Source organism: Pezoporus wallicus, unplaced genomic scaffold, assembly GCF_028554395.1.
Source record: "Pezoporus wallicus isolate ANWC-B61680 ecotype Strahan unplaced genomic scaffold, APGP_CSIRO_Pwel_v1 contig_6382, whole genome shotgun sequence".
In the NCBI taxonomy this organism is placed as follows: domain Eukaryota; kingdom Metazoa; phylum Chordata; class Aves; order Psittaciformes; family Psittacidae; genus Pezoporus; species Pezoporus wallicus.
In genome coordinates, this window is record NW_026638015.1 from 2,026,431 (window position 1) to 2,170,609 (window position 144,179).

Genomic DNA, 144,179 nt, shown 5'->3' on the forward strand with positions numbered 1-144,179 from the left:
ATAGCAAAGGTCAGCTTGAAGGATCTGTGCAGGACGGGGCAGCTGTCTCAAAATAGCAAAGCCTTATCAGACCTCCATAAAACACAGTTGCCCAGTCACACCTCCTCTCCCCACTCACTGCTGTGTCCAGAGGCAAGGACAAAGCAGGGACCCACTGCAGGGCCTTGATCCCTTGCAGGATGAGCCCTTCCTCTGAGAAGGAACACTGAGCAGGTAGTGAAGCCATCCCTTGGAACCACAATTAGGGTTATGTCTACAACCCAACCCTGACAAGAGACAGACCTAGGACCACCTCTGTAAGGCAAAGGTTCCCTCACCAAGTACCTCATATCAACTCTCAGGCATGGACCATCCACTTCTCCCTCCTGCTGCCTGTCATTGCACAGACGTGCAACTGTGGAAAATGGTTTGTGCCCAAGCCACCCCTAAGACTGAGGATGAGCATCCAGCTCCCTTATCTAAGAAGCTGGGGCTGGTTTTCACATACCTTTTATACTTTCTGCTGCTCTACAACACTCTTTGCTGCTGGCCACCGGCTGAACAGAGCCAACAGCCCAGGCATTAAGTACAGAAACCACCCAGCCTGCACAATCACAGAACTACCTGTAACTGCTGCAGTGCTTAGACTCGAGATGGAGCTCAGGACGCAGCCACGGCTCCAAAGCACAGTCAGAAGACTGAACAACTGAATAAGAGTGACCCAGGACACCTTGCATTCCAGAACCTAAACTGGGCACTGGCAGTGGTGTTCTCTCTAATACACAGCATTAGCAATGGCAGTCAGATCTCTCCATATTCAAAACCACAGCTAACGAACTTTATGTTCATAAAGGGGGCAGGGGAAGAATCAAGTTAATCATAACCTCTATAAAAGTTGGCAACCCAAGAATGCAACCAGCAGAGCCAGCCTGGGGCTGAACCCATGCTCTGCAGCAGTCTCTGAAGTGCCTCCAAGCTGACAAGAGCCAGCAAAGCAGTGCTGGGGGAAAGGAAAAGAGGCAAGTGGGAGAAACGTGGAAGTGCCAAATCCAGAACCCAAGGAACCCATTCCAGAAGCAGCTGAGCACCACCGCCACAATCTGCCAGGACACACTAGGAATAGGTAGGCTTGGAGCCCTCCTGTTGGCTCCTCATCACAGTCAAAGGGAAGAACTCCACTGAAGGCAAGGCATAGCTGACTCCAGAAGCAAGAGAAGCGAGGATGAGGATAGCACTCAATAGTTCAGATGAGAGCCTAGGCTGGAAAATGCATAGGAAGAGCTGAATCAGGTTAACTGCAAGGGAGGAGAGGGCCTATAAAGCACAAGTAGTTACCACCACACGTCAGTGAAGTATGTGAAGCTATCAAAGCACTGGAATCTCAACAGCAATCCTGGTTCAAGAGACAAGGAGATGGGACTTCTAAGGGTAGTGGGGAACATGTGTGGAGGAGAACAAGGTTGGAGAGGAGTTGTTGTGTATTAGGCCCAGTGGGTTGTAGAATGGGGATATGAGTAGTATCGTTTAACACGGAGCAGGCAGAAAAAGCATTGTCCCCTCAGGTTAATCCGTGTCTCATGTGATATGAGACAGTTAAGTTCTGCTTCTTGAAGTAAAAATAATCCAGAGGCAGGATGCAGGTGGCCCAAGGGCCCTATTGCCAGAAGATCAGGCTGTATTGCAGCTCTAACAGTTCTTAGCAGAGTGGTATGAGAAATGGGATGTCACAGGAGTAATGGTCAACGGTTGGACAGTCTGGGTATGAGGCAGGAATGTTCTGTTTGCTCCTTTCTCTGTGGGGCTGTAGCTCTGGTTTCAGCCATCTCAAGACTTGGGCACTTTGGTGTAGTCTTCACTGTGTATGTTCTTGCAAAGCGAGATGGACAGGATCATCCCCAGCAGCTGGAACAAGCAATGAAGAATGGAAACAAAATCAGCACCCAAACACAAAGTGGGAAGAAAGGGTGATAAAGAGGAGCAGAATACAGTGGTCTCCTTCTAATGACACCACAAAGGTTAACAGTCTGAAATGCAAGAAATATGCAATAATCAGGACAACAATAATATTTTGATGCAAAAAGACTTGCCTTCATCTGGAATCTGTTATAAGCTATTTAAGGCAACAAGTGAGATCTCACTAGTGGGATGTTGCTTGTCTTGTTCTTCCTGATTATGCATACAGTGAATTGCCAAGTGTTAGACACAGCAAAGGAACCACAAGTAGACCACAGGGATTTGTTCAGTTTTTAATCCAACCCCTGGAAGTATCAATTCAAAACATTTGAATGTGGTAGACAAGTGGCAGACACAGCCAAGAGCTAGAACTGCACCGCCATTAAACCAGGCATCTATTACCTGAATAAACAGCTCTGCCTTTAAAAGAGACTCCATGGTAAAGCACTATGGGTCCATGTCAGGGAATGACTTACCTCTATAACAGCAACACCCGTGCAGACCCCAAGAATGACACCAAGGTTGTCCTTCAACCACTGCTCTACACCATCCATACATCCCTATGGAAAAAAATATGGTCACAATGGAAGGAAATATGAATAAAAGTATCTCAAGCTATCCATAACACATCTCCTTGTGCATGCAGGGATTATCCCACTTACTTCTAAACTAAGTTTCACAGTAGCTTTAGCAGGAAGGGGCATATCCCTGCCTTCCACCCCCAATTTCCACCAGTACTTTAAGCTATACTGACATGGGAACAACGCTAAGAAGAACAAAGACAAGGTGACTTCAGTTGAAGATATACACACTCACCTGCTGATGAACAGGCCAGTCAGCATACGTTGCAGTGCCATTGATGGGGACATCCAGATTACAGAAGCCAGTATCTACCTGAAAGTCCTTGGAGCTATTGGAGCAGGAGCAGGGATATGCAGTCATGCTTTGGTTGATAAGAATCTCATTGTTTTCCCAGTCCTTTGCTCCAGTCCAGCCACAGCAGGCAATCTGATAAGCAGAAAGAGATCATCACAGTCTTACACTTTGCACTGGTAACATACTGCACGTGAAGACAAACAGGCAGCGGAGGTACAAGTATGCAGGAGCTCCCTGTGTGACAACAACAGTCAGGCTATACAGCCTGCATGAATTAGTTATGTCAGAACATCACCCTGGTTATCAGATGATAACCTATGCACAGCGCTGTCCAAAAAACAGGGGCTTTATTTCCTCTGCTAGCAAGACAAGTCGAAGGGCCACTTCCAGCAGCCTTTGAGCTTAGTAAACTAGAATATGCACAGGTCATCCACAGAGTTCTAGCACACCAGTCATGCTAGAACATGAATACTTTCCAAGCCTTATTGCATGAGGCATAAATACTCAGGTTTCAGCAGGCCATACAGCTTGACATCAATTCCACAGAGTGCAATCCTTTGCAGACTAAATACTAGCAAACCTCATCTTATTTCCAGATGATAATGTCGAAGAGAGGTAAAAGTGAACAACAGATATTGCTGGTGGGTCAGCTGGAGGAGGGCAGCTGTCCTGTGTGATATGTTTGAGAGGCATTTTTCAGTCCCTCCAGTTCACTGTCAGCAGATTGCCTTAGAGAGGGTGACACAAGGCAGGCAAGAGATTAATGTGTTGACCTCACATATATTCAAAGACACCTGAAAAGGATGGAGCCAGGAAGGGGCTGGGCTCTGCTCCCAAGGAGCAAGGGATGGGACAAGAGGAAACGGCCTCAAGCTGCACCAGAGCAGGTTTAGATGGAGCTGAGGAACAATTCCTGTCCCAGAGGGTGCTCAGGCATTGGAACAGGCTGCCCAGGGCAGGGCTGCAGTCACCGTCCCTGCAAGTGTTCACACATGGTGGAGATGAGGCCTCAGTGCCATGGGTTAGGGGTGGCCTTGGCAGCGCTGAGGAGCAGTTGGAGTGGGTGACCATAAAGGTCACTTCCAACTGCTTGATTCCATGATTCTGTAATTACCACTTAGTCATCTTCCACTTGTGATGCCACTTCCAGAGGTTTAAATGGCAAGACTTGATTTTTCTTTCAGTAACACACATCTTTTGATCAGACACTAAGCAGTGAATTTTCATGTTCTGGTTCCCAATTCAAGGCACCACTGATATGAGCTATGACCCCCGGGGGGACACCAGTAGCCACCGCACGATGGCGTCAACATGCCACCGAGCCCCAAGGAGGCACCACGAGTTCACATCCACATGGCTGCAGCTGGGGCCGGCTGGAAGATGGGACCAGGGGAATTTTCCATCCGAAGAAACATTTACATTCCTCTACAGCCACGTGATAAAACTGCAGTTGCTGGAGGGGAAAGCACATTGGGAAGTCCAGCAACGACAGTTCTGAGAGTTGGGCTTGTTCAGCCTGGAAAAGAAAAAGCTCTGGGGACCCAGTGGCAGCCTTCCAATACCTAAAAGGGGCCACAAGTAATTTGGAGAGGGGCTTTTTACAAGGGCATGGAGTGACAGGACAAAGGGAATGGGTTTAACCTGACAAGAGGGGAGACTGAGCTGAGCTCTTAGGCAGAAGCTCTTCCCTGTGAGGGTGCTGAGGTGCTGGCACAGGGTGTCCAGAGAAGCTGTGGCTGCCCCATCCCTGGCAGTGTTCAAGGCCAGGTTGGACACAGGGGCTTGGAGCAAGCTGCTCCAGTGGAAGGTGTCCCTGCCCATGGCAGGGGTTGGAACTGGATGAGCTTTAAGGTCCCTTCCAACTCAAACCAGTCTGTGAGTCTATGTTCTTATCTTAAGCATGAATCCTAGTGCTTGTAAGGTGGAACAGAGCAGAAGATTATTAAACATGAGGTGGAAGTTTAGGGGAAAATCCCTCTCTGCTCAGCAGGAAGAGTAATGTTTCAGTCTGACGTAAAAGACATGAGAACGGATGTACAAACAGCTGAACACCCACACCAGAATGAGCACTTGGTTTCTAAACAAGAGTTGAAGACCCAGCCTCTAGAAGGGGCTTCCTCTGCCTCACAGAGGTTTGGATTTCTAACTCCAAGCTGTTCTCTGAACAACCACCCCCTTTCAAATGCTGACTCCAGTGTATGAGAGGAACTAAGCTCCTACTCCTAATGCTTGACTTCTCCACCTCTACAAAACCTTCTTCTGTTCCCACATAAAAGAAAGGCTCAAGTGTGATAGTTCACAGTAGACTTAGGCTTCTCTTGGATTCACTAGCAACTACAGTGATAGATGCAACTATACTGATAAAGCATAAATAAATCATTTCCCATCCAAGGCGGAGAAACTGCAGGTCAGTGTTTTGCAGACTGAAGACATAAGAAAAACTCTCTTACTTGTACTTGCTACACATCAGTCCCACGCTGGGCATGTATTTAAGCCCAACAGCCAGCTCTCAAGCTTGTGGTTCGGCAGTCAACAGCTATGATGACTCTAGTGTGCCTGAACACTGACCTAGTTGCTCAAGTGCTGACCCTGATGCTAAAACAGAAACCATAGGCAGTTGGATGGCTCTCAAGAACACTGACACTGGCAGAAGAGCCATCACAATAAGCAAGTGATATGCACCAAGCAGTAAGCTACAGGCTACTATTCTGGAGGCCCTGCAGACAAAGAGAAGTGTTGGGGTGCCATCTGATAAGCCAGATATATTAGCCTATGCAGCCAATACTATCTAGTCCTAACAGCCAGCACGTACTAATGTTTTGGGGCCTTACCTTGCAATAGCAAACAAGACAGCTACCTAGTCTGCAGGCACCAACCCTCACAGGCAACTCTGTAGATCAGCCACATCAATGCACTATGGTATTGCCTCTTGCAATACCTGTTTCCTGCCCTCAGCATAGTTTTAAAGGCATTTACTGACGAGCATTATCTGTCTCTTGCTGACCCCCATGACTCACCTGGGTTTGTACATAGTCCCATGCATCTTGTAGGTTCCTCTCATCATCATTCAAAGGGTCGTATTTTTCAATCAGACTTCGAACTATGCGAGACAACTCTTCTTTCAGCTGTCAAGGAACATCGGCAGGAGAGTTATTAGTCAATCCTTTGTAGCCTTTCTTTGGGGCTTAGGGTGTATATAATGTAGCTTTGGTCACTAAGAATATGCCAAAGCTAACTGAATGTTCTGGTTTGACACCAGGAGATTGCAAAAAGTAACAGATAAGGTGGGATATGCAGCCTCCGTCTTGAAGGGAGGGCAAGACAGCAGCTTTGATATGCAATACAACAGGCAAAGAACCAGTATTTCCCAGCAAGTCCTTATCCAGGCACAGAAAAGAGTTTCAAACCCGATGAGCAATAAAGGAAACAGATCTTGGTATGGTTATCCTGGTAAGACAGAGGCTGAAGAACTGCTGCCAGTCCCGAGCGAGACAGAGGTGAAAGCTAAGTGCAAGCTGAAGGGCAACACTGCCTTAAGTACTCACAGGTAATGTTATTTCTAACCTTGCACTGCAAGGGAGACTCTGTCGCAGGGTCTCAATCACTGCAGTTCTCGTCCACCACGCAGGGAAGGTCTGAATCACTGTGCTCCTGTCTGCAGCTGGGTTTTGACACACAGCTGGGGGAAACTTCCCCATTTCACAAGGCATTGATCTGCCTCTCCCCAGACTCCTACAACTGCTGCTTCTGTATCAAGACAGGAAGTACTACAACTGCCTAAACCGAGTCTTCTCCCAAAGCTCAGGTGTATCAAATCATCCCTTTGCCCCCATTCTTTATCATATTCACACCACACAATCTGAAGAGAGGTACAAGCCACCACGCAGCAGACTCTTTCACCTTCTTCCTCCCACCTCCCTCTGAAACTCAGCCAGCCTGTACACAAGGATATCTGCTACTGCTAAAGTCAGACCCAGCTCACAAGAGGTTGGAGAGAAGCATCATGAGACTGCTTCAGGGATGGGACAGTTACATCACCCTGAGCACTAAGATGCTCCCATCCCACGTATTACCTTTGTGTCTATGGTGCTACAGCATATTTCAGGTCAGTGGAAACAGTTTTTCCCTGTCCTGCTTCTGTTAAGCATTGCAAATGACCATGGCAAACCCAGAGACACCCAGCAAGCGGAAGCAGTGCCTACTGTTAAGAGAAGCTTCTCTACATCAGCAACTCTTCTTCCCAGGAAACCTGCAGCTCAGGTCACTGGGATCAGCTACGTCAGGCCCAGACAGATGGGAGCTGCATGATCTTTCTTCTCATGATGTCTAGCTCTTCCCCTTTTAATTACTTCGCTTCCCCTTTTTCTTCCCTGAGAAGCAAGGCAACCTGACCTGGTTCTCACTAATGAGATTGGCCTTGGCTGCTACCATAAGCCTTATCAGTTACTGAACCTCTGAGGTCCCATCCTTACACTGCTGCTCCACATGCAGAGGGGGGCAAGGGGAGCTGGGCTTGTTGTCCTACCCTGGGCCCACCTAGTCCCTTAGCTATTAGGGAGGCTAGGGTCACTTCTGCATGAATCCAGGCAGTGCCTCTGTTCTCCATCCCAGGACCCCACCAGAAGCAGAGAGACAGGGTCTGAATCAGATGTGCTCAACCACAGCTGCGCTCAACCACAGCTGCATAGGAAGTGGTATGCCTGCTCTTCCTCTACTCTTACACAAGAACAAGGAAGAAGTCTTCAAACAACTCTGCTTTCAAAGGGTGAGGCATTCCAGTTAAACTCAGGCTTTCTTAGGTGTTTCAGGAAGTAACTGGAGAAGGGGGGAATGTTGTGAAAACAATAGCCCAGCTCTGCAGAGCACACACAGGCAGCTTATTCACAGGCTTACCTGGCAGAGCAGCCTAAAGGGCAAACACAGGGACATGCAGCTGGTCACTGAAACAGCAATGAGCTAGAAAGGCATATTGAACTCTTGGGAAAGCTTTCAATATCTTATCTTCACCCATTTAAGGCCTGGCAGGACTCAGTGCTGTGTGGAGCATGACTGCTACCTTTGCTTTCTGCTGCTTCCCAGCTCTAGCCTGGTGTTAGAAGGCAGAACTCCAGCACCCCAAAGCAGAGACATTCAAAGCCAAGACACCAAAGCCACAGACCACTGCCAGCACCAAGGCTGTCAGACTTCCCTTCACACAGGCTTACTGAAGAGGGAGCTGGGCAAAGCTGAACACCAGAGGCAAGAGCACAGGTCTTTGATTCCAGTCTTGCTCACAGAATGAATTGTGCAGGCTTCTTCTGATGGTTAAACACCATCAGTTGTCTGTCATGTACTCTGTGTGGGACTCAAGCTACATCCTTCCTCCAGCATCCTAGGATCTAGCCTGCACACCTAAATAAGCTCAAAAACACATGAGAGGGCTCTCATCCTCCCAGTCACTTCATATTCTGAAACTAATGCAGAGCCCCAGACAAGTCACTCCACACAATCACAGGGGGCCTGTTTGCTGCAAACAATAGCTACCAAGTAGGGTAACTCCCAAAAGGCCACTGCTCTGCTTCACTCAAGGCATTTAGAGCCAAGCTGCAGGGAACTCTAAAGGGAGACCTTGCCCAGAGCTCTCATATGCATAAGGGCTTGTGATCCACTCGATGTAGGCAAGTAACATTCAGCTCACAAAGCACAGAGCCATTTGTGACATTACTATTTTTGTTGTCACTAAAAAACCCCACCACAGCGTTTCAGTTGCCAACAGATGTAGGCAAATGGGTGTTGCATCAACATCCTCCCTGTAGCACTGGGCAATTCCAGTCTGAAGGGGCATTCCTCCAGCAATGCCCATGGGGCAGGCAAAGCAGCAGCCTTCCTGTCACTCAGCCATTTACAGTTACATTAACTCTATTTCAGCCTGCTTTCATATGTAGGGGTGGGGATTTTGGCAATGAAAAGGAATAAATATTCCAACAAAAAAAAAAAAAATCCATCAAGCAAATCTGTAGCAACCAAGCAGGAAAAGGGCATGTAGAGGGGAGTACGATAATAATCCTGTCTACTGCAGTGCACTAATAAATACTTTGGTTACAAGGAGTGGAGGAGCGAGTATCACCCTGCTATATTCTGGATCCACACTCCTTTCCTCTGCTCTTGCAATTCCTTGTTTTATATCTAACCAAGTTCCTGACGTTAGAAAGAAATAAACACAAAGAACACAATAGATATCCAGGGCCTGGATCTTAAGCAGTTTACAGTTTGCTTTTTTGCTGTACTGGGATGACGTACATCAAGTCAAGCAGAGCGACATGCATAGCATCATTGAAGCGCAGCCACCGAGCAGTGTATGGTTTCAGCCAAGACCTTCCTGAAACAGCTTTTCTTAGTGCTCTAGGCAGGGACTTTGGAGGATCTCTGAAATAGAAGGGCTCTAGAAGAGCTTTCCCATGAGTTTTGTTCACTGAGCATCTGTTCAAAGCCCATCTCCCCCCATCATTCTGATGGATCCATACAAATGATGACCTCAGCCACACCAGCTCCAAGGGCTGTACAGACACACACCCCCCACCCCAGCACTTTCATTCTCTCCCTGGTGTGAGGTTCAAATGAAGAACTACAGCTCAAAAGCTGGCATTTTCTAGAGCAGTGACAGCTGGAAGAGAAATACCAACAGAGGTACGGAATTTCATGGTCTGCAATAGTCACATTTCCCCACTGCAGGGGAATGCCCATCCCCACACGTCCTCCTCTGCATGAGTCAGAGCTATGTGTTGAGAATCATCAGCTCGTTCAACGCTCTAACTTTACACATCAGCTAGCCAATGTTTCAGTTTCTCCTGCAGCTCCAGCCAGCCCAGAGAGCAAGCAACGTTCACATTGCCAAGAAACCCAGCCAACAATTGCTACAGGCAACACAGCCCCCTGTACAAAACTCATAACCAGCTACACCAGGGCAGACCTTCACCCCACTCCTCATCCATAATTTCCTCAACCACTTGCTTTGTATAATCACCTTGCAGGAGGGTTGGCTTAGGAGAAGCAAGCAGTGCAGTGGTACAGATACACAGCTATGTGGCAGAGGACAGGGTTATCCACAACTGGTACAGCAACGAGCACACCAGGACAGGAGCCAGAAGGACCCCACAGTCATAACTTGCTCCCAGTTTAGCTGTCAAACAGCTGGAGGCCTGACTGGGCACTGCTTGGCCAGAGAACCTATAGCCAAGGAAAGGCTGTTGCAATGCACTCCAGTAGCTCAAAGGTTATTCCCTTTATGCTACCAAGCCTATTGGAGCTCTGGAAGCATACACTGTGCAACTGCACTCCTGACAAAGAGATCCACTTCAAAATGTTAAACCACTTGGCTTCAAGCTCAAACTGTAGTACAGGAACTGTCAGATACTCGAGTTTGCTCTTGGGGAAAGAGGGCAGCTCTTCCAAGGACAGCTTTAAATACAGAGGCAGGAGGACTGAAAGGATGGAACAAGATGACACAAGGAGGGAGGCCAATCAAAAGCAATCACCCGGGCTGGTAACCCCTCAAGGCACCAGTGATGGCAACACAGTAGTAATCACTGTTACTACATGCCTAAACAGTAGTCTACAGCAGGATCAAGAGGAAGTGTGGTCAAAAGCCTTTCAGGAATTTCTTCTTACTGTTCCCACTACCCAAAATAAAGTCTGCATACCAAACAGAGCTTTATAATCCTTGAGAAAGTAGCACTACTGAGGCTGGCAGATACAGAACTGTACAGCAAAGCTGCTAGGCTCGGGTAGAAGAAAGGAGAATCCAGTTATTAGAACTAGATGATGTTAAGGCCCTTTCCTACCCTAACCATTCTGTGATTCTACGCCTGCTAATGGTATAGCCCAGTTTAGAAGACAGAATTTCCAGGTGTCTCCTGTGCCCCCAAGCCAAGACCAAGGAAAACATGCACAGTAACAAATACTTACAGTTTCCTTCTGGAAGTAGATGACCAGTCCAGCAGCAACCTGAGTTATGAGGATTATCATCAGGCAGGTGAAGTACTGGAAACAAAAACAGATGATCACTATCAGCCTTTAGAAAAGTCTGTACATAACAGTTTTAGTAAGATTTCATACACAAGAGAAGTCACAACATTAAGCCAATACCTTTGTCAATAGAGAAGCTCTGCTATCAGCAGTGCTCTCCCCAGTAAAGGGCTTAAATACAAGCATCTACATCAGGCCAGTGCACTTCAGCACTTCTCCCATCAGGCCAACAGGAAGACTTCAGGAGGGAGAGGGGTTTACAAGCACCTTCTGCATGTGCCATGCTCCCTTTGCCACCTCCAGCTCCATTCCCAGACCACTCTGGCCTCAATCAGTTGGATCCTGCCTACTCCAAAGCCACCAGACCAAGAAAAGTAAATTTTATGAACCTACTTATTATTATTATATTGTCTTTTAAAAATGATACTTAATTTAAGGATCTAAATTTAAGGAATTTTAAGGAAAATGTTAAGGAATAAAAGGATTTTAAGGAAAGCTTGACATCTGAGGTTAAACAGTGGTGGCTACTACCATTACATTAGATGTTCCTAATATCAGGACACACAACGTGGCCATACCTGGTTTCCTCTACATATATACTCTGAATAAGCAGGAGTTAAGTAGCAGGCTGAGGTATATGAAGCTAGTGTCATCCCATCCATCACAGACAGGAAAGTCCTACAGACAAACCATGTGAAGAAAGGCCCTAACATACATGACATTCCTAGTGAAGGGAAAATGGCTTTCAACTGAAAGAGGGAGATTTAGATGAGATCTTAGGAAGAAATTCTTCCTTGTGAGGGTGCTGAGGTGCTGGGCCAACATTGGTGTCCAGAGAAGCTGTGGCTACCCCACATCCCTGGCAGCGTTCAAGGCCAGGTTGAACAGGGCTTAGAGCAATCTGGTCCAGTGGAAGGCGTCCCTGCCCATGGCAGGGGGTTGGAACTGGATGAGCTTTAAGGTCCCTTCCAACCCAAACCGTTCTGTGATTCTGTGAAGTCTCCCTTGACTCCTGCACTTTCCATAGAAGCTGAACTTTGCAGCACAGCAGGACACTGTCACTCTTCTCTCTCACTGTCCTTGATACTTGTTCCTTGCATCACTGAACACACAATGCAAACTGGGAAGTTGGGGATGGATGGATGATGAGATGAGGAATAGGGTCACCTCCTCAGCTGGCAATCCTCAAGCCACTGTTTGCACAAAGTGTCAGTGACATCCTCTCTCATTTCACAGAGTTTCAGCTCACCATCAATAATGTCTGAGAAACCCCTGCTGCAGTCTGTTGACCGCTGGAGAATTTACTGTGTGCAAACTAAGACCTAGCATGGGTACCACCCCCAGGAGAGCTGAGCCCCAGCTACAATCCAACAGAGAGTTTGCAGGTATTAAAGGTTGGCTCTAAAACATAGAATGGATTCTCTCACCAGACCCAAGAGACATCGGATTTCATTGACTGCTCCAAGACAGCCCAGGAAGCCCATCAGCATGGTGAGAGCCCCAACACCGATGAGGACGTAAGCACCAATCTTCAGGGAGGGAGATGACATCTCTGTAGGGGCCAGGAGACAGAACAACATTAGCTACTGAATAAAAACTACATCTACCATCACCATATAGAGAACTGCCTCTATCTACTTGTAATAGTCTGTCATCTTCTACCAAGGGACTGCAAAGAGGCATGTTGGACATGGAGACACAAAGCTGCTTCTGGGTGTCTTCTGATGAAGAAAGACTTTCAAAGCCAACCTGCAGGTCTCCATTATCTCAGAGTCTCAGAGCCTGGGAGACTGAAGGTCACTCCAAGCAAATAAACCTTGTCTGGATAAAGCTAATGCTGACTGGACTTTTAACTCCCTCATGAACACACTCCGAGAGAAAGATAAAGCATGTTCTACTCCACAGATACTGCCTATATGCATCAATTCCTTTTGCTACCCATTAAGGAAGTGTTTTTTCAAGTCATAAAAGCCCTTTTTGGTCTGGCTGGTGGCTTTAATGCACTACTCCTTGTTCCAGCCATTCTGGTTTTACTTATCCACTTGCAGTCAGCACATAAACTCTGTGCAGCAAGAGCTACAGCTAGCGTTGAGCATCGATGATGTGACAGCTTACTTGACAAGTCAGTGTTGAATAGCTTGTGGCCAGGCATTCATTGAAGGCTCTTGCAGCACTTGCAAGACCACCTGCAAATAGAGGCTATTCCTCTAGCATCAGAACAGGTATGATGCTCAAATTAGCTGCTTTTACATATCCTCCTTCTATTGTGCCTGCAATAAATGTGCTCTTGAACACTCAAGAGAGGTTTTCAACCAAGTTTAGGTATTATTATTTCAGACATGCTGGTGCTGCCAGTCCTCTCCCTCCACCATTTAGTCTGCAAACAACAAAAGAAACAAGCTTTTACATTTGCATTGGTCAGAGGATTTTTTCTTGCAGGATAGGATTGGTAGGAGCAAGCATTACAGTATGCAAGTTGAAGAGACGCTCTGCCTAGAAATAGTAACCAGAAACCTCATTTATCATTAAGAGACATTCTTATGCCTGCAAACTGAGCAGTGTACGGGAATTCTGGGTGTCCAGTGATTAATGAAAACAATGTTCCTAGAGCTCAGCATTTAGTTTCCTGGACAGAAGTCCCAGAAGAGAAGCTTCCTCCAAGCTCCTGAAATGGGTTGAGAGTAACTGAATCCAGACTAATGCTCTCCCACCTAATAGATTCCTCCCTTCCTTTGTGATACCTGGTGCAAGTCACCAGGTTCCAAGCTGTTTCCCTAGAACATGCTGAGCAGAAGAAAAAGATCAGTTACCAGAAACAATGAACCAGAGCTGTTTGCCACATAGGTCACTTTGGACACTTGAGCCTTGATTCATTTCCAGGCCAGACTCTCCCTGGCTGGACACACGCCACAGAAACCAGGATCCAGCTCCTGCTTCCTCACCTTGGGACTCTTGCTGTGCAGGCTAGATGCTGGCACTGCAAAGCCTTTACTGAAATAGCAGCCTTGCAGAAGTGGCCTTCACAAGACTACACTATTCCCTCTCCTAAAATCTGCTTAGCTACCATACAAGTGTGCCAGCACCTTCAAAATGCTAGCAAGGAGTTGTTCAGTCAACTTAGGAAAGAGAAAAAGGCATTTCCCACTCAAAAACCCTTCAGAGAAGTGGCAGAGGGACCAGAGCCATTGCTCCTTTTCTCAATACATGTCCAATACATCTTGTCTTGCAAGAGAAAGCTCTGCTGGCAGGATGATTCCTGCTCTGGTTGCTGTTGCTCCGTGTTTTACCCTGTGCTGGGCAGGCAGCCAAGCAAGTACAACAGGCTCCCTTGGCAGGGCTGGAGTGCCCTGCTGCAGCGAGCTCCCTCCCTGGTGCCTGGGTTACTAAAGCAGAGGGAAAGAGAGGCAAGGGCTGGGAAAGGAAGCAAGGGGGCAGGGAGAAACAGCTGATACTGGAAATCTCCAGGAAGGAAGCTAAATCCTTCAATGCTCCCTTAGCAGAGATTCTGGGTAAAATAGGAAGAAGCAGAGCCAAGCTGAGGGACTTCTTACTTCCACAAGTGATAGTAACACCCATCAGCCTGAGGAAACAGCTCTGGCTCACTGGTACTAAACATGCCTCAGACTGTGAGGAGTGCTGCAAATAACCAGGCCCTGATAACCTCCTTTTTGGCTGCCTGTATTAGAATCATGCCCCTACTTTATTAACCAACACCCTTTGCTGTGCTTCTTGCCCTTCTAGTATTGCAGGAACAAGCCAGATGCTACAGCACAACAAACAGCAGCAGTATCTGTGTGTATGGCATTTAGTGGGAGTGTTGTTTCCACCCAGCACCTTCCAAAGCCAGGCTGGAGCGTTCAGCAGGACTTGGGGGATAAAACTCTTTACAGTGGAGCTGGGAGTAGGGAAATGAATGCCATTATTGCAGTGTGCAGGCAATCCTCCTGCAGCATCTGACACTGGCGCCAGAGTCAGCAATGCTGGAGGTAGTGGCACTGAATAATCAGACCAGCCAAGCAGAAAAGTTGTTTGATACCCCCTCTAGAACAAAGTCCCAAGGAAGCAGAGCTTGTGAAGGATGCTCATTTGGTGATTAAGCTCCACTTCCAGCTCTGAAAAGCCCAGGCTCTGCTAAGCCAGCTTTGGTTGTTGCAGAAAGCAGACCCTCTGTTAAGACTGAAGTCGATGCACTTGGCTGACTTAGAGAAAGGAAGCAAGCTAGCACCTTGCACCTCCAGCAACACAAACCACTTCTGATGGCCAGGCTAAGCCTCATGAAGCGTGTATAAATCAAGTATGTTTTAGAAGTCAGAGCAGTAAAGACCCGTATCTTCCACACCCCCACACCCCCCCTCGGATCTACATCCTCTCCTGCTTAGGGACAACATACTGCCTACTTTCAATGTACACTAAGCATCAATAAAACCAGGTACTTACTTTCTTTGGAATTTAAAATTGTCAAATTGAAATAGATCATTACAGAAAACAGTGGGAGCACGGGGGGACTCAGAGAAACTACATTAAGGCATTGGACATGATAGTGATAAGAAAGCTGTTGTGGAAACACAGAGCACTCAGCAAAGATAGGATGAAATACTAGCCCTTATGTTTAACATGATGGTTTTGGATCGCTGGGTGAAGAGGCAATGGTCTCAGTCTGCCCCTGGTTTTGAAATCCACAAGACCAGGAGGAATGCTGTGTCTCCAGGGTTGTTCCCTTTCCTTCTTTCCCTGATAGGGTCCCACTGTGCTATACACCATGTTACTGCTCGGGTCACAGACTGTGCATAGAAGTGTTGCTGTCCCTAGATCACGCCATGGTCAAGCACAGCTCCGAACCAGAGTCAATTCAGAAGGAGAAATAAGATGAAGAAAGATGGTCTTACGTAGAACTGCAATGAAACTGGTTTTGTCGGCCAGAATCCATATCCCAAAACCCAGGATCACAGCACCCAGGATCTGAAAGAGTAAGAACAAAACACATTAACTGACTATTTTAGACAAAGAAGATGCAGCAGTCACCATTCTCCATACTTCCAGAGTGAACACAACCATTCTTTTGCTGTTCCCATCCCATCTCCCCCACACTATCCTCCCAGAGTAAACAGGATTAGCATGACTCCAGGAAGAGCACCTCAGCCAACTGCACAGGAGCCCCAGGTGCTGCTTGGCAGTCCTTCACACAGTACTGCAGTAGTACACGATGCTGTACTGGATAACTGTTTGAAACTGCCTGAGGAAGGGCCTCCCTGCTGCTAGAACCTTGTTGTCAGAAGCAGAAGGTAAGCACAATGCTGCTGTGAAGAACTGACAAAGGACAAACACATCTAGCATCTGATTTTAAAGATGTTTTTGGAATACAGAAATCCCTGACCCTATGGGACCAGGCTTCAAGCCAGCTGCCAAAGGATTAGATATCTGGCAGCTGGAACCTTCCCAGGAAGGAAACATGTCTTGTCAGGCTCTGTTTTAACAGTAGAGCTGCAACCCACAAATGCAATAAACCAGCAGCATTCGCTTTGCATGCAGATTCCCTTGAGTGCTCTTCCCATTCCAAAGCCAAGCTTAGGCAGTTTGGCTTGGTCACTACTTTATAGAACAATACCCCAAGCCCCCAGGTCAACATATCTTACCACCAAGAGAGTCAAACACTATGAAACACCAGCCATGGCCTCTGCCTTGCTCACCACAGCCTTATCCAGGGCAAGGATTAATAGAGCAATATGTCCCTGTGAGGATTCAGCTGATTCCAGACATGGAATCGAGAAGGCAAAAGACATACAGTTTTTCCCATATCATTTTGAAGGGGCAATAGAGGGAAAGTGTGCTCTGTTTTAGCTTCTAGGTATCACCATGCCTTATACTACACTGTGAGGTGTTTGCAGGTAGATGACTCCCAAAATAGGATGAGAGCACCATTACACCCATAATAAAGTAACTAAGCTGAGAAGCCTTTAAATCTGTAGGTTTGATAAGGAGCTGAAACATGCGCTGTTCAGCCAACAAGCATCAGCAAAGGCTGGAAATCACTTGTCATGCAAAGACCTAAAACAGACACTGAAGAAACAAGGGAAGGACAAGGAATGCAAGTGAGACGCTTCCAGAGGAAGTGAACTGCAAGCAGCAACTCTTCCATCAGCAGGATTTCAAGACAGAATAAAGTGAAATACTGAATAAACCAACAGGGCTGAAAAGAGATTGCAATTCTATGCTTCACTAGGGAATGTTGGGATATTTGGGAGCCAAAGGAAAAGCCAAACCACCACCTGAATAAAGCTGGCAGAGAGGGTTGTATGAACACACACTGGCTCCACATCTTGAAAGTTTACACTGTGCTTCAGCTCCTCATACAAAGAAGCTTTTCTGAGCAAAGATAAAGCAACAGTCTGAAATAAGCAGCTTCCAAGCTTTCCTAGCTTGGCAGAGGTCAGAACATGTAGATAGCTCTGGGGACAGGAGTAGAAAGTCACCAAGCAAGTTCCCCATCTAGGAAGACGGATGAAGATGACTGATTCAGCTGCAGAAAAGATGTAGCCTTTGTACCCCAGAAAAACATAATAATAACAATAATATTAATGGTAAGGTGGCAGTAACAAGATTTCCCTTGCTCAATCCGCTGATCAAACTAGAAAGGCCCCTTTGCACATGCAATAGATGTGGTGCCTATAAAATCCCTCTCAAGCCTGGTATTGCCAAGAACTGCTGAACTGACAGTTTTGAGGCAGCCTCACACTTCAACTATAGTCTCACTAAAATATTTGTCTTAACAAAGACACAAACCGGGCTGTGTGTGACATCCCTCTTGGCTCGCTGACCCTGAAACGTCACCTAAGTTGTGCTGTTGCTGACAAAACACAGCACAGCTGCCGAGCTGAGTTCCTGGGAAGTTCTTTGTTATGAGGTGCTCAGATTATCCAAGGCCTGTTTTCACTCTGATCTTTGCTCTAGTCCACAACGTGTGTGTTTGCCAGGAGCTGCTGCGGAACACAGTAAAAGGGGAAGGCAGGGAGAAAATGCTGTGCTATTAACCACAGTGTATTTAACTCCTAGCAGGATAGTATCTCTGCTCAGCATCTTCAGGAGCTTGCATAACATGGCAAGGCTGCTTCTGCCACTGGCTTGGCTTTAGAACCCCCATAGAAAGAAATATATTTGCCTTCCACAGGGATTAATTCCTCTGCTCCATTGCTTTAAACTCCCAAAGCAGGGGTTGGATGTTTCCCCTCCACCCTCAGGATGGAGATTTCATCCCTGATTTCAGCAAGACCCTATTCCACAGCCAAGCCAGAAGGATGCAGCTCCCTCAAGGCAGGGCCAGCAGTTTGTCACAGCAGAGCCCAGTGAAGGGAAAGGAAGAGCTAAGCTGTGATAGAGCTGACACCTTTCTGGGGTCCCCAGCCATCCTTCTCTTCACACTCAGACTGCATGAGGCATCATTGAGCCTGGCACAGGGAAAGGCTCTTAAACTCCAGGCTTTGTTTTAGGTAGCAGCGTTCTGTTCCATTTACAGAAGGGTTATGAGTAGGACAGACAGTTATATATTCTAAACAAATAGTTTCCAGAGACTGTTGAACTTGTCTCACAGAACTGTTTTCCCTTTAAGGGGAAGCATCTGCTATGGCCTGTGTCTGCTACCCAAGAAAGTAGAGATGTGTTAAGTTTTAATTAGAGAAACTAAGCTCATACTCCAAGCTTATGGTTTTGCTATCTTTTGCAGCAAGTAGGCAAGCAGTCCATATAACTTTAATCAAAGCAGGTCACACCCTTCCCTGAAGTGAGCCTTCATGTCTGCAAAATACCACCAAGTCCCTGAACTACTTCAGCTACAGCAAGGGACCTCCTCACAGACCTCAGGCTGTGGAAGTGCTATTTCAATGACTGACTGAACTCTAAAAGAGTTCCCAGCATGTTGACTAAAGGCTTAATTCACCAGCTTCAAGCAGGGCTGGAGAACACACTTCAGACAGCAAGGACCGCACAGGATGTGATCACAAAGGCTCAGCTCAAGGTTCAGAGTAGACATGGAGCTCCATCACCAGCATTAATGTTCACATTTGTGCATGCACGCTCCTCACCAAAACTCAGTAGCTCCAGGAAACCAGGATGAGATATAGAAAACCTGCCTGTGTTGGGAGCTCACAGCAACTCAACAGTGGCTGTGCTGCACAGCGGGCTTAGCAAAGCGGTAATGAAAGCAGCTTCTCCCTTTGGTCAGCACAGACTTCCTCACACTCCACCTTAAAACTCTTAACTCTACAGGACCAGCTCAGTGCATCAGATGAGCCTTCCCCAAGAGGGACAGGGGCTGGCTGCTACACCAGAGGAGCTGGTTTGGAGCAGGGTGTGCACAGAACAAAGAAGAGCTGCTTCCCATCACTTCCAATCCAGACAGGAGTGCTCAAGCCTCCCCAGGACCCAGAGAGGGATTCAGTGCCTGGACCCAGGCTCAGGGATAAAGGAAGATTAGACAGTGCCTAGGCACCGGGCTTCAGCAAAACCCAAACACTGCCTTAACCAGTGTCTCCTGAGAAGCAGAGCTGCATTTAAGTTGCACCTTAAGTTGCATCATATGCTGCTTAAAAAGTATCACCTCTTCAAAAGAAGAGATAGCCTGGATGTTAATGCATTCAGAGGAGTCCTGCACTAGTAGGAAGACAAGTCTGGACCCAGCTGGATTTTTCCTACCCTTAAAGTGAACCAAATCATATTCCAAAAGATCTAGTGGCACTTGTAAAACTTCTCCTCTCCCTTTCCTACCAAGAGCCTTCCCCATGGATGCTTTGAGCACCCCTGACTTTCAGCCCTTAGACCAGGCTAACTACTCTTAGGATGGAAGCAAGAAGCAGAGGAAAGAGCCAGCAAGGCAAGCCAAGAGAAACCAGATCCAGATGTGCTTCAGGCTCAAACCCATGTGCCAGCAGCACAGAGCAGCCACGCAGGAAGCAAGAGTAAAGCTCTCTGCAGGGACAGAGACCAGAAAGCAGTACTCACCTTGCCGTGCTCCATTTCCCTCCCTCCCTGCCCAGCCCACCCTTCCCCTTACATGCTCCACAAAGAATAACATCAGACAGGTCCTTTTCTTGCCAGCATGTGGAAGGCTGAAACCTTATGCTTCCCACTACACCATGCCACTGCAGGAGGGCAGCACCAACAGCATCCCCATGGCACACAATATCCAAGCTTCACAAAAGGATGCATGCAAGGGGGTGTGTGGCTCTCCCAGACCCACTCTGATCCAAAGAAGAGCTTACCTTTTGCTAAGCCTTACACTTGAAAGTAACTGCACCCAGTGGGCTGCTTCATTTCCCCAGGCAAACCTCCCCCAGTGTTCCCCATTTCCCAATTCTATTTCAAACAGGGGACTTGGACTAATTCATCTTGTTAAAAACCAAAACCAGCCGCTGGGACTCAAACAAAATTAGAGTTGTTCTTTGAAGCCTGCCTGGCCTATTTAGGAGGTCACTGCCATTACTTGGCAGGTTTTGTACTTTGCTGCTCAGGGGCAGCTCAGCTGCTGCTCCAGATGTGGCAGAGAAAGTAGTTACAAGTACTGTCCTTCCAGAACAGACCCATAGCTCCTGTTTTCCCTTCCCATTCCTCCCTTCCATAGGAAAGGAGCTATGTGGATTGGAGACAGCAAGTGGGTACTGGCAGCAGAACATACCTGGGAGCCACACAGCAGCTCTGATGACCTGCAGCTTCAGGGATTCCCTCCCTCCTTCCAAAACTGACCATTTTATTTAATGAACACACTGGGCCAACATCCAGAAACAAACAGCTTTCCAGCTTACTTTAGTACAGGCCTTCCTTTCTACTCTGCAGATGCCCATGATACTTATGAGGAAGAGGAGATTGAAGAGGAAGATGCCCATGATACTTACAAGGAAGAGGAGACTGGAGAGGAAGATGCCCATGATATTTACAAGAGGAGGAGACTAAGGAGGAAGATGCCCATGATACTTACAAGGAAGAGAAGATTGAAGAGGAAGAGGAAGTACTTGGTGACTTTCAGGCAGCCAGACCCCATCTTCTTTCACTTATAAGACCTAAGGGGAAAGCAAACAGACAACCAGTTATGTTAGTGACAGGTCATCCAGGCAATTTCAGAGCAGCACCCTTACCCTGTGCAGAGCTCTGGATCATCTGGTAGAGCTCAGAGCAGATACACAGAATGCATGTGCTCCATAGACTACCTCAGTTGCCTTCTCAGAGCAGCAAAACAGGACATCACCATCACTACAAAGAGCCACTGCTGCCAATACCTCCTGGAGAGTGACAGAGGACTATAGGCAGTTACAGAAGACATGTAATCACAAATAACACTGGTAATTCCATCACCATTTATACAGACTTTGCATTAATAGTATCAACCCAAAGCATCACCTCTAACTACTACTCCCAGCAGAGAAAGGGGATGCACATATCTGAGGAAGGAACTCACAAGGCTAGCTCCCTTCCCCAAATAATCTCATCACCTCATGACTCCTAAGCAACTGAAAGGACAGTAAAGAGCAAGGCCAAGGGGTCAAATTGGAAGGCAGCACTATGTCAAGCTTCCCGAATGCAACTTGGCACCTGATGCTTTGACAACACATGAGGACCAGCGAGTCAACTCCACAGTTACATACAACCAATTCTGCTGCAGGATCAAGACAGGCAGGATTTCAACAAGTCTCAGTTTCCAAAGCCAGCCCCACAAGTTGGAGGCAGTGTGGGAGCACCGATAAGACAGGATGCTGGTTTTAGTTTGTTGGTACCGGCCACACAAACTACACATCCATGGGGTGGCTAGCACACAACACAATGAAGGCAAGAGACCAACTTCAGTGCAGTTCTTCACCATAGAGAGAAGGTATTTTACTATATCAGAAGTTAACTCTGCTTGATTACCATGGCTGAAGCCTATGTAAAGCATGAGAAGAGATGACAAGGTTGCTTTCAACACTGCAAGTTAGGCAGCTTATCAGGAATGGATATGAGGTCTTCATGCTATAAGACCCAGGGAATAAATGGATCTCTATTATTGCAAGCTACTTCCATTCCCACTTGTCTGACAGCAAAGAGCTCAGATGCTAGAAAACAGTCCCACAGATCATCTTCGCTAGTGCAGTGAGCCTCCTCCTGGGGAAGCAGCACAACCAAGTGACACATGAGGACTGGTGGGAGAACATCTCAGAGGTCAGCTTTCCTGCCTGCCTCTCCTTCCTGCCCTGTGCTCAGTGAGATTTCCTGCAGAGGCAATGAAGATGTTTTAGGTTCCTTAAAATTTGCTCTAACAAGTTCTTTGCTCAAAATAGACCATGCTGATTTAAGAAGCATCAGCCAAAGGAAGAGCAATGCTAGGCTGGGGTCACCAGTGTGGCTTGGGAGGAGCCAGTCCCAACAGAGAGCAACGTCAGCAGGGTTCCCTGCTGCCAGCCTGGGTGCACCGAGGGTCACTGGAGCCTAGTATGCTCTTTTGTTTCAATCAAAGGCTTTTGCTTAATCCTATTAAATATTTAGGTTAACTCTAGAGCTAAACTGGTCCGTGGGCATTCTAGCCTTCCTACAAAGCAATGGTCACCCCCCAACTACCACAAGAGAGCGTGAGTTTGAACTCTGCGGCTGAAGAAAACAGTGCTCTGGCTTCAAGGGATGCCATAGCTAGAAGCTGTGCTAAGCCCATTGCTGCACCACAAGGTGCTACTGAGATGGGCAAGCAGCACAAGAAACAGTCTTAGCCAGCTGAGCTCTTAAAAATCCCATGATATATCAACATATATTGCATCTAGGGAGCTCTTACTGCACACTTGGGTTAGCACCATCTCAGTCACTTCTATTCAGTGAACTCCTCAGGTCTGAGTCCATATAGCAGCACTCAAAACTAGGTCCTTCATATTAGCCAGGGAAAGCTCCTGTAATGGTTTCTGGTCCATACTTGCACCAATTATCAAACTACAGCATTCCCATTCCAATGCAGCCATTGGCTATGAGCTGGCTCTGTTCCAGCAGAGATGCACTGTATGACAGATGCATCATTACCAACCTATAAGCAAGTGAAGTCTCTCTGTTAGCAGATTTTCTCCTTTGGTTAGGGACAGCAAGTTTATTCAACAAGCCTTGCTCATTTTAGAGCAGTTCTGCTACAGTTAATGTGCCAGTCTGCTGTCACAGAAGAGCTGTAACCCAAAGACTACCATACCCTTTAATGGTATCTCAGAAGAGGGGTGAGTATTTAAGGAGAGCACTAATGTTGCTTCCTTAAAACCCTGTGCTCCCTCCTTTCCTTTGTAAGAGGAATGTTCTCTCAGGCTGTTAATCCTGGCAGGCACCAACACCTAAAGACTGCACTTGGGAGAGGATAATGAAGTTTCCCCATCCAGCTGGCTTGCTTACTGGCTTCACCATAAACACATCTCCTCTTAATAGCATCGCAAACTGGAGCCTGGCAGTCTAACCAGAACATTGAGGCAGCCAGGTCCCCAGGCAATGATGTCTGTCTGTTGTGGGGGATACAAGCATTTTCCTACTCTTCAACATAGCCAAAAACTAAGTCATGCACAAGGCACTGGACTTCTTACCTTAAGAAGTCTGGTCCCTGGTGTAATCCTCTTTATTTTCAAGCTGGAGATGCAACTCCCAGTAGCTGCTGATTTGCTTCCTAGCACTAAACAGCCATGTGCTGCCTGTTTCCAACTCTGTCCACACTACTTTGATGAGTTAGGAAAGCAGAGATTTGCAGAGCTGTTAGGATCTTTACAAGAGTTATCTAAGATAATTAAGTCATCAAACAAATTGAGAAGAGCTGGTGTGGAAGAAGACCTGCCTGAGGCGACAGATTGCTTTCAGGGCTCTTCTAGCTATTTGTTAAAGGCAGACTATCTTAAATGTTTATTAAAGAAAACAACCTCAAACTGTGTGTTACAGCATTACACGCTGTTCTTTTCTTGCCACAAGGAGATATAACTCTTTCATAGCTCTTAGCAATAAAGTAATTCAAAGTATAGGTTTCAAGCCAAAAGAAAACCAGGTTTTTAGGGGTTTGCTTTGAGTTTTTGAGATCGTTTAGATATCCACATAAAAAAATGTATGAGATCTTCCAATTCTTCTGCTATCCTTAAGAAATTAAACTTACTTTTGTTCACTACGCTAATGAAAATCCTTTTCAGATTAGACATAAGGAGGTTCAGGTTAGATATAAAGAAGAAGTTCTTTACTGTGAGGGTGAGGAGGCACTGGAACAGGTTACCCAAAGAAGTGGTAAATGCTCCATCCCTGGCAGTGTTCAAGGCCAGGCTGGACAGGGCTTGGAGCAACCTGCTCTAGTGGAAGGTGCCCCTGCCCATGGTAGGGGGTTGGAACTGGATGAGCTTTAAGGCCCCGTCCAATCCAAACCACCCTATGATTCTAAAACCCTTCCTTCTGATGTTGCACAAGCAGTCACAAAACATACAGTAGAAGGAGCAGCTCAACCAAATATGAGATGGGTCAGGTTTGGAAGCAGATGAGCTTGGAGTTACCACTGAAGGGCATATCCACAGCCAATTGGCGGTGTAGGGCTGACTTCAGTACAGAGTCTTGCCTGCCTGTCTGGCAGTCGCCATTTACCTTTTGAAGCTGGTCAACTTTAAGCCTGCAGCAATGCACATAAAGGTTTCATACATGAAGTCTGCAACTGTTTGTTTCCTCCTCTCCCTCTCCACCCCAGCTGCTCTGGCCACTCGAGTTTTCCTTCCCAAGAAGCCGCACCTACTCTTTTCAACAGTCCTGCCATATGCCTCCAAGTTTTCCCTGTCATTCTCCACATTGATGCCAACTCTGCAGAGGATTTCATAAGAGACTGTACTGTCAGCTTGCAGAGGGGCGTTTCTCCCACCCTCTCATTTCCCAGCCTGTAAAGATATGCAGGATTATTTATGCTTATCTATCAGATTGCTGCTTTGAGGCATCACTGCCATAAAAACTTGGTGGCCAACACAGCCTGGTCAGCTTCAATGTAGTTGACTATTAGTCTTTCTTAGACCACCTTCAACACCTGAACTTGAAGGAAGAACTAACTCCAGAAGGCATCAAGTGATCCAGGACCCCAGCATTTCCTAGGGGGGAGAAATGGGACAACTCCACACAGGCTAAACCAGCATCAGGGGATGGCTTCCTGCCCATTCCATCACCTCCATCTCTCAGGCCTGATGTCTTTCCAGCAACAGTGATGACAGCAACACTGGTATATGGAGCACAAAATCCAGGACGTGTCCGAGGAGAGGCAGACAGAGGCCGGCTTTGTTAGAGACAGCAGAGGAGTCCCATCACAGCTCAGAGATTAGCTTATTTTGTCACAGCCACCCTCCTGCAGAAGGTGACTGCAGTGAAGGACAGGCAGTATGGGGAGAGCTAAACACCTCTGCCTCCCACCAGCCAGCAGCACAGGAGCACTCATGCAGAGATGTTACAACCACAGCAGTCAAGGGGCAGAGAGGGTAAGTTAATTGATAATCACAATCCTGCTCTCTTGAACTGCATTCTCTTGGAGTCTGCATCCAGCTCTAGGGCAACAACACAAGAGGGATGTGGAGCTGATGGAGCGAGTCCAGAGGAGGCCACGGAGATGCTGCGAGGGCTGGAGCACCTCTGCTCTGGAGCCAGGCTGAGAGAGCTGGGCTGGGGCAGCCTGGAGAAGAGAAGGCTCCTGAAAGGGAGACCTTAGAGCAGCTCCAGTGCCTAAAGGGGCTACAGGAAACCTGGAGAGGGGCCTGGGACAAGGGCCTCTAGGGACGGGACAAGGGGAATGGCTTTAAACTGGAAGAAGGCAGATTTATATTAGACATTAGGCAGAAGCTCTTCCCTGTGAGGGTGCTGAGGCACTGGCACAGGGTGCCCAGAGAAGCTGTGGCTGCCCCATCCCTGGCAGTGTTCAAGGCCAGGTTGGACACAGGGGCTTGGAGCAAGCTGCTCTAGTGGAAGGTATCCCTGCCCATGGCAGGGGTTGGAACTGGGTGAGCTTTAAGGTCCCTTCCACCCCAAATCAGTCTGGGATCTTACGGATTAGATCCTGCACTTCCTCCACCCAGCCAGCACTGCATACTTGGTGCTTGCTGAAGTTTATGACTCTTGGCTCAGGCCAGCACTGTACATGCCTGTGCCATGCAGCTCTGCTGGTAAGAGCTCAGCCTTCCTCCGCAGTACCGCCCTCGCTCTTGCGGTGCAGGTTTCTTCCTGACGAGTCCTGGCAGCTGAAGCACCTCAGCTGCCAACTTATTGTACAGCACAAATAAGGGGCTCATTTACAAGAGCAGTGAAAGCGCAGCAGACAAGCAGGAACAGCCTCAGCACAAACCACAGGAGCTCAGTGTGGAAATCACCGTCCTGGGACATTCACAGCCAAGCGCAAAGGTCCCACAAACCCTCAAGGGGAGCACAAGAGCAATGAGCTCTGAAGGTCAGCCCTGGTGCTCCAAGTAAAAGAGGGTTCACATCTGAATGCATCTACATAGCCTGGAAGATGCTGTCCTCTCTTCCCCAGGCCCTCTTCCGTAAGGAAAGGAAATGGGTTACAAAGAAGCTGCGGGTTGCTTCCTATGTACTTTGGCTGGTTGCTCCCTACCACCAGCCCTCAAGCTCTAACGCCAGAGCATGTAAAACAAAGGCAGATCCTACAGTATGTGCTTGTACTAGCATTACCAAGCTAAGATGAGGTCAAACCAGCACCAGAACTGTGTTTTTCCAGTTCCTTTTGCCCCCACAAACACCTTGAATGCCCTCTATGGCTGCATACCAGCTCATTTCCGCTATTCCTCTTGCTGAAGGGGAAACTTCCAACTGGACAGCTACAAAGAATTGTGAACTAGGGTTCTGCACACTAATTTGCACGAGGTTAAGGCCATTCTGAAGGTTAGTGCAGTTATGTCCTGGTTTTGGCTGGGATAGAGTTAGTTTTCTTCCTACCACAATAGGTTACTTTTTGCAGTATTATCCCAATCCAAAAACCAGAACCAGATCAGCCATAGCTGACCTGAGCTTAGAGACTCAGAGAAGCCAGCTGGGGATCAGAAATTGCTCACTTGATGCTTACTTCTCCTTCCAGCTCCAAGCCATACACCTGCAGGGTAGGGACAGCCTAGAAAGACATGATCTTTAATGTCAGGGGTGGAAACAGATCATATTTTGTTGGGTTCTAAGCCCTTGCACCACAAAGCCCAGCTGCTGGGAACGCTTCTCTACCCATGCACATGAAGAACAAGCACTTGGCAATCAGAGTGATGAGACAGGACAGCTTCCCACAACAGTACTAGTTAATGAACAACCAGAAAGTTACTGAGTCTCCTGTTAACAGCACGGCTCTCAGGGCAGAGACTACAAGTTACAGCCACATTAACATACAAAGACTATGCTAAGGAGTTCATCCTGTTGACATTAATACTCAAAGGCATTGGACTCTTAGTACACCTGGGAAGTACATCTTGTCTCTGGTAAGTAAATAACCACAGAGCTAATGAAAGACTCAGGTCTGAATTCACTGAACTTTCCGTTAAAGCTCCACTGAGATAATACCAGTGGTGTAATGACCTTGAAAAGACAAACAAGATCATGTTTGTTGTGGGGATTTTCCAATCAGCATCTCTTCAAAAGTTACAATGGAGGCATTGAGGGGGAAGCTGGATCCTAAATAATAAGGCTGCTGGTTAGGGTTACCCTCTGAAACAGGCCACACTTGCAGACGCAGTGATTTCTTATATATATTCATGTATATATGTGTGTGTGTGTGCATGTCACTGATTCAGGTACAGTTTCTTTTTGAAGGGAAGTGTCAAGGCAAGGTAAAAAACTTATTTGTGCATTTTCCTGGAAACAGGAAAGAAAAGAAGGTGCTCAGAACAGGCTATCTCTTATTCCATCTACTCTAGAGATAGCTGGTTCTTATCTTACATAGACGCAATTGCCTTCAAGCTAAAGGAGATGGTTTTGAGTGCTAAGCGCAGAGATAGCAGTACAGCTACATCAGTTTGCAAACCACAACACAGTACTTGTCAACAAACCTTGATGTGCCATGGAGTACAGCTATAGTGACACCCCAACGTTAGCATCTACAAGATGCAAGCTCAAGAATGCACATTTGCTATCTTTAGAGTAAGGGGAGCAGACTTGCAGCAAGGCATCATTCGGCAGCAAGTACTGCAGAAACACCATAGGAAAGACTAAGATTTCTCAAGGAACTAGGTAAGCTTCTGATAAAACTCATCAACTCACAGTGCAAGGGTAGATTTATTCCTGGTGCACCTGGTAAGACATGAAGCTTTTCTATTTGACTCCTGCTCTTAGTATACTGTTGTGTGAAGAACCTGAAAGCAACAGTGTCATCTGGTGAGATGCTAGATTAGAAAGTACCCATAGGACTGTCTACAATGGAAAAGGGGTTTCAGCATGTTTTACCACAGCAACCACATTTTGTCCAATTGGAAATACACCTTAGAAGCATATTTCTGATGCTTGAGGGGAAGTGATTAGGTATTTATAAACCACTATCCTACTGTTGAAAAGAAACCAACTCACTGTTCAGCATCAAAGAGCAGCATGGCTTTTGGAAGGGCCTGTTGCCATCTCTATATTTGCAATCAGAAGAACATCTGGACTTCACACTTCAGTTTGGAAGCCAACATTTAAGTAGGTCTTCAGTCCTTACCACTGGCTAACTGAGAAAGTCCTTGGCTGCTTTCAGTCTGTACACTCATACTTGCACAGCACGACAGCATTGCAGGACAGTATTTCTCCCCTTTAAGCAATTCTTTCCATGCAGCAAGACCAGAGATACAGCTCTGCCAACAGAAAACCCAGGAAAAAAAAAAAAAACACAAGCACCCCACAACCTATCCCAGAGCCATTTGTGTCTCCTCTCCCCCTAAAGAAAAACAAAACCACAAAACACAACTTACCAGAAGCAGCAGACAGAAGAGCCAAAAGTACAGCTTAGTGGACTTTTTGTCTTTTGGATTACCACGTACTACGAGAATGTTATTTGTGCAGGTAGGGACCAGAAGGAAGTCTCCACACTGCCTAAAAAGAGCACCCAGCTCAGTAAAAATGCATAGTTTTCACAAAACTGGTTGGGCAACTCTTGTCACTTGACTACGCTGGCTCTTTAATGGCTCCAAAAATGAGACTGGTTCAGCTTTGTTTTCTGCTCTTGGAGCTGCTGGGCTGTAAACATAACCTCTGAGATGGATTCCTCCCCGCCTGTGTGTCAAAGGCAGTCCCCAGCACCTCCCCATGGAGGAGCAAAGCCCATGAGGCAGGACCTGCACCTCAAACTGCAGCACGGTGGCCAGCACAGACTAGCAGCACCCTGCTTGCACTCATACAGGCTTCTCTGCAGTGAGCAGAGGATGCTACTAAGCCTTTGCCACTGCTATCAGACTCATCAGCCTGGAAATCACAGTACAAGTACATGCGCAGGATGGGCTCCCAAGCCGCTCATGCAAGCAATGCCTTGGAGGTCAACAAATCTCCCCCAAGCAGTTGTGTAATAACCCTCCCAATGCCACTTGGCTTGGAGATACCTTCCCAAGAGCCAGCATCCTTCCCCCACTGCCAAAGCACCCAAAGGTTATCACAATCCAGGCAGGCAGGAAGCCTTAACACAAGGGGGTTTTCCATCTTATGAGACAGCACCAGAGTTTGCCAGACTGAGGCAGGAACCAGGTAGTATAACTGACTTTTATCTTTTCCATCTCCTCCTCCCAGAAGATACCAGAGATCAAGGTCGAGGAATTTCACCTGCAACGTTCCCTTTCAAAACAAACTGGTTTTCATTTCATTTTCTCAGATGCTAAGCACATAACCAGTGGGCGTTCAGATTCATCACGCCCGTGCCAAATGTGTTTCTGAAAGTCACAGCATCTGCCTGAACTGGGAAATGACGTTTCCTATTCTTTTTTGATTCTTTCCAGAAATTAGCACCCTTCTCCAGAGATAGGTAGATGGGGTCTAGCAGAGCACAGGCACCAGCAAACAGCAAGGGAAAGAAGCCAAACCTAACTAGGCTTTATCCACCACCATTCCCAGCAATAACAGGATCTCTGGTAGTTCACTCCAAAGCTGAAGCCAGACTGCTAGAAGCCAAGAGCTAGAGATCCCTTTACCCAGAAGAGCATTGGAGGACAAGCATTCCCTCATGCTTCCCAGAAGGCTCTGGAAGCAGACACCAAGCCAAGTGCTACCAGAGCACTGGAGTCCCACGATGCTGAGCACCAGCCCACTGCAGAATGGAAGTGTCTTCTGGGAGCAGGATTCCCTCCAAGGCCTGTTCCCCCTAGGGACCATCGACAGGATTTTAAGTGTCAGAAAGGAAGAAAAGCAATAGGAAAACCAACAAACCAAACAACCCACAACTCACACCACACAGCAGACACCTCTGTCTTGTAACTCCAAATGGTTGGGAAGATGTAGAATTGTCTGCTTTCTCAAATGAGAAGAGACAGGCCATTAGTCTACTTTAATCATGATTCCTTTGCTGATAACAAGGCACTGATCTCAAGAAGCAGAGGCTTCGACCATTTAGCCCCACAGATCAAGCAGAGCTGGAAGACTACTGCAGACCCAGCATGACTGGAAAGTCACAGCAGTCCTTCTAGCACAGAATAATGCCTCAGCCCATAAAGGAATGCACCTTTTGGCCTGCTCACAGAAGCAGCCCCTTTACTATTTGTGATCCCAGGAATCTTGTTTTTGCCAAATACAGCATTTGCTATTGCAGCCCCCTCACCATTTACCAGCTGTCTGTATGCCTGTGGCTACTGAACTGCTGCTGTTCCCCTGCTAGTATGCTGGCACTGCTACATGGGATTCTGGAGCAGAAGACCACAGATCAGCAACTGTAATAATCACAGAATTGTTAGGGTTGGAAGGGACATCTCTTCAACAGGGTCTGCCCTACCATAACCATGGGCCCTTCACTCTACAATCTGCCAGTACCCAGAGTCAGAAGTACGGGATTCCTGCAAGATCCTCACACAAAGCATCTCACAGTCTCCCTCAATACACAAACATCACAAAAGACAAGGAAAGCAACTCAGCAAACCCATTTGCTACAAGTATCACAGTACTCTAGAGATTGGAAGGGACCTCAAAAGATCATCTAGTCCAATCCCCCTGCCGGAGCAGGAACACCTAGATAAGGTTACACAGGAATGTGTCCAGGCGGGTTTTGAATGTCTCCAGGGAAGGAGACTCCACAACCTCCCTGGGCAGCCTGTTCCAGTGTTCTATCACCCTCACTGAGAAGAAGTTTCTTCTCAAGTTTAAGTGGAACCTCTTGTGTTCCAGTTTGTACCCATTATCCCTTGTCCTATCATTGTTTGCCACTGAGTAGAGCCTGGCTCCATCCTCGTGACACTCCCCCTTTATATATTTATATACACTAATAAGGTCACCCCTCAGTCTCCTCTTCTCCAAACTGTAGAGACCCAGCTCCCTCAGTCTTTCCTCATAAGGGAGATGCTCCACTCCCTTAATCATCTTCGTTGCCCTGCGCTGGACTCTCTCCAGCAGCTCCCTGTCCTTCTTGAACTGAGGGGCCCAGAACTGGACACAATATTCCAGATGGGGTCTCACCAGGGCAGAGTAGAGGGGAAGGAGGACCTCTCTCGACCTACTAACCACCCCCCTTCTAATACACCCCAGGATGACATTGGCCTTCTTGGCCACAAGGGCACAGTGTTGGCTCATGGGCATCCTGTTGTCCACTAGGACCCCCAGGTCCCTCTCCCCTACACTGCTCTCTAACAGGTCGTTCCCCAACCTATACTGGAACCTGGGGTTGTTCCTGCCCAGATGCAGGACTCTACACTTTCCCTTGTTATATTTCATCAAGTTACTCCCTGCCCAACTCTCCAGCCTGTCCAGGTCTCGCTGGATGGCAGCACAGCCTTCTGGCGTGTCAGCCACTCCTCCCAGCTTAGTGTCATCAGCAAACTTGCTGATAGTACACTCAATTCCCTCATCTAAATCGTTGATGAATATATTAAATAATACCGGCCCCAGTACTGACCCTTGAGGCACTCCACTAGTTACAGGCCTCCAACTAGACTCAGCCCCATAGACTACAACTCTCTGGCTTCTCTCCTTCAGCCAGTTCACAGTCCACCTCACTACCTGATCACCCAGACCACACTTCCTCAATTTAGCTGTGAGGATGCTGTGGGAGACTGTGTCAAATGCTTTGCTAAGTAGATGGGGATGGCTAAGCCAGGGGTCTCCAAATCCAATGGACCCCATGGTAAGGAGCCATTCACACACCAGCAGTGCCACAGCCACAAAAGGTTACTGCCGGACCCAACCTCTGCCCTTCAGACCACCCCAGGTCCCACTGGAGCCTGGTCTGCTCACTGCCATGATGAGCACTGTCACAGTCTGAGGATGAGCATTTCACAACATCCTGAGTTTCACACCACAGTTACCACTTGACTCTACCAGTGGGCATGAATGAAAAGGGAAAGCCAGAGCTATAAAAAGCTTCAGAGAAAGGGACTCTTTCTCAAGCAGCCTCTCTTTCCAAAATGATGACTTAGAGAGGGCAGAAGGAGAAGAAAAGCCCTTAAGTACAAGAGTTCAGAGCACAGATGTTTTGAGTCATTCATTTCTACTAAAAACCACCCACCTGCAACCACATTTTCCCCCTCCAATAGCACAGAATCATATATTGGTTTGGTTTGGAAAGGACTTTAAAGCTCATCTGATTCCAACACCGTGGGCAGGGACACCTTCCACTAGACCAGGCTGCTGACTGGCAGGACCTGACCACAACAGCCAAATCATGGTCTGAACACCATGAGGATGCAACTCAGAAGCAATTCCATGTTTTCCTCTGGAATAGTCAATCCCAGGCACGGCTGCTATACAGTCTAAGAGATGTATGACAGCACTGTCTAGCACCTTTTCCTTACACCTTCGCTGAGCAGGCTCCTTACTCCAGGCTCTTCCTACAGGAGGAAGAAAATAAAGCTGCATTGTACAGCAGTAAAGGGCAGCACTGTGAGGAGCAGGAATAACACAGCACAAGCTGCTACAGAAGCTGTAGTGAAGCCACTTCATTCCCAGCTTCATTCCCCTTCACAATCTCAGTAGACAAAGCTGGAAAACAAAAGGTCCCTCTAGAAAACACTTATCCAGCTGGAAGAGATGCTCCAAACCTTCTGGTTTCCTTGCTATGAAGAGGAGGAGGCCAAGGCAGACTGCTACTTGCCACATTATCAGTGCAGGTAATCCCAGTAGGTTTAATTGAAGCAATGGGGTAACATTAGTCACTTATAGACCTGCCATCTGCAGTTAAGATCCCCCCCCACCCTCCACCAACCACCATCCAAAAAAAAGAGGAAAATAATCAATCCATCCTTCCAAACACCACATGCAGAGGGTATGGACAGGGCTGCTTCAAGCCAAGAGGAACAGACATATGGGATCCATTCCCCAGGAATCTGGCAGTTAAAATAGACAGCAAGACTCTGAAAAGCTGGGTCTGTTTTGGGAACAGGAGAGGTCTCCTTGGAGCCTAGAGACTTACGCAGTGGTCTGGAGGATGGGTTCTGCTGAACACGGACCAAACAGCCTAGGTGGCCTCTTCTACCTTCTTGAAAGCGTCTCCTTTTCTAAACTTGGAGGACAAATATTCCAGGTGACTGTTTGATGGAGCAATGTTAGAAGAATGAGATGGAAATGGAGTAGTTCACAGGTATCTGTTTCAACAAGAAAGAACTTTTAGCCGGGAAAAAAAATTATTTGCAAAGAAAGATAGGCCTCAATGCAGAGATAAATGCTGCCATTTCAGACAGGAAACAGAGCAGGGCTGTATCACCTTTAATCAGTAAATCATGGTTCAAGCTAAGATTACTTAATAGGGCTGCAGACACTTCTTTTTCCTTTCTCTGTCCCACCACATTGTGCTCTTTCCCTCACAGCCCACTCTCCAGAGACCATTTCTACATCACATCAGTTTTACAAGTTTTAATGAAGCCATATTTACTAATGACATCAAATTACAGCAAGGGGTCTCATGCATCTTACCTCAACAGGTTATGGCTGAGACACAAGGGTTCCTTTGCCCCTAAGGATGTGTGCCCACGCCTTGTGCAGCAGCTTGAAACCCAGCTCTGCAAAGCCCCATTGCCTGCTCCTTCCCTGATGGATGGATGGATGCCATGTAGACAGCTACACACTGCAGGGCTCATGAGACCCTGGGCACAGGAGTAGCCATCAGCCAGCACTGCAGTAACACAACTGCTGACGTAGCTCAGCTCGCACTGCCACACAGGCTGTTCCTCCTGACAGCAAACACCCCATGGAGAAAGCTGCTTCTCTTCTGGGCAAACAAGGAGCAACTGTTTAGGTTCCCATGGGACAACACCGGGTGTATGGCCATCCACTTGTATACACGCTGGTAGGTCTTGCTTGTAGCTGACAGCTGGGCTAGGAAGAGGTTTCCCATCTGCCTGAAGCTATGCAAAGCAGGAACTTACTGCTTTACCACCGCCACAGCAGCCTCTGAAGCTGTAGCATGATGGATTGGAAATGAATGCAGACACCCAGGCTCTGAGACCACCAGTAGGACTGCAGCATCAAAGCAAAGGAGCCTCTGAGGTCTTGGCCATTAAAGTAGCTTGCTGTTCCTCAAAATAGCCCTCCCTTGAAATAGCCTTTTCTGCTGAGGTTGCAGCCAGTTTGATGCAGCTTTTGACATGAATTCCCACTTGGTTTCAGCAGCAGCATTTTGGCCACCTCGGGCTTGTTCCAGGAAGACACAAGTCACACCACCACCCCAGGGAGCAGGGGCGAGAGGAAACTCTGACTCCCCTCACATCAGACACTGGTATCACCTCCCACCCCTTCGGAGCAGACACAACCACCCCTATTTTAGCTGCTCTCAGGCAAGGTGCTATCAGCTTTGGTGCAAGGGAGCAGCCATCTCCTATGGAAAGTCCCACAGAGGGGACGGGGCTTGCAAGCAGGATGCTTGGGGTTTCCTACCTCACCACCAGCCTCTATGGACCTCTGTTATACTTGCAGCCTCCCCTTCCACTCCTGTCCCAAGGGAAGGGCAACAAACCCTTTGGGAGCAACCCCTCGTGTGCCTCTACCTTATCTCATACACAGCCGTGGTCCAGCACTGTCCTGCACAGCAGCTGTGGAGCAGAAGTCTTCTCTAATTAAAAGAGCTTCCTTTGGGAACAGGCAGATTTACTGCACAACTCAGAGGGCTCTTTAGTTATTCCATGTGTAGTGTCTCTGCGAGCCTGCATTAGAAAGGGACCTGAATGCAAAGAAGAGCCCAGCAGCTTCTTAGACTGTTGGGAAAGCACATTCAATCCAGACAGCTGGGTTTTGTCTGGGTGGATTTCATTCCCCCCGCCCTCCGAGAGACTTCAGAGATGAGCATAAATAGAACTGCTGCCTGCCTTTTAAGCCCCAGTTTCTTCAAGCATACAGATGATGCAAAACAGTTCTCAATCTCGGCTTGGGCAATGCAAAACTTGAGGCAACAGCAGAGGGGAAACAGCCTTGATAATCAGCAGGGTCCTCAGTCCAAGCCAAGCACAGCACTCTGGATCAACACTTCTGTATGACCAGGGAGCCCAGCTCTGTGATCACAAGACACAGAAGAGGGGGAGCGAGGGGAAAGGAGACAGAGTTTACTCAGTAAAGCACACTGGGAAGTTGAGGACGTTCCAGCGAAGCCACTCAAGACTGACTCACCACCAGCAGCTTCAGTCCAGGCTGACACACATACAAACGCATGACCAGCTTCACAAGATGCTCTGATTGCACCACACCACCAGCATGAAACAAGCTTCAGAACCAATGCATGATTATAACCGAGAGGTGGTGTTCTACCATCACACCAGAAAAAATGGCAGAGTACTCTACAATTTGATTACAAGCAGAAAGGAGAGGAGCAGAGCAGTCCACATGGTGCCTTTCAAAAGCAGGCACATTAGCTCTGGGGTGCAAAGTCCAAAATATCACTTGATCCTGACACTGCTGAATACAGAACCTCTCTTCAATTCCTCTCCACATATATTCCAAGTTAAAGAAGCCATTTGCAGGACCAAGGAGAAAATGGGAACAAAAATCTAGTAGAAAGGGAGTAAGACATTCCCAACATTGATATTTTACCATCTAAGACTTGAGTACCTAGAAACTGAAATACCATGGAAGGCAGAGAAACTTCCCTGGAAAGGTGTAACCAGAGCACTGAGCCATTCCGTGCAATAGTGGAGCTCCTCTAGTTAAGACTCCACAACTGATTCCCAACCAAACTGCTAATCATCTACCACAGGGGACATGCCAGCTCCAGGCTTTGCATATTCACATATTAGGGGATGATGGCAGCAGCCCTTGCAGTCCTAGCCAAGTGGTAGGATGTCACTTCCACATATGCTCAACGTGCTGCTCCTGAAGGCCTGCACCAATGCAGCACAGGTGATGATCCTGATGCAGAAAACACCTAGAGGAACCTCACTGGAACCTGGGCCATGGCAGCCCAAGCACAAGCAAGGTTCTGGAATGGGTTGCTTTTCAAACCAGACAGCAGGAGATGAGGGCATAGAGCTTCCATGTGGCCCCTCCACCCCGTAACAGTGAGGGCACACAAACTTCATGGATCACAGAGGTAGTGGCCAAAGGAAGCTGCTGGCAGAGGACAAAGGCACATCCAGTGACTGTAAGTGCTTCTCCAGGGCAGCTCAGGGAAATGGTCTCCTTTGTTCCCAACAGGTAAAGCTACTTCACAGCAAATTTGGGCCCTGCTATGCAAATCCCTGTAAGCTAGGTCCTCTCCCTCCTCTTTCCCAACCTGGCATGGATGGGAGCAGCAGCAGAAATGACCAAGTCCCTGACTCCAGTAATGGCTGGAGCTTGGCTCAAGGTCCACAGTTGCAGCTCCAATGGCTCATCCCTTCCATTGCTGGCATACAAGAGATCTCCCTGAAGCAGAATTAGTGTTGCCTACAAGGGGAACTCTCCATTACATAATTTCAAATCTCCAGGCTACTGGATATCTTAACGTGGATAACTTGCCCCAGATCAGCATCTCCCAAGCACACATGGCCTGGGATTATCATCATAGTGGCAGAGATCAGTGATGTGCTTATAGCCCAGCAGCAATTTTGCAGTAAAAGGTAAAGCGTTTTTGCGACGCACCTATTTGCTCACACTGTGCTGCAGAGAAACTAAAGCTGCAGCCCAGAAGCATCCTTATGCACCAGTCTCCTGCCTATGTGCAGGGCAGGGCCCCTGGTGGCACAGGAGAGACAGATGCTCCCGGCTCCTGAGCTCCTGCCTCAGCAGCAAGCCTTGGAAATTAAGCACACACACCACGCTTTGATTTAACTTGCTTTTAACGGTGTTGTCCCAGTTCTAAAGCTCCATCAAGGAGATAAAAGAACTAGAGCAGTCAGCCAGACAGCCCGTGTATGTGCCTTTTCCTGCAGGAGAAAGCCTGCCTTCAGCCCAGTCTCCTTCCCTTTCTCCTCTCTATATTGAATGAGCTCCGAACCACTCAGCCTCCCTTGCCCTACTGTGTTCAAGAGGACACAGGCTTGGGCACTGAGCTGGCAGTGTCTGCTCCCTGTCTTCATCCCAACAGGCTCCCGTTTTATTCCCTTTTTCTGCTGTCACCTACCAGGCGGTCCCTTTCAGAGCTGCCCACAGTAACACCTCATCTTTCTTCCAGAAAATCGGCTCGCTCTGAATCTGTCAGAGCAAGCAAGCAGTGATTTAAGCACTCTCCAGTGTGCAGCTCCTTGTGCTTCACTTATTATCCTGTCTAGGTTCAAGTCGGCCATTAACTGCTTCAGTGTCTCCAATCCGTGATGAACCTGAGAGCTTTCAGCAAACAGGCTCTGACCAACCATCAAGGAACTGCTGGCACCGGCTCCATCTCCTGTATTATTCCTTTTGCCATGCCAAGAGAGCCTGTGATTTTTAGGCTTTCCTCCATTTCATTCCTTAAAAGAATACAGATGAGCCAGGAAGAGACAGAAGGGGTTAGGTAACCACTGCAGCTCACTACCTTCATGCACATGTCATTAATCATTTGTCCATGGAAAGCTCCAATCCCACATTCTTCCCACAGAATCATCAGTACAAGAGCACAGTTTATTTCTTAGGCCACCAAAGCTGACAACAAGGTTAATGGGCCCCAGCTCATCCTTTACTGTACATAAGGACCCCAGATCCCAGGATGTCATGATCCATGTTCAGAAACAAATGAAGGCAATGAAGGAAAAGAAGGGGATGCAGATGTCATGCTCCTATTTTAGAGAGGTGAAGTTAAAGCACTCTGGTTGAGGGCCAGAGTTCCTGGCAATAAGAAGCTAGTTTTGATGCACACAAGTTTTTTCCAAAGAGGAAACTGAAGAAGTGAAGAACTGAGGCTCCGGTCATCCCTTGATGAAGCATCGCTCCCTCCTCCAGCTTTCCAAGCCACTCAACCTTGGCCTGAGTCCTCCCATTCACCAGTAAGCAGAAACAGAAAGGAAACCAGGAAGAAAGTGGCTGACACACCACCCACACCATTAAAGTGAAGCAGCAATTACCACTTCAGATAGCATGGGGCATGGTCCACCTCCCAGCATCACCCTGGCTTTCCTGTAACAGATCCTGTGTCATCACTGCCTGAGGGTTTTGCAGCAGTGTCTTTTTGCCTCTGCTGTGTGCTTCCTGCTGTAACAGTGCCAGGGGGCACCAGGACCCACAGCCATGGTTTGGGGAAAGCACCTCAGGGTCTGTGGTTACCAGAGGTCTGCAAAACTCCCACCTGCATCTCTCCGATTTAAATATCTCCGCATGAACGTCTGCAGTCCCTGCTGCCTTACAGCTGTGACACAAGGACATGGAGATACAGGAGTGGGATAAAACCTTTCCTCAGCTACAGTCAGGTAAGGAATTCCATATGATCATACACACACACACTTCATGGAGTTTGAAGGAGAGATTGTCTTGGGGGCAGGAAACCTCCATGGAGCTGTAGGAAGGCCTTGTTACAGCATCTCCTGCACCAGCTTACGGCTGTAGGTCACCCTACACCTGCCTGTCCCCCCTAAGAACTAAAATAGAGACAATAACAGGAATGAAGAGAGTCCAGATGAGCTGCACCATTAAAGCTGCTAAATCCTCTTAAGGGTGGAGCTTCCATGCAGCAGAACAGAGACTGCCCCGGGGGGAGAGCCTTCTCCAGGCACTGAGCTTCCACCTTGCTCTATTTCTGTCACAGGCAGGTAAGAAGCTGAGCAAACGCTGCAAGGCTTCACCCAGCCACCCCTGCCCTGCAGCACAGGGATACAGATGTTGTCCCAGCCATCCCCAGAGCCCTCAACAAGGATGGAGAAACCCAGGCCAAGAGGGTTTCAAGCCCAGAGAGGCTCCACTGAGTAAAGCTATACTGGAAGCAAGACCCTTCTATGAAAGGAGTGTTAAATGAAGGGACATGCAGCAAGGAGAAGCTACTCACTTCCCTAAACTACTCCAAATCCACACATTGGCTTACAGAGCAGTTGGCAGAGATCCTTTTTACTCATGTGGCAGCCCAGTATGAGCAATGGATTCTTTCTCTTTCTTTTTAAAAGCAGCACAACTGTGCGTGTGGGAGTTCTTGCTGCAGCCGAAAGACCAGAAACAAGTGTGAATGTTAAAAACACCCCACTGTACCAACCACAAAGAGGCCTGGTGACGGGACACTGGCAGGACTGCCACTACTCGTGCAGCAACACTGCAGAAGAGGTCATTGACTGCACCAACAGTGCCCTTCTCCCCCATTAACACTTTCTTCCCACTTAGTTCTTGTGAAGTATTTCGTAAGATCCAAGTAATGCATCATTTTTACAGCGTGTCATATGCTTGACGTCAGCACATCATCAAGACTGCTCTTCTCACTAGACCTTCAGAGCAATGTTTTTACTTTTGTATCTTGTGGCTCACCAAAAGGATCTTAACCACATGCTTCTACTTACTGGTTATCATGCAGCGAGCAAGCTTCACAACAGCAGGCTCACACGTCAGGCTTTGAAGAGGATTTTTCTCAAGGCCAAGGTGCCTGAGAAAGTTAAAAACCATCTTCTGTGGAGAAGAAGTATCACTGATGTCAGATGCCGAGACCACACTCTCCAGCTGTGCATCCTTGCTTGCACAGAATCACACCGGTGAGGCTTCGCTAGCACTGGGGATGGGTTATATCCCTGCAAGCCTCTATTGCCAGCAGCAGCACAAACCTCTCCAAGAGCTGCTCTTCTCCCCAGCCATCAGCTCCCCCAGCACGGCAGCAGAACAGCCTGTCCCGCCCTTGCACAGCCAGTAAATTAGCCTCAAACTTCATCCCATGCAGAAGATGGAAACACTAGAGCTGGTCCAAGACGTAGGAACACTTCATCCTCAACCAGCTTCACAGTTTATTGAAGCCAACATTTAGATTCCAGGATGGTTGCTCTTTTCCTTCCCCCTCTTTTTCATAGTGAGTGCTCAATTGCACATTAAAGCATACACAGCAGAGCTGTTATGCTCTGGGCAGAAACAGCATGCCTGGGTTGTAACAAGCCGTTATCCCTGTATCAACAGATTCAGCAGCCACACTGCAGGGCAATCCACAGCCAGCACTTACCCAGCTGTCGAAATGGGAACACTAATCTGAACTCTTCTCTTCCCCGGCATCTTAAAAGGGAGGGAGAAAAAAAGCTGGGGTACAGAGCAGGATGGGCAAGTACCAGCTTTCTGTAGCTGCAACAAGGGTAAGACTGCTAGAGAAGCATCTAATAAACATCTTAGCACCAATGAAGGGAGAGTCCTGATGAAGGCAGCAGCACTGCCCGGTCTGAAGCACACTCAGCCTGCCGAAACCCCTTTACAGCGATGCGGCACCCCGCCTGCGGGGCTCATCCTGCCCCAGGTGTGCTGCACCTGGCAATGATTATTTCTCTCCTTTCAGGCCATACACCAGCTACACAAGAGAGTCAAAACTCACCCACCAGCTTCAGTCTGAACGGACACACGTGTGAGCAATGGGGACACGGCTCCAGAGAGGCTGCCCGCGACCCTGGCAACAGCCACCCCCCGGGGGGAGAGGAAAGGGGAACGGAACGAAGGGGAAAGGAGAGGAGAGGAGCCGGGGGTCTCCCACAGATCGGCTGCCCCAACCGCGGCAGAACCTCCCCGCTCCGCGGATAAGCCCCTGGGAAGACCCCGCAGCCCAGACCCTGACCGGGACCGGCTCCGGCTGCAGCCCCCTGCACTGCACCGCACCGCCGAGTCCCCCCGTGCCGAGCGGAGCGAAGCCCAGCAGAAGGAGGCCAGGCCAAGGCCGCCCCGTTCCCCGGGAGCGGGCAGCCGCAGCGCCTACCTGCTCGGCGGGCTCCACCACAGCTCGGCTCCCCGCTCCTCTCGCTGCCTCCCGGCCTCCCTCCCTCCGCCGATGTGGCCCCGGCTCTGCTCCCAACCCCGCGGGGCGGAGCTGGCGGCTGCGCTAAGCCAGCCCTGGGGCGGGCCGCGGGCCCCCACTGAGGTGGGTGTGGAGCGGCGGTGCCACCCCCGCGGCCGAGCCGTGGCCGGGGTCTGCCGCTTGCCGCTCTGGCCCCTTCGTACCCGCTCCGTAAAGCGAATGACACGGTTTACACCCCCCGTCAGCGCTGGGCTCCTCATGGCCCCTCACCTTGCCCACCGCATCGCTTCCCTCCCGGGTCAGTTCAGCCGGCATTGCTCTGGGGCCGTTTGAATTTGTTGTGTTTGCCTCACCTGAAGCTCTTCTTGCCTCTGAAGCCCATCAACTTAGAATCATAGAATGGTTTGGGTTGGAAAGGACCTTAAGATCATCCGGTTCCAACCCCTTTGCTATGGGGTCAATGTTAACGTTTAAGGCTGCTCCTGTGAGGTGAGCACCATGGCTTTCTGCCAGATGAAAGCAAGCCTGATGCCCCACTCCAACACTGTTCCAATGGGTAGTTTTGTTGCCCCGGTGAGCCCTGTAAACAGCAGCAGGGCTGCCTCGTTGTTCACTGTTCAAACCCCATCGTACTCCAATCCCGGGTTCAGTTTGGGGTCCCTCACTACAAGAGAGACATTGAGGTGCTGGAGTGGGGCTCGGGAAGGGCAACAGAGCTGGTGCAGGGCCTGGAGCACAAGTGTGATGGGGAAGGGCTGAGGGACCTGGGGGTTCAGTCTGGAGAAGAGAAGGCTCAGGGGGGACCTGATCGCTGCCTACACCTGCCTGACAGGAGGATGGAGCCAGGAGGGGCTGGGCTCTGCTCCCAAGGAACAAGGGATGGGACAAGAGGAAACGGCCTCAAGCTGCCCCAGGGCAGGTTTAGATGGAGCTGAGGAACAATTCCTGCCCCAGAGGGTGCTCAGGCATTGGAACAGGCTGCCCAGGGCAGGGCTGCAGTCACCGTCCCTGCAAGTGTTCACACAGCGTGGAGATGAGGCCTCAGTGCCATGGGTTAGTGCTGGCAGTGCTGGGGAATGGTTGGACTGGATGATCTTGAAGGTCTTTTCCAACTGAGTTGATTCTATGGTTCTATGATTCTCTGATTAAGCTCTTGTTTGCCCCACTGATTACAGCAACGAGAGGACGGTGAGGCTCTGGGTGGCTCTGCTGACCGATGTCATTGCATTGTTTCCCCGGGCTTCCCTGCTTTGTGTAGTGTATCCGCTCCGCGCAGCAGGCAGCAAGCTCACAGCACCGGTTCTTTGTTCTTGGCATGTGGCATAAACCAGCACAATGGGATCCTGCCTCTTCTTTCCTGGCAGAACAGAGATAAAAATGATGGCGATAAGGCAATCTGGTAGTAATAATAATGTGATCCTCTTTAAATCCCCATTTCAAAGGCACTAAAAACAAACCAGGCAAGCCTATTCTAAAATGAAGGAATGTCAGGAGGTCCTTCACCCTTCTGAGGAGCATCATTCTCTTTCTCTGGTACCAGGATTAAACACATCCTTCTCCCCTTTTGCAGCAGCGGTGCTCATCAGCTTTCCCTCTAGCATGTGTATTATCCTACAGACATCTCACAGTGTTGGCAGGATGAGCATGTGGTCATGTAATGGGTGAACAGTGGCCAAATAACAAGTCCTCCTTTGTGCATCTTGGATAGCATGAGACAGGAGGGGCTATGGGAAGGGGCTGCACTTGGAGAGCAGGTACCAATCACCAAGTGCCACACATTGCATGGAACACCCTCAGGTGCACAAGGCCGTAGAATGGTTTGTGTTACACATCCAGTTCCAACCCCTGCAGCAGGCAGGGACACCTTCCACTAGAGCAAGTTGCTCCAAGGCCTGTCCAACCTGGCTTTGAACACTGCCAGTGATGGGGCAGCCACAGCTTCTCTGGGCACCCTGTGCCAGCACCTCAGCACCCTCACAGGGAAGAACTTCTGTCTGTCTAATCTAAATCTGCCTCATATTGAACATAAATCTACCCTCTTTTGGTGTAAAGACATAATAAGAGCAAGGATGCCAACAGCAGCTAGCTGCAGGCTCATCAGCTGCAGCTGCCATGTGGGCTCAGCCAGGAGGGGTGGTTGAAATGCAGGTGCTGAAGCAGAATGGGGACCATAATGTGGAAGTGAGATGACTCATTCTGCACAGCGGCTTTTGCAGTTGTGCTTTCACCACTCCTGTTTCTGCAGCTGCCCACAGCAGTATCATGGCCTGCAAACTGTCTGATAAACCTGGCTTTGCTCAGGCTCCTCTCTCTTACCGAAAGAGTTGTAAGGTCAGTTGTTAGTGTCTACAATGAGGACAAATTATGCCTCAGAGTTACTGGGGACAGCATCTTAAAACCCACTTACAACCAGTCTTGGAGTTGTTTCTCTCTGGAAATCAGTAGCCCTCCAGCATCTCTTTTCCAAGTAGAATCAACCTTCAGTAAAAACACTCCTATTCTCAAACTGAATATTGGAAGTACTTTTTCTTCCCTCTTTCTCTCTCTCTCTGTAATATGCTTTTGTATTAATTTAAACATCTGGCCAGGCTTATGTCCATAGTCTGTAAGCCAGAACACTTACCTATAAAGATGCAAGGCTCTGTGGGACAGTAAAGTAGTGTCTACCTGTCCTTATTGAATATAAGTGTCTACCTCATCTGTGCACTGAGAGAGTATCCAAGCCTATAGGTACTGAGCATGTAGCTTGTTTCTGATTCTTACAGAAAGTGTCCTACTTTGAGGAAGGAAGCCTGGGCTCAAAATATTCCCCCTGAGGATTAGTGCAAATGCTGTTCCATAAAGAAAATGGGTTTAGAATAAAAAGTGATTACAAGGTGCAGTGCAAATGGATTGTGCATGTGCCAGCAGCTCCGGTGCCTGAATGAATTTGTGTCAATGGCTTTGAGAACGGGATACACTTTAGGCAGGGCAGTGTGGGGCTATATATGCATGAGTGGTTGCATGTATAACTGGTTATGCTTCGGTGCCACTCAGATATGAATCAGTGAGCCTGTAGAAAAGCATTAAATCTATAGTGCTGCATTTGCTGAGAACAAGGGTAGGGTTTTAAAGAGAGCTTCCAAAGAGCCTGAGTTTTATTAGAAGTCTGAAGTGAATCATGCTCTTCTGAGGGCTTGCAACAGGGACTTGGCAGCAGAGGAGAAACAGATCTGCAGAGATGTTGCAGCTGAGCTGTGCACAGATGGTAAACTAAAAGCCCGAATATAAACAGCATCTTTTACAACATACACAGTAGGCTGGATTCTCAGCTAGTGATCAGACAAAAGTGCTTGTAAGAAAACACTCAGGCTGGAGAAACCCACCATTATGTGGCATGTAAAGCTGAAGACCGAATACCATTTCAAAGGCAGTCAGAAACCAGCCAATAGGTCACTCAGCCAAGCAATCTGTTTTTGCCTTGGGCCATCTTCATTTCAAACACAGCAACCATTCCCTGTCAAATGAATACTTTCTTTTGAGATGGAATTAATCTCCTTACCCAATCAAGTCATGGCCTATTCTGTGGATAAACATGAGAAGTCTGTGCACGAGGCCAAGTCCCTGGGATCCCAGCCTCGTACAGGTCCTGCTTCATTTGTACACAAGCTCTGTCTCCTTCAGGCACAGGGAAATACTGATGCCCTGCACGGAGCTGGCTGTGCTGCACCTCTACAGCCGTTTGCAGCCTTGCTCTGGATTGCCAGAAGCTGCACAGTCCTCAGAGCCCCTGCTTTGCAATGAAAAACTGCTTTGCAATGAAAAACACAGCTACTACTAATGATGGGTGGCTTCTATTGATGGAGGGAGCTACAGCTCCCTCATCCTCTGTTGGTAAAACCATGCCTGGCTGGTAGGAGCCATCCTGGAACAGTGGGAGGCAAGCAGGCAAGTTCCCACCATTTTAAGTACAGGCAGCACTTTACATCTCTCTGTGAAGCAGGGATGGAAGGTCTCAGGGTTGTTCTGCAGCAAGCTGCAGAGTGGGAGGGACCAAACTGCTTTTCTCTAAGCTCAGAGCATCTCTGAGAAGGAGACTAAGGTTCAGCTGGCACAGGTTGCTGCCCAGCTTTACATATATCAGGAGCAGAAAATGAGTGCTTGGCATTAGGGATAACTGAGAAAGAGGAAGACATTTATGGATTTATAATGTTTGCATATTTCTTTCCCTTAAAAAAGCCCTTGAATTGGCCATACGTTTCTGTGACTGAAGGGGGGAAGGATTTCTGCGCTGACAGGGCCAAAACATTGAAGCGTTCTGGTGATAAGTGCTGTAATTATCAGTACAAACTGCCTTTGAGAAAAATACTTCCAATTCCTGTTGTAAGGAGGAAAGACTTCAAAAACAGAGCAAAGAATTGCTGTATTTCTGTTCACACTTAGTGTCTGTTTAATAAAACAGTATAAAATAGAACGCAAAGCATGGTTTAAAATTACAGATTTTGTCAAGCCTTATTTAACAGAAGTGCTTTCATGGCACTGTAAGTGGAATCCTCTTTTATTTGCCAAAAGCTGTGATTTACTAGCAGATTAATCATATGCAAAGAGTAACGGTTAGAGGGAACAGCAATGAAAGTGTAGTGGTTGCAGTGCTCCCCTTGCCTATTTTAACTTACATTAGGAAAAGAAATGCTTACCAAAAGGTATGGTTTTAGTCTGGTGGGGTTTTTTTCACGACTAATTCTGTGTTTTATGATTTGGTGAACAAGCCAGTAACTGAACTCATTTTCCTGATGACCAGTTGCCCTCCCCTGGTTGCAATGAGAAATGCAGGCAATTGGGATTCTCCAGCCGAAGTTAAGACTTACAGAAGCCAAAGGATAAACTGTTCTGCCAGAGGTACCACGTAACGGGGAAGCGGATTCCTCTGTTGCTTGGTTATTTTGGACCCGGGTAGGAGTCCCTCACAGCTGGCTGTTACAGAGGTGACTGCACTCCCAAACTCAGTATTTTGCAAGGAAAGATTGCTCCCACTTTGATGGGTGCTGGAAAACACAGCACATGGGAATGTGTCTTCTAGGCACTAACTCTGGGACTTCTGAACTCTAAGCTTTTGTGATCTATTGAGCATTAGCAAGTATGGGAGTCTTTTCCCTCATGAGTTGGATGTCTGTCTGACCTTTGGGTTAGGAAATCTGCTGGAAATCATGATTTACCATCTCCTTTTTAAATCCTCATGCAAACAAATATCTAAAGGCCTTCCGCAGAGTGTGAGCAGGTCACAGACATCTCCAGATTGAGAAGAGACCATGACTGTTGCCATTTGAGTGAGACAGAAAAAGCCAAATGTGTTTCAATAAAGCATCCCAGTTACTAAAGGAGGCATTGCTTGTGTTGCTGAGCTCTATTCAGTACCTGGGCTAACACCCATAGTGTGACTTTGTGGAACTTGGATTTATCCCAATTTTCTAATCCATTTGTGCCTTTTGCAGTCATCTTTGGCAACCAGAAACTGATTCTAAAGAGGTAGCATTCAGGCTCAGTCCTTTTAGGAGCCTACCTTTTGTAGGTATGGATGAACACCTGAAGAATTTGATCTTACTCCTGAGGCTTCCATATTAGATACCATAATCTTTCTTTTCCTCTTACACAGGAGCATTATGCTTCTTCCAGTGCATTCTTTTTCCTTGGAAATGGAAGGCATCTTGTTTGTGCCTTTTTCAGGTGAGACCTTACAGGTCTCCGGTTGAACCACAGTCTTCTATTCAGAGGGCAACAGGAATATCCACTGTTCCTCCAGGAACCAAGTAGGGTCTTGTTTCTAAAGGCAGCCTACTGGAGCACTATAAGTGCCACTTACAACTTTGTTTTGATCTAGTACTTACAGATTGGAGTGATATTCTAGATTTAAGTCCAGCTTTGCATGAGGAGGTTATGAAATGCCAAAGCACCATGAGATCCCTTCCCAAGATTTGAGCTATTTTGCGTTATCTTTCCATAACCGTGTTCCCGAGGTTAGACTGCCTGGATGAGTATATGCATTGGAAGAATGAGCCAGAGCACTGATCATAAGACTACTTCCTCTTAAGATGATAACTTGAATGCAAAGCTTCATGGATCTGCCTTTGCCTGTCAAAATGGAAGAACAGAATTGGCACCAGAGAAACATAGAATCATAGAATAGTTAGGATTGGAAAGGACCTTAAGATCATGTAGTTCCAACAACATAGGCACATCTGGACTGATCTCATTCACTTCTAGCACCTATATTGACTTAGACCAGCTCTATCTGTGATACAAGGCTGAATAAGTGTGTTGAAACACTCATCTGTTTCTTCACAGTTCTTTTAGCTGCCTGTTACTTCAGATTGAGAAGAACATTACCCAGCAATGAGGAAAACTTCCTGTATATCTGCATTGGGGATGTGCCAAAACAGGTACTATTGCTCAGGCAGCATTAATTCCACACCCCACGGCCATGGAGGCTGATGAGGAGTCATTCCTTTCAGTCCAGTTAACAGAGGCACTTTAGAAAACCTGAAGGAGAACCAAAGATCTGCCAAAGTAAATGGAAGCACTCAGGAGCTGGCACTGGCAGAGTGGATATTTCTCAGGGCAATGTGTGTAGCACTGGCACAATTTACCTGAAGGAACAAGACGAGTGGAACAAGCAATCCTATGACACTAATACTTCTTACATAAGCTCAGATCCACAAAAGTATTTAGAGACTTAACTCCCTTCAAACTCATTTATGAAGGCGTCCAGGGGCCAAATTTAAACCTTGCATGGAAAGCAGTCTCTTTTGCACCTTTGTCTGCCTGCTCTTTCTCCCAAATGCACGTTTCCATGCCCACATGAGCAGTGAGGTGCCCAAATGTGCTCCTACATGGCCTATGTATGCACACAAACCCGCAGTGAGCCGCATGTGGGAATTAAACCCTTGAGGCCCTCTGTCTTACAGCCAGTCATGTGCCTTTCTTCCACTTGGTGTCTCTCTTTAGTCTCAAATCTGGGTCTGGATCCCAGGAGTAGCTCTCCTGAGGATGGTTGGTTGTTACTTGCATCATAGAAGTATCCCAAAGTTTAGGTGCGGCACCACCAGTCTATAGCGATTAGCAACGTAGAGAACTCACAGCATGAACCACGCTTTCCCTCCCCTCCCTGATTTAAAACCCATCAGTTTTAAATGTGTGTAGGAAAGTCAAATATTTATTTTTATTTTTTTTTTCCATGAAAGTAGCACTTTTGTTGTCCAACTTGGTCTAATTCTTGTTACAGACAGCTGGGGCTGGTTTGATTCACCCTTTAAGAAGTACTAGAGAAGTTTACAGGCATGAGATTGAAACACAAAGTGTTCTTTGGTGAATTCAAATAATAGCATTTTTCAAAGGGAACATTAAATCAAAGCACAGTCTTTGTCCTTGTGCACAAACAGAGAAGATGAGGGAGAATTTAAGCAACCTTGGACAACTCTTCTAATGCTTTTTCATATTATAGTGGAAAAAATTTATGGGTGGGGATGTGATTTAAGCTGTTTTGCACCAGAATCCAACTTCTTAATGGTACATAAGACTGACTCAATAGGGAAATCCATAAACTTGGCTTCCTTTTCAATTTCTACATAGTGCAAGCTAGTTTTAAATGACAAAACCTACACTGGAAGTTTCTGCTTTGGAAGACCTCAGATACTTGCTGCTACACATGCAAAACACTGTAGCTTACAGTATAAAATGCCTTAATGTGCTTGATTCACTCCTGGTTTTTGGCCTTTTCTGGTTTGCCATTCCTCTGAGATTAAATCTGGGAGAGAAAGTAGTCCAAATCTAACATGTTTGGCAGTCCCCTCAAATAAAAGCTCCTTTCTCCAAAGACCTCTTGGTGTCTTGCTTCATTCTGATCTGGAGACCTAGAGACTAGACTCTCAGCTAGTATAAACGGGGGAAGTATACCACATAACAGCAGCTGAGGATCTGGAAAATTGTATCTACCAATAACTTCTTACTTCATGTGGGTTCTACCCAAATAATTCACTAGCCCTCCTGTGGAAGAACAAAGCACTGTATATTTCCTTTTATGAGCTGTTTTGCACATAAATGCTCTTTGCAGTCCTAGTCCATCTCCCCTGAAACCAGTGAAAGCAAGTTTACTTTAAGTCTTTTCAAAATCACAGCGGAATGCTCATCAGATTGCAGATCCCCCATGCCAAAGAACTGCAAAGCGTGCCAGCGTTTTCTTAGAGCAGATGCTGAGATAACATTTCATCCTTTTGCTGTGCCTGCGTGGGATGATCCTGGGCTTTCGTGGAGTTCGGACAAGGATGGACGTGCCATCTAGTGGCTGCTTGTCCTGATTGCTTGGACAATCTTGGCCCAGATTCTGAACACGATGCTCATCTCTTTCTGGGAAGTAGAAAATTAAGCATTGCATATCTGAAAATCTGAATTGGTCCATCTTTTCTATACAGCACCAAGCTAGAAGGTCTGTACATCAGGGTCTGTCTGTTAGAAGGATTTACCACAACTCATGTTTCTAGTAGTCAATTGATTGAGGGTTTGTCAAGTATCATTTACCCTGACCCAAGAAAAGGGGCTTCTGCCATTTGCCATGGGTAAAGCTTTCCCTCTTCTCCTTTATTTCTCCCTCTTCCACTTGCAAGATTCCCTGCCTATACCCCACTTCCCTACTACCCTTTTGAGCTGCCTCAGCAGCTCCTTCCAGTCCCTGATGCAGGGGTACCGCAGGGGTGGTAGCACTGCAGAGGAGGCTCCAGAGCAGCTGTAAACAACTCTTTAATTCTCCTCCTTGTGCCAAAAACTGACTAAGGCATCTATGAAAGGGATGTTAGATGTGGGAAAGCAATTTGCAGCCCTCAGGATCCTGCTTGCCACCAGCAGAGTTTCCCCAGCGAGAAGAAGGCAGAGAGGCATCCTCCACGCTGCCTCTAGACACCCTCCACCGAGCCAGCACTGAGCGATCCCATACATCAGGCCAATATCAAATGCAACCACAGAGGAGGCTTCCCCTTATCTTTCAGGACAATTACAAAGCTATACATCACTTGAGCAGTCTGGGAACTATGGGAGATTGTGGTTTCTGGTAAAACAGGAAAAATCTTTTCATGGTTAGCCCTGGCAATGAGATTTGTATCCCACCTCCATCTGGGCTGAGCCACGGGTGAGCGTTCTCCGAGAGATGAGCTTCTCTCAATGTCAAAGGGCACATAAATAACTAACTATGTGTGAATATGCGTTTCAAGGAAAAATCATGCTGCTTTTTTCCCCTTTCTCCCCTCCTGCCCCTCATTTTGCCTTGGAGAAGTTACGGGTTTCCTCAGGTCCTCAGAGAGGTTGAAAACTGTCCAAAATGTGCTTCAGGAAAGTGATCGCTCAAAGTGAATCAGTTTCCAGGGTCTGCTCACCATCTGTGTGCCTTTAGGAGATTGTCACACTTTCGGCTGGCTTCATCCATCTCTCTAATTCCTTGGTTACAGTCAAAACAGTTTTAAAAGGGTTTGGTTCCCACAGTGGGAAAGTAACTGGGATGCTGCCTGCTAGCATCGCTTCACCCAAAAGAGCAGCTGACACCCCATGGAAAACTTGGGAAAGCAAATTCCTCTTCTGAGTCAGTTCTGCTGATGTAGCTCCCACTCGGGGAATTTCTCTGCTCCCTTCTGCTTCTGTATTTGCAAGGCCTTTTGCATGTGAAGGGGGATCCTGCTTTCCTGGAAGGATGTGCTTCTTCTGGTTGAAGTCACAAGTGTCTGTGACATGGGTTCACCCACCCTGAACAATGTGGACTGGTTGACTTTTAGGCAGAAGGAGTCTGATATGATGAGCCCTAGCTTTCTGGTCTGGCATGTTTTGAATTACTATTCCGCCTCTGTTACAGAAGTGCCCCAAGCCACTGACAGACTCTGTTTAGCAATAGAGAAATAACCATCTCCGCAGCAGCTAATGGGATGCCAGCAAAGATGCTCTGTGGCTGAGTCATCTTCGTGTTGCAATAGCACTGCCCAGCTAGCCACCCTACGAGACTTACCAGGCCAGACTTTGCAGCTGGGATAATTCATCTCTTGCAGTCTCTCTCAATAAGCTTCAGTAAGTAGAAGAGTGAAAGAAGAGCCCCTTTCATTGCAGAAGACACTGATGATCTCACCACCTAAGGTGCTGACTGTCCCAGTATGTATCTTCATTAAATGTGGCAGTCAGTGAGGAGGCTTTGGGATAAATGTAGTCTTTTCATTGTCTGAGAGCCTGGAGAATGATCCCTTAGCACCCAGTCATCTGTTGCAGACAGTTCAGACTGTTGGCCAATAGCTGGATTTTTAGTGCAGTTCATGGCAGCTAAAAAGGAGTCAGATATCTGAATAGTCCTGGGGGATTGAGGCCTGGATTGGAAAGAGAGAGGGAGCAGGAGCCCAACGTTCAATTTGCTGGATGATTACAACGTGTTGCTTACTGTCTAGAGGGATGCTTGCATCCACCCTGCTGATGAGCAGCACCAGCTCTCTGCTGCTTCTATGCTGTGAGCAGGAATGGGTGTCCCCATGGCTTTTCTTGTCCCTTCTCATCTTTCCACCTCTCACTGCAACATGAAAACAGTTTGACTTTGCTCTGTTGGGCCACCTACCTGTGCTAGATCCATCCTAGTGGGGTAGAGTTGCTGCCATCTCACTCTAAGTTCAATGAGGCTCTCTGCATCCTGCTCAGGAGTGAATTGTCCAGGTTTACTGGGGCTCTAGTCATTCACCTCTCCTTTGGCGTCATTTATACATTGACTTCTAGATGTGAGATCATAAAGCAGCTACCAAGCTGTGTTCAGATCTCAAACCTATTATGTCACCTGTTACTAACAGAGGCCAGATAGAGTTTTGGACACAAATGAAAGGAAAAGCATCATGTTGTGTCCTGTGTTTGAATGCACCACCATACTCAAGACAGAGGCCCTTTCTAAGCAGCATCAGTAGGCACTTGGTCCTTTCCACTCTAAGGGTGACCCCACTACCAGGATAGGGAAGGAGCTGCTTTCTGATGGCCTCAGGGGACATCCTGCTTCATCCTGGCAGTGTAGAGATCCAAGTGGACATTTAAAGCATGGCTCCTCATAAGGGATTTATGTCCTGGCTCTGCACTGTGGCAAGCTGCTAAATACTCAGAGTACAGTACAAATTGGCTGAAGGAGAGGCACAAAGCCAAAGCTCCATGAGCAACACGCAGGAGGTCTTGCTGACTTATGATGTGTGTGGCAAAATGATGGCTGAAGGGGCTGCTACCATAAATGTGGGTATCACATGTGTCGCTCCAGTAGATGCAGAATCATGGAAACATTAATGCTAGGGCTCTTAAAATGGCATTCTGTAAGCACAGGGTTGTGTTTCCTCTGCAAAACATCTCTCTTCTCTATTACCAGAAGAAATGAGTCTATCCCTCCATTCCTATCTCACTTTGCTCTGCTGTGCACTGAGACGAAACAGAAATAGAGCAAAGAGGGAAGTAGTAAAAGAGAAAAAGATGGGTTTGCACTTCCAGCACTCAAACAGTTTGGACATTGCAGCCTCACTTGGACCTGGAAGCACATTCTGGACCCTAGATAAAGGCCAGTCACTTTTGCCATGTTTGCAAATGGCTAACAATCCATTGGGCTGAGGAAGGAACGTCAATGCATGGCATTAGCCATTTTCTTTCCTAAATTCCCTCTGCTGGCCTGAGGATCAGCGTGCTACAGGAGCATGAACCCAAGGCAGGGCTTGGGTGTGCTTGCAGGCATTCCAGCACTTCGTTTCAATGTGCACTGAGGGGCTCTGGTGACAGAGGGGAAGGCTCTGGTTAAGATCCCGTTGAGAGCTGAGTGTTACCAGAGGTCATCGCTGCTGATGGCTCTTTCCTGTGTGAGAGGAGCAGTTTGGTCTCCATCCAAGCCTTCGACTCAACAGCGCTGAACCCATCGCCACATCTGCTTGTACGGCTGCACAGCCCCTCTCTGGCAAACTCAGTGGAGAGGATAGTGCTGAAATATGGTGCAAAGACTGATGACACAGTGTCTTTTGTGGAGATAAAGGGAGGCTGATCCCTTTCATCACTGCTTAAGCAATTGCTTCAGATGTCTGTGCCTTGCTTTTGTTCTGGGCCGAGTAGAAGCCAGGGGCCATGGCGGCTGCAGGACAACCTTTGCCAGAAGGCACAGCTCCCTGTGGGGGACTGGGCAGTTCCCACCCCCAGTGCGCTGGAGGGCAGCCCCACACTGGGGTATCTCCATCTGCCTTGGCCATATTAGAAGCACCTGGTGTGCAAGGATGGCCCTCGTCCTGTCCATTGGGGTGTCTTGTGAATAGAAAAGCTCTTCAGAAAGGTTTCTACTTCTGGCTCAGGAGCAAAATGCAACACAAACCAGCGACACTCACTCCCATCTGACCCCCGCTGGGGTCCTTCTCCTAAGTGGAGGCCCAGCCCCGCTGTTCCCCTGCATGCAGTATGGCAGCCAGGAGCGTGGCTGCAGAACATCAAAGTTAATTAGCATCCAAAAGCAAATAAATCAATCAATCCAGTTCCCAGCCCCCTTAGAAAATCTCATTATTGGGAACCGACCCAGGCAGGGACTCCCAGGAAGAACTACAGAGAAAGAGATCCTCCAAAGCTGTAATTTTTAAGGTTGTACCACTCGGAGAATAATTATAACCAGCAAAACAATGTTCACATCTCACATTAATATAAAGTAATGACTGCATGCCTGTAGCCAGCTAACCACAGAACTGAGAAGAGTCTGTCAACTCTTCTGCCCTGCCATAATACAAAGCATCTTGGAAATGCTAACAGCCGCTGCACGCCAGCCCCTTGTCATCCCTCCTTCTTAAAGACACAGACCCAGGGCTGCTTCGGCCTCCCAGTGCTGCTCGTACAGGAGATGTCGTCACCGAGGAGTTGCCTTTCTGCCTAAACTAAAAATGAGAACTAATATGTTTATGATTTTCAGTGCAGCAGAATTTTAAGATCATTTCAGACATCTTAAAAAGCTTTTGTTTCACAAAAATACCGTTTCCAGTTTTGGAAGTGTACTGCATGTCAAAGTACCATTTTGTTTTCCTTTCTACATTATATTCTCTGTCCTTTTTACACTCGTTTCCTTGGCAGTGCTGATCTCTGGGAGAAGAATGGGCCACTTACAATTCCGACCTGGTCCTCAACATCCTATCAGTATTTATGACTCCTTAGTTGAATATTTGCTAAAAAAAAAAAAGGAAAAGAAATTAAGAAAAGAATGCCTGCAGGGTTAAATAATAAAACAATCAAAGTGAAAATCATTGACTCATAGAATGGTTTGGGTTGGAAGGGACCTTAAAGCTCAACTAGTTCACAGGCAGGGACACCTCCCACTAGCCCAGGCTGCTCCAAGGCTCTGTCCAACCTGACCTTGAACACTCCCAGGGATAGAGCATTTACCACTTCTTTGGGCAACCTGTGCCAGTATCTCACCAAATCAGAAATCACGGAGTACGAAATCAACATCCTTTAGACTGAGGCAGCAAGTGAATAAAACATGGTAAGAGTGTTTCCGAGATCAGGATTGAGAAAGGACAGCTATTTTGCTGGTAGCATATATCAAAGGCATTGTTACAAGGTCATCTGCCATCAGGAGGAGACTTCTGCAAGTCATTTTGAGCCCTAACATGGGTATGTCTTAGAGGCAGTCCCTACTCTTGGCAGTGGAGGAAGTTCAGGTCACTATCATCATCTGTCAGATTGACTAGCTGTCTTAACCAAAGTGTTCAGGAGGTCACAATATTTCCTCAGCATATTCTTCTGCTGTGGCTTGTTTTGACTCACACATGGGCACACAGGTTCTCATGCAGGCTTTTGGAAGGTTTCTTTTTGTTCTCCCTTTTGTCTTGTTGTGCTTTTAAGGCTGTCAGGAGGGTTAGTAAAACAGTTGTTCAGTAGCTGTTGATGCTTAAATTAACTAAATAACAAAAGAAAAGTCAAAGGGATGATGAGGGCAGGATCCGTGAATTCAGCAGAGCCTGCAAGGACTCATGAAAGATTAGAGCACCTTCACTGTTGTTTTAAAGGGCTGGAGTAAATCTGTTACTACTATTACATCAACAGCATGGCTGTGAGGTTTTTCAAATGATGTTCTGAAAAACAGAACAGAACAGCAATGATGGGCACAGCAGAAAACAAATCCATCCCCAGCCAAGAGTGTGGCATGGGAGCCAGGTACAGAGGAGGGAAGAGGAGCCTCTTCAGGTATTACTTGGAAACCTGAAAGTGTCCTTATTTCTTCCCCAGGAGATTTAACACTGACTGGACACCTGCTTTACCTCTGGATAAGGAGGAGCTGGGAGCTCCTTATGCGCCTCCTGCCACCAAGGGGCCCAAGCCCTGGCCTGGGGGGAAGCAGCCAGCATTTTGAACTGCATCAACAGGAGTGTCCCACTTGGCAGCCACTAAAGACATTCTTTGGCTCATCTGCAGTTTAACACCAGAGGCATTCGTGCCTTCTGGGAGGACAAACTGCAGGATGAGGCAAATTCTCCTCCTCACTTCAGTCCCTCTGCACCCTCCAAACAGCCTGAATTTTCCTGATGTCCCAGTGCAAAGCTGTCACCACTGGGCACAGGGGGGGAACTGCTCATTCCTGTGCCATTCTGCTGCCATCCCTTGAAGAGACCAAGGGGAGGGATCCAAAGGGGAAAAAGTGGCCTCAGAAAATGTACTCTCACTCTGTGCCATTGGGAAGCCACCCCTGGAGGTCTGTCAGCAGCTGACATATGTAGGATATAAACTTTATGCTTCTGCAATCCAGTCCAGGGTTGAAAAGCAAAATACAGAAGGTGGCATCAGCTCCCAGCTGGAGCCTCATCCCCTTCACTAGGAATAATGGCAGCAAAGTGGCAACTTTGGCCCTAATTCACAGGATGAAGCCACCAGTTGTGTTGCAGCGAACAGTGGAGTTTCTGGGTGTCCTGTGCCTCCGCAGCACCAGGCAAGAAGGCAGTGGATCTCATTTATCTTCCAAGAATCTCAGGGCGGCTGGCAACTGCCCCGACACCATCTTGCTCCAACTAAAGAATTTTGCCGCAAGACCCATCCAAAACCAGCTTGAGCTTTCCAAGCCCACTGCTCCCTTGGGGCAGGGGAGGTGGGGAGAGAGGCTTGTGTTGATTAATATTAGCCAAAACTCCCCCAAAAGAATGATAGATCATGGCTTGGTGACTCCAGAATCTTTTCTTGTTCCTTTCTTTGATGGGAGGAGGGGGAACTGGAAACAAAAGGCCTAGGAAGGGGGGAATGGAGGGAGGGGTGTGTTTTGAAATCTGCTTCCTTTTGGCCACGCTTGAACTTCCAAGAGCCTGGCTTTGACTGACATCCCTAGGAAATGGGAGAGAAAACTCCATGCTGAGCCGGCTCTCTGCCCAGCAGTGGAGGGAGGAGGCATCTGGCTCCAAGGAGCTGAAATAGATGCCTTTAATGTGTCTGTCATCCAACATCACAGAGGTGCACTTGGGTTTTCCAGCCAGAGCACTCTGTTTCTGAAGGCTTCCAGGGCCTTTTCATCCCCCTCCGGGGTCCGTTTGCCTGGGCACTGCATCCACACTCACCTTGGTGGCTCAGACATGGAGCTACTGCGTGTGCTCACAGCAAGCAAGAAGGGAATGGAGCCACCTTTGCCAAACCTGGCTTTGCCCTTCCCTGTGATCCTCTCTGCCAGTGTGGGAAGGGTGGCAGAGAGCTGGGACTGCCACCAGGAGCATTTCAGGGATCCAGGTATCAGCCATCGGTACCACTCGTGCCATGCATCCCCAAGGGGATGAATTGTGGCATGTATGTGGGGCTTATGACAGAACAGAGCATCACAGGGAAAAAATGGGAAAACAGCCCTGAGAAGGGGGATCTGCTGCTCGTGTTGCATGGAACTGGGATGGGAAGGTGGGAAGGGAGTAAGGAAGAGGTTGGCGGCATCTGCAGAATGGTTGTGCCAGCGTGGATGCTCAGTGGGAACACTGTAATTCTGATTGTCTCCAGAGAAGCTATGGTGATGCTTCCTGGGCGGGCACTCATGGAAAACCCATCTGATATTTGCAAGTGGGTCCACAGCTTTAAAAAACTCTTTTTGCCTTCTAATGTTGCTCACATCCATCACCCTGGACACATTAGGTTGTGTCTGCATTTATGGCCAAGCCAATTGCTTACTGCTGTTCTCTGTGTCAGATCTCTTGTGTTGGATACAAGCTAAGGACATGAGCTCTCTCCCAACAGCTAGGAGCCTCTAAAAGGTTTTTGCTTCTGGTCTCCAGTTTTCCATGTCCAACCCATGAATTTCTCAGCAGAGGACTTTCAAGGCTCCTCCCAGCAGAACTCAAATCCTGCTGCCTTTTATTGCGTGTCGAACCCTTTAGTTGTTTGCATTGGCTTTTGCAAACAATCTAGTTTTAGTCAAAGGAGGAAGAGAGGAGTTCCCATGTTTCTTTTACCGCTAACTTCTCATTCTGTTGTTTCATACATTGTTAGGATATAGGAGGCTTGGAGCAACCTGGTCTACTGGAAGGTGCCCCTGCCCATGGCAGGGGGTTGGAACTAGATGAGCTTTAAGGTGCCTTCCGACCCAAACCATTCTGTGAACATGGACAGGGTAAATGCTACTGCAATGCAGTTTGAAATTTTATTCACCTTTCTCAAGTCACAGAGGGAGTTTCTTGGCATCCTCCAGTCAATGTAGTTGGTCAGCGGTTGTACTTTATCATGGCAGTCACATCACACGCTATCAAGGTCATGAGCGACTTAAAGAAGACTCTGGTTTCTTATCTATCACTTTCAACTCAGGCTTTCTTTAGATTAGGGAGCTACTGGTGCCAAACTAAAGCAACGAAGGTGGCTTATGGCCCAAGATACTGTCAATCTACCTTTGTGCAGATGGTCTGCTCAAGTCCATAACATAGAATCATAGAATTGTTAGGATTGGAAAGGACCTTAAGATCATCTAGTTCCAACCCCCCTGCCGTGGGCAGGGACACCTTACGCTAAATCATATCACCCAAGGCCTCATCCAACCTGGCCTTGAACACTGCCAGGGTTGGAGCATTCACAACCTCCCTGGGCAACCTATTCCAATGCCTCACCCTCTCTTGTAGGTTACATTTGCAAGCAGTCAACTTGCATTTGTGCAGCTGTTTTGGACTAGTGCTGTTGTCTCTGGACTGGACTTGATGACCTTCAAGGTCTTTTCCAACCTAGTTGATTCTATGATAGTTCCTCTGCAAGTTCCTCTTTTCTCCCTTGTCTTGTCTTCTAACATCGCATCTTCCCAACACCACTAAGGCCACTCAATGCCAGCAAAGGAAGGATGCCCCTTGCTGAGGAGATAAAGAGAATGCAAGTTCAGCCAAGAGCCACAGAAAGCAGAGCTGACCGCGCTGTGCTCTTGGGGAGCAATGCAAAGGCCTGCTGCAGAGCTCGCCCCTCTGCAGGCAAGAGCCAACCGTGCTCCATCCCACAGCCTGTCTCCAGTTTGGCACGCCACCTGTGATGAATAGCAAGTCTGGGGAAACCCACAAGGCTTTATCTCCCCATGTTTCAGCTCTCCCAGCACATTGAAACCCTGCCCTCACTGTTGAGAGACAGTAAGCTTGCACGCGTCCAGATGAGGACTCTACAATGATAGATAATACCAATAAACCCCCAAGCTGTTCTGGGGAGGGGAAGGTGATTTATCCCCAGCCGGACAGCTGGGCTGAGCGGAGAGCGGAAATCCTACGGGAGCTACGGGGCACACATCAAAACTACATGTCACAGCGTCCGCGACACCCGGGGCGCCAGTTCAAAGCCGTCACGTGCTGCGGCTGGAGACTTCAGGTGATGCCAAGCTAATGAGCAAACGAAACAATAAATAACCCCAGCCATCATTACACAAGGTTCCCCCCCTCCTTGGAGCTCGCCTGCTCCGGCCCTGGTGAGCAAGAGCTTCTCACACCCAATTACTCATGCCGAAGCCCCTCAAATGGAGCCTGGAGCAGGCTCAGCAAATCATTCATCTTTGCAGAGTGGAGCCCTTTCAAGTTCCTCCGCGGCAGCCGCTCTGTTTATTGTTAAGATGAGCACACAGTTTACACGGACTGTTCTTATTTATCTTTGACTTTTACCTTTTAGGTCATTTCTTTGCACGTCCGGCACTTTCCAAGTTTTATTTATGTCCTAAGCTTTGCTGTCTGAAACTCTCCAGTTCCCAGTGATGGAAAGGCGAGTTGAGCTCCTGACCGGGGCCTTTGCTCCAGCAGAACTGGAGTCCCCAAGGCAAATCACTCCTCAGAAAGGAGGTTTAGGAAGCTGTGAAGGGAGGGACCGGTGGGGTTGTGTGGGGAACTCAGGCAAGTGCTAGCAGCTGAGCTTTGCGTGACTTAGGGCTTAGGCTGGATGTGCAGCCGTGCTGGGAGAGAGGATGGATGGATATGTGGTTTAGGCACGATGACACTGGGAGCTGCTTGGCCATGCTGTTTGCTTTGCAGGCTGATGAAGTATCCATGGGGAGAACAGGCTCTGGTATGGTCCTCAACAGGCTTTGCATATTGACCACTGCTGCATGCAGATACAGTCATTCCCAAAGTCCCAGTCTTCCTCAAAAGTCACCCCAGCCACTGCTCCCCTGCCTGCTGTGCCAGCCTGAGCCGCCAGCATCACTCCTAGCGTTGAGCAGGGCACAAATTCTGCTGCTTTTCGGATCAACTCCTTGTCAGTGACAAGGAGTGAGGAGTCTGTCCTTCCCTTGATGGTGATGCACCCAAATCTGGAAGATTTTGATTCTCCTCAGGGCCAGGAAATGGAAATACTTTTATAATATAGAATCATAGAATGATTTGAGAGGGAAGGGACCTTAAATCTCATCCAGTTCCAACCTCCTGCCACGGGCAGGGACACATTCGACTAGACCAGGTTGCTCCAAACCAAATCCAACCTGGCCTGGAACATTTCCAGGGATGGCTGTGTTAGCCAGCTCCTCTTTTTGCCTTGGCTTTGACCCATGAAATAGCTGAAGAGCCTTCGCATCTCATGTGTCAAATCATTACATACCATCAGAGTACTGTGAGCACTTCCCATAGGTTGTACCACAGAAATGTGATGACTTCACTGCATCAAGGATATTTTATCACCCAAAAAGGAGCAGCCTGCAGGTGTTTCAGTCCAGAGCTAGACCATTACAAACCTGCTCAGAAGTATGCAGGGCTAAATCCTGCTCTGATTTACACCCACCCAGCTCAGGAGGAGCCAAACAGGTTCTTCACAAGGCAGATGGCATGGGAGCTAGAGGCGGGCCCATTGATGATACATGGAAAAGTATCTCAATTAGTGGGGTCCAGTGGCATAAGACTCATCTCCCAACTCAAGCAGTTGCAATGAGCTCTTAAAGGAAAGGAGAGCAGTAACAGGAGTATCTTCTGAGAGGCTTTGCTGTGCTGGAGAGTTATCAGACATAGCCAGGTTATGTTCATGTCTTTCTTCCTTTCCCCTGGGGACCAGAAAGGGTTAAAAACCCCAGTGATATAGGTCTGTGTTCACATTGAATCTACACCCATCATATATATATCAGGTTTTGAGGGCGGGGGGGGGGGTGGTTTACACATGTCACTGGCCATAACTCAGACTTTTATTATAATCACGACCATATGGTTAATGGGAGTTAATAAACCACTGTTGACCTGGACTCTATGCGCACAAATCTCTTGCTCCTTTTCCTTTCTTCCTCGCTTGTCTGGACACGCTGTGCCAAGCAGCTGCAATTTAGTGACTCTAAAACACCAATTTCAGTGGCCAGCAGCTAGTTAGTTTAGAAAGAATACAGCCCCAGGAAAGCCACATTGCACCAGAACCCAATGGAGACAGGGACCAGTGTTCCCAGGGTGAGGGGGTGGCTGCTCTGTGCATTGGATAGACACGAGCAGCGCCTACGGGAAGGCTAGAGCAGGGACAGAGCAGGGACAACAGGTAGACTCCTGCCCCAAACAGCAGAGGCCCTGGGTGAGCTACAGTGCTTGCTGTGGAATTAAATCCATGCTTCTCCTGGTGCAAGCGAGAAGAGCATTTAGCCAAGCATTTCAAAGAGTCCTTGCATTCTGGTTTTGGCAGGCACAAAGGCTTCCACTTAATGGAAATTAGAACTGGGAGGGAGCAAAGCTATTAAACCCTATCTCAACCTTTCCCCTGGGAAGCCAGTGCTGGACTGATCCAGGCCATGTCATCTTCAACTCCTTATCTAATCTAGCTTTAAAATTACCTGAATGATGGGTATATGACCCCATCCTTGGTAGGACATTTAATTTTGATCAATGCCATGCTGCCATCTCTCCCATTGCATTGACACCCATGCTTGGCCAGCCACCTCATCCCCAAAGGGGTAATGCAGACCCTCAGTAGGCATGGATGGACATCTGCTCGCTGGTATCAGTTACCTGAGCTACGCTGCCCCTTGGGCTTTTGCCTATAGCCCTTTACAAGACCTCCCCATCCTAGCTTGGTTTCATTGCATTGCTCCCAGGAAGGCTGCTGCCGACTGATTTTACAGGAGGAGAAGCTCCTCAGCTTTCCCAGAGAGCCAAACAGATGTGCCTTGGAGGAATGAATAACCCTGAAGCAATAGGTATTGAAGCATGTGGCTGACACATCAGGTGAGCCAGGGTAGAGGGTTTGGTTCATTCTTTTGATCTTGAGCTGAAACTTAATGTTTTTACTATTTGATTGGTGTTTTTGTGATGACCTGCACCTGCAGTAATGATATCCAGGCACACGTGGAGCTGGGGTGCTGCTGAAATTAAACTCTCTTCCTTCCCTAAAATGACTGTGTAAACACCAATTCCAGCTCCTTGTGTCATGTTTAGGAATGAAGGCTCCTGGTACTGTATTACCCTTCCTGAGCCATGTAGAACAGACACAGAGGAAACCCCTGCACTGTTGTGCTCTTCTGACCACTTTTTCTTCTCTTTTCTCTTTAAATCAGTTTTCCTGTTGTTTGGGAAATGTCACATCTTTGCCACATCATGCACTAAGAGCTGTGCTTCTTCTGTCCACAGATCGTTCACATGGCTTCATTTAGGACCTGATCCAAGGGCTGGTGGTCACAGCTGGAGTCTTTCTGCTGTCTTTGATGGAGTTTGGAGCAGCCTGAGTAGATTTTGGTACATCTTCAATCACGTTGGGTAGGTAACAACTGTTAGCGTTCCCAAAGTTTTTTCTCTCCTGATATTGGAGGGTTTTCCTACTCAATGGCAGCATTGGTACTTGGAGAGACGTGAGAAGCATCAGAAATAGATGGACACATAATCCACGCAGTGATTTAGCAACATAAAGGGATGGGTTTAAAATGTAAAAGCCAAAGATCTGCATGAAGACTTGGCTTTCAAAAGATGAGATATGAGAGGTGAAATTTTCTATGTCACGAAGAACCCGACTCCAGCCCCAGGACATCTCACCTTCTGCTCCATCTGTCTTCACACACAAAACACCCTTCCCACAGCTGCGTCCTCTAGCATCAGCCTGCTCATTTCTGCACCAACACACACAGGTACTGCCTGACTAACAACTGCCAGGTCGAGGGCTGGTTGCCAGAGGTGGATGTAGCCTGCGTTAGTTGAGGGGAAGGTGCAAGTGGCAGCACCACCATCCATGGCACAAGCTGGAGACCATGGTGCAGGCCGTGGCTCCCCAGCAGCATCCTGTCCAGCGTCCTCCACTCTTCATCAGCATCCCTGATGAAAACTAGTGTCTGAGAGCATAGCACCATCTTTGCCTGTGTTGGATCTTCCATTATCTCTATTTCTCAGCACTGGCAGCCCAACACAGGGATGCAGGCAAAAACATCCACAGCTCACAAAGCCTCCTCCTGCCTGTCAGAAGGAGAGGGAAGGGCTAGAGAATGACTGGGCAGCTTTGGGGCAGTGCTGGTGGACCAGGGGCAGTATAGGCACCTTCACTGCCATTATCATGTACTACATACAGATGAGAAGCATCCAGCTTCAGGAGCATCCATCCAGCAACTCTCCCTTGCTGGAAAATCAGCGTGAGCAGAGCAAAGAGCAGAGCAGAGTGCATGAGGCCACTGCAGGATTTTACCAACAAAGTGCGGTCTGCCTAGTAACTTTGGACCAAGATAGCGTGACACACTATGCCCTTTAAACATAGAATCATGGAAAAACATAGAATAGCTTGGATTGGAAGGGACCTTAAAGCTCATTCAGTTCCGACCCCCTGCCATGGGCAGGGAAACCTTCCACTTGAACAGGTTGCTCCAAGCTCCATCCAACCTGGCCTTGAACACTGCCAGGGTTGGAGCATCCACAACAGCATGAGTGTTGCTCCTCTGAGACCATTTCAGCCACACTACAGGCTGCTAGTCCCATGGGAAAGAGCCCTTCAGGGCAACCCAGACGTGCAGCATCTCTACCCACTGTAGGGGAAGCAGGAGGGCTCCCCACAGGAAGAGTGTGCCCAGAGGAGCGGGAGGCATGTGGTCTTCCCTCCGAAAGTGCTGGCACTGTTTACAAAGTCAGACACGTCAGCGCAGTTACAGTCAGCAAAGTGAGTGTAAAACTGGCCTTGTTACTTCCCAGATCTGAGGGATACGAGTCAAACGCGCACAGATGGTCGGCCACTTTCCATAATGAAACACGTCTTTATTGTCCCGAGGAAGCTGCGTTTCACAACCTAAGCATTGAGCCTTGCTTCTTTTTTTATATATATTTTATTTTCTCTGCAAACTGTGGGCAGTTTTGCCCCTTTCCTTAAATCAAAAATCGTGGACGATAAAGACGTGTTTCATTACTGAGAGCTGGCCAAGCATCTGTGTGCAATGGACCTCATTTTCTTCTCTAGGTTGCTGGCACAAACATTCCCAGCCGAAGCCAGAGAGGAAACTGAAGCAAACGCAGGGATCTGAGTACTCCCAAACTTGGGGAGAGTTCAGACTTTGTGGCTGCTTCTTTCTCATATGTGCCCAGCTGCCACATCCCAAATGTTAAATGATGTGGTGAAGTTTAGGCACACACATGCCAGACATGGAATATTTGGGTGCCTGTGCTGTCACAGCTCCCAGAAGCAACAGAAGCTCAAAAGAAGTAGATGCTGTCCATCGAGGGATGACTTAACTTGGTGCAAGGCTGCTTTGAGCAACCTATCTAGAAAACACATTATGCTAGTGATCCCCTGGCTTTTCTCTCAGTTCTGTCCTCAACTAGTGGGATTTCACCCCTTTTAGTTCAGTTTGCACATCTGGATTCATGACACTGCTGGGGCTCGTGAGTGCTAGTTCAGGAGCATCTTCCATGAGCTGGTCCCACACTCCTCACCATCAAGTCAGGGCAGTGGGGTGATGTTCGGTCCCCACAACTGCCATTCATGAGGCTCTAGATCCTGCCTGCCCAGCAGAAATGACACTGTCTTGTTCTGATTTACTCCTCTGACAGAATACTTAACAAATACACTACTTTAAAGCATTACTGTATTCACCTTGGGACGAATCCATTCAGAGACACAGTACAAAGCATATGGTTGTGATGACAGCTCTGGGACCAGGATGTATTTGTCCCCAGTGCAATGGGGTTATGCCTGTAAGCGTATGTCTTGTGAAAAGTGGTTGGCTTTAATGATGTTTAAACAGCCAGTTCTCCTTCTAAGGAGAGACAGAAAGACTAAGAAATCAAAATAAAGGAAGGAGGAAAAGAGAGGGCCCCAAGAAAAGACATTTTAACCACAAGTGAGGGGCTTTTGAGCAGGCACCTCAATAATTAGAAGCATGTTTTTAAAAGCTTCCCTATCTGCATAATTCGTTGCCTGCCTGCTGGTGAGTTCCCAAAGACAATAAAGGGCTGCTCTCCCCTAGGGCTGGGAGCCAGCCAGAACACCAGTGCCAGTTCAGGTCAAACTCTTAGTGCAAGGGATAAGGGTGATGAGATCCATTCCCACACTGTGTGACAGCAGGATGGCCTCTCATGCAGTACCTCTGCATGGGATCTGTGTCTCAGGATGCTCCAATAGCAGTTTCAATGGGAAAATCAGGCATACTGCTGTTTAACCTGCACAATTAAACGCAAAGGTAACTGCCTCACTAGGAGAAAGCAGGTACTAAGCACTTTTATTGTGCTTTTGGAAACCTTCCATAATATAGCAAATGCTTACAAAATAGAGTGCATGCATGTTCCAACTCTATCAAACTCATCTTCTCCACTATTTAAATCCCATCTGTAGCTTCATAGATTGCAAGGACTATAAAGGCATTTAATTTGCTAGTCCCTTGCCTAAAGCATCCAGATTCTAGGGGACCTGCCTATCACAGAGATTTTTGAATCTTGTCCTTAAGACATGTTTGGGATGGAAAAAAAGCCTTCAGTGAATGCACTGCCCTGTGGACAGTTTCATTAAAAACCCAGGTAGTTTCTGGTGACAGATTTGAAGTGAAGCTGGCGTCTTAGCAGAGCTGAAACTTGACTGAAATGCTCTGCTTGCCCTTAGCAGGAGCCTGTCTCTATCCATTGGCTATACAAGGGACAAAAAGCTTGGCCTCCTGGCTTGGCTTGACCAGGTGAGGTGCTTGGTGGTGGATGTTGTGACTGAGGAATGAAGTAGCAAGAGTAGATGATCTTAAGGTCCTTTCCAACCCTAACTGTTCTATGATTCTGTGATTCTATGGTTCTATAGTACAGCTGAGCTTGGATCTGTGTTGAAGGGCCAACCTGTGATCTCAGCAAAGTGGTTATAGTAGTAAGCAAAAGAAAAGCCTGCTCTCAATTTCTTTCCATGCTGTCGTCCTCTGTCCCACCTCTTGCCACATCATCAGATGTCTGTACAGCACTGCATGGAGCTTCTTTGCAGCATATCCTCTACAGCTCTGGTGTAGCTTTCTACACCTCTGGTACCTCCCAGGTCATAGGCTTCATGGTGGGCTACCACCTGGCCAGGTAAGTGACCAGAGTTTCCCCTTGCAGTGTTCAAGGCCAGGTTGGACAGAGTCTTGGGCAGCATGGTCTAGTGTGAGGTGTCCCTGCCTGTGGAAGTGGGGCTGGAGCTAAATGATCTTAATGTCCTTTCCAACTCAAACCATTCTATGATTCTATGGTCTTGCACTGCAGGTATATGAGTCTCTGCTGTTGGTTCTTCTCTGCCACTGGGCCTGGGGAAGCTACACTTAAGACAAGAGCTATGTGTGCACATGATGGTCCTTGAACTGAAGCAGCACAAAGTTAAATCTTGTGAAGTGCCAGCTTTTAAGCTGCAACTCAGAGGCAACTCTAACCTGCAGCTAGAGTCAGCAAAACCACCTGGCCCTCACAGCAGACAAGTCTTCATGATCTTCTCCTTTAAAGCATGTTCAGCAGCAGATAAAGCAGAGAACCCAAACAGTTCCCAAAGGCATTCAGTGTTTTAACAACAACACCATCAGCGAACAAAAAGCCAGTTCTGGTAAAAGCATCATGTCTTTGCTTTTTTTAGATTGTAAACCTTGGCTAAATATCATTGCATGAAGTCTTCTTTCATCGGATTCCTTGTGTTTGTAAGATCAAAGCCCCACAGGATGTAACAGGAATCTGGATACTCATTTTAATAAAGAGTTGCTATTAAAATAACTCAAACAGAAAAAAAGCAACTAAAATCCAGGTCCTGATGGGAGAACATATTTATTCTTTCTCAGTTGTTTTCAGCTCTGCAAGACAAGTCTCAGAAGTGCCTTTCCCACATCAAGTTTGTCTCATTGTGTATCCCAGCTATTCAAGTTGAGATGGCATGAGGCAAACAAGGATTTTAGATGGACTTAGGAGTAGACCAGATGGAAGCAGAACTATGCCAGCAGCCCAAGAAGATCAAGAAGTGCTATGCTAAGAGGGAGACTCAGCAAGGGCTGTGCTTGGAATCCCAGTGGCGTCAAAGAGCTCCTCCCTCAAGACCCCTAAGGGAAAGCTTGGTGGTCCAGGACTACTTTCTAAAGTATCACAGTATCACAGTATGCTAGAGATTGGAAGGGACCTCGAAAGATCATCTAGTCCAATCCCCCTGCTGGAGCAGGAACACCTAGATAAGGTTACACAGGAATGTGTCCAGGCAGGTTTTGAATGTCTCCAGGGAAGGAGACTCCACAACCTCCCTGGGCAGCCTGTTCCAGTGTTCCGTCACCCTCACTGAGAAGTTTCTTCTCAAGTTTAAGTGGAACCTCTTGTGTTCCAGTTTGTACCCATTACCCCTTGTCCTATCATTGTTTGCCACTGAGTAGAGCCTGGCTCCATCCTCATGACACTCCCCCTTTATATATTTATATACACTAATAAGGTCACCCCTCAGTCTCCTCCAAACTAGAGACCCAGCTCCCTCAGTCTTTCCTCATAAGGGAGATGTTCCACTCCCTTAATCATCTTCGTTGCCCTGCGCTGGACTCTCTCCAGCAGCTCCCTGTCCTTCTTGAACTGAGGGGCCCAGAACTGGACACAGTATTCCAGATGGGGTCTCACCAGGGCAGAGTAGAGGGGAAGGAGGACCTCTCTCGACCTACTAACCACCCCCTTTCTAATACACCCCAGGATGACATTGGCCTTCTTGGCCACAAGGGCACAGTGTTGGCTCATGGGCATCCTGTTGTCCACTAGGATCCCCAGGTCCCTCTCCCCTACACTGCTCTCTAGCAGGTCATTCTCCAACCTATACTGGAACCTGCAGATGTAGCTCAAAACCATACACTCCTGTACGTCCTTGAGTCTCAATCCTGCCACTCGACCCTTCCTGAGATGCTGATGGAGATGCTCCTCATATGCCATAAGCACTCCTCTTACTTCCCTTAACACAGCACAGCATCCCAGTGAGTGCTTGCTTGGATCAACAGCTTCCCATCTGCCAGAGCTAGCTGGGGGAGCTAGAAACATCCTGTGTTCGGCAACACAGCATCATCCACAGCTTGACATTCAGCTTCTTGTCAAAGTGAGGAGCTCAGGGTGATACAGAGAGAGGTTGGGGTAGGAAAAGTAGTTGATAAATGGTCTCCCTCTGAAGCCCTAAGCAGAGAGTGTGCCTGAGTGAAAGCCATAAAGCAAGCCCTTCTCCCACCACTGAACTGACAGGAAAGCACGCTGAGGGTCAGGCCTTTGGTGGGTGATTCATGGCTGAGGGTCATATGGGTTAAAGATTCTCATCTGAAGGGGATTAGGTGTTTCCAAGGAAGCACAGTACTTCAGTGCCTACAGCGTTTCCTTGAAGCTTTTGGAGCCTCAGACCCACTTAAGACCGACCTCATTATTCTGTCTTACCGCATGAAAAGTCCATCATGGCTTTGCAGGAGGTATGGAGGGTGCATGGTGCAGGGCACATGAAAGGAAAGCATTTGAAAGGTGCCAGTTCCTTCCATCCAAATACATGTGGGTGCAGGGGAAGCCAGGCCAGCTCCTGGGAGTCCCCTTGGTAATAACGTTCATCCATCTGATAGCCTGATACTTTGCTGTGCAACTGCACCTTCACCCTGCCTGTTGCAAACCAGCACAAAGACACATCCTACGTGGTGGCAACTCCTCCAGAGAAGACAAACATGCATGTGGACACTGAACACAGACCTGGCTCTCCAGACATGGATGGAGTGGGCTCCATTGGCCTTTATTTGCATCCTTCTGAACTCTCCCTCTGCTCCTCTCTCCTTTTCAATGTAGAATCGTAGCATGATAGAATAGTTTGGGTTGGAAGGCACCTTAAAGCTCATCCAGTTCCAATCCCTTGCCACAGGCAGGGACACCTAATACTAGGGCAGGTTGCTCCAAGCCCCATCCAACCGGGCCTTGAACTCTGCCAGGGATGGAGCATTTACCACTTCTTTGGGCAACCCATTCCAGTGCCTCACCACCCTCCCAGTAGAGGATTTCTTCCTTATATCCAACTTAAAGAAGCTTCCTTATATTTAACATCAAAAGCTTCTCCCCTAGAAAGGTGTTTTCTGATGCTTTGCATTAAGTTCACAGCATCGAATTAGAACGTATTGGGCCACTATAAGATGCTGAGGCTGTTAAAGCTGCATGTGTGCATGTGCACATGCACATGTGTGTGTGTGTGTACCTGTGTGTTTAATGCAGGGCTTTACAAAACTATCAAGCACTCTTTAAAGTGCCATAAAATTTAATGCTCAATAGGGAAGCCTAAACAAATGAAGCTGCACTATAAAATGTTTAGTGTTTCTATCGCTTTCACTTTGAACATGAAGATTTACTGAAACTCACAAGAGGGATTTCTCCGTCCTTTTCTCTTCCTTATCCTTTCTCCCTTTGCCTTTTTAATTCTGTATTCTGTATTCCCAGAGAATTTAACATTGTTTTTGTATGGGAATATCTCCAGCTCCCTGTGCACTTGGTTCCAAATCATGCTGCTGTCTGCTACTGAAGGGAGCTGCTTGTTCTCTGATTGTTCCTTGGCAATTATGCAGTTGAGATCAAAATACAAGAGCACTGCTCTTTCATCTACCTCAAAAGCCACGCTATTTAGTTATTTTACTGTGTAAAGAGGCTTCCAGAAGTGCCTGGTGCAACTCTTACCCTCGTCCTCTTGCCATTTGGTCTGCTTTCATTGTGACTTCAAACACAGATATCACAGCATAATCCATGGACAGCCAAAGTGCACCCTAAGGTCTCCTAAGGCACAAGCAATGGGGACGTTTTGTAACTGCCCAGTGAAGACATCCACATAGCACACCCTTGTTACTGTCAATGAACTCAAACATCGTGTCACTTCTACCTCACTTGCACATCTCTCAACACCTTCTTTCTAAAGTAAGGCAGGACATGAGCATTGGAGGTGCCCTTGCTGCTGGGAGAGGACCTCTTAGCTCACCTGTGTGGAACAACATAGTTGAGTGTGGATGTGCAAAGGGCAGTGGGGATTAGATATTACCTCTAACATCCTGACTGAACAGTATCTCAGCCTCATGATCCTCACTTGTACTCCAGGGGTGGCAATGTTCACCTTCTTCTGGCATAAAGCTTTTAACTTGCTCATTAAAGCTTGTGACGTTTGGCTTCTCAGCACTGAGATGCAGGCTGAGATTGGCAGGGAAGACCAGGATACACTTGTATTGTGTTGTGTTTCCACCAACAGGCGATGTGGGATGAATAAGTGTCAGTGAAGACTGTGAGCTATCATCTTCATCTCTTCTGACTGTGGCACAGTATTATGTAAATGTATGGTTTCATTTCTGTCCCTACTATGATCCCTTGGGAGAAAAGATGTAGCCAGATGCCTTCATCCAAGTAATTTTTCCAAGTGAAAAATTATTGTTATGGATAATTGAATCCAGGAAATGGAATGGCTCCTCTTTTTCTAGACCTCAGAGAAGCCACAGCTCGTGACCTTTCCTATTATTTCAGCTGTGCGTTTCATTCTCCTCAAGGGAACATTCCAAGGTCACAGCCTTTCCTCCTGACTGGAACCCAGGAAAGTAGGGATTAAACCTTGCACATACTCCAACACCCCTGCATTTGGACACAAGTGGCAGGAGCGTGTCTGGTTTCTAGCTTGCCTTCCATCTGCCCCAGGGCCTGAACTTAGCTGCAGGTTTCAGCATGAGAAGAGGCACGAAGTTCCAACGTGCACATCTGGAATTAAGAGCCGAAAATTGGGCTCGGTGCTGATAACGCTTTATTGACAGGAGATGAAAGTCTTGATTCCAATAACTTTCCGAGCTCCAGTTCCCACTGCTTTACGAGGTGTTACACACTTTGGTACCTTTGAGAGAGAGTTTGCTTCCCCTCCTTCTCTCCCACATCTTTATTGCTTCTGTTCCGCAGACTCGAGTCATTAAAGTCTGAAATGCTTCAGTGCAGGAGGGTACGGAAACCTCCTTTTCCTGAGCCCCAGTGAGAAATGTCAGCAACAAGGTTATCAGAGAAGGATAGGCACGTCCGACCCCAGGACCAAAGTGCTTCCGTCAGCCACTGGCAGAGCTCAGTGCTAATGGCTCAGGTCAAACTCCACTTGCAAAGAGGACAACCACCTATGATATGTCCTCGGTTCATCTTCCTTCCTTTGCCCCCTGCAAGGCACCAGCACAGAAACTCCCACAGTACCCAAAGAGGGCTCACAGTGAGATGGGGGTGGACGCAAAGCAGAGGCAGAGGAGGGAAAAGTAAATACAGCACTGTAGGAGGCATGGTGTGACTGTCATTCCCCATTGTTGTGTGTTCTGGCACTAGCAGCATAGCGGGTGAGGCAGGACTCTTATGATCACGTCCTTACCCAGCATCAAGAGTCAGACTGAAGGATACAAAGGCAGGGGGACACCAGCACTTCTGTCAACCATGTCTTACAAATCCCAGGTCATCTGCATCCATTAGACCACAGAAAACCAAGACAATATCTGTGTTCTTGTTTCCCTTTGAGCTGACTTCAGTTACCACTCTCCTCTGTGCTCTAGCCATGGGTTGAGGGGCTTCCTCCAGCTTGCCTTGCTTTCCTGCTGCTGGAAACAAGACAGTAATAGTTGGTTGCTGTGAGGGACCCCAGTTCCTAAATCAGTTCCTAATTCAGGAACTGGGATCTTTAAGGTCCTTTTCAACCCAAACCACTCTGTAATGCTCTGAAATTTTCTTTAGAAATTAAAATGCCTGGAAAAAAAAAGAAGTTTGGGATTTTCAACCAAAAATAAGTTATTTTGTCCCAAAAAACTTGCAATAGGAACTTTAGCCACCTACCATAAGTCACACCACTTTTAAGATCCAATGCCTTCAGTGACTCATCGTCACGTATCACTACATGGGCATCATTTGATCTGTAGTCTATAGATGAGATCCCAGCATCTCATCTGTAGAGTTGAGGCATGAAGAACTCTTTACTGCAGCTCCCATTATGTAAGGCAATAACATACACATGAAACAGAAAAAGAGAAACATTTTCAATGTTAAGAACAATTATGGTGAAATGTTTAAATTTTCATGTTAAATCCCCATGTTTTCAGATCAGCTGTAACTGCAGCTCTGTGATGGCACTATTAAGGCTCCTGTTGTAACTGCAGGCAGCCCGTTTCCCCTGCAGGAAGCTGCTCCAGTGTTTATTACAACACTGGGGTTACCTCCAGTGTTAACTAACAGCTGTCCCTAAGGTAGAGTGGCTAAGCTGTGATCCAGAAACCTTATCTCTTCATTTGCTGTCTCTTGCCCACCTCCTTTTTCTGACTTTGACTCTGAATTGAGGCAAACTGCACAGGAAGAAATTGTCACTGAAGCCACAAGACTCTGGGCTTCCCCCTTACTGCTGAGCATCTCCTCCTGTAGTGATACCCATCCATAGCTCATGTGGTCCAGCGCTTCAGAAGCCATGGAAAAGGAGGCAATTAGAAGTAGAATGAAATTCCCATTTTCCTGGCTGGCTTCAGAAACATGCAACCTCCGTCAGGTCTCTGAGCTGTTGCTTATCTGCAGGTTTCTCTTGTTTGATCTGAAGATTCCAGTTGACACAGTCCTGATGCATTTGGGTAATAGATGCCAGCTCCTTGGATTGCTTTTCCAAATGCTCACTGGAGGAGTTAGGTGGCTTTAGTTTTACACCAGATATCAAACAGCAGCTCCAAACATGTTAAGCTCTTGAGTGCTCACTTGAAAAGATCCCCAGAGAGCCCCATTGTGGAATCCTTTCCCTGCCTTCACAGGTTTTATTTTAAGCTTTACAGCGAGCTTTTTGGTCTTTCCTGGACCTGAATTGTCTCTGGTCTGTCAGCCACATGGTGCAGATGTCTGCATCCCCTTCCCTGCCAGCATTCTCCCAGTTATTATTCCCCAAACCTGATCTTCTTGTCTGAGCCTCCATGTGTTAAGGATCCCTTTGGGACAACGTGATTACTTCCCTCTGCCTGTTGTACATCCCTGACAGCTTGCCTGGCAAAAGCCAGGCTTTGCCCACAGGCAGATATTAATCTCAGAACTGGTTCATCCTGAGGAAAGAATTGCCATTACGTGGAATTCAGTCCTCTCACCACCTGGGTTAGTCACCGAATCTTCTATCCCTGCAGTAGAAGAGACCTAAAAAAGAGCCCAAAACCAGCTAGTGACCAACTCAAAACACCCAGAGATACTTCTTCAGCCTAAATTAAGCCATGGAATTCCTTGTTATAGGATGTTTGGATGTAAATAGTGCTAGAAGAGTAAATTGAGGGAAAAATTCATCTGGAGCTGTTAAACACAAAGCTATTAAATTGCTGGAATTCTGGGAATACATGCTTCAAATCTGCCTTGTTTGCCTTTTCTTAGGCATCTGTTATACAGGTATCAAAGGGTGGCAGAACCTTTGGTCAGCTACTGTGTCGAAGGACCACACAGGCCCTTGTACGTTTAGATCATGTTCCATTACATCCTGTATTGCTCTTTCAGAGGACCTTGCTGCTATTGAAAGCTTAATGCTTTTCCTCCTTTCTATACACAACCACAACTCAAGAGCATGACAAAGCTGCAGTTTGTGCACTGGGGAGATTCTTGGGATTATGGAATGCCCAAACCTGTTTTTCTACTAAAGGCAGGAGGATTGTCTCTCCCAAGGCTTAGCCTCTGCTGTAACCAGAAAGCGATGCTCCATCTCATGCTGCTTCTGTCTTCCTTTGCATTGCACCCACAGTCATATAATAAATACTTAAAGCGTAAATTTATACTTAGTTAGGAAAACTCTTTAAGCATAAAGCTTAAGGCACCATGCTTATGAAAGTGCTATCAACCACTAAACAATGTATAGTCTCTTTTGAACTCTTCAATCAGATCTCAGAACTCCTCTCAGCCTGTCATGTACAAGAAGGGCTGGATTGTCCCACATGTACCAGAGCTGCTCAGTAACCCATTGGTCAGAACCACTCAGCATTTCTTCAGGATTTCCCCAGCAGTACTCTCTGTATGAGGCATTCCAGGTACAGATATTTATTAACCATGGAATCCTGATTTCAGCTAGCTCAAAAGCAACTCCATGAAAACACTGGCATGAATTTGCTGTTTCTGCAAATAAATATCTTAGACAAAATCAGACAGAATTGGTGAATCCTGGACAATTTTGTGTTGCATACCTTGGTTATCCAAGATACCACACATCTCAGCTCTGGTGTGAAACATTCCCTTTCCTTCTGGCTCCAAGACTCATAAACAAGCCATCCATTACACCACTTATAACAAGCCTATTGCCTTCCCTTGCCAGTCCTAAATGAGGGAGCAACAGGTACCTGTGTGTCTGTCCTGATGGTCAAGGAATGACTCAAACCCTTTGCTACCAGGATCAAGCAAACAAGAAGCACGAAGTCAAGCAAGCTGCACCTCTGCTGTGGCTGGCTGCCATCTCCTGCTCCCCTTCAACAGATGGGAAACACCCTGAAGCAAAATTAAGAAGAGCCCTGTTTATTTTGGGACTGCAGATTACTGTCAAACGTGAAGAGAGACAATTATTTCCATTGTGGAAAATGTGGCATTAACGAAGGAGCAGTTCCCCGCGCCTGGGCTTTGTGTTTTGCGTTTCTCTAAGGAAGTTTTCCTCTTTTTCTTTGCAGCACAGGCTTGAATTAAGTGGGCAGAGAGGCATTTAAATAAAAATATTTGTAAACGAAGTGGTTTTCCTGAACAAAGTAGATCCAGATGACAAAACAGTCTGTCGGCTGCAGCATCTCGGTGCCTGCCGTATGATGGCCCCTTTGTTTGATGGCAGGATGGAGGAGGCAGGGCATTTTTAGAATCATAGAACCATAGAATGGTTTAGGTTGGAAAGGACCTTAAAGCTCATCCAGTGCCAACCCCCCTGCCATGGGCAGGGACACCTCACACTAGACCATGCCATCCAAGGCTCTGTCCAACCTGGCCTTGAACACTGCCAGGGATTGAGCATTCACCACTGCTTTGGGCAACCTGTGCCACGGCCTCACCACCCTCACAGTAAAGAACTTCTTCCTTATATCTAACCTGAACTTCCCCTGTTTAAGTTTGAACCCATCACCCCTTGTCCTATCCCTACAGTTTTGGCCACAAATGTCACCAGACCTGAACACAATGAGGACTGTGGTAAAGCTGATGATAGCTGGAGAGCCCAGAGGTGCAGAAGATGCCATGGAGGTGCAGAAGACCTCACTGGTGTCCGATGGACTTTTCAGAGGGCAAATAGACCCTGACATCATGGTGGTGGTGTTGGAATGTGGGAGGCAGTGTGGATGAGCAGCTTCAGAGGCAGCATCAGCTCTAAACAGCTCGAGCAGTTCCTCAGGTCGCAGTGAGGGTGCTGAGGCACTGGCACAGGGTGCCCAGAGAAGCTGTGGCTGCCCCATCCCTGGCAGTGTTCAAGGCCAGGTTGGACACAGGGGCTTGGAGCAAGCTGCTCTAGTGGAAGATGTCCCTGCCTGTGGCAAGGGATTGGAACTGGATGAGCTTTAAGGTCCCTTCCAACACAAACCAGGCTGGGATTCTGTGAAGAGTTTCTCATTCCTCAGAAGGTCAATGTCAAGGTGGATGCCCCTTCTCAAGGACAGCCAGCAGCAAAGGCTTCTCTGGAGCCGTAGGTGACCCAAGCTCAAAGCCCTTCCTTAGGGTGGGTCTAAGTAGTCCCCACCTCATTGAACAGGTAGTTGCATTTCCATTGTTTTCATTGAAAAGCTTCAAACAGACTTCCCAGGAAGTATCCCTGGAAGTGTTCAAAAACCATGTGGATAAGGCCCTCAGGGACATGGGTTAGTGGTGACCTTGGCAATGTTGGGGGATGGTTGGACTTGATGATCTTAAAGGTCATTTCCAGCCTACCTGCTTCTATGATTCTGTTCAAAACCAAGCTCTAATCCATCCTGAAGACAAATAGAAGGAAAACCTTGGAAGTACAGGATGGGAAACACACTCCTTGCCCATCAACATGAATTATTACCCCAGGCTTGTACTTGCTAACACAATTCCTGCCCATGTTGGTCACCTCCCATGGATCACCTCCGGAGTGGTGGCTCCTATGGAGGTCTGCAGGGCAGCGCTGCACCTTGGACTGCTGCAGAGCTGCATATGCCAGACGCCAGGAGAGTGCCAGGTTCAGCTCTGTGAGCTGTTATTTTTAATTCTTAATAGTGCCCTGAGGCTTTTGTGACTTTCCATTGTTCATTTCTAGGGGGAACTGCACTGCCAAGGTCTGTTCACTTGTTCTGGCTCTTTCTGCAAAGGCCTGAAATGCCTTTTTTCTCCCCTATTTGTTCTCAGAAATAAAGCATCTCTGCAAATGGCATGTATCAGCTTTCCACCCTCCCTGTGCCTTAACCACAAATGTCTGACTCCTGACAGTTTCTTTCCTCCTAACTTGGTCTTTCTGCAGTGACTGCTTACATTTTCCTGTTCTGTCTGTACAATGATGGTGAGGAAGCAGAACTCCTAGTGCAGAACACATGCATGGACCAGCCTTCTGCATCATCAGGATGCGCATCTCCATCCACTGAGATGTGGGGCCTGGACCGTCTCCCCAGTCCCCATGAATTATATCCTATATTAAATGGCCTGTCACATTACTGAAGGCGACACTGGTGTATTTGATTAGTAAGGAAGCTCTGAAGGAACCCATCTGTCTTAGCATTTATCTCTTTCATGGGTTTTCTTTTGTCCAAAGGAATCATTTACTCTGATGTGAAATAATGCGAGATCTGGCATCTTTGGGGATTTCAGCAGGAAGCTATCCTCCCTGAGCCTCATTTTAATCTCTTATTGTCATAAATCAGGAATAACCGCAAGAAAGTCCGTAAAATTAAGTTTGTGGAAACTGATGTACAAGACTTGGGGCCTCTGATTGCCACCAGCAATGGAGATGAGCTCACCCCCTGAATCTCTTCTCCCTCTGTACGCAAATGCTGCTGATCTGTTGAGATGCTCAGACGTGGCTTTGAACTTTGTATGCTGAAATACAGCATCCAGGCTTTGGAAAGTGGCTCCTCACGTGATGTTACTGACCAGGTAGAAGATATTAGAACTTATGGGGAAAAAGATCTCTTTTTGAGGGATGCTCAGGCCAAGCCAATAGAAATAGGAAATTCCAGTTGTGCAGAAAAGCGTTTGAACCTATTCTCATCCCAACCAAGGTGCTGCAACACACTTCCTACTTGGATCTATTAAAATGGTGGGTATGGATCAGATTCAAAAAGCCAATCTAAAGGCTATTTCTGTGATATCAGAGCAGCCTGTTGCTGTAAGTGGTGTGACCGTAGGAGCATCAGAAAGCAGCATTTTGCCTTTGTTCTGCCTACACATGAGATGTGGTCAGGAAAAATGATTTTACGTCTCTTTCAGAATGGCTAAAATCTGAGCTTAGTTTCTATTCTGCTTCAGTTTAATGGAATGGATTCTGATTAAAAGCTATGCTTAACTGGAACTGCCAAGATAAGAGAATACTTGAAGATTTTGCTATGTTGAAAATATGAATTTAAGAACAGAAAAGATTTCATTTTTCGTTCATTTTCCTTCAACATTTGATTTGTCTTGGACAGAAAGAATTGTCCACTCACTTTCATAGTCTGGGGAGATGCTGAGATTTCAGACCACGCAGGAAATACCTAATAATGGCATTTCTTCTTGCCATTCTCATGCTTTCACATTAAGGTTTGGCATGAGACCAGGTTTAAGTATGAAACACTGCCTGTCTGTCAAAGCTTTGTGGTTCTTCCAGTGATGTCTGGGTACCTCATTGTTTTTGTTAAAGCCTGAGAGATGCACAGAGAAGTGACCTTTCTGCTTTTGTAACTTGTATAAATAAAGGGGCTTGGAAACTGCTGCTGGCAGCTCTGGGTGATGGAAAGCTGAAACTCCACTTGGTGAGAAATGTTCACTTGTAAAACTGAGATGTTGTTCAGAGTGGAAGTGAAAAGAACGTCTTCATGAATTTCCCTTCGACTAAAACACCGAAACATTTCCACTTGTAGCTGTCAATGCATCGTCTTCTGCTTGTGTGGAGCTGCTCTGGTTTTATAGCCTCAAAACCAGAAGCTGCACATTAAGTGTGACTCCTTGGTACATGCAGGAATATTTCATACACTTTGCAAATGGCCATGATGTTAGCCAGAACACTGATTTTGAAAGCAAAGCAGGGGATGGGGAGCTGTGGGAGAGGGAATTGCTGTGCTGGGGCTCGGCACATCAGCGGGGCAGAGGAAGGAATGGATGGAAGGAAGGACAAAGATCCCTCAGCTGTGCCCTGATTCCTGTTTCAAACTCCAACCAGTCATGGCAAAGTCTCGCTCTCTGCAGGAGATCTTGCTGCTCACTGAACACTAGTGAAATGATGAAATGGCAACAGCCCAAAACAGCTTTAGCCTCCAGAACTGGACACTGATTCCCTGCAGCCTTCCTAAAACTCAACTCCCCTTGTTGGGTTTGCTGCTATGTACAGGAGGGGCAGTCTCAACTACATATCCTGATGGGGAGGGACTCCTCATTAGGGACTGTAGTGATAGGACGAGGGGTGATGGGTTCAGACTTAAACAGGGGAAGTTTAGATCAGATGTAAGGAAGAAGTTCTTTATTGTAAGGGTGGTGAGGCACTGGAATGGGTTGCCCAAGGAAGTTGTGAATGCTCCATCCCTGGCAGTGTTCAAGGCCAGGTTGGACAGAACCTTGGGTGAGATGGTTTAGTGTGAGGTGTCCCTGCCCATGGCAGGGGGGCTGGAACTGGATGATCTTAAGGTCCTTTCCAACCCTAACGATTCTATGATTCTATTCTATGGTGTCTCAGGATGCTGCAAGGTTTAATTAATCCCATACTACTACCTGAAGAAGTGCAAATCCTCCCAACTAGCCTAGCTAGGTTTGTTTTTAAAACCTCCTAGACTGAGAAAAAGAAAGTGTCTGCTGATGTGAACATCTGACAAGAACATCTACCCATCCCCATCTTCCTTCTAGTGGAAGGTGTCCCTGCCCATGGCAGGGGGTTGGAAGTGGATGAGCTTTAAGGTCCCTTCCAATGCAAACCATTCTATGACTCTGACTTAGGGTTTTATAAACTATCTGGTCTGAAACCTTTCCTTTCCATTCACTTAAACCATCCTGGCAAGCTCACAAGTAGAGCAGCATGTTTCCCCCTGTGTGTTTCTCTACACGTGCCCTCCTGTCTCACTCAGGGATGTGAACTGGAAGCCACCCATGGCCCTGGCGAGCCTTTGCTCCATGGCCCTTCTCCAAGGGGACAGGCTCCACTGCTCTCCATTGGGTGCTGGTGGGGACTGCATCTCTTTTGTGATGGCTGTCATCAATTTGTTCCTCTCTAATTTCTTTACCCTCCCCCCTGTTCCAGATCATCACACAGACATCAAGAGGATGTGATAGGCATGTTTGAATAAGACAAATGAACAAAGACATTCCCCCTGCACTTCCCACTGGATAAATTACAGATGGGCCTGAATCAGTCCCGCCTCCTTGATCCAGCATGTCGTTATGTATCTGCCACTATTGCTTTCCAAAAGGAAGGATGAATATAGCTTTAAATGATTAGCTGCCTTATGTACTACTATGTCTCAAAGCAACGGGGGGTAACATGGGCAAATAACTACACAGGCAAGGAAGTACATGAGGGCTGAGCATTCAGGACTCTAACAACTGTGGTTTCTTTATAAAGAGCAATAAAGATGGTTTTAATGTACTGTATATGATGCAACAGATGCAGGATGCCTCTGGCAAAACTCCTCTGGTCCAAAGCTGGCTGAAGACAGTTTGATGATTTGCAGGGAGTTACAGATCCCAGAAGGGGGATTGTACATACCTGTCAGCTGGTAATCAAAGCTCAAACAGGCCTTGAAAAAGCCTAATTAGTACTGACACCAGCATAATGCTGGGAGCTCGGGAGCAGGCGGCAGAGGCGGGATTTGGTGCCTCTGCTCCAACCTCAGCCCCGATGAATCTCAGGGTCCAGTTCATTCTCACGTGTGCCTGTGCCTCTGTGCCACCACACTGCACTGGTCTTGTCTCTGGGCTCATCAGGAACAGACATCAGTTCATGCTCGTGTCTATACCTTCTGCCAAAGACAACTTCAAGGGTGTGCTGACATTGATAAATGCAGGGCAAGAGCACAGTCAAGGGATAACAAAATCCCCTGTTAAAAGAAGCCCATGGCAAGTAAAGGAAGAGGCTGCAGCCTGTCATCTCCCAGACATACAGTGATTCTTCAGCCTCAGGTTTATACCTAGATTTAGACTGAGTCTTCAAACCATGACATGGAGCTCCTGCCCCTTTTCTTCTTGTAGTGAGAGCTGCAAACACCCTTTTCCTTTACCAGGATTCAAACCAGTTTTACATACCGGGATAACTGTGTTGCTTGCCTTCATAAAGAAGGTCACTTGTTTGATTTAATATCCCACTTGAAGTGCCACCTAGAGATTTTCTTGGCTTCCTTTGCTGCCTGTTGCCTATACAATCCCTCCATGTTATCTGCTTACAAAAGCCTTCCCGAGCTCCTGTAACTGATGCACTAGAGACAAGTTTTGCACCAAAGCCCAGAGACAGAGCAGGAACTGCAAGGGGAAAGCAGGAGTTTCATTGTATGTTGCTCACAGGTGACTGCAAACAGTGCAAGTACCTACCTGTGACTGAGATGAGCCCATGTCTTGCACAGTTTGGCCCAGAACTGGATCCAAAGCTGGATTTCCCCATGGACTTGCAGCTATGTCATTGTGATGTTCAGCAGTGCAATGTCCAGTTGTGGGTCCAGCTCCAAAGTTTCACAAAGGCCTGGGAGAAGAAGGTGGTCTTAAGGTCCTTTCCAACCATAACTTCTTTATGATTCTATGATGAAACTATGCCTACCTCCACATTACCATACACTGCACATCCTCCATACCCCCAGCCTCTTCTAAGAAAGACTGGAGACAGCAGAAACTTAGCTCTGAAGCCTCTAACAGTGTCAGAAAGAAGGGAAAGGGAATATTTCCTGCTTGCTTTGTTAGAACTAGGGAATAACAAGTATTCTGTCTGCAGATAATTTAGCAGAAGACTTTGTTGGTACCATCAGACACCGATCACCACGCACGTTTCAAGCTGATGCAGTGACGCAGTGCCAGTCCTGAAAGTGTCTGGAAATGGCTCTTTCAAGTGCATTTAACAAGAGCCTGGTGTGGCTTCAGACCTGAGCTGGGTGAGATGGGGCAATCTGGACTTGATTTCTCAACGCGGTCAATGGGATGCTCATGGGATGAAGAGTGAAGAAGGGAATTGTGCTCTGTGCAACAGGAGCACTTCAGAACCCCCTATTTTGTGAAGAATTTTTATCTATTTTTAGAATTTCTCCCCAAAATCCCAACAAAATTCAAAACCAAACAGAAAGCTCTGCACATCTCGAGGGAAGATGCAACCAGAATTCATTCTCATTCCAGGGAGAGGGAGGTAAACAAGTGGGATAATCTCAATGGTCATCTGGGCAGAAATGACCAAGTTTTCACCAGCCCCATATGAAAATGTCCATTTGTCTGGAAACCACAACAGCCCTGGTGGTGCCAAGGGGGGAGATCTCCAGGAGCAGCTTCCAGGCAGGAGGTGACTTTATCCCCAGGGCTCCCATTGTTCCACAAAGATGGCAGCTGGCCTGGGCTGGGAGCAACACGGGATCCAGGACAATGCAGTGGGGTTGGTCCCAGCATCCCATGCTGGTTTTCTTCCTCCTGCTTCTGCAGTTTGGACTCCCCAGCAGCCCTCCTGTCAGCGCGGTACCACTGTCAGTCACAGGACACAGCCCCACACATTAATGGCTCCAAGTCATGGTGGGTTGCGCCCACAGTAGCCTGGCAGCTTATCTTTAGCATAGAATCCCAGCCTGGTTTGTGTTGGAAGGGACTTTAAAGCTCATCCAGTTCCAACCCCTGCCACGGGCAGGGACACCTTCCCCTAGAGCAGCTTGCTCCAAGCCCCTGTGTCCAACCTGGCTTTGAACACTGCAAGGGATGGGGCAGCCACAGCTTCTCTGGACAACCCCTTCTGGTGCCTCACCACCCTCACAGTAAAGAACCTCTGCCTTATATCTAACCTGAACTTCCCTTGTTTCAATTTGAACCCATCACCTCTTTTCCTATCACTACAGTCCCTGATGAAGAGTCCCTCTTGGGCATCACTGTAGGCCTCCTTCAGATACTGGAAGGCTGCTTTCTGTTTGAAAGGAAGCATATCCAAGCAGCCTGGAAGTTAGAACCCTCAGATATCATCCATGCAACTGCCAAGGATATGTAGACAGCCTTAGTTCTGTCCTCTCTGAATCTAAAACCAATAGCAAAACATCTTTTACCTTATACTCGTAAATTCCCTAATGGCCAGGCCTGGTCTCTGGACAGATGATGCCAGTCGTTCATGATGCATTTACTTATGCTCTATGGAGGGTACACTGCTCAATTCCTTGGCCAGATCTTCCCCTTTTTTCTACAACCTACCTTGTAAGAAAAGCAGCTATAAAGACAGGAAGCATTCTCCTCACCTTAGCTTGCCAGGTGAATGACTTCAGGATGACTGGAGCGGAGCAAGAGAGAAGGAAGATTATCCATGCCCTGAAGGAGTGCAGTCAGGAATGGAAAGAAACACGAGGTGCTATATCGAGATCTGATGCAAACAAGGGAACTGCTTGTAAACTCCTGAATTAGACCAATCATACTAAATTTATGGGAATGCAAAAAACCCAGTCTCATCCATTGATGTCTCTTGCCAGTTGTCAGCTTGCCAATGCAGTTTTTAGACTAGAGGAAGTGACATGCATGCTCAGGTTTTTATCTTCCCTTCCACTCAGTATTAGGGTTCAGGCAAAGATACCTTTTGGTAGTGGAAGTTCATCTTCTGCATTTGTGTGATGCATGCACATAAGCTCAACAAACACTCTTGCACTTGTTCACGGGCAGTTCTTCACCTAAAACACACTTAAACATGCCTAAACCACTTAAACGTGGTTCTATTCCCTATGCTTGTCCAGCCTTTGATGGACTGAAGGGAGAAGCAGTGCATGTGATCACCCACAGGAGCAATCCATGTGTCTCCTGGCATGACTGAAGCTGGATCACACCTTGCAATGCCACGCTCTGGTCTGCCTGGGCAAGCACAGGCCCATCGGGCTGCATGTGCTACAGCTACACCCAAAGCCACACGCTTTCAGCTTCCCTTCCTTCCAATAGAGGCATTCCTCACAGCACAGCCTAGCAATAACCATGGACTTCAGAAAGAGTATTTATGTCTTTCAAGTTCAGGATGCTGGAGTGCTGCCAGATCAGGTCTAAAATGCTGTAGGATGAGAGCAAACAGCACTGGAATGGCTAACAGGCATGCATGATGCATCCATGAGCATTCCTGAAATGAGGATTCTCCTTGTTCTAAAAGATCCTTGACTTCTAAAACCCCAGCTCTTCCCTCGCCAGAGAAACCCTGTCCAGCTCCCAGTGTAGCTTTTATTTTGTAACATTATTTTTGCCAATAATCCATAAATTAGTGAAAGGAGATTTGACATTCTGTGATTCCATGAAACAGGAGCTCCCCAAACACCACTGTGGGGTGGAGCAGAGGCTGGGTGCAGCTCGGCAGCACCGCTCAGAGCAGCCACAGAGACCTGTATCCAAAGTCACGCCAATGGCATCCCTTGCCAAATGTACATAGAAGGGAGACTTTGACACACAAGTGATTCTTTTCTGATGGAGACCCATATTAAAAATGGACCATTTCGGTTTTAGCAGTGCTTCAGGGTGGTGGCTATGGAGAAGGGCCCCCCGTGCTCTGCGCTGCATTCATGCTCTCTGCTGGATGGGGCTCTGAAGCACATCTGAGATTCTCTCCGCAACGCTGGCTGTATTCTGGCTCTGATCAGGACTTGGGGAATGGAAATGAGAGTCAAGCAGGAAACACAACTCACACTAATCCCCTTGTTTGGGAATGAGACTTTTGCACTCCTCTGTTCCTTTTGGGAGCAGTAAACAGGGAAACAAAGCGGTTTGCAAGCTCAGAGGAAACCCTTTAATGCTCTTCTATTCACTACACAGGGCTCAAAATGCTTGGGTGGTAGAGGTTTCAGATTAGAAAAAAGCAAGAAGGCAACTCATGGCAATGCTCTGAGGGGTTTTACTGCTTTGGGACCTGAGAGAACCATGCTGGCTGTCCCCCACCCCAGGGGGATCTTGCAGTAGCTGCAAAGGCATGTGAGATGGAGCAGAGGAGGAGTTAGGGACTTCTGCATGTGTAATGGGAGCTGGAGCAGATGAGCTCTTCAGAGTACCCGTCTTGTTATACACACGTCCGGAGTGGCGCAAAGAGCTGAACACATCACACATCAAGGTTGAATTGGTTTTGATGTCATGGGCTCTAGGGAGCTTCAAGACAGCCTCCTAAGGAATGTATCTGGGCAGGTGGTGTGTGTTTGGGTGAGGAATCAGTTAACTGAATTCATAAAGGCTGTTGCTGGGAGCTAAAGATGTGCCTGAACAGCTCCAGACCTAGCTTGGGATGAAGGCTGGGATTTTTGCTCTCTTTAGCTGACTGTTCTGGCCTAGGGCTGCCTGGAGGCTGAAGGTCCCTGTTTCCCCCAACGTCCCTTCAGACTCGGATACTGGGTAGGATTGCTCCGGGACAATAAAAGTCTGTGGGTTTGTATGACAAGCTGCAATGTGGTTTTTTGTCTAGAAAGGGGATTCTTCCTTGGATGAGTGCAGACAGCAAAATCTGAGCAGAGAAACCATTTTCTTTTGCTTGCTATGCTCAGCCTGACCCTGGGCATGTTGCTGTATGGAAATATGGACCAGTCTGTGGGTCCTCGGTGGCTGGCTCCGAAGGATGCAGGGATGTGTCAGTGTAACCAGAGCAGGGAAATGGCAGCTCCCTCCAGCACCTCCTCTCTCTAAAGGTTTGCCTTTCCTCAGTTCCACTCTTATTAATGGGCACTTCTGTGGCAAGAGGGGCGGTATTCATAGAGTCACAGGGTTGCTTGTGTTGGAAGGGACCTTAAAGCCCATCCAGTTCCAACCCCTGCCACGGGCAGGGACACCTTCCACTAGAGCAGCTTGCTCCAAGCCCCTGTGTCCAACCTGACCTTGAACACTGCCAGGGATGGGGCAGCCACAGCTTCTCTGGGCACCCTGTGCCAGCGCCTCAGCACCCTCACAGGGAAGAGCTTCTGCCTAAGAGCTCATCTCAGTCTCCCCTCTGCCAGGTTCAAGCCATTCCCCTTGGCCTGTCCCTACAGGCCCTTGTACAAAGCCCCTCTCCAGGTTTCCTGTAGCCCCTTTAGGCACTTCCTTTCAGGAGCCTTCTCTTCTCCAGGCTGACCCAGCCCAGCTCTCTCAGCCTGGCTCCAGAGCAGAGCTGCTCCAGCCCTTGATTTCTGGTGCTCACTGATCCAGAATTCACTATCCAAATGGTTGAGGACGTGGCTATGCAGCCTCTTTTCCTCATGCCCAGCACCTCTGCATCTCACAACATATCTGGGTAGCCCCAAACAGAAGGATGCTTGAGTCCCTTGCAGATGCTCCCAGCATGGACCACACCACAAGGGAGTGATGGGTGGGATGAGCAGCTCCTACCAGGCCACCCAATGTGCCTGCTCCCAGTTTTAGGGGAGTTTAATACAAATCACCACGATTTCCCTTCAGGTTTTTATTGCAACCATTACTCCAAATACCACTAATAAAAATGGTACTAATGATAAAAACCTGTTCCTCAGTTTTCCCCTCTGGGACACTCAGACTTTGATAAATGAAAAACATCACAGTGAAAATGTACTGACAAAACAGTATTGTAACTGCAATCCAGGTTCTTTGAATGGAGACAAGCCTACCCAGGTTGGATGGGGCTTGAAACAGCCTGATCTGGTGAAAGGTGTCCCTGCCCATGGCATGGGGCTGGAACTGGATGAGCTTTGAGGTTCATTCCAGCCCAAACCATTCTGTGATTCTATGATCTTAACCCGGGGTTCAGCTGAAAACAAAACCAAGCTATCTCTGAGATTCAATGAGCATGAGTAACTCTTTCACTTCTCTGCCCTCCCGTGTTATTTGCTCATTTGTTTTCTTCTTTTTAATGCTTTGGTACCTCAGGAATAGTGGGATCCAGCCGGGTTAGGAAACAGCATCTCCATAATATAATATAATAGGGGGCCTATAAGGATGATGGGGAGGGACTCTTCATTAGGGGCTGCAGTGATGGGTTCAAACTGAAACAGGGGAAATTTAGATTGGATATAAGGAAGAAGTTCTTTCCTGTAAGGGTGGTGAGGCACTGGAATGGGTTGCCCAGGGAGGTTGTGAATGCTCCATCCCTGGCAGTGTTCAAGGCCAGGTTGGACAGAGACTCGGATGACATGGTCTAGTATGAGGTGTCCCTGCTCATAGCAGGGGGTTGGAACTGGATGATCTGAAGGTCATTTCCAACCCAAACCATTCTATGATCCTATATGGTAGCACTGAGATCACCCTATCTGGGGTCACCCTGGAGCAGGTCTCATCTAACCACAACTCCTGAGCTAGCACAGCTCTCGGACACCACCATGGCTTTGCAGTGACTCTTGGGTCCCTGCTCCTTCTGCATCCTCCCCCCTCTTCTCCCACTGCCCCAATTCGCTGCTCCTGGGATTATATTTTCCCCTCTGACAAAGCACATACAGATGGCGCCTTGTCTGCCACAATCGAGGGGCTCAGGTGGGTAATGGGGAATGGCAGAACTTGGCATGTACTTGTTTGCCTTAGTGCAATTTCCCTATAATTGCACTTCCTAGCTTTTCAGCGTCTGCGAAAGATCAGCTTGTGACACAGCAAAATCGGCCTCACGCCTCCCTGCAGTTTGCACCAGGTTAGGAATCAGGCACCCTTCTTTTGGCTTAAATCACTTTGGAAGGGTGGGAAGAGAACCCCCCCATCCCTGTGCATAGCCAGGACTGGCTGGATTTTAAAGCCCAGCAGGAAAAGCCCTGCCTGTCAAACACATTTAGCTCAACCCTCCGATGCTGCCGTTTGGGGGTTTGGTTTTAGAAAGGTATTGATGGATCTGGCACAAGTTCTTTTAATTTGCTCAGGTTTCGGGGTGAATTCACTGAAAGTTGAACAAGGGGGGAAAAGAAGGGGAGATCCTGGAACAGAATGAAGCCAAAACTTGGAACTCAGAATAGTGCAGAGAGGCAAAGGACAGGAAGAAGTTTTGCAGATGGACAGCTTTAATGTGACAGCAATTCCTTATCTATCCTTATAACCCTCACTTCTTTCCTTTAGACATATACAGATGCCAATAATGCAATAGAGACACAGTGAGGCATAGAAATAACCTTAGGACTGCAATGACCGACCTCCCTGGTCACCTGGGAGAGGGCAGAAGCAGACTGTGGCGTATCGAGGCACTAAGGATGACAAAGAGCAGTCCCTGCCTCAAGAAGCCTGCAGCCGCGATGATGGGAAACAGAAAACAAACCTTGGAGTTTTTTTGGGGGGAAATACCTTCTGCCCATACAATCCAGGAGACAGCTTGGGGACCATGCTCTGTTATTTATCAAGAGTCGCAGGTTTTTGTGCTGGAACAATCTAGTTTATGTTCCTGCTTGTTTTGAGATCTCTAAATCCCCTATTTTACCTAGTGGGGCTTTCCAGGTCAGACAACTCACCCATTACCTCCCTCTGCTTTAATGAACAGGTTTTTGTCTGTTTGTCATTTTATCAGCTTAGTTTAGGCTTAGAATAAAGCTCCATCATAAAAGGGAGAATAAAAACCCTAAAGAAAGCTAAAAATAAACTTCTTATTTTCTTGATGCTGCTTTTGCTCTCAATAATTCCAGGGCAGGATCCAAATAACTTTTAGTAGTGTCGGAGACCCAAACAAAAGAATACCTGCCTATGGCATGAGAACTGCATTAAACTACCAGGAGAGGAGTTCAGCTTCACAACCCAGCCAGAGCTTACAGACAAATATTGACGAGAATCATAGAATCATAGAATAGTTAGGGTTGGAAAGGACCTTAAGATATCCAGTTCCAGCCTCTCTGCCATGGGCAGGGACACCTCACACTAAACCATGGCACCCAAGCCTTCGTCCAACCTGGTCTTCAACACTGCCAGGGATGGAGCATTCACAGCTTCCTTGGGCAACCCATTCCAGTGCCTCACCACCCTCACAGTAAAGAACTTCTTCCTTATATCCAATCTAAACTTCCCCTGTTTAAGTCTGAACCCATCACCCCTTGTCCTACAGTCCCTAATGAAGAGTCCTTCCCCAGCATCCCTATAGGCCCCCTTCAGATACTGGAAGGCTGCTCTGAGGTCTCCACGCAGCCTTCTCTTCTCCAGGCTGAACAGCCCCAACTTTCTCAGCCTGTCTTCATACAGGAGGTGCTCCAGTCCCTGATCATCCTCGTGGCCCTTCTCTGGACTTGTTCCAACAGTTCCATGTCCTTTTTGTGTTGAGGACACCAGAACTGCACACAATGCTCCAAGTGAGGTCTCGCAAGAGCAGAGTAGAGGGGCAGGATCACCTCCTTCGACCTGCTGGTCACGCTCCTTTTGATGCAGCCCAGGATACGGCTGGTTTTCTGGGCTGCGAGCGCACACTGGACCCGGCTCATGTTCATTTTCTCATCAACCAACACCCCCAAGTCCTTCTTTGCAGGGCTGCTCTGAATCTCTTCTCTGCCCAACCTGTAGCTGTGCCTGGGATTGCTCCGACCCAGGTGTAGGACCTTGCACTTGGCATGGTTAAACTTCATGAGGTTGGCATCAGCCCACCTCACAGAATGGAGGTCTGTTGTTGTTGTTGGAGGAGTTTTTGTGTGTGTGTTGGGTTGTTTTAGTTATCCTCAGCTCTGAACTACTTCTATTGATTTCCAGTTCAGCCTTGTTTTATTGTTCCTTTTTTATTCTTTCATTGCAGAGTGGAGTCTATACAAACCTTTCAGTTATATCTCAGTGCCTGCTCTAACACTCAGGATGCTCAGATTGAGGTTTTGGCCTCACACACACACATACATATGCTCAAAAGAAGCACAAGAGTGCAGCTTGCTGTGGCTTTTGACAGCGAAGTAAAAGCTAACCAAAAACTAACTACTGTCTTAGCAACAGAGGGCTCTTCTGTATTCTGAATTACCTCAAGTAATTGGAGCTAAATCTCTTTCCACTTGAGTTATACTCCAGACCTGCAAAGTGATACCCAAACCGCTACTTCATCCAAATAGTCTTCCCGTCCGATGAGTAGCAGGAAAAAATCTTCACAGGGCTGCCTACGTTAATATTGAGCATATGGGTATGCCTAAGGAGTGATGCTGCAATCCCTCCTAAATCCTCCTCTTGCAGGAGAGTTGGGAGGGAGTTAACTCTTTATCTGCAGGGGATGAAATAAAGTCTGGGGACCTGCTGCAGTGCAGAGCCTGGCACAGCACTTGTCTAGACAGATAGGTAGATAGATGGTAGATAGATAGATAGATAGATAGATAGATAGACAGATAGATAGATAGATAGATACATACATACATACATACATACATACATACATACATACATATGTAGATACGTAGATACATAAAAACCTAAGGTGGCACGGACCATGCCCAAATGAGCTTACAGACTCATATTAAGAGCTAATGCCCAGGACAGTGAAGTACTGCTGCACTGAGAGGAGTCAAAAGTATCATTAGGACATAGAAAAGGAATCATAAAATCATAGAATAGTTTGGGTTGGAAGGGACCTTAAAGCTCATCCAGTTCCAACCCCTGCAATGAGCAGGGATGCCTTCAACTAGATCAGGTTGCCTAGAGCCACATCCAGGCTTTGAATGTCTCCAGGGATGGTGCACTCACCACCTCTCTGGGGAACCTGTGCCAAGATTTCGCTACCCTTATTGTAAAGGATTTGTTTCCCACTTCCAGCCTGAATCTCCTCTTTTCAGTTTAAAACCGTCACCCCTCATCCCATTGCAACAGGACCTGCTAAAGTCTCTCCCATCTTTCTTATAACTCCTTTTAAGTACTGCTGAGTATTAAAAGGATTAGAAATAAGAGAAAAAATCCAATTGGCACTTGGTATTGGCACAAACTGCAAAATAATAGTAGAAAATCAGACCAGCAAGAGAAGAGGGGTTTTCACCTAACACTTTCATTTTAAGAGGTACGGATCTTAGGTCTTAAATTCAGAAACACAGTGAAAAGTGCTTTTCTCAGGATGGATTGGTTTTGTCAAGAGATACGAACCAGTTGATTTTGTCAAGAGATACGAACCAGTTGATATTGCCAAGAGATACAGATATTGCCAAGAACCAAGACATACTGCCAAATAACGAACATGGAGAGGAACAGGCTATGATGATATGACTGTAGCCCAGTGAGTGATGCAGGAGCAGCTGCTGAGCTGGCCTCAGCATCCTCTGTTGGGACAAAACTGTTGTTTCATCCTCTTTTCCTGTCCTTTGGGTCTTCCTCCCACAAAAAAAGAGGTGTCCATGCCCATAGTGTCTAATGAAGCAGATAGAAGATGCGCCAGTAATTAGTAGGTTGCTTATCATTCAGGTAGTTCTAAATACCAGGACTGGGAAACCTGGGTTGCATCCTGCCCACTGCTCTCGCATGCCCTGTCTTGTAGATCAGTATGTTCTGCTGTCTCCTTTAAAGCTGCCAAGCTAAAAACCAAGTCCAGGTTTCAGATACAAGCAGCAGCCAATCATTATTCCTAAATTTTTAGAGGTTTTTTTTCATTAAAAAAGGGTTTCTCTTTCATCTTGAGGTTTTTTTTCGGTTTGTTGTGGGATTTTGTCTTTTTGGTGAAAATGGTGTAGTGTAGGGCCTCCTTTTATTGGAAAGCTAAGGATTACTTCTAGTAATAACAGGCTGCTGGCTTGGGTTTTATTTGAACAAAAGTGAGAAATCACAAAGTATGGGCTTGGAGGGATATAGTAGTTTTTCCTTTTTGGCTGTCAATTTTGCCCTGTTTTGGCTCTGAAAACTACCTCATCCTTCTGCCTTTCCCTAAATAGAAAGAAGAGATTTAAGGGAGGTGGAAAAAGAAGGGAGAGAAAGGATGGAATAGAGAATGAGAAAATGAAAAAAGGTATATCAATATATATATTTTTTATATATATTTTTATATATCAAAAAAATGGAAAAACCCACAACACTTTTCAGACTTGCAGAACAAGCATGGCCTCAAAACTGCCTTTTCTCCAAGATCTTTTTGATGGGCAATGATGCTCTTCTCCAGTGTGCCTTCATTAGAGTTCAGTTGTCTAGGAAGAGGGGGAGAAGACTCCTGTGAGCCCCTGCTCCCATGCATGCATTGAACTACGTGCCATGATAACAGACCAACATCTGGGTGGCTTCCCTTCCCCGTGCCTCACTAGCATCATCCCTGAGTATGCACACCGGATCCCAACCATTCCATCCCAACCACTGACACTGTGCTGGTGGTGGGTCTCCAGCAGAAGCTCCCACGTTTCACAGTGTGGTCATCAGAGAAGCCCCGTTAGCCCCAGTGGCTTGGCAAGACATCAGAGAGATGGCAAATGCATTCTGCAGGCTGCTGCTCCAGGAGGATTTTTGAGCTGGAGCTATCTATGTGTGCATGTCTGCTGAGCTTGCTTACCAGAATAGGTGCAGAAGAGAAGGTGTGTGCATCTCACCCTAGGTCTGAATGACCTGGCTGCAAACCCCACCTCAAAATAGCCTTTAATTTTGGAGCAAATCCGGTCCAGGTCTGCATCACTTCAGATCATTGCTAAAGCTGAATTCTAGCCCAGCAGCTTCACAGTCACGCTGCAATTAAAACCACTCTGTTTACTTTCACATGCAGCTTGTAGTGATTTTGCCGTCTCGCACTCAGCTATGAGTTTGGAGGAGGTGAAGAATATTATGTGCCTGCCACATCCTGCATGCTTTCCTACCTACATATTGTAAACTCTGTGTGCAATGGGCCCTGTTACTGTGCAACAAGAAAGAGGAAATCCCTGCAATGGACATCTTAATGCATAGAATCATGGAACCATAGAATGGTTTGGGTTGGAAAGGTCCTTAAGATCATCCAGTTCCAACCCCCCTGCCATGGGCAGGAGTGCCTCACACTAGACCATGTCATCCAAGGCTCTGTCCAACCTGGCCTTGAACACTGCCAGGGATGGGATATTTACAGCTTCCTTGGGCACCCTGTGCCAGGGCATCAGTACCCTCACAGGAAGAACTTCTTCCTTATATCTAACCTGAACTTCCCCTGGTTTTGTTTGAACCCATCACCCCTTGTTCTATCACTGCAGTCCCTGATGAAGAGTCCCTCTACAGCATCCTTATAGCCCCTTTCAGACACTGGAAGGCTGTTCTGAGGTCTCCACTTAGCCTTCTCTTCTCCAGCCTGAACAGCCCCAACTTTCTCAGCCTCGTCTTCTGCAGCCTCGTTCCACAAGCAGATACAGTTCTGCTTTGTTTTCTGACTTGCTGTCAATGGCCCATCTCCATGGACCTGCAGAATGTGTATATATTCACAACCAGGGAGGCAATCCTTCCAAATGACCCAGGAGATTCTCACCGAGCTGCTCCATCTGAGCACCAGAGCTTGCCGAGAACAGGGGGAAAGTGGGGTGCTGCTTCCATCTGATTGCTTCAATCCCCCTCCACAGACTGACTTGCTTTGTGTCAGACAAACCCTTGCACTGGCCAAGAGTCACCTGGAAACACCCTTCCATAAAACTAGCCCCATAAAAGCTACAGCTACTCACTTTGTTAGGTCCCAAGTTGCTTTTCTCTCTCTTTTATTGTTTGTAGGACCAGTAAAAGGTCAATTGGTCCCCAGCAAACTACTTGGAAGGAGCCAAGAGGCACTCAGGAATATTGTCCTATTCTAGAAGCTCAGTTACCTGCTACTGAGCATGAACAGGGTCCTGCAGAGTCACTACTCCCCTTTAACTCAGAAAGACAAGCAAGAATGGCTTTTCTCCTTGAGAAATGGTATCTCTTCTAGTCTGCTCTGATCACTGCTGGGTACCCATTGCTTCAGCTCTGGGAAAAGCAAACCTCCAATAGATTCCTTCGAGATTCCATCAGCAAGATGATGGCACCAGGCAACTGACCTCTTTGATACTTCTTCTTTTGGGAATGGGAGAAATGAGATCCCTCCTGCCCACAGGCAGGTTTTATACTTCCTTCTTGCTCAGTATTAGCACCAGGCAAGCCCAATGGTCTGCACAAGAGAAGCAAGCCCCTAGGGAGATGGCTGTGATCCTGTAGGTAAGTGTGAACCCCAAGGAACCCAAGCTGGCCAGGGCACCCAGAGCCACAACAGCATAAATACCAGAGCAAAAGTCCTGCAGGCTCTGAAGGACAGAATCCATCCTTCAGGAATGCATAGGTAAGTTGGGAGCAACTGCATGCAAGGAGGCAATATCTGCTCAAAGGTGAGATCTGTCAGTCCTTGGAACAGAAGACATGGGAGATGTGTCTGCAATGGAAACAAAGGGTCATGAAGCAAACCAGGGACAGCAATGAAAGCAGGAGTCTGGGTTTGTGCATGCACAGTCCAGAAGGAGGCATGCACATTGTCCCAGTCCTCTCTCTTGGCCAGGAATGCCCAAAAAAACTGGCTATCCTGGTATCCTGGCCTTTTTCCATCCTTTCCCATGCTGGGTTTTTGTGATCTATTTTCTTGGCCACTGGAAATTTGCTATAAATACCAGGTACTGAGCAGCTCTTGTATATACTAATATCTCCTAACCACCCTTTCTAGCTGCCCAAGGTTGCAAATGATGTGAAAATTGCATATCCCAGTCCCGGGCCTTAGTAGCTATTCAGGGTTTTGGCCACATGTCATTTGTTATTCTTGACTTATGCATACATTCTTCTTATTTATTTTTTGTAAACATTTGTGTATAATTATTCACTCCAGAGTTTTCCAGCGATTTTCCCTGGCTCCCAGATGTGGCAAAGCTTGTTCCCTGCATCCAGAAAAGAAGAGTTCTTTCGACTACTGCAAAATGGGGTCCTGACAGATTTCATTCTGCTGCTTCCATGTCCATTCTTGTCATACATAGGTACCCATGGCAAGAACCATATAGAATAGTTTGGGTTGGAAAGGACCAGAAACTCATCCAGTTCCAACCCCCTGCCATAGGCAGGGATGCCTCACACTAAACCATGTCACCCAAGACTCCGTCCAACCTGGCCTTGCACGCTGCCAGGGATGGAGCATTTAAGAGACGACTGTCCTGTTAAATATAAACCAGAAATGGTCCCAAGCCACAAATTCCAGATCCAAATCTGGGGCAGTTCAGATTTGCTCTGACATTTTGGGTTTGGGCCCAGGCCTGACTCCTGACTCTCCTTACGGAGCAGTTTGACATTTCCAGTGCTGGGAAGCTCGTCTCCCCAGTGCAAAGCCAGCCCCAGGGTCTAGCTCTTCCCTGCTGCAAGGCTCTCCTGCTGCTCCAGGCTCTTCAAAAGCCCCTGCCTGTCATTACTGCAGCTGATTCGATTGCTGCACTGACGGGCACACGCCTTTCATGATGCTGCTATGGCATTTTGGTTCCTACAAGTGCTAAAACCTAAACTCTCTGCAGCTATAGGCATCGGATGAGATGACCTTTGAAGGTCCTTTCCAACCTGAAATATTCTGTGGTTCTACGGGTTGCTCACGCAGGAAAAAGAAGCGATCAGATGGTCGGAGTTGTTGGGAATGCAGGGGTTGGTGTTGGGACTGATCCTGTTCAATGTCTTTGTGACATGAACAGTGGGATCAAATGCACCCTCAGCAGGTTTGCTGATGACACTAAGCCAAGTGGTTTGGAAACCCCACTTGGAGTTCTGGTGTCTTCAGCATAAGAATGACAAGGGATGATGGGTTCAAAACTGAAACAGGGGAGATTTAGGTTAGATATTAGGGGGAAAATCTTCCCTGTGAGAGTGCTGAGGCGCTGGCACAGGGTGCCCAGAGAAGCTGTGGCTGCCCCATCCCTGGCAGTGTTCAAGGCCAGGTTGGACACAGGGGCTTGGAGCAAGCTGCTCTAGTGGAAGGTGTCCCTGCCCGTGGCAGGGGGCTGGAACTGGATGAGCTTTAAGGTCCCTTCCAACACAAACCATTCTATTCTATGATCCTAATACAGGTTAAATCTCCATCTGTCTGCCTGCAGCTCAGACCCCACAATCACCTTTACACACAGTGATAAACTTACGTTCAGAGTACAGGACACAGAAGCAAGATCCTGGGATTCAAAGCCCCCACCTGCACTAATAAGTCAGCGTATGGCCTTAAGCATGTTATTCAACAGCCACGTGTCTCCAAGGTGGGGAAAACTTCACCATCTCCTATGTACTGGCCATCTCTCCAGGGCAGGCAATGTCTCCCACTGTGTTAATACAATGCAGCACTGGTCTTCACTGCCACAACAAGCTCTTGAGTTCAGTGCAATTATCTTTCATTAGCTGCTGGAAATAATGACCCAAGCTGTAGTTCATGTTTTGATTCTCACTGGACAACATTGTGCCTTTCCCCTGGCTGAGCAAGCTGCCACTCAGCGCCTAACATTTGCCTTATGGAGTGCATTTTGGATCTGAGTTTTCAGTTATTACTTCATTCTCTTCTGTTTTTTTTTTTTCCTCAAACAACCCAAAGTCTCTTCTTCAGTCATTTTATAAGCAGGTCATTGATAGAACTGCATCCTTCCACATGAGAGCTCAGTTTGGCTTTTTGATTTATGTTTCATCCAAATATAACACATAGACACACTATCCCTAAAGCCTAATCAGTCATTTTACAGATAATTTTAGATGGAAACACCATCACAGTCAACTTACAGCTCATCTTTTTTCATCAAGAGTGAGGTACTATAAGGAGCTCGTACAAGTAGAGTTTCCAAGCTCAAAACTCATACAATCAAAGCAAGAGATCTCTTAAGCATTTAAGTTAAATGCAATTATGATACGGTACTCTCCATAATCTCACAGGGAGGTGTTACTGCAGCCTTCAAAGGTAGAAAACTGAAGCACAGAGAGGTGAGATGCTGTGCTCAAAAAGATGCAGGACTTTTGGTAGCAATGCTCAGAAAACAGTTGAAAACAAGCCTCTTGGTCTTCATCTATGAGATCATACTCCCTTTGCTATGCACACCATTCATAGGCACTGGAGATGTAGAACGAGATCACAGAAGGATCCCTGCAAGTTTTCATCCTAATTTTAGCCCCAACATCAACTTTGAGAACATCCTTTTAAGAGGAAATGCCTGGCAGCAATGACACAGCAGTGAGCTAGATGGAATGGTGCTGGCTTTACAACAGGCTCCAAACGGGCTCATGATGTCTGAAAGCATGTATTAAACCAGGCTCACAGATAAAACACACATAGAATATGACACAGTTCTTTATAAAGAGAAGCTTTTATAGGCCAAATGCTGAGGAGCCTCATGAGATTACTGAATAATCCAAAGGGAAGTGCTTGGAAGCCTGTTTCTTGGGACACAGAGAACCAGCCTGGAAAAATGCCTTGAAGACGAGACTCTGGGGATGGATCAACCTCAACCCTCCCTTAGGTTATGGATCAAGCTGTTTTTTCCATCTCTATTTTCTTACATGAAATACAGCCCCTCTGGATCCAGTGTGAGGAGTGCCAAGGAGCAGGAGGAGAGGGGATGTGCCACCTGCACTCAATTCCAGTTGTTCCAGTTCCTCACAGCCCACTTGCAAGCCAAGGTGCCACAAATGAGTTAATTTCCATGGAATACTGAGACTAATTGGAACCAGCTCTCGGCCCCTGTAAAGCATTAAGCTAGACTGCAAGTGATAATTGCTCACCTGCTGTATGTGCCTATAAGAGGGAGTGCAGTAACTAGTGCATGGGGTTTTATCACTTCCTTGGGACTGCAGGGGCTGAAGTTTTTCCAGCACCCATAGCACCAAAGGTAAAATGCTGGATTAATCCTGTGGTTTATGGGCACTCAGGCAAGGAAAACTGGTGATACAGGGCTGGGTTACAACTCTCATTACGTGCTCTCTTGGGTCAGGTAAGCTTTTCCCCCCTCTATGCTTCTGGTATCAATAGTGTAGAAGCTTTCTTCCTTCTAGAAGGTATTGTAAGAGAGGTTTAGGACTGTGCTGCAGGCTAAAAGTGTAGCTCATTGACAGTATAAGGAACTTTAAGTACTTCTTAAGGGTCTAGGCTTCTCTATTGCAAGGGTTTGGGCTGCAGAAGTGTTAGAAAGAGTCTCAGTCTCTATTATAAATTCCAGAAACTCTTGTTTTATAGCTTCTCAGGATTCTCTATCTCCTCTTATTCAAGACTCTTTTCTATACTAGAAAAGCTACACATTTCTCAGAGGGTATAAGCAGTACTTTGCCTGAGAAGGGGAGGTAAGACTGATTGTTGTTACTTGGAGGATGGTGTAGATTGAAAGGAGATTTCTTTATGGAAAACCTCTACTGTTTGAAGTGCTGACCGCTCTTCTCCTGTAGCCTGAGTGGCAACAGGGCTGCTCATTTCCAGAGCCTGAAATAACAGCTTTGGTCAGGAAGGAAGGATCAGAAATAACTGAGAATTGCAGTGGGATTCACTAGAGGGGCTGAAAAGGGCAGAATAGAAGGAAGTTCTTAGATGTATCCATCAGGGGGATCCTGGTACCATTGTTAATTGCTTGTGTTGTTCAGCAAATCCCACAAAAAGCAATGGGATTGGGATGTTGTATAAACCAGATAGCCTAAATTTTTACATGAGGCTTCACTCTTACAGAAACCGTCCTAACACCCTCAGTGTTTGTACTTCTTAAGACTCTAGGAGTTTCTGTTCTGGATTGGAACTTGAGGCCTATCTCTCATACGTGTTCTTGGATGACCATAAAATGATAGCACAGATTTTTTGCTGCTATTAAGTGGGTAAATGAGTGGCTCAGTATTGGCACAGAGGGATGGCTTTATGGCACAAGCTGAACTGTGATAGCCAAGTATTTCCTGAAGAAGTCACCTTAATGCCTTCAGAAATAGTAAGTGATGTGGCTGTTCAGAGTGACCAAGTATCTACACCTTCAAATCAGTGGAAATGATGCAAGGGAAAGAAACATCTACAGGTAACTAAATCTGTCAAAAATGACAGGAAACCAGGCTTTTTTTTTTTCCATGAGGTTCTTGGCACTTCTATTTCTGATCCTGGTCTTGAAACAAAAAGACAAAAATAGTCTAATTTCCAGCCTTTTCCACTGGTGCCTTGACACTCTGGGGCTGAGCCAAGAGCCAGAAGCTCAGAGGCCAGCAGAAATGTAGAGATGAGTATGTGCCAGAGGCCCGAGGCTGTATTACATTAGCTTGAGCGCAAGGAAAGGGGAAAAAGTTCCGAGCTGTTCTTTCAAGGTGAAATGGAGCATCCTTTTCCCTGGGATCTGTCATGTCCTGGTAGTCCCTCTTCATAGTATGTTCCCATCAGGATGTCATTGCAGGACTGTGGGGCTTGGAAAAAAACAGACACCAGTTTCTAGCTGGTGGGAGCTGAAAGGGCCTTATGTGGGCAGAGTGGTACAAAGTGGAAATGGTTTCCTTCTAACGAAGGTGTTTAAGCAGTTCCCAGTGAAAGCCTTGCTATTGGGAGAAATAGGGGTATCCTGTGATTATCCACAAGTAGGAAATGTTTTATGCCCCATGAACTTATTGGGAATGCCACGTTTTTCAGGTGGTCTGAGTATCAGATGCCTGATCCTGATGGATGATGCTAAGCACAGACATAATCACCATCTCGGTCTCAGACCCAGCCGGTTAGATACGTTAAGGTTTTCCAAATGTTCCCCCAACAATAAAAGGAAATGTAAAGTTAATCAAATTGTCATGAGAGATCAGAGCCCAGCAAGGAGGGACTAAGACTGACATGTGAAGTAGAAGCACTAATAAAACAGACGGCTGCTCGCTGGTCCTGCCCGTGCTTGTGTTTAATTTAAACAAGTTAATGATGGATGGGCCTTGCTGAGGAGGGGCAGGGGATCTGTCGAAATTGATGTGTGTACCAGCCACTTAAAGAAAGCAGAGAAGTGGTAAATCTCTAACTGCATGTGAGGATCGTGCTTCTGCACATATCCCCGCTGGCATGTTTGGAGCAAGGGGCCATCCTGCTCTCTCCTCTACCTTACCCATGGCTGTTGCTGCCCAGACAGAAGCTGGATAAAGTTAATCCCTGGGGTCCTTTGGACTGATTTGCTGCTCAACCAAATCAATTCCTGTGCCTAAACACCATCAAGATGACTTCAAAACAGAAGTAAGGTGAGCTCACCTTATTTCCTTGCTTTCTGGTTATCAGTCTCTGATACTCCATGTATGTGTGTGGCTTGAGATCTTTTGCTCTGAAGATATCCTCCACTGTAACTGCTGGACACAATGATTCTGGGATGCTCTTTGGGGAATGAGGTTGAATGTCATGGCCTTGACTGCTCTGAGTGGTAGAGACCCCTTGTCAAGTGTCTTTCACGTTGATCTGGGTTGTAATGTACAGAAGTGCTTTTTCTATGTTTCCAGGGGAGCTGGAAAGAAGTAGCTCTGTGCACAGCATAGCTATGAAGTTCAGCTTAGCTCTCTTGTGGGATATTAATCACCACGCGCTGCTCCCACTCTGTGCTCCTTACCCCATGAACCATTTTGTCCATGGAGGGGATGTTTAATCCTGAAATCCAAGCACTTGTTTCCTACAGAACCCCTTCAACCACCATCAGGTGCCAATGAATTCCAGTCAGCGCTGCCCTCCAGGCACTGGTCAGACTATGGCCCTGGCCATGAGAAGCTTCTCTGTTACCCATTACTCATCCCTGGAGCCAGCCTGCATCGTGTTTTCGTTCTGGATAACTATGATCAGGAGGCAGAAGCACTCCTGCTCCCTGATGCCTTTCATTAGATCCCACCTTGCAAGTGTTGGTTGCGCTGCAGGGCACTGGGGAGGTCAGGATGGGCAGCCAGGGTGGCCGGGAGCCAAACAGATGAAGTAGCTCAATCCGCTGCTTCCCTCCATGCCCTGCAGCAGCGCGGCTTCCCTGGTCACAAAGCCCTCTCTCTGTGACCCCTGCTCGCCTGCCTTCTTGCTCTTGTTCTTCTCCGCAGTTCCTTCCTTTATCAGATTAACTTTAATTAGTGAAATCAGAATCACATGGAGAGGGGAGGAAATGCTCCCAATGTGCTGGGCTTATTTTCAGCCCAGGAAAAATCGAGGTGCGTGAAGGCTCTTGGGTGAGGTTTTGGTCTAGAAAGCTGTCTGTGATGGTGATAGCGCTGGGAGTGTGCGGTAGAGAAAGCCCATTTCTGCTTTGGGTGTGCAGAGGAGCTGCACCCACACGCAACTCATGTACAGCTACAAGTGTGTGCTAGCTAATGCTTACATGGAATCAACCAGGTTGGAAAAGACCTTTAAGACCATCCAGTCCAACCGTTCCCCAGCACTGCCAAGGCCAGCACTAACCCAAGGCACTGAGGCCTCCTCTCCAAGCTGTGTGAACACTTGCAGGAACGGTGACTGCAGCCCTGCCCTGGGCAGCCTGTTCCAATGCCTGAGCACCCTCTGGGGAAGGAATTGTTCCTCATCTCCATCTAAACCTGCCCTGGTGCAGGTTTCCTCTTGTCCCATCCCTTGTTCCTTGGGAGCAGAGCCCAGCCCCTCCTGGCTCCATCCTCCTCTCAGGAAGTTGTACATAAGGGACGCTGTAAAGTCCACGCAAGTCCCTTTAGGCAGCATGAACCAAAGGCTAGAGTCACACTCTGGAGCCCTGAAAGACCCCAAGAGCTGGTTTACAAACTGACTGCAACGCATCCATGTGCATGAATGAACACGGGTGAAGCACAGAGAAAAATGAAACCAATAAACCATTTGTATTTGTTAGCGTGGCAACAGGGTAATCTGTAGAGGGAGGGTCTCTGGCAAATCACAGTAAACAGCAGGCCAGAGTAGAGGGCTGGGATGAAGATGAGCATTTATCTTGGGGCAGGGGACACGAGTATTGTTATAAGTGCCTCTTGACATTATGCTTGTGTCCCACTAATGCAGTTCAGGGGCTGTCATTTAGCATCACAGTCTTTCCACATTCACATCACTGCTGTGTCTGCCCTAGTACCAAATCTCTGTGTTGTTTTAATTTGTCTCTCCTTTTTAGGTCTTGCTCACTGCATTTTCAGTGTGGTTCAGCTTGAACAGACCTGTGGGCTCTGGTTGCCAAAGTGATGGACATTTTTGGGTACATAACCTTGGGAATCTCTCTGACCAAAGAAATTCTCCATTGCTGCTGGCCAAACTGCTTCTGTCTGCAATCTCTGCATGTGACCACTTCAGCACACCTCTACATTAGACCAGGAGGTCAGTCCTGGTTTCTGAGCCCAGCTCTACCTGCATACATGGACATGAAGTCTCCCTGTATCTGTTCAAGGTTTAAACTCTCTCTTTTTCCTTTCTCAATCTATTTTGCTAATAGCTTGTTCCCCTTTGCAGTTCTGCAGTGCAAGCTCTGGGGCACAAGCTGCTCCCCACTCCAAGCTCCTTTCTGGTGCCACTGCTCCACAGCTAGTGAGCATCCTCCCCACCTCAAGCACCCATGGGCTAGGCTGCAGCTTTGGCACAGGGCAGGAAGGGAAATACCTGAATTAAAGCCTCCAGAAGCTAGGAAGGAAGGTGACTTTGGTGGCATAGACAAGACCAGGCAGTAAGGGTGAAGCGAATCAGAGCCTGATCCCAAATGAAGTAAATGATAGACACTTTGAATGGATGTTGGTAGCTGGTGTCCTCCAGAAGGTGAATCTGTGAGACCTCTAGTGGTTCTGCCTGCATCCCCAGCACAGCACTTGCCTGGACTCATGGAGGATGAGCATGAGGCATCCAAACTCTCCCTGCCTGCGAGGTCTTTCTGTTTTGAGTAAGGTGCAGAAGACAGTGGCCAGTAACACTGAACAGACTTCACTGCTGGTGAGCGGTTGTGGCTTCTCTCGGCCACACAGCACCAGTGAAATCCTCTCAAGCAGAGACACAGGGCTCAGGCACGCAGTCGAGCAGCTTCCTGCACACCAGCCAAGTGGGATGCCCAGCAGCAAATCTGTGGAGGTCCCCAGGGCTGGAGCTCTATGCAAGGGGTGAGAGCAAGCATATGCCATCAATTGGATGGCATCAAGAGCGCATGCTGGAGAGGGACTCTTCATCAGGGACTGTAGCGATAGGACAAGGGGTGATGGGTTTAAACTGAAATGGGGGAAGTTTAGGTTAGATATAAGGAAGAAGTTATTTAATGTGAGGGTGCTGAGGCACTGAAATGGGTTGTCCAAAGAAGTGGTAAAACTCCATCCCTGGTGGTGTTCAAGGCCTGGTTGGACAGAGCCTTGGGTGACATGGTCGAGTGTGAGGTGTCCCTGCCCATGGCAGGGGGCTGAAACTGGATGAGCTTAAGGTCCTTTCCAACCCAAACCATTCTATGATTCTATGGTAAAACCCACATGCATCTGAGCCCTCCACATGGGATCCTCACTGCATAAGCCTATGACCCTTTCTATGCTTGCTTTTATTGAGGTGGTTTGTGGGCCTCTCACAGGTGCATCTCATAGAGAAGAGCAGCAAAGTGCCTCTGGCTTCTCCCAGAAATCAGTTCCAGATGTACTGGGACAGAGCTTCCCTTCGGAGGAAATACATGTTTTCAGGTAGGGCCCTCTATGAAGGCTCAGAACACTTCCTACACTGTGAACAAAACCCTTTACAGCAACTGCTCTTCTTTCTGACCTTTCCACTTCCCTCCAATCTTTGTGCAGCATGCTAATGTGAATAGTTTTGGTTTCTTCTTACCATCCCTGTACACATAAGGTTCAGAATTCCCTTTGTGCTGAGAGCAGCTTCCCCCAGTGTCTCTCTGTCCATGAACTTTGAGGCCTTTCCTCTTTCCATCTCTGCTGAGACACCCCCTCCATACTGTGCTCCTGCCACGTGTTCCTGATGATTGAAATCCTAATTTGCTTCTTGTGCAAACAAAATCATTCTCTTGCTCTGTTCAGAGCTCTCCTTGACATGTTTCTGAAGTAACATCAAATAGCATAGATTTTAGACTTCTTTTATGATCTGCATAAATTTCATATTGAGACTTGATCATGTATCATAAGCAATTCCCAAGGGTTCCATCACCCTGAGCTTTGGGCATGCTCCACCAGCTGAGTTAATGCTGTGCCAAAGCTATCAAAAAGGCTTTAAAACCCATTCCTGCCTTTGAAACTGGGACCTAAAAGGTGTGGTTTTCACTTCACAGCAGAGGCTTTCCTCCCATTTGAGCTTGACTTGGCTGTTCCATGGTACTGGTATGCATGGACATCTTGGGAGACCAGAGCTGAGGGCTACGGTTTGCCTTGTTCGTCCCGGTGGCAAAGGGGTATTAACTTTTAATTAACTTTTGCCTGTAGGCCCCCAGTTATCATTATTAATTGACATAATGGCATCATTTCACTAGGAAAAAGCCAGGCAATCTGTTTATCAGTGTCCCCACTGCCCTCCACATGTCGCCAAACATTAAATACTCAGGTTTCTTGCAGCCAGATGCCTCCACTTTCCCATTTTTCACCCTAACCGCTTTCACAGCACCGCTGCAATGTTAATGCAAGAATCTGTAAGTGTGAGGGCAAAGTAAAAGGAATGTAGCTTAATACCCAAGCAATTAGCACAAGGGTTATTGTGCTGAAGGCATTATTCATTTGTAATTATCTGAAGCTGCTGAAAAATTCCCAGGACTGCCTCCAATGGGGCGCATGAATCAAAGCCCACACACAGAATGGTAGCATGTTGCAAAGGCAAGAAGAGAAGCACTTGGCCCACTCTCACACACAGTTTCTCAGCCCTGGGACTTCTTGCAGCAGTACAGAGCCAGCTGCTTGCAGCTGAGACCTGTTTGTTTCTGGTGGGCATATTCCTGAGCTCGCAGCAGTAAGATAATGAGGAGGAAGGAAACAGGAAACATATCTGCGTGTTCAGTCGCATTGGTTAATTTGGCCCACGTTTCCTCTGATTAAAAGCAAAGAGATAGTAACAGTAATAACTTCTGGGTCGTATTTGGGGAGGGAGGGAGATTTGGGTTGGGGTTTTCAAACAGAAAATCTAATAATAATACTTAATATCATTAATATGTAATAGGCATATTTTCAGGGTGTTTAATCGAATGTGTATATTGATTCACCACACTTGAAAGACAATATACATCAAGCACGTCAGCTTCCTGTAGAAAACACAATAAATTATATATGATTCAATAAATTGCAATCAAAAGAGGAATTGTAAATCTACTGCCTTCTGTCAAGGGCAAGGCGAATATGGCAATGTGCACAGGAACAAGGAAATAATTTCTCAGATTTACTTTTCTAAGTTTATTGAAATATAGTTTTCCACTTCCTCAGGATTTCTCTTTTTCATCTGAAAAGAGGAAAGTTTCCAGCTCCTTTGCAGCTGCTTCTTTTAGGGCCTATCTTTGTGCAACAAATGGGCAGGACTGAGGGCTTGATGCTCAAGGCAAGATCAAGCATCACATCCCCAGTATTTGTATACACTGCATTGAATGGGAACTGATGAGAGGTCTGCTTGACATGGTGCTGAAGAGCTGCTTAAGGAAATCAGTCTCTAGCCCTAAATATTGCTCCTCAGAATGAGATTTGCTGGAGCTTGGCTGGGGTCTGGTTCCCAGCTGTATCTTGCACCAGACAGTTTTCTGTGCAGGAGGAGAAGTGATTTGCTGGCTGAGGTATTCATGTATTTTCTGCATGGAATATGGGCTCTTCGAATTACAGGGCTGGCTTGTCCTAGAAGGGTGTCTGAAACTGGGTGCCATTAACAGCCCCATCACAGGGCAGAGCCAGACTCTGTTCTGATGCAGTCCTGATGCTGAGCATCATTTGGGAACTTTTGTCCGCTGTGGTTTTCAGAGAGCAGCACATAAACAAATGCAGTGTGTTTTGTTTGTTTTAGGAACAAGTTTTCCTTGACTCCAACTGCCACAGATTCCCATCCTGTGTTCCTTGGAGTTAAAATGGACACATTTAACTGAACTCCACCGCTCCAAGTTAACAGCTTTGCAGCATTCCCCAACCAGTACATTCCTTCTCATTTACATGCCTCTTGCTGTCCCCTCTGCCCCCAAGATCATGTCAAGACATCAGAAACTGTCTATAAAAACCAAACAAGTTTTGTTTTCATAACCTGTCCATGTCCTGTTTCTTTACGGTGTAGTGGGGATGAGACAAAGTCTTTCAACATAACAGAAAGTGGACTTCGGGAAGGGTTTTGTACCTAACTGGGAGTGTTGGCAGCTCTGACGTTTGTCATGTGCCCCTTGGGCAGAAGGAGAAAATGTTAAGGTGTGATTTAAGCAGATCAGATATAGCATAATTCTCATCCTGCTCTCAATCAGTGCTATTTTGATAACTGGAGTGAGTTAGGAATATGCAGAATCATAGAATCATAAAACGGTTTGGGTTGGAAAGGACCTTAAGATCATCCAGTTCCAGCCCCCCTGCCATGGGCAGGGACACCTCACACTAAACCATGTCACCCAAGGCTCTGTCCAACCTGGCCTTGAACACCACCAGAGATGGAGCATTCGCAGCTTCCCTGGGCAACCCATTCCAGTGCCTCACCACCCTAACAGTAAAGAACTTCTTCCTTATATCCAATCTAAACTTCCCGTTTAAGTTTTAACCCGTTACCCCTTGTCCTGTCACTACAGTCCCTAATGAAGAGTCCTAAGAACCTAAACAAAAAATAAGCTGTTCCATCCAAAACCATCCCTTGAGTGATTTCCCTAGGTGGGTAGAAGTAGCATCATAATGTGCACAGGACCCCACTAAACAATTCGGGGATGTTGCAAATAGAGCACTGGGACCATTTTCTGAGCCCATTGGTGTCAGGACCCTGCTTGCATCCAGCAGGGAGCAGTGGGGTTGGAAGCTGTTCCCTCTGTGTCATCCACTTGGGAATTGTTATGGAGTACCGATAGTACTGGCTTTGGGAAGCAGGTGGCAGCTCGTACTCCACTGAACAGTGGAAAACAACCGCTTGGGTTTTACTTATTTGCTAAGCAGAAGTTTGAAGAGAGTGCTGCTGTTCCAAATGTTCTATTTTAAAGGAACTCTCTGAACCTCTGTTTGTAAGACAAAATGTGTCCTAGCACTGAAGTCTAGAAAATGTAATATTCTTTTGAGCAGAACAAATTTGGGTTTTTTTCATAAAAAAGGAAGTTGATATTATGGGGAAAACCTGTTGGTATTAGGAGGGAGAGGGAGCAAGGCAATATTTCCCTAAGCAGCTTTGTAATAAGTATTTGTTTTCCTGACCAGTTGAATAGGGTACATCTCCCTAGTATTGCAAGCCAAAAAACAGATAGAGAAAAGGCACTTTTCCTAAGACAGAAACAAACCCTCTCTTCACCATTCCAGAGGAAATTGTTAGTGACAATGAGGCACAGACTGTGAGCTGAAAATTCCTTGCATTTGAAATGGTTTGGATTTTTTTACATTTCACTTCCAGCTCTGACCACCCACAAGGGAAAGGAAAAGCAGAGAAGAGCACACAGCTTACACAAAACGATTCCCGTGACAAAAGAACCCTTTCTTAGCCATACTGATTATATGGTATCCCTTATGGCAGTTTCCAGGGTATGCTCAGCACTGTAGGCTGGAAGATCAGATCAACATTACCAATTCTAGGAGTAAACCTTCAACATCTGACTGGAACTGAAGAGTCAGAACTGAAAATACCAAATCTACACGGCTAAACTTCCCCCCCACCCCCTTCTACCATTGGAGCAGGAAATGGGCACTGTTTGTGTTCTGGTGTCACCATACTGATAAACCTGAACTCTTGACTCACACTCCGTTGCAGTTCATCTGAGTGTCCCCAAACACTGCCAGGGACGGGGCAGCCACAGCTTCTCTGGGCACCCTGTGCCAGCGCCTCAGCACCCTCACAGGGACGAGCTTCTGCCTGAGAGCTCATCTCAGTCTCCCCTCGGGCAGGTTAAAGCCATTCCCCCTGTCCTGTCCCTACAGTCCCTTGTCCAAAGCCCCTCTCCAGGTTTCCTGCAGCCCCTTTAGGCACTGGAGCTGCTCCAAGGTCTCCCCTTCAGGAGCCTTCTTTTCTCCAGGCTGACCCAGCCCAGCTCTGTCAGCCTGGCTCCAGAGCAGAGTTGCTCCAGCCCTCGCAGCATCTCTGTGACCTCCTCTGGACTCGCTCCATCAGCTCCATGTCCCTCTTGCTGCTCCACTGCCCTGATTTCATTGCCTCTGGTGTTGTTGCCCTGGAGCTGATTGCAGGACTGCAGGAGGGGTCTCACGAGAGCAGAGTAGAGGGGGAGGATATCCTCCCTCAATCTGCTGGTCTCGCTGCTGCTGATGCAGCCCAGGACATGGTTCAGTTTCCTCTTTTGCTTGTGTTTAATGAGATGAGCTGTACTGGTTGCTAGGCTTTGTATTATGCCAAGCACATTCTCTTCTCTTTGTTATATATCCCAGAGAAAGCCAAAGAAAGAGGGTGAAATTAGGAATACTCCTCTCAGGTAATGAAGAGGCTGTTTGGATATATGAGTGATACCCTTGGTACAAGAGGAACTAAAGAGAAATCTCATTTTTTCCAGGGTTATTCTAATTGAATTATTACACTAAAGGACAACTTGAATTGGAGCCTAAGTACGAATGATTCTTGTTTTTCCCTCCACGCACAACATTGCTGGTTTTAAATATTATACCCCATTTGCACTGTTACAATTTAGTAGGACTCTGCTATTTAATATTGTTATTCTCCTCCATCTCTGCCAGAAGTTTTGGGTTTCGGATACAGTGGAGCCCATTGGAGCTCCTCATTGCTACTCCGCTGCCCTGATTTCATTGCCTCTGGCCCTGCCTGAGACACACAGGCTTAAGAGTTGGCAAGCTGAAAAATCAGGCCAAGGAGAACTTGAAGCTGCAGCAGTGCAAATAGTTGCAGTCATTGTTAATTTAAGGTGGGGAGAATGAAGGGAAACAAGGCTAAGTCCAAGGACATATGAGTTAAGAAGTCAGCGTCACCCAAGAAAGAGATCATGGGACAATAACATGCTGCCCCACAGTCCCATGACCCATGGGACATAAGTCAAGACCAAAGGTCTACTGCCTTTCTTTATCATAATTCTTACATCCAAGTATGCTCTACTGAGATTGAAATCAGGAAAGTCCTATGGCCACTGTTAGACAAGCAGGTCATGCAAAGCAAGCATAGCTCTTTCTAGACCAGCTTAGGACTCAGTCTACCCCAGTTTCGGGAAGTAACAACTGAGCTAGTAATGCCTACCCACCTTTAGAGTTTCAATCACATCTTTTTTATTCCAATCCTCAGTGTTGGTAAAGATTGAGACTTGGATTAAAAATTAAAACATGACTTGTTGCGCTCAAAGATCAGTGTTAGTTAATACTCACTGGAAAAAACTGCTGAATATTTCATGTTGGGAACACACACTTATCTCCCCCAAAATGATTGTTTTGCTGTATTTTTCAAAGCATTAACCTTTCCCACCAATGGCAAAATGTGCTTGGGATTCATATTATCCAGCAGCACCTGGATATATTCATCCTGCTGCACCTTCACCTTGCACTTCATCTTGCTGTAACCTTTTCTGTGATGAGGGTTTTGGGTATCCTTTCCTGCAGGTTTCCTCTCACTACCACAGGTTCAGTGAGACCCATCTCCCCTAGTCTGTCTTCCACCATCTCTTACACCTCATATTGCTCCATGCCAGTGGTTCCCTGGCACATGGAAGAAGCCTTTTTGTCCATATGACATCTGGCTTAAACAGCCAGGTAGGTTTGTGAGTGTGTGTTTAGGTGGATGTACAGCACAGAAACACATCTTCATAACCACTGGAGTGAATGTGCATTGGACGCATGGTGAGCCCTTTGCCCACTCATGTATTCACCAGCCCTTGTCAACCACACTCAGCACAGAGCTGTTCCTCCCCTTTCCCACCCGCTGCAACCTCTGCCGCATGTTTCGCATCCTGCCCTGCATACCCTGGCATGCAACAGCCAGACCTAACACGAGGTGACAGCACAGAGGGGCAGACTCTGCCTCTTTCACCCTGTCTAGCCCATACTTGCTCGCACAACCAAGAGTTACTCATCATCCTGCAGCCCCAAATGGCTCAGCACTGGCAGTACCTTCCATCGCGATGCTCCAGCAGCCCCTCACATCCAACTCACATGAGCATGTAACCGAGGCATGCACACCTATAGCATCAGAGAATCATAGAAACAACTCAGTTGGAAAAGACCTTTAAGATCATCCAGTCCAACTGTTCCCCAGCACTGCCAAGGCCACCACTAACCCATGGCACTGAGGCCTCATCTCCATGGTGTGTGAACACTTGCAGGGACGGTGACTGCAGCCCTGCCCTGGGCAGCCTGTTCCAATGCCTGAGCACCCTCTGGGACAGGAATTGTTCCTCAGCTCCATCTAAACCTGCCCTGGTGCAGCTTGAGGCCATTTCCTCTTGTCCCATCCCTTGTTCCTTGGGAGCAGAGCCCAGCCCCTCCTGGCTCCATCCTCCTGTCAGGCAGGTGTAGGCAGCGATCAGGTCCCCCCTGAGCCTTCTCTTCTCCAGACTGAACCCCCAGGTCCCTCAGCCCTTCCCCATCACACTTGTGCTCCAGGCCCTTCACCAGCTCCATTGCCCTTCCCTGGCCCTGCTCCAGCACCTCAAGGTCTCTCTTGTAGCGAGGGGCTCAGAACTGCACACAAGGCAGCCCCCTCCATTGCCATCCGCAGCACAAGGAAAGCCTTCTCCCCACTGCCTGGTCCCAGGGTGGGGAACTCAGGATCTCCACAAGTGTTCGGCACCTGCTGCCTGCCCCAGCTCCCAGCTGCTCCCTGGCCAGCCCTGCTCTGCTGCGGGAAGCAGCCGCTGAAAGGGGATCTGCCTGACCTGATGTGAAAGGGATTTCAGTGGTGTTAGGACACTCGATGACAGGGGGGAGGGAGGGATGAAATGAACTCCTTCCATCTTTCTGATGCAAAATGAGTGCAGACACATTGCTTTAATATCTTCTTTGTAATTCATTTCCTCCACTAAAGACCGAAGACTCGATGCTTTATGTGCCTCTGGGTTTATGCCAGCAAACTACTTGCGAACTCACCCATCTGGAATAGACAGGGGTCATTAGCAGTTCTGATCCAGCTCTTTGTATCCTCTCCAAGATGGGCATTAGCCCTGTATGAGTATTGAGACCTAACATACTCCTTTAAGAGGTGATTTAACTGAGTAGCCTTTCTCATCGTTAAGACCTTGTTTTTCTTGTGCTGTGTCCTGATGTCTTGTCTGGCACCAGTAAAGAGCCATGGTTAGGTCTGTCAATAAGAAGGGTTCCTGCATAACCCCACAGTAACAAATCTCAGCTGCTGCTCTCAGTGGGCAGCATCAACACCCGCCTGTAATTAAAGAAATCTCTGCAAAGAGGGAGAAAACTGCTCGGGCTGGCCGGAGGGTCAATTCTGCTTGAATTGTGCCATCCAGCTCTCACTTCCAGAGGGAAATCCAAAGACCAAGACTCAGGGATTGCCATGTCACATTCCCACATGTGGTGTCCCTGCGCATGTCAGGGGGGTTGGAACTTGATGATCTTAAGGTCCTTTCCAACCCTAACTGTTCTATGATTCTACGTCTCCTTTGCAGATTCCTTCCAGACGTTTAATGGGGCTGGAATCACAGCAGATCCTTGGGGCCAGTCTTTGAGGGACTGAGTAACAGCCCAAGACCTTCTCTAAGGGGTTGCCCACATAGCAAAGAGCAACACTGCCCGAGTCCCCCCAAAAGGGACAATTCCTTCCTGATACACAGAGGGAACAGGACTCAAGGCATCTTTCCCATCCTTCATGTTACCGCTAAGCATTGCAGATGGGTGACCGCAGCATGCCAGGTTTTCTCCCAGACTTTGTTCCTTCTGTGTGATTCAGTCAGGCATATTGCCTGTTTAATGTAAATTATGCTTGGAGTTTATTTGTGTTCAGGAGCTTGGAGGCCTTTGGCCAAGAGACTCCCGTAGATGAAAGTCTATTATTAACGTTTGTAATATTGAATAACACCTGTAAGCATTATGTAGTGTCAGCACATTTGTCCCTGCAGGGAAAGGAGACTTGGTGGTTGCATCCCAGAGCCAGTGCCATCTGGTTTGGTACTTACTCAGTGCAGAAAACACAAAGACAGCAAGTTTTCCATTAGAGGGCTTACTGACACTAGACTCCATTTAGGAGTCAGTCTTAGTAAATTGAATTTATTCGGAAACATACCCGGCCTCTGAATCAGCTCAAACTGTGTTTCAACTGCATGTGCCTGCGCCGTGAACGTTGATGGAAACATTTAACCCATTTAGCTTGGAGTGTTTTCTCCAAAGCTTGCTGAAATTGCAGATCCAAACGTCTGTTCATCAGGGAGGATACACCATGCCCGGGGCTGGGAGCCAGCCTTTCCCTAAGGAAGCTGCTTCTGAAATCAAACTTGGGCTGAGAAAAACAATGTTTGCTGAGATCAAGAAAATTATTGGACTAAATAAGTTCTCCAATTGTCAAAGAACATTGAAACCTTTGCAACATAGCATTGCAAAATAGCAGAAGCTTTGCATATCCTGAATAGAAGTAATTGCCAGGGGATCCAACCAGTTCTTACAGCATTAAAGTTTCTACCTTTTTATTTTATTGAGGGTGGTTTATCATGACTTGAAAACATGCTTTTTAAGCCCAACTTATGAAGAATTTACACACAGATCCTTAATGCCACTGTTCTGAAGTTCAGTATTCAGCATTCCTGCCCATGGCAGGGGGTAGGAACTGGAGGATCCTAAGGTCCTTTCCAACCCTAACTATTCTGTGATTCTATGAGCATCATCACCTCTATCTTACCACTACTTTATCAGATCATCCAAGGCCTGATTGTTAATATATGGCAAAGCCCAGAATTTATCAATAATGTCCTCATTTTCAGACCTGTTTATGACTTAGAAATGGCTTTATAGTTAATGCACCCTCTGCACTCTTTGTACAACCAAGAGATTGCTCCAAAGTCATGTGGTTGGGTGGATTTCTATTTGGTTCTTGGCAATACAAACAGTTATTTAAGACTGTGCTGCAGTGGGAAATGTTTCTGGTTTCAGTTACCTGTCAAGCTCTAACTCAAGCTTTGGAGTGTCTAATTTTTCTCCTGGATCCACTGGTGGAATCATAAGCTGCTCCAGTAGACTTAAATAATGCCTTCTAATGCCATCCTTATGCAAGGCGTTTGCAGGAGAAATGGAGGCTGTCAGTCTTGGCAGGTCTAAAACCAAACCAGGATTTGATTCACATGGAAAATGTTCTTGTCAATAACTTTCCTTCATCCCTACTGCAACCCTTCCCTTTAAGGCATCGGCCAAGCTCAGCCACAGTGTATAACTGCTGAAATCAATTCATGTCAAGGAATTCACACCTATTTGCAAAATCATTGACATGGTTTTGTCTACTTCGTGGTTCCCACTGTGAAAAAGGCAAATCATCTGACAGCCTATCAATGCTAGGGGATTGGGCAACATGTTCCATCTTGTAGCTATTTGCTGAGACAGAGCAAGGACTCTCCTTGCTTCACGATACAGTCTCCTTCAATGAGTTGCTGAGACACAGTACTGATCAAGTTATGGAAGTTAATGTGTCTTCTTGTGGGCATGTAGTTGGCTAGAAAGTGCAGAGTTAGTAGTCCTAAATGAACTAATGAACCTGGTTAGCTATGATCTAACACATCACATTGTATGTCCAGCTAAATCTGCTTCAAAACATGGTATTTCTCAACCAAGCTGCTCTTGTGATACGTTATTGAAGCATCTCACTGTTCAAACACCCACGTTGCTATGCAATTGTCTCTGTTGCAATTTTTATATTCTTTCTGGTGAAGATTTGACTTGTACTGGAAGTAGAAATGAATTACATGAATGGGTTTTTGTGCCATGACTTGGATGGGATACTGTGATCTCTTGGCTGTAGCTCCAACCCTGCAAAAATCATAGAATCATAGAATGGTTTGGGTTGGAAGGGACCTTAAAGCTCATCCAGTTCCAACCCCTGCCATGGGCAAGGACACCTTACACTAGAGCAGGTTACTCCAAGAACCATCCAACCTGGCCTTAAATGCATCCTTGTTGATCTGTACAAGGACATGCTTGCTAGTAGTGGTAGCCTCTCTTCCAGCCATGTTACAGAGACCAGAGTTTTTGACTAAAACACTTATATGTCTTCTTGTATTCTGATTTACCCACCCGGTTGGCTTGAAGGTTGGAATAAATCGCATTTTTAAAGCTAGTCTTAAGACAAACAGCTGGCTGTTTTTGCTGCTCTGAAAATGAGCATTCCCATCTATTTTGGTGAGGCATTGGAATGGGTTGCCCAGGGAAGTTGTGAATGCTCCATCCCTGGCAGTGTTCAAGGCCAGGTTGGACAGAGCCTTGGGTGCCATGGTTTAGTGTGAGGTGTCCCTGCTCATGGCAGGGGGGTTGGAACCGGATGATCTTAAGGTCCTTTCCAGCCCTAACTGTTCTATGATTCTATGATCTGAGTGAACTAACACATGGCCTTCATTTTCATTAATGGTGTTTCTTATTCATGTCCATTTTCTGTCTTTTGCCTGACAGAGATAAACTCCCAAGGAAAGAAAGAGCTGTTCTTTTATGGGCCTTTCTTAGCAGACAGTTGCAGGAGAGAAGGAATGAATGCAGTGCCAGATCAGACCACTGGTGCTCATGAGAGCCACTACCTTTTGCTTCCTAAGGAACCACAGAAAGGTTTGGGTTGGAAGGGACCTTAAAACTCACTCAGTTCCAGCCCCCTGCCACAAGGCAGGGACATCTTCCACTAGACCAGGTTGCTCCAAGCCTAAACATCGCATAAGGCACCTGTGTAATTGTGCAGTAAGTACTGAAATGGTGGCAATTTCTTCCTGACCCTCAATTGGCTGGCTTTATGCCACAGAGCATCAGATTTGCTTATCCTAAGTATAACCAAATGCTAGTTTTGTATTTATTTCTTACTTCTTTTTTGTAAGAAGCATTTACCACATTTGACTTGTAACTTTCTGTGGTTGGGATTTCCACAGTCTGACTGTAAATGGTGGTTTTTGGAAACCTCAGTTTGGATATAGAATTTATCAACTGAAGATGCTTTGGGATGAGGAATCATGTTTGGCAGTGGAAAGCAAAGAAAAACGCTGAGTGTAAGAGAAACTTGCATCAAGATACTCCATTTCAATACTTGTCTGAACGTTCGTGAGTTGTTTCGAAGAACCAAGTCACATTTTGGCCAAAAAATACCAGTTTTCTCAAAAAAAACCCCACCCAAACTACAAAATGTGTTGTAATATCATCAGGGTATCATTAGTCTGGGGGATGTTTGCTGAAGAAGTGTGTGCACCACTGCACATGATGGGCCAAAGAAGCTTGTGATCTGTTCAGATGCAAGCCATACACAGCACCATGTGGTATCAGGAGCCATGTGCCTGTAGCTGACCACCTCTTTCTAGCAGATGTCTTTTTGACCTACACAGAAACCATGATGCTGCTGTGATAGGAATGCTGAATATAGCACTCTGGAAGGGGGAATGGGAGGTGGATCAGGGTAGATGTGAGCTTCTGGTGGATCAGGGTAGATGTGAGCTTCTGGTGGCCTTCCCCATCTTCCTTCTCCTCCCCAGAATTTGCCCCTACCCAAGGAAAAAGCAGTTGAAAAACACCAAACAGTGTATTTTTGTCTTGGACAACTTGTTCAGATGTACCTTAGATGTGCCATAGCTCAACCCCATTCTCTTCACAGCACTGTGGATGGCCATATCTTCTAGGAGAGGAATCAGGACATGCCTGTAATTGGCACAGGGTGAGTGCCAGATGCGTGAGATGAACATCAAGGTCAGCCCGTGTCCATGGAAGGCAAGCTGGTTTTCCTTCTGGCTCCAGTTCATCAGAGAGGAAGGAGCTGTTGTGGAAAAAAGACAAGATGTGTAATGCATTTACAAAGTATGATAGGAATGGCAGGGTTTCAGACCCTGGTCTACAATTTCAAGTTGACTTCAAACAACCTCGACATTTATGTATGCCTAAGTTGTCAGACAGAATTAATATTAGACATTTAGAAGCCAAATAGGTTGTAGAGCCTGTGCACATGTGTGTGCGGATTTACTTCTAATGGATAGAGGGGAATGTTGCATATTTCAAATCTGGAGAAAGCATGGGGCTAACCTTGAGCTTCTCTCTATGCCACTGTGCTCCAAACAGCGGTGATCATCATGGGAGAGACATCCAAAAGCACCATCCCCATGGATTCCTCTCCACAGGAAGGAGCCATAGGCCAAGAACAGGGGTATACCCAAAGATGTCCTGCTGGGAACAATGCAGTCTTACACTTACTTGCAACAAGCTAAATTCAGCAAAATAAAGGTATTATATATATATGATATAATGGAGGTGGTATGAGATGACAGTCTTGTTTGGAAACATCATGAATGACCAAGCAGCCTTTTTTCCAACCGGATTTGCCTATCCCACATTGCCCTTTTAGTCATCATCATGCTTGTAGTAAGCATGGGTAAAGCCCTTCCCAAATCTTCATTCACGAAGGCAAGCCATCAATGGAGGTGGTATTATATATATAATATAATGGAGGTGGATATGGTGGGAGGTATTGTGTATATAATATACTATATTACTATTATATATACTATTTAATAGATAGATATATAATACATTCAGTTGGTGGGAGAAGCTATCCCATTCCCTAAAGGGTACCCAAAACTATAGTTAGATGTGAACCAATGGCAGAATCTATGGTTTTGCGTGTAACTGCAGGGTAATACCAACACCACTCAGATGTTCCTCAGCGGTTGGTTTCCTTCTCTCCTTATCTCCCTTACAGCAGGGCTATAGACAGCATCAACACTGTATTTGTGAAGCAGGCTCTCTCCCTGCACTCAGCAAATTCTTTAAATAGGCCTGAAAAACAGCTCTGTGGGAAGAGGGAAAGGGAACACTGTATATCCTATTCCATTCCAGTACAGCCAGGAGAAAGCAGAGAGAAAGTCCTTAAGAAGTCATCTAGTCTGTCCTGCCCGAAGGCAGTGAGTACCATCTCTTAATTCAACACATGATGAACAGAAGCAAAATGGGATGAAGGATTTTCTGTTTCCCACCAGCACTTACCCCCCCAAAAATGTCAGTTTTCACTTCATGTGGTTTAAAACTGACTTAGGCTTCTTCATTGCAAATGGTTACTGTGTTTTGTTGATCCAAATCACCAGGCATTTTCATTTTAATAGAATGGCATAACAAAAAAGCAATTTTTCATCCTCAAAAGACAAATTCAAAAGATCTTCATTCACTTTCATTGTTTTTAACTAACAAAAAACTGTTTTAACTAATGAAAGCTTCTAACTAATAAAGTGAAGAATAGTTACTCTGCCTTTTCCTGTGTATTAGATCTAAGCTCAATCCTTTCCTGTTTCTGTTTACAATTGCCCTTAGCTGGGTTTTGGGAAAGATTTTCCTTTTTCTTGTATAAACTCATGTCTTGTTATTTTACCCTTGTACATTGGTACTTTTCTATATAGCTCATTTGTACCATTTATGTATCTCAGTTTCATTGCGTTTTCATGCCTCTCTTTTCTGTCTGTATTTAAACCAGTTTAAAGTTTCTGCCCTCTTTAATTCCTTAACTTGTGCCATTTTATTGCCATGATTAAGTAGCTGTCCCTAGGCAGCAGCAATGAAAACGCAAGCTTTCCCATCACATTCACTTATCTGCTCCTTGCTGGAATTAAGATTAATTATAGTTGTCAGCGCATAACTAAAATCACAAATGTCAATTTCCCCTTTTCACGTGTTTCGCTGTCAGAATAAATTGCATAATCATCACTTAATACCAAGCTCTTGTTTCCCTAATAATACACTCAAGCCAAAGGTTTACCAAAGGGAGCCCAAGGAAAACACAGGAAACCTGAGAGGGTAAACACGACGTGGGAAAGCTCAGCCGTGATAAGGCTGGTCCCGCAGCTGGACTGAAACCTTCTCTGGGACCCCAAAGCTCAGCCTGCGCCAGCAGTGCCTCAATAGGCCACAGCAATGGGCTTTGGAGGATGAACGTGCTGGGACCTGGCCTGTGGGACTCCTTTCCCTGTAAGAATGTGAAGCAATCAGGGCCAGAACGTTCTCCAGGGGTTACTCAAGTCTTTGATTGGGAAGGATCCTGCAGATTTAAGAAGAGAGCCACACTGGACATGACTGACAGCAGCCCACCATGTATGCGATGAGTAGTTTGTGGGACACACCCTTTGGATGCTTGCTGTCCACCTCCTTCCCAATATCTTGGTGTCCCTGCCACCAGATTTGGTCTCCTGCAGGGTTGTGTCGCTGTGGATTTGACCAAGCCAAAACGTATCTGTAACAGACTCCTCTATCGACCTATCCTGTTCATATGGCTTATTTCCTTGCTATATAAATTCACCTCCTAAAGGGTGTAGCAAGCTTATGCCCCAAGGATGTAAGGGGAGAAGCTTATGTCCAAGTTAGGATCTGAGAACTGACATCAACATACAATCCACTTTGTTGCCTTAAACCCCTTCACGATCTCCTCTTACATATGGATGTCAGCCCTGGAAATCACATACTAGCTGTCCCCACAATCTGTATTTGTGCTGGTTTTTACAAGATGCTGCTTCTCTGTGTTTTCTGTCTTAGCAACATTGAACAAAATCTCTGTGTACTTATGGCCCTTAATAGAGGGCAGCCAGTGAAGCAACTACACCTTCTGCCTTTGCTGCACATCCTTCTCAGATACCAACTCCCTGTCTGAGGAGTTTCCATCTGATTTTCCAGTAGGGACACTCAGTAGTCTCTTTTTATGTCGCTTCTTCCTTAAAACTTAAAAGAATTACCATTAAAATAATTTGTTAAGTATTTCAAAGTGAAAACACATAATTTCTTTCAGGCACAGTCAGTATTTCAGCTTCCAGCTCTGAACTGCAGTGTACGCTCAAAACTCGACTCGTATTTGTCAGTCCTTTCATTCTCCTAAAGCTATCTAAGCAAATCTACCATTTGCCCACAGATAAATTAAAACCAATCTCAATTCTAATATCAAATTCAGAGAGTTTAGCTCTACAAAATGATAGAAATACGTGACTTCTGACCTAGTGTATCAATAGTAGGCTTGTGTGCAAACCAGAACGAAAATGCCACCATAGTCAAGGCACTTTGTTAAAGTTACAGTTTCCTTTCCTTTTCGCTCATATGAAGGGTTGGTTTTTTTTAATCAATTGTTATTTCCCTGTCTTTTTTCTTTTTGTTTTTAGTTTTCTTTAGTTTTTATTTCTGTTGTTGCACACTGGCTCGAGAAGCTGTTTGCTCCAGGTGCCTGATTTCAGGAGCTATATGCAGGGATATATACATGTGCTTATGGGTGCCTGTTGTTTGAGAAACTGGCCCTATAAAGAGACATTGCTCAGCTTCTGAAATTTGGGAAGCTCTTTTTGATCCGAAGAATGGAAACTCTCCAAAACTCACTGTTGGCAGAAGAACCCCCAAAGCAGATATGCGGAGTGGAGGAACCGGAGTGGGACAGGCGATAGGGAACTAGGAGCTCTGGAGGTGGTGCAGCAATGGGAACATGATACTTAAGACTCTTGAATGCAGTCCAGTATCATGTTGGCTCCTACACGTATGACAGCTCTTCTTCAGAAACAAAAGACAACAGAGACCTTAGCAGAGGAAGCGGGTGCCAGATGCCCTGTTTTCTTTCTGAACCGGCTCCTCTGGCTTGTTCCCAGCCCCTTGTGAAGTGCTTGGGAAGCTGGTATGTGGAAGGAGGGAGGGAGAAGAGCTAGGATGACATTTTGCAGTGCACGTGCTAGCTCTGACTGCCAGCTCTCTGCTTTCCCACAGGCAGCGCTCTCCCAAAGCCTTTCTCCCCATTCCTAATCCTCCAGCCCGGTCTGAGGGCTGTGGTGTAGCAGCGGCACCAGCAGCAGTAAGGCTGGGCAGCCAAGTGTTTCCATCCCTCTCTCCAGCAAGCTAAACTGCTTCCCTCCCAGCCCCCCATCTGCCCCACAGCCCCATTAATGGGAATGGTCAGAGATAAACGACTGACTCCAGCGTCGGAGGAGCAGATCATGGAATCATTTGAATAGAGGCAGCAAATCAAACAGCGTAACTCTGTTTGTCTTGACGTCTTTCCTATGGCTTCACTTCATAGAAGGCTCTACGCGTGCTTTTGGGCACGTGCCTACTGGCTGCAGTGCCAAAACAGAGAAGGAACCCAGAAAGGACACGCTTTCTCTTCTGCATTGTGTCACAAGTACCAAGCCACTGAGATGAGAAAGGGCCACGTGAGAGTTACCTCATGCTGCTCCTCTCTGAGGTTTGGCTGGGGCTCAGGGGCAACAAAAGCCCAATGCTACTTCTCCCCTTTAAAAAGGCAAAGTGGTTTGGGGATGGGAGAGGGGCGGTGAAGGGAGCAAGCAGCAAAACTTGGGTTATTTATACTCTCCTAGTGAACCACTTCCACAGGCAGGCTTGTCTATGGGAATGATGGGTTACTAAAGACAAACCTCCCTCCCATCATTCCCTTACTCGGGTCACATACTTGAATAATGTAATTCTTGGTTGGATTTATTTTCTTTTAGTCTTTTAAAAAGCTTTTCTTTCTTAATGCTGTCAATTTACATCCCTGCCAAAGCCTTCCATAACAATGAATCCATCAATAGCCTCCGGATCTTCTCACACTTCCCACTTTAAACATTTGTGATATGTGGAAAAGTGATAATTAACGTTTTGCCCCTTCTTGGACGATGTCATGTTCACTGACTGATGCAATAAGAGCTGCTCTGCATGGTATCTCTCCAAATAGTGAGGAATAGTTTTCTATCTATAGGAAGCATAATGTGTATTATCATCCTCCACACTGACAGACAGATCAAGGCCAGGCTCTTGCTCTTCTCTGGCTGGAGACCTTCCCTTTGTAGCAAGAGGGTAACCACTAGCCAAGAAATGAAGCGACTTCTGGTACTAATTTATCAGTGTTCCATGTATGCTGTTACAATCCGTGAAGTGCTGGAGACTTGCGTGTTTCCTTGTGTATCCCAACCCAATCTGAACTTTCTCAACAAGTGAGCAAATACAGCATGAATCATAACAGAGAAAATCAGCACTTTAATTCCCAAAATTACTTGCAAACCAGTTCTAGTGTTTGTGACCAGCTCAGGTAATTAAAGAGACAACCCAATATGAATGCTAATCCTCTTCCTATGCAATAAAGAAGTTAAGTGGTTTGATTTCTTTCACGCAGCCCATCGATGGCCCTATGGGGGAGCTCTGATTCCCGGGTCTCAGCTTTAACCATTGGATAGATGGCCTTTGTACGGCTGAGGATAAGCAGTGAACAGCAAGGGTTACAGACATACAGCATGGTAGCAGCAAGAGCCAAGCTAGCAGGATGTGAGGCCTCCAGTGCTGCCAGCTTGTGTGGACAGTTTTATATGCTGTTCCTCTGCCTCCTGCTTCATAGACAGGATAAACGACGTGTGAGAGGAGCCAAGAACACATTTTATATGAACAGCATGTACTGTAGGAAATGTGTCTCTGCCATCTTCCAGCCCTGGTTTCTTTTATAAGAAATTAGCCACTCGAGAAAATTCCAGCTCCTCTCTTGTCTGCATTTCCTAATTGTGTCAAGATCCGCATGAAGAGCTCATTAATGGACTGAAGGAGGGCAGCGTCTGCAGCACATGTTCAGGAGGGAGGCCCATGGCTTCAGAGAGACATGAAGGGTTGTCAAGCACTGGAACAGGCATCCCAAGGAAATGGTTGTATCACCATCCCTGGAGGTATTTAAAGGATGTGTAGAGGTGGCACTGAGGGACATGGTTTAGTGGTGGTGGCAGTGTTAAAGGTTGGACTCGATGATCTTAAGGGTCTCTTTTCCAACCTAAATGATTCTATGAGGAGCTGATGCCACACCAGAAGAGCTTCAAGCCAATGGGGCAATGGGCTGGCATTTCTCCTTTCTAGGCATGCTCTTTCTTCCTCTGAAGCTGAGAGTTACTGTGTCTGGCTGTGTCCTTCCTAGGGCATTGAGACCACCCCAACCAGTCTGGGCTATACATTTTGGTGGCCGAAGATGTGCGCTCATGCACTCCTCATCCTTTGCTTCCCCAGAACCAAACTTCCCCTTGCTCCTGGGCCTTCTCCTTATAGTCATAAACCCCTTCCACATGGAAAAGGACCTCCTAAGCTGACCACATGTTTTCCTGAAATCAACAGACTTTTCTTGCATGCATGGGCTAAAAAAAAAAAAGGAAAAAACATATTCTTGTCATTTCAGAGTCACAGTTTCTGTTTAGGAGCAAGGGCTTTTACCTGTATGGTTTGATGTATACGTCTTCATTCAATACAGGCACTAAAAAGAAACCTGTCCTGTTTTGTCTGAGGAGATACCAGCGAGATATTAAAGCTTGAATTAGCTTTTCTTTTGCCTGGAGTTAAATCAGTTCCAGACTCTATTAATTTGAGCAAGTGCCCTTGGTCCCATTGCCTGGCCATGCAGAGCTATTGTATAACAACTAATTGGTCTATACGTCCCCTTCAATAAGGGAAGGCAGCCGCAGATACAGAGCTTGTGGAGGCCAGGAGAGACGCCTGGCTCGGGGGAGCTGCGACACGAGGGGGGATCAAGTGCTGTGTTGTGTTAACCTCTGTGGGCAGGGGCCCAAGGGGAGACCTTCCAGGGATGCGCATGGCTCCTCGGGAATGGGACCGGGGATGGAGGGAATCGGGAGGGTGAACAGTTCAGAGATATTATAAGCCAAGAGATAAATAAACACCACCCCTCCTCCCACCCCGAGCTTGGAGGACAGTGAAGGTTTAGCTGTGAGCATTGGGATGACTGGTCCTGAGCAAGGGTGGGCAGGATGGAAGTGGCCTCATAGCCACAGCCCTGCTGCAGAGCTTTTGTTGTCATTCCCACAAAGGGAAGGAACCACTGTGGCTCTGATGGTGAGCAATCAGGACCTCTGCTCCACAGTGATAGCACAGAAAACATCTGTGCTGCCCCAGTGAGGGGAAGCATCCCCTCGAGAGGTGGTGGTGGGGAGGCAGCAGAAAGGAGTCTGTCCGGAATCATAGCATCACAGAATGGTTTAGGCCAGAAGGGACCTTAAAGATCATCCAGTTCCAATCCCCTGCCATGGACAGGGACAGCTTCCACTAGAGCAGGTTGCTCCAAGCCCCATCCAATCTGGCCTTGAACACTGCCAGGGATGAAGCATTCACAGCTTCCTTGGACAGTCTGTTCCAGGGTCTTACCACTCACACAGTAAAGCACTGCTTCCTTATATCTAACCTAAATCTCCCCTGTTTAAGTTTAAACCCATCACCCCTTATCCTATTACTACAGCCCCTGATGAAGAGTCCCTCCCCAGCATCCTTGTAGGCCCCCTTCAGACGCTGGAAGCTGCTCTGAGGTCTCCATACAGCTTCTCTTCTCCAGGCTGAACAGCCCCAGGGTTGTGCTGATCCCTGGGCCTGGGCTGGGGCAAATGCATAGCAATGTTAGGCCTGGGTGGCAGCACAGCTTTATTATTACAGGAATCTGTTTATTATGAAGAGTATTATTTCTTATTTTGAGGAAGAGATATATATGTAGTCTAACTATTGTATTCATCTTGCTATTCATTGTGTCCTGGTGACAGCTGTAGGTGCAGTGAAGAAATGTAAAGACTTAATTATTGAAATGTACCAAGTAATGAGTTTATTACCTAATGACAAATACATAATAATGTGGCTGCCCCATCCCTGGCAGTGTTCAAGGCCAGGTTGGAAAGGGCTTGGAGCATCCTGCTCTAGTGGAAGGTGTCCCTGCCCATGGTTGGAACTGGATGAGCTTTAAGGTCCCTTCCACCCCAAACCATTCTGTGATTCTATGAATAAACCAGCCTACTCATCTCATAACTCAAAGAGGACTCGGTGTCTGAAAAGAGACTCCTGTGGGAGACCCTGTGTCCATTCCGGTTCCAGATGGGAAGAGTCCTTCCTCTCTATCAGGACTGTGCCCCATGAGATGTTCAGCCTTCCCCTCAAGGCATGCCAATGAGAGAGACATGCCATGTGCTTCAGCTGCAGGAGGGTTCCTGGTGAGGAAGTGGTCCAGGAGCTGCCAGGCTTCAGCTCCAGGAGCATCTCAGCACAAGGAGTGAGCATTAAATCAGCACAGAGGGATAATTTTGGCTTCCTTGAGGCTTCATTTCCCTGTAAACCTCCCTCCTCACCCTCCAGCACCCTGTGGACTTGGAGCAAAGCTGTGAGCCCAGTGCTGGAAGTGTCCTCAGAGGCACAAAACCCTGGATGGGGCTTGCCAGCGAGCTTCTTGATGTATATCCCTATGTCCTCGTGCCACAGCATGATAAGAAGATGATGGTGGGCTCACACTTTGCCCATCACGATGGAAGGAGGCAAAACATTTGAGCCTACCCTGCCATGGATGCCCTCTATCATAAATCTGCAATTAATAAACATCATGCTGAGGACTGAAGATCTTATTTATTGGCAAACAATAAGCTCCCCTCTCCAATTAACAGCAAGGGAGAGAAGGAAGACAGAAGGGTGAGAGGAGAGGAAGAGAGAGGGCAGGAAGAAGAAAGAAGGAGGAGGGAGAGAGGGGACAGGCAGTGGGAATGGGAGAAGGAAGAGGCGCGAAGGGACGGATATCAAGGATGACAAAGAGCGGGGTGGGGTAGACAGAGGGAGCAGCATGAATGTGTTTGTCTGCAGAAGACTACACGCTAAATGTTGGAATAGGCCAGTCCCTTAAATCACTGCAGCGGAGCCCCGCGTTCTCCGGGTGACAGGCCCATAGTGTTTCCTCAGCAAGAGACTGAGCAGAGACGAGGGCTAGCGTTTCTCTCTCCCTTCTTTCTTCCCTTTCTTGTCTTAAACTTGAGAAAAATCAAAAAGGAAAGCAAGTAAAACAAAAGCCCCTTTGCCTTAATTAAATTACTCAGCCGCCCTCTGGGGTTGACACTGGGGATACATGAGGCTTTTGTGTAATATCTGGAGGAATTCTCCCGCCTCCCCCTGCCCCGTCCCGGGGACAGGCGGGAGGATTTCAAAGGGGAAGGGAAAGGAAAGGGGAGGGGGGGGCGGTAAGCTAATAGGGATGGGAATTATTCTGCGATGGCTGGAGGGATAAGAGAAAAAAGGGAAGGAAAGTGGCTGCTGAAATTGAAAGCCGATTCCCCGCGCTGGCTCGAGGCAGTGCTCTGACCTGGGGTAGCTGCCCTTTTGCCAGAGACACAGGCAAAGTTCAGGGCACGGGGAAAGCTGCATAAATATGAAGCCTTTACAAGGGGGGGTCTGATGCTGCTGCTGCAGGACGTGCCTGCCTGCTCTGGGCACGGTGTGAACGGGATAAAGCAAAGTGAGCTCCCCATGGCCACTAGCACCAGTCCGGGCTCAGGGCAGCCGGTCCCTATTGTGCTGCTATGGAGGGGAAGCTAAGCCAGGGCATCCTACAGGCTCCTAACAGCCCGCCTGGGCAGCACCATTCCAGGTCATAGAATCATAGAATCATAGAATCACAGAATCATAGAATCATAGAATCACAGAATCATAGAATCATAGAATCATAGAAACATAGAATCACAGAATCATAGAATCATAGAAACATAGAATCACAGAATCATAGAATCATAGAAACATAGAATCACAGAATCATAGAATCACAGAATCATAGAATCATAGAATCACAGAATCACAGAATCATAGAATCACAGAATAGTTAGGGTTGAAAAGGACCTTAAGATCATCCAGTTCCAACCCCCTGCCCTATGCCCTACAGAACTCTTCCCAGATCCAGCCAGAGGGTCACCAGTAGGATAAGCAGCTTCCACAAGCAGGAGCTTCACTCAGAGAAGCCTTCCCCCCAACCCTGTGCAGAGCTCATGCAGGAGATGCTGTGGCAAACACATGGATGGTTATTGCTGTCCTGACAACAAGCTTGCTGCTGTCAGTGGGCTCGTTTGAGAGCTGAGGTTTTCCTCCCCAAACCTCCCACCGGGAAGATCCTACATCTTCCTCTCTGAAAACTGGGTGAAGTGAGGTTTGTTTTATACCCTCTGTTTGGCCTTGGGTCAAGAGAAACCCATATCTGCTGCTTGAAAGGGGAAGGTAATCCACATTAGGCATAGTCTGCAAAGGGAGCCAAGCCCATATGGGACTTGCTGGATCTTTTCCACTATCTCCCCCAAACAGCCCAGCATTGCACTGCCCATGGCCCAGAATCCCAGCATCAGGCTTGATCGATGGCTTTTGGAGGGGTGCCTGTGCTCTCTGGGGCTGGGGTGTGTAACCCATAAACAAGCAATGCAAACAGGAGTGGAGACTGCATACCAGCACCAGCTCCCTTTTACTTACTGTTGGGAAGGAATATTTCTGGGAACAAAGAACATCTGGGCTGTAGGCTGAACTGGGCTTTATATGATGAAGCTTGTAATACTGTCCCATCTGGAGAGCAGCTCCAGTGAGCTCTGTGGGGAGATAAGAGACAGAGTCAACCATAAATCCACTCCTTTAAGCATGACAAGTGTGCGCCTCATATTCCAAAGAGAGGAGGGGGAAAAAGTAAGTGGAAACATTTTTCTCTGTGCTGAACACACGCAGAGCTCAAAAAGAGCCCTGCTCACCATAGTGTGATGGGAGGCTGGTAAGCATGGAGCACCTCCAGGGTGCCAACAAGAACAGTCAAAGGCTTTTCCTGCAGTGACAGCTTCATTCCCCAGTGACAACCAGGCCTGATGGGGAAGCTTGGGAGCTGGGGAATGCTGCCACACACATAAAGCCCCTACACACTGGAGCTGGAGGGAGCAGCCACTGGGGCAGGAGAAAGACCCCAAACTTTGAGGCTTCCACCTCAGCAAAGAAATTGGCCTCCTGCTTCTCTGCTGTTTATTACTAACCATGATTTATGGCCTTAATAACAACAGATGTGGAATGCCAGGTGAGGAGCTGGGGCTGTGGGCATGGGGGAATAGCATCACTCTTGGGGGGGGGGGGGAAGAAAGAAGTGAGTTATTTCCCCAAGTGAGCTATCGAGGTTCAAATGAGCTCTTGCAGCTCGCACCCGATGGGCTGGCAGCGTGTTCCAAGCATGCACCTTGCAGATGGTCCTGGCGATGCTCCCTAGGCTCAGGCCACCCAGGTAACCCATGTCTGGTGAGCACCTGTGTATAAATACACCCTCGTGTTGATGTAGGATTTCCCACTTACAGCCCTTGGCTTTCAGATAGGACACGCTCCAGCAAGCCAAGCAGGCAGTGTCCTTGCTAACGTCCTCCTAACTTCTCCTCCAATCCCTTTTTCCCTCTTGTTTCCCATGAGTTTCCAGCCCGTGTTGTCTGATTACAGTATTTGGAGGGCCTCTCTACAAGCTCTTTTTTACTGCATTTGAAGAACTAGATGGTTTTAATTCACATCCAGATCTCTTGCAGACAGACTGCCACTGTTCATAAAGAATGATTCTATGATCCTATGATTCTATAATAATTTGCAGGGCTTCAAAACAACACACGGCCCAGCACAGTGCCTAGCACAGAGCTGAAATGCCCTGCTCTAAGGAGCTTCCCATCAGAAAACACTGACTGGGGTGGTAGAGGCCAAAACAAGGGGGAGAAGTGAAGCAGGAAGAGGAATGGCTGGGGCTGGGGTAGGCACCCGTGTGCTGCTCCTTCTACAGCCTCTGTCAGGAAGGGACCGTCCCCTCTTATCTAGGGGCTGATTGGGGCACACAGGGAATAAAATGGGTTGGCAGCATTTGAGAAGAAAATGTTGCAAGAAAGGGGTTTCAAGGAAAGATTATCCTTGAGTTGGAAGCGGGAGCTGAGGCAGAGATAAGAAAGATGTTGTAGGGGATTGTATATTGGTGATGCCTTTTGTGCCGCTATCCACATTGTCTTTGTGCCATTTATTAAAGGAAAGTCATCTTGGAATGCCTGAGCCTGACAGGGAATGGAAACCTCTGAGCTTGCACGTCTTCCTGAAGTGAAATCCCTTATTTATTTATGTCCCAGGGTGCGCTGTCTGAATCTTGCACCCCAAGTTGACAGTAACTCACACACCACTTATCTTGGCTTTTAGTTTCTAAACTGTAAGCAGGGATTAGTATAAAAGGAGATCTGTGCTGGCCCCTGGCAGGGCTGTGATTTTCAGTCAATATTCCCTCAACCGTGTTTTCATATAGGAAAAAAAGTAAAGACAGGGAAGGGCAAAATGAGCAAACATACTTCTTCCCTCTAGAACACTGTCCTCATCTGATCCATACCCCACCTCAACCCTTCTTTCTGCCATCTCTCCCCCAGCCTGTGGCAAAAACATCAAAGGTATTTGTTGGAGCTGGTGTGTGCATGTGTGCGTAAAAGGCAGAGAGGGAGACTGGTTTAGACACAGGTTATTTATTAGAGGTTTAATATTGCTCCATATAGAAATTAAATGGAACAGCATTCAGACGTGCCATTAAAATTTACTGCTTCTTGCTATTTTAAAACCCACATAATCATTTCAAGTAACACTGATTAAGGTCTTGCGAGAAATGAGAAAACCCAACAACCACGTCAACTCAAGCATCACCACAGTGTCTCCACCTAATAGCTGCTTTATTAACACGAGTCTGGAAGCAGGAATGCCTCATGTTAAATTTGCTCCTTTTCCATTTACACATCACTTTTCTGTTGGGTTTCTTTGTGAAACACTTGCTTGATGGCCAGTCCCTTCTCGATGGACTGGTTTGCTGTATGGAATTTAATGTTTCACTCATATAAACACATTCATTTCCCCAAAGCTGTGATTTTTTTTTTTCTTCCTTAATAAACTTGACTTCTGTATTTTCTTTTTAACTTGCTCTCTCTGGAGTGAATAGGCATGAATGCATATATGTTCAAATGCATGCACATGAAACACACACTCAGCCTCCCTCTTCCCTTCCACTTGTATTTGCATGTATGTACCTCATTCCAACACACCTTTATTTTACATGCACACTTATATATATGTCCATAGGTACAGGTGCATGTGAAGAACTTGTAGTCTCTAAACTGAGCTGGACTCTTCCCGTTGTCCATGCCTTTAAACCCAGAGAACCAGGATAATGTTTATAAACTTCTACAGGTTAGGATTTTGGGCTGTTTTGTCTTGCAGATGAATGGATAAGAAGGCAGGAAATCCATACTGGGCTACACGATAAATGTATATTTGTGTATACATGATAAATATATATTGCTACAATTATTGATCCTGGTGTTCAAAATATAACAGATTTCTTGGGATCAGTGTTCAGCCTCCTGAGAACGTATTCAGAATGTGCTGGGCTGGAGTCCTTTGGTAGGGCCAAGTGAGAAGACCTCGTTTATCTTGTAGGAAGCTATTGGAAGAATATAGACTTACTGCAATCATTATACTGTTCTAGCTGAGAAAGAAAACCATAGAAAGTGGTTTAGACTGCTGATTTTCAACACTGGAGAAGCCAGGTGAGCCCAGTGCCTACGAAATGAAAGAAGGAGTGTATTATCCTACCTTTCTTGATTACAAATTGCTATAAACCCTGTTGGAGATCTGTGAAATTGCAAGGAGGTTGGAACTAGATGATCTTTAAGGTCTCTTCCAATCCAAACCATTCTATGTGTTGGGATTAGCCCTGAAACTCAAGAAGAGGCAGAGATGGTGGTGGCTTTGAAAAACACTCTGAAGGCCAACTTTGTTATTCACATGATTAATAACCCATGTGTGGGTCTTTATGAAGAGCTAATGGTGACCTGGCAATTGGAGGTTGAAAAGGTGGGTGCATAGTAGCTGCATCTTACAATACATGGTTTATTGCCATTGCACCAGTCAGGAAAATGCTGTAACGTGCTCCTGCTAGATAAACAGTGGTGTTTCTCCCATGCATTCTGCAAGTCTTAGGGCAAAACATTCCTGGATTCACTTCCATCACATGAGATGGGAAGAGAAAAAAAGAGACTGCCCAGAATTGTAAGCCATACAAAAGCAGCCTGGAAGAGGCTTTGGAGGATTATACAATCCAACCACCTGTGCTAGAGGAAGGCAGGCTTCTCTGTGGCATTCCTGACAGACAGTTCATCTTTATCCATGAAAATTGCAGCAGTAGAAGTTCTGCAGCCTTCCCAGGCAGTCCATAGCTGCACTTTGCCCCCCTGGCTACTGGAAAGGTTTAATCTCAGCATCTGACTAAAAATCATCACTGCAGTCTATCTCTGTGGTAGTTTTGATCCTGTTGGACGGAAGAATGCTTGGAGACAGAAGGGGATTGAGAAGTGAGAGAGCTTCATCTTGGCTGAAGGAGGAGCGTGAGATGTCCCTGCCCATGGCAGGGGGTTGGAACTGGATGATCTTAAGGTCCTTTCCAACCCAAACCATTCTATGATTCTATGAGGGAGAAGATAGCCCTGAGGAGCTCTTCCCAGGGCAGGCTTTTCCTGCAGTCGGGATAGATGGGACACAGTCAACAGCTCCCCCGAAATTAGCTGTGTCTTAACAACATGATGCTTCAGTAGCACAACTGAAACACCAGGTAATCTGGTGACTATCCTAATAAATGGCACTGCCCTGCAATGATGTTGCATTACAACCCTGCCCAGTATTCAGCCTCCTCTACACACTCAGCTTCTTGGATATATGTCAGATGAAGCTCCATGGATGATGGGATGATGACAGCGTTGATGTAGAATTATCTGTTGGGCCAACAGTTTGCCAACATCATGAGTCTTTCCTTATGGAGAAGATCACCGCATCATTATAGTAGCAGATCTCCAGATACTTTGGCAACTGCCTTTCCTCTCACACACTTTTCCTAGATACCATTTTGTTTGATGAAGTAGCATTTTCAAACATGCGTATTTTAAAATGCATATTCGGTACATTTCACTCACACCTCTTCTTTTCCTCTGAAGTTTGACACGTGGGAATAGTGCATTGATCCATGGATTACACTTAGTTACCTTGGCAAGCAATAGTGCCTTGAGCGCCAAGATAACCAGGTTAAAGAGGGAAAAGCACGAATATTAAGAAAAACAATGTTTGACTGACAAAAGCAATTTTGAAGAGATGTGCAGTGTAAGGGGAAGTGAAGAGGAGAGCCCTGGTTTATACTTTAAGGTCTGTTATACAACTTAAACATTGTAAATGTTGGTTTTGCTTCACCACCCGCTGTTTTGCCCAGATGGAATAGCCTGGAGAGTGTATTTAATACATAGAGTCATTGGAGAGCTCTGGGACTAATGCTGGTGGGAGCAGATGTCTGGTCTGCTGCTGAGAGTCCCCATTGCCATCCTGTATGCAAGCCACAGGAGCTGGTGCCATGAGAGGACTGTTTTGCTCCCTAGGAAAAAGGAAGGGCAGGAACAGCTTTTTCTTCCTCCTCTATCATCCTCAGCCTTCCTGCCTCCTCCTGACCTGCTTGCCTCCAGGGCCATGACAGCAACAATGGAGCCAAAGGCAAATAGTGTTTGAGATGTGTTGGGCTCTGAGTGACATGAGGTTCAGCTCAGGGAAGACAAGATGCCCTTGAGAAGGCAAATAAGGACCATTCTGGGGCACAGACCCCTTTGGGCAGCTTTAGCTAACAACTGCCTCCCTGGGGCAGAGATCAGGGAGCCTTTTCTGAACAAATTCATCCCCCTTGGAAAGCTCCAGTTTTGTCAGAACAATTTCAGTCACAAGAAAGGGCTGATTTCAAAGGTTCTTCTGGTCTGAAGACCAGAACTTTGAGGAGAAAAAATGTTCATCCTATCCTCTTCCAGCTGCTTCTTCGACAGTTAAGTGATATAAAACCAAAGAGAAGATCCAAGTGAAATGTTTTGATTGACTAAATCTGTGCTTGATTTTCCTGTGGATCATATAGAGATGTTAGAGAGCTTTCTCACCTGAGGACAGAAGGCCAGAGCCTGTCCATGGCCAGTGGCCATCCATCCCTCCTCAGGAAGCAAGGGATCCATGGCAGAAGCAATTCTTATCCCTGGAGCATTCTCAGTGCCACCTTTTCAAGAGCTTTTACAGAACCATTGTTTCCCTGACATCAACATGTGAAGCCAAAGCTGTTGCCAGACTGGAGTGGCTTATATTATTTGACCTCCAAGAATGCTTTAGCTTTTGCTGTGAGCCCTTCATTGATTTCCCTTTGAATTCTAGCACATATATACAAGGACCCACTGCAGAATCGCAAGTCAAGGAAAGAAGGGTGATACTACCTTCAAGCAGTAAAAGGCCAGCCCATTGCTCTATTCTGGGTGGAAATAGGACTTAAATGATGCTTTGATTTTCCCTAAATTTAACCTTACAGACAGGGTGTACATGACTGGAATACGGCATGGCTACCTGCCTGTGTGAGTATATGTGTCTGTATCTATATATATTTTGGGATTCCTAATTCTCTCTTGCAGAGGAGGAAAGAATTCTCCTCCTAGCTACTCGATCGGTGTAGTACAAAGGTGTAACAACATTGAGGCAAAATATTTGAGTGAAGGCTAGAGAAGAAGATGCATGAGGACGAGTAATTATGGTGATACATTTTAAGGAGCTAAGGTTTGCTTAATAGAGGTGTTGCTAGACTCGATGCAGTGAGTTCAAGAAAAACACTGATTTGACTTACTGCTTTTCCACATTCTACACATTTCTCAACACACCTTTGCTTTTACTAAAATTATGGGTTTTTTTTTCCTCTCTTTATACAGCAGTGGGACTTCTCAAGTAATGCTGGAATGGCATTAAGCTGTTTGCAGCCCCACCAATATCAGATCTTGACATCTGTCTTTTGCAAGACCATCAGCCAGCAACAAGGAACTTTAAAAAGTTGTCATACCACAACACAAGCAAGTCTTCAAATTAGTCACTCTATGGGCTCTGATCTCTCCTTGATGGTGCAGAAAGACCTCCAGACATTTCAGGACTGCAATCTTTTGTACACTAAATGAGGATTACCATAGAGCTTGACAATAAACTTGGCTGAATAACCCAGACCTCATTTCAACCCACAGATCTTGGATCTCCAAATGACAGCTTGCCAGATTTACATCTGTTTCCTCTATGGGGAATGTGGAGTCCTTTTCTAACCCTTTGAGCTGAGTTTTCCTTCTCCTCTTGGCTTTGCTGCCAGATGATAAAGGCTTAATTTGTTTATTACCATTACAATCCATCTGGTTCTGAGCACAGAAGCAAGCTGAGTTTTCAGAGTAGCTTCTGTTCCTAAGAGAAAATTAGTATCTTCACCTACCCTACTCCTCTCTTGGGCACAAAATCACACTGTGGGGGTTATCCTTGCCTTCCCCATGCCCTCCGTTCAGCCTGTACAGTAACACAGATTTGGAAATGCAAAAGAATGGCTCTTCTTCCTTTCATTCTTCAGTCCAGGGGACTCTGACATGGAAAGTTGTGTTTTACCTTCAGTCCTGAGTTTATGCTTGATGCGTTTTAAAGCAGCACAGGGATAGAGTCAGCCTTGAGTATCACAGTTCAATTGATGCAAAGCAAGCACAGTGCTGCCATTCGCTTTGACAGCCCCAATTTCTTGCTAACCTCCTCTACAGACAATCTAGTAAGAGCATATTTACTCAAAGGCAAAGCCTGTGCTCATGACAGATGTGACGGGCTTTATTCATGGGAATGAGTGCATGAGAACTCTTAAATGCATCCACCAGACTGCATCCAGGATGGTGCATATTCTTCAGTGCAAGCAAATCATAGGCTATTATTTACTCCTGTTGTGTGCTGTTAGAAAAAAAATATGCCTCAGAACAGGCTTCTTTCCACTGATGTCTGAAATACCCAAAGCATTCCCCTTGCCCTCCGTTTCTAAGAGCTCTGTAATCTCTGGATGAAAGCTCCTAGATAAATGGCAGTTAATTATTCTTATCAAACCACATTCTTCAGCCATCCAAAAGCTCTCAGTCAACAGTTATGGCACCTCTCTGTGGAACATCAAACTTTCTCCACTTTCCAGTGCAGTTCCATGGGCAGTGTTTCTCTAGAACAAGAGCATGCAGCATTTTAAGGATTAAATGTGGGTTTTCTCTGGTATTAGCAATGTCTAATATTAGAGGTCTCTGTAACCAAAGCCAGACCTATCAGAGACTTCAGTGAGATTATTCCATATTAATAGGCATAACTGAGATTTTGTTCCAGAAATTCTGATATTAATATTGAGCCAAAAGTATGGAAAAAGCTAAAGTCAGAGGTTCGTGATGAGATACCAACACTTCACAAACACAGCCAAGCACTGGGTGTTTTTACCTTTCAGTCTATGTGCCCATTTCAGCCATAGCTGTTGAACAGAGTTGATACTGGGGGTTAAAGTTCACAACCAACAACCCAGGCACTTCTCTGACCAGGCTGGAAAAGCAATAAATAGAGTCAAAACATGAGAAAAACCTTTTCAGCTCATAGCTTACCTGCTCCAGGGGTTTGCTAGAGTTGGATTGAGGGGATAAAAGAGAGTGGGAGAGACCCAGGACTGGGGCTTGGAGCTGGAAAAAGAAACAACAGTGAAAAGGTCAACGTTCAGACGATGGTATCACATCCTCCTTTCATCCCTGCAGTTCACACGAAGGCCGGGATCCTTGCTTTTCTTTACTTTGGGGAAAACTCTTGCTTTATTTGTTCATGTTGAACTGCTATCGGAGCTCAATGTCTCAGTGTTGTGTTTTAATAACATCAGTTTCCCTGGACCAGATACATATGAAGTCAGTTAGAAGATTCTATAAACAATGGATCCAAGTCACGCAACGCAACATTGCTGATTGCAAGATAACCTTTCCGAGGGCGAAGTTAGCGAGGTGAGGGGTTGGATTCCTCAACCAGGCACGGAGGGAAACCTTCAGCATTCAGAGCTGCTCCACTGGGACAAGGTTTGTCTCCTCTTGTTTTGGGGGAATGGCTCCCTGGTTTGTTTTTCTACTCCCCAGTCAGCACACTGGGTGACTTGACTGAATTCTGGCTGCCCGGAGCACACTTTGTTGACAGTTCATTTAAGAAGATCTGTGTGGAGTATTTTCCTTTGAAATCAGTTGAGAAGAGGAGTTTTAGTGAGTCCTCCAGCTCTTCTTTTTTATTTTGGAGTTTAAAAAAAGCCACACATGTGGGAAGATGGTTCCAAACCAAGAAACGGGAAGGTTCACTTAGCATAGTATGAGAAAGGTCAGGAAGGAAGGGAGAAGGATGGAATCAGCCAGAAGGAGATTTTGGGAAGCACTTCTATCAATTTCTTGTATTTATAGTTGTTTGTTAATGAAGATATTAGTCTCTAATATCTATCTTAAGGCAAATATGCCAGGTCTAACATGAATTTTTTGTGAAGTTTGATTTTTCTCCGTTACCTAATACAAGGGGAAACCTCAAGTCATCAGTGTGTAACTTCACCTTCACACAGCTGATGAATACGGTTACTGCCACATGTGAAGAGGTCTTGCCTTCACATTTATAACCACCTACAAGTACTCTAATTGTATGTTCCAACATGAAGACCAGTCCTACACATTGCTTAGGAAGATTATGCTCTGGAGATTTTGAGTACTTGTTAGCGTATGGCCACACACGAGCTGAGTACAGAGGCATGCAGGCTTTTCATAGCTGTAGCGAAGTTTACGTGCAAAGCTACAGAGATCATAAGAAGCTGATGTGGTTTTGCTCATAGTTCAAGTTGTAGAGTGATGGTGTTAACTTCAGTTGCATTTATTGAGTGTAAATCACAGTGAAAACAAGCCTTCACTGAACAGCTAGCATTTCCCAAAGTGAACGTGGAGGTTCTTCTTTAGGTGCCAGGAGAAGTCTTGCCATCATGGCATAAGGCTTCATGATTCCAGGGGGCTGATTAACTCACTCTGAATCATTTTGAGGAAACCAGATAGGGCAATTTGCTCCAGCCCATAAAATCTATGAGGATTTAGGTCTTCAGCTCAGTCCTAAAGCACAGTGTAGATCCTCAGACCAGAGATTATAGTTCTCAGCCATGTTTTTTAATTAGATATAACCCATAAATAATTTTAGTAGACCTTTAACACAACCAGCATCTCCATAACTCTAATCACTGGTATCCAAGTTTCATTCAGGGAGAGCAGCTAAAAGAGTGGGACATCAAGTGGAGGTCAGACAGCAAATTCAAGTTCCTAGTCTTTCCCACCATCCTCTACAATAGTTATTCACTTCCACAAGAAGACCTTGAAATAGACCCTTGCAATGGCTTGCCCATTCAAGGGATGGTCTGGAGCAGGTTTACAACTGTGGAGGTTTCCAGACCCTGTCTGACCACCAGCTCCATGCTTGTCTGCAGATCTGGCCCCAGAGCAACCAACTGATCCTGCCAGGCATGGTGACAACTGCAGGATTCCTCTGCAGACAGCACATAAAGCCTTCACTGACTGCAAGTGGCACATGGCTGCAAGCGGTTGCCTGCTGCATTTTATCAGCTTCTACTTTATGTGGCAGAGAAACAAGTTCATATCGCTCATGATAATCAGGATCTCATAGAGCTACCCTGGCTGCATTAGATTATCCAGCTGTTCCATGCATAGAGGGTCAAAACTGAGCACAGTTCTAGCTGTGCAGCCTGCCCTTGCAAACTGGGCTGCTGTATTTTGGATTAATGAATGTGCTACTCAAGGTAATTACCAGCCCATCCGTCTATGCTTATAGCTGTCTTCTACACAGAAAGGGAGCTAACATCTCACATATGTTTGCGAAAGATTTGTTTAATTAAGCAAAAATTAATTGACATAATGAGAGTTCACTTAGAGTTTCCAGTGGCTTACACATACACATATAAAGCTGGGGTTTGGAAAAGGCTCTGGCTGAGTATCCCAAGGATCTGGATTCAATTCTCAGCTTTGCCATAGGTTTCCTGTTTAACCCTAGGCAAATCATGCAAGGCCAGATCTGTAAGGTATTGAGGTATTTGATTCTTAAATGCTTATTGATTTCTTCTGTAATCAGGCCCACGGTGCCTTTCTGCCTCACTTTATCCACCTGTAAAAGGGAGATAACTGAGCGTCCACTCATACCCTGTGTCTGGAGCATTTGTTTCAAGCAAAGGCTACTCTGGCTGTGTACAGCAGTGAGAGAAACTGGGTTTTGGTCTCGTATGATCTTCTGGGCACTACTGTGCTATGGATAAAAACACCCCTTAGTGCAGAGACAGGGACATGCACAGTAACTCTTAACACACACTCTATTTATTTGTTTGTAACTTAACCCTGCGAGTGGATTATTTTTCTCTTGGCATACTTGCTGTATATTCCCTCTAGCCACGATGCTGTGCTCCAACTGCAGTGTTTAACAACGGGAAGATCCCTGACCTTTTGTCCTGACCTGATATTAACTGGAACAAGAAGAAAAGTGATTTTTCCCACTTCCCCCTCAGTCTCAGCCTTGTGCGAGAGTCACTGTCTCTCTACTGAACTCTTCTTTTTGCCTCTCCTTTTTTGCTCCTCCCTGCTTTTGGCTGAGCCAAATAGTCTTTTCCACGTGACATTATGCTCCATTGGTTTACGGCTTTGTGTTTAAAACCAGTATCCAGCATTCCCAGTAAGCATTAATTATTGCCTCAATTATGACACACAATGTTTTTGGGGGTGAAATGAAAGCCACCATCGTCAAGATTCATGGCCAGCCCTCTCAGCGAGGAACAGTAATCTATGGGGTAAACATTTTGGAAAGATGCTTCACTCCATAAGTCCTTGTATTGATTAAAAGCAAGAGGGGGTTGGATGTGTTAAAGACAAAACATTCTGTAGCCTTTCCAAGTTAATTATTCAACCACAGAGACATTTTACACCCAGGAATTGAAGTCACTTTCTTCTTGAATTCTAAAGGAAATGGCTTTTCAGTCCCTTTGCATTGGCTGTCTCCTGGGCCGGGGTGGCTAAAGTGAACTACAAAAGCCCAACACAAAAGGCATTGCCCAGATGCAGCCTAGAAGGACCTTCATTGCCACTTGTTCCCCCCCTTCTTTGCAAGGGCATTTGGGGTGATCCACTGTTCCCGGTACTCAGCACATCCGTCCTGATGTGGGGTTTCCCAGGTTGCTTCCCCATGTTGGGAAATGCCTCTGTATCCTCTTTTGTATTGATGTGCTGCATACAGCAGTGACCAGGCTGACACGATCGCCTCTGTTTCATCCCTGACCACCTCAAGCCTCTAGGCAGAACTAAAAGGCAGGTGCCACAGCAGGTTCCAGTTTTCCTTCCTGCATCTTTTATCCCCAAAGGGTTTCAAAGAAGTGGCTGAGCTGTTCCCCAGCAGGGACCTGGCCTGCTGTTCAGTCCCACTGAAGCTCTTCTTGCCAGGCTGCCCTGGTGCTGATTCAAAGGCATGTCATCACATGCAATATGGACACAATACCCTCATTCCGACGGGCTCCGGGACCCAGCAGAAGAAAGCGCAGGCAGGAGATCAAACATGGAAGGAACAGAAGACAGTGGAGCTGCTGTTGCTGTCTGTGTCTGGAACAGAAAAATGAACACAAGGGAAGAGACAGGGCAGAGGGATAATTACTTTCATCCCAATTTTATTCCCACAATTCCCAACCACTTTTGAAGCCAATTTTCCTTTAATAAAACACACTATTAATGACTCAAGTAGAAGCCTTTTGTGCAAGACAATGCCCAACTCTCCAGCTGGAATTATTTTGTGTTCTGCACAATATACATGTATGTATATTTATATACATAAACTGAGCTGTGAGCATGGCCTCTATTACCCTATTTTGCAAATCGAGGAAGTTATTTCAAAATATGTTTAACATACTTTATTTCTTTGAAACTAATTCTTTCATAGCTCTCCCCCCTTCCAGCCCTCCCGACCCCCTAAAGAGAAACACAAGCCAAACACCAACAAGAACTATTTCCCATCATTTCTGGAAGCCATTCATTTGCTATTTCTGTTCATCAGAGCTTTAGAGTGAAGGAATTTAAAGAGCTACTGATGCCTTTTTGCTACTTGGCATATATATCCAATATTGTCTTTCAAGCCGTTTAGACACATCCTTCTTCTCTTTCTTCTTTAACGGCCTGTCAGAGAAATAGGCCTAATGAGTTTATTGTGGGTTTGTGTGTGAAGAAGTTATTGAGGGAGCGCCAAGTCAAAAAGTCAAACACAAACTGATTAATTTTCACAATGCACCCCTCTGAGGTGGGGAAGTTCTGACAAATCCACTGGGTGTTCACAGTTATCCTGTGCTCTGCTCACAGAGGCTGGGAGCCATATGGAGACCAGAGCGCTGGTGCTGTGCTCCATTCCCAAAGCTCATCCTCCCGGCGCTGGGGCTGATGCTGAGCCTTGGGAGCTCAATCCATCAGACCTGTGTCAGCCCAATGGGTTTCTCTTCTCCACCTACCAATGGAGAAACTTGGTGAGAGCCCCTCCTTGGTGTCAGCTTTTGGGCACAACAGAAAAGATACAGTTTAGGAGCATGACACAATAGCTTATTGGGCCACAGAGAAGATGATAGATGGGATTTAATAAGCCATTAGGCTAAGCATCGGTGTGCCCACCGCCTTATCATAGAATCATAGAACAGTTTGGGTTGGAAGGGCCCTTTAAAGGTCATCGAATCCAACCCCTTGTAATGAGCAGGGACATCTCCAACTAGATGCAGTTGCACAAAACCACATCCAGCCTGACCTTGAATGTCTCCAGGGATGACACATCCACCACCCCTCCGGGCAACCTGTGCCAGTGTTTTACCACTACAAAAGGGACCCTACAATTCCTCACAAGCATCTGTGGCATTTTGCTTGCTGTTGGTTTTGTTTTCGTTGTGTTGCTTTGGAGTTTAAGTCTCATGGTGGCTCTTTTCCTATTGAATCCCTGAGATATGCATGAGCCCATCCCAACACTGCTACCTTTGCCAGTAATTTGACTTTCCTCATCTCTATACAGACTTTCTCACAGCTCTTCCTCAGCAGTCTGAGTCAAGGTTATGCAGCTGTGTCATACCAGAGCAGGGCTTCGCTGCTTGGTGCACAGGCAGCTCAACCCAGAGGCGCTCTACAGAGGGCAGCTACAGCAGTTACTTGGGAAGGTCAATGGAAATGACTGGCTGAGCTGGGGTTACAGTCTGGCAGAGATCCGGGCTAGATTGATACCTTTTAGCTCCATGAAACTTCCAGAAAAGAGCTCATGAGCCACAGTGGTTCCCATTTCCAACCAAATAGAAATTAGGCTGACCTTTAAGAGTTTGCTTAGCATTTTGTAATGCTGCCCACTGCATTTGCTTGCTTTCTCAGATGCCAAAGAATATCAGGAGGGAGGAAGGTTTATTTCCCCCAGTGGTTTTGTGAAACACTTTGTAATGCCTTTCAGATCAGTTGTTTCCCTGACCCTAAGCTGAGAAACGCTGTCCCAAATGCTCTCCAAAGGCCCTTTCCAGCACTATTTTCTTCAGTTCTAGAAGCTCAGAATGTATTGAGTTTCTATTGCTATTCCACCAGCTACACGTCTTCAGGCTCCCAGGACTATCTTTTGGCCCTTATAGCGCTAGCTGTATAGTTGCAGTAAAGCTGAGTATTCATCCAGAAGGGAATTATTGTCCCTGCCACAAGAGGTTATTTGAAGCCACAGTGGCACAGGGATGAGTGCGATGGCACTGCAACCTTCAAAGGCACTTGGGTTTTTCTCACTCGAAGCTGTTTCCAGGTTACAAGTTCTGGGAACCTGTGCAGGATGCAAGACCAGATCTGCTGACACCAGTGACGAGTGGTGCTCCTCTGGGGTCAGTATTGGGACTGGCGCTGTTTGACATCTCTGTTGCTGACATGGACAGTGGGATTGAGTGCGCCCTCAGCAAGTTTGCCAATGACACCAAGCTGTGTGGTTCGGTTGATAGCCTGGAGGGAAGGAATGCCATGCAGAGGGACCTCGACACGCTTGTGAGGTGGGCTGATGCCAACCTCATGAAGTTTAACCATGCCAAGTGCAAGGTCCTACACCTGGGTCGGAGCAATCCCAGGCACAGCTACAGGTTGGGCAGAGAAGAGATTCAGAGCAGCCCTGTGGAGAAGGACTTGGGGGTGTTGGTTGATGAGAAAATGAACATGAGCTGGCTTCAGTGTGCGCTTGCAGCCCAGAAAGCAACCGTATCCTGGGCTGCATCAAAAGGAGCGTGACCAGCAGGTCATGGGAGGGATTCTTCCCCTCCACTGTTGTAAGACCCCCCCTGCATTCCTGCACCCAGACCTGGGGCAACAATACAAGAGGGACATGGAGCTGTTGGAGAGAGGCCAAAGGCAGCCATGGAGATGCTGCAAGCACTGAATCAGCTCTGCTCTGGATGCAGGCTCTTGTTGAGGCACTGGCACAGGGTGCCCAGAGAAGCTGTGGCTGCCCCATCCCTGGCAGAGCTCAAAGCCAGGTTGGACAGGGCTTGGAGCAACCTGCTCTGGTGGAAGGTGTCCCTGACAGGGGGTTGGAACTGTATGAGCTTTATACCTTTCAACCCAAACCATTCTATGATTCTATGATCTCCCCCAAGCAAAAAAGCCCCAGCAAAAAAAAACAAAAAACACCACAAACCCTGTTCATATGAACTTCAGATCATGTTTCAATAGTTATCCACCTCTCTGACTTTATCTTTAACATTTTTCTCCAATTCAGCATTTTTTACAATTGTGTGCTTCAAATAGCATCAAAACAGACACTGAAGCAGTATTAAAACCATCACAACACCCCTGCTTCTACTAACAGCTTCTCTGAGCTGAAGTCTCACCTTTCTTCAGTGTATCATATATACATATATATATATCAGAACAAGTGAGTAGGAGGTGAGAGGAGTTATTTCTATGTTCAAGGAACTGACTACTGTAGCCTTGAGGTCACCCACCTGAAGCTATGGACCCCAGCCCATGTTTCCATAGGGGGCCCATCAACACGCTGGTCTGTCAGTGACCACAGGATCATTCAAGCCTTTGCACCAGTTTAGCTTGAAACCTCTATGAACTGGGTCGGATTTGCAAGAGTTGGTTTTTGTGGTAGGGCACTGTGCCGCGGCCATCAGCCTCATTCGGATTCAAACAACATTATGAGACTCGAGGGGTTGATCTGAAATATGAAAACACCATAAATATTCATTCTGAGAAAATCCTGCTCAGACAGGGAGCATGGAGCAGACTGATTTGTATCCTGCTAATACCATCCGGCTGCGAGTGGGCAGGGGGACCCCAATACTGCCTGTTTGTCAGACCCATATCAGATCCATGTGGCTGGCTTGACGTCCTCCTGCTGTCAGCAATCTCAGCATCCCCCGGGGAGCTGTGGGCTTGCACACACCAAGCAGCTCAATGGTGACTTGCCATTCAGCTTACAGCAAGAAAACCCCGTTCCCATGCGTTTCACGTATGCGGACTGAAATGTGTTGCACATGGGCGCAAGGCAGGCAGGATAGAGATATATAACATTGGATTGATTTAGTGGAAATGAAAATAACTAGACATGTGTTAAGCACATTAAAAGCACTGATGCAAACTGTGCCCCTGCTTACTGTAATTATCTTCTTTTTCTTGTTTAGGAAGATGTCTGTGTCACTAGAAAGATCAATCTGTAGCAGACCTTCCCTCCATGCCCACATGGAATTTCATGGAGGAGAAGGGCAGATTTAAGAAGAATAATCCAAGTCTACTCCATGGTCAAGACAATGACCCTAACGTTTAGAAGCCATGTCCTGAGTTAGAGGGGAACATTTGCTGGAGCTTCCATTGAGTGCAGTGCTGAACCCAATCCCCCTTGTCTGTACCCCAGCATCAGCGACCCACAGCCCCTCACCAGTTCCAGCCATCTTCAGAGGAAAAGGACAGGCAGCAGCCACCTTAATCCAATTTCATCTAAGTATGTAATTAGGGCTGTACATCTGGGATCACTTTTTCTCCCCTTCAAAAGTTAAAAGCTTTATGAACTAGAGGCAGGAAGGAGGGTTTGATCCAGCTTTGGGTGTTGAAAAATTCCTCTCCTCTCAGCTCAGCCGTACAAGGCTCCAGAGGTTTGCACTCGCCATTTGATGGCCCTGGGGGAAGCCAAAAACTTGTGCAGCCATCCCAGGTCTGCCTCATTCAAACCATAACACTGCTGTCTGTGCACTGCATCTATGTTTCTCCCCAGTATGCTCTCCTGGCCTTCTTTTGCCACAATGGCACATGGCACTGGTAAGGAGCTGCTCACCTGAGTATCCTACCAGGCTCTGGGGTTTGCCTTTACCAGGCACTGATGTTTGGAGACACGTGCTGTATGTGAGTCGTTCCCTTGCAATGTTTTCCACACAAAGGGACATCTTTTCAATCTACGCGTGTCCCTGCTGGCTGTCACAAATGGAAAGTTTTGAAACAGGGTGGATAATTTCAGAGATAGCAGAATTATACAAAACTCCTTCTGTTGGAGCAAGTCCAGAGGAGGCCACGAGGATAATCAGGGACTGGAGCACCTCCTGTATGAAGATAGGCTGAGAAAGTTGGGGCTGTTCAGCCTGGAGAAGAGAAGGCTGCGTGGAGACCTCAAAACAGCTTCCAGTGTCTAAAGGGGGCTACAGGGATGCTGGGGAGGGACTCTTCATTACGGACTGTAGTGGTAGGACAAGGGGTGATGGGTTCAAACTGAAACAGGGGAAGTTCAGGTTAGATATAAGGAAGAAGTTCTTTACTGTGAGGGTGGTAAGGCACTAGAACAGGTTGCCCAAAGAAGTGGTAAATGCCCCATCCCTGGCAGTGCTCGAGGCCAGGTTGGACAGTCTTGAGCAACATGGTCTAGTGTGAGGTTTCCCTGTCCATGGCAGGGGGCTGGAACTGGATGATCTTAAGGTCCTTTCCAACCCAAACCATTCTATGATTCCATGATTTTCTACCAGTAAGTAGGTGAGCACCAATGGAAGTCAGACGTTATCCTGTGCCTGCTCAAAGGTGTCTCCTCCTCAACAGCACAGAGGCTGGTCAGGCCATACCAAGGCTGTGTGTGAGAGCTGGGATGCTGTGCTGTGGTTGCTCTTGTGCTGAGACCCTGGCATTCTCCAGACTCTCACATGGATGTTGATGTGACCACTGGCCCACCACCTCCACCACCATTGGCTCTTCATCAATTCACCATTAGCTCCAAATAGGACAAGAGGAAACAGGCTCAACCTGCACCAGGGCAGGTTTAGATGGAGCTGAGGAACAATTCCTTCCCCAAAGGGTGCTCAGGCATTGGAACAGGCTGCCCAGGGCAGGGCTGGAGTCACCGTCCCTGCAAGTGTTCATACACCGTGGAGACGAGGCCTCAGTGCCTTGGGTTAGTGGTGGCCTTGGTAGTGATGGGGCATAGGTTGGACTGGATGGTCTTAAAGGGCTTTTCCAACCTGGTTGACTCAATGACTCTAAATAAGCTGGAAAGATGAGAACACACTTGATTTTAAGAGTACCCCTCTTAGGCCTTGCTTCACCAAACTCTCAAGGCCAATCTCAGCCCTTACGGAGGCAAGAATACATTCCTTTAACTGCAGCTATCAAGCCAAACCCACAGCTGGTCTGACACTGTGTTTTCAACGGAGGTGTGCTAATTTACAGTAGTCTTGGTTCTGACCTTCTTCTGGGGAGCAATTCAGTGTGAAGAGAGTAAGGATCATAGGGGAGTAACCTCAGCCTTTCTTGTAATATAAATCACAGAAGAGAAAAGCTGGCAGCTGGCACTGGTCAGAGAAAGCTGATGAAATTGCACTCTGCAATAATATGTCCTTCCGTCAAGATAAAGCCAATGCTGCTGTTATTATATGAAGAAGAAAACAGGGGAAGGGAAGGAATTTCAACAATGCCAATAAAAAAACACAAGATATTTGAACATTTTGGAACAGAAATATCCCACTTTTCCTTTTTTGAAACAATGTTTTGCTGAGCTTTTTGTAATTCGTGCTGTAGTTTGTATTAGAAATCAGGTAAAAAATGAGAAATCAAAAATCAATGAATCTCAAATATATTTTTCTGCAAAATTTCTTCCATAGAGAGCTTAACTCGGGAACGGTTGCACTGATTTGGAGCAGAACCAAATTCCCAAATTTCGAACTCTTTCTTGAA

The 144,179-nt window shown here is 46.9% G+C and overlaps 1 protein-coding gene and 1 long non-coding RNA gene across 5 annotated transcripts; one reads left to right on the forward strand and one right to left on the reverse strand.

Annotated features, from left to right (window-relative positions):
* Positions 1-797: 797 nt before the first annotated feature.
* On the reverse strand, positions 798-41,182 carry CD82 (CD82 molecule). Of its 4 annotated transcripts, none has more exons than XM_057408730.1 (9): positions 41,165-41,182; positions 20,777-20,858; positions 15,699-15,771; positions 12,240-12,364; positions 10,753-10,827; positions 5,826-5,933; positions 2,749-2,940; positions 2,409-2,492; positions 798-1,881 (listed from the first exon to the last, which is right to left on the reverse strand). In XM_057408730.1, exons 2-9 carry the CDS (start codon positions 20,837-20,839, stop codon positions 1,804-1,806), a joined length of 798 nt encoding a protein of 265 aa, XP_057264713.1. In that variant the 5' UTR covers positions 20,840-20,858; positions 41,165-41,182; the 3' UTR covers positions 798-1,803. The 4 variants fall into 4 exon arrangements, with proteins under 4 accessions (XP_057264713.1, XP_057264714.1, XP_057264712.1 ...); XM_057408731.1 differs by lacking the exon at positions 41,165-41,182 and adding an exon at positions 34,914-35,054; XM_057408729.1 differs by lacking the exon at positions 41,165-41,182 and adding an exon at positions 28,719-28,847.
* A 32,739-nt stretch (positions 41,183-73,921) lies between these two features.
* LOC130598872 (uncharacterized) lies at positions 73,922-74,741 on the forward strand. The gene is made up of 2 exons (XR_008972106.1): positions 73,922-74,057; positions 74,339-74,741. It is a non-coding gene; the product is annotated as an uncharacterized LOC130598872 (long non-coding RNA).
* The last annotated feature ends 69,438 nt before the right edge of the window (positions 74,742-144,179 follow it).

Bases quoted from the DNA above. Each gene is read 5' to 3' on its own strand.
- CD82 (XM_057408730.1), bottom strand. From the start codon at position 20,839: ATGGGGTCTGGCTGCCTGAAAGTCACCAAGTACTTCCTCTTCCTCTTC. The intron at 10,828-12,239 runs GTGAGAGAATCC...TTTTGTTTCCAG, and splicing joins TCCGATGTCTCTTGGGTCTG to TACTTCACCTGCCTGATGAT. The intron at 1,882-2,408 runs GTAAGTCATTCC...TGCTTGTTCCAG, and splicing joins CGGGTGTTGCTGTTATAGAG to CTGCTGGGGATGATCCTGTC.